The sequence below is a fragment of the Scyliorhinus canicula genome, chromosome 4, assembly GCF_902713615.1.
Source record: "Scyliorhinus canicula chromosome 4, sScyCan1.1, whole genome shotgun sequence".
Lineage (NCBI taxonomy): Eukaryota > Metazoa > Chordata > Chondrichthyes > Carcharhiniformes > Scyliorhinidae > Scyliorhinus > Scyliorhinus canicula.
The window spans coordinates 182,786,114-182,930,292 of record NC_052149.1 but is presented as its reverse complement, the minus strand read 5'-3'; the positions used below and the strand labels follow the sequence as shown (position 1 = coordinate 182,930,292).

The window sequence follows — 144,179 nt, the reverse complement described above, 5'->3', positions numbered from 1 at the left end:
CTTGTTGATCTTTGTTTGAAATGATGAGAGTTGGTAACGTAGTGCGTATGTTTAGTCCCATCATTATTTGTGCTGGAGAAAGCACCGATTTCCTACCCCTTTCTCAGCTTTCCCGTTCACCTGTGGGTATAGTGGGTGAGAAGACATGTGTGAAGTTATATTGATGAGTACATTGTAACCATTCTAGGCTGCTAAAACATGGTCCATTGTCTATGGCAACAGTATAATTGTTGCCATGATTGGCAAATACATCCTTTGTTGCCTTGACAACTGAATGTGTTGTTGAATCGGATAACTTGATAACTTCCAGAAAATTTGTGTAATAGTCAATGATTATCAAATAATCACAGCCTTGAAAGTAAAATATGTCCATTGCGACTTTGCTCCATGGTCGAGTAACTAGTTTGCTTTCCACTAAGGTCTGCTTACATTGTGCTAGTCGGTGTGTTTGACATATCCGACACTGTTGAATGTAGTTATCTATGTCCTTGTTGATGGCAGGCCAATACACTGATTGCCATGCTCGTCGTCTACATTTCTCAATGTCATAGATGTCCTTTGTGAATTTGTTTGAGAATGTGTTGTCTAAGACATGATGGAATTACTATACGGTCGCCTTTCAATAGAAAGTCGTCTCTGATTTTTAAGTCCTCTCTGATGTTGCGATATTTTGCACATTTCCCTTTAGGCCAGTCAGTACACAGATATTGTATCACTTGCTGAAGTCTGGTATCTCCTAGAGTTTCAGCCTTAATTATTTTTAGTTTAGCATCTGTGACGAGTAGCATTGCTGTGATGAAGTTGGCTTCTTCTTCATTACTGAGTACAACGTCAACAATTTTGTTATCCTTGTGCATTGTGGATCCTGATAACATATCCGCAAGTACTAAAATTTCACATGTGTTGCGATGCGCTGATTTATTTTCTTTCTTCTTCCTTACTGCTTGCTTTTTGGGAATACACGACATGGTACCATGTGGTGATCTTTGTGAAGGGATTCCAGGAGGGTAGACAAAGTGATCACAAAGATACACAAAGCTCTTTTTAAAGAATTAAACTATCTTTATTTTAACACTACTAGATGTAAATTTGACACTTAATCCAAATAACAAACATACATACCCCGTAGTCCCCCGTTATACCGTGCTCCGCGATATACGGCGGGGGTGCTTATGGACCCCAACTTTTTTCGTGGGCTCAACCCACACTTTAGTCTGTAAGGGAACTTGGGAGGTTTTGGTCCAAAAAGGCTGAATTCCAAGCCATCCCAGCCTGAGACTTGAAAGCGCAGAAAAAGCAATCAACATTGTCTAAGTCGGAAACCATGCAGTTGTGATGAAAAACGCCTAAGAACAAGAAAGACAGGATTGTTAAGCACCCTACCTTGCAATGGTAGTCCTCAACCTAGGATGCCCCGCTGGATGCGGAGCGTCACCTTCCTGTGCTGTAGTTCAGGACTCCCGCCAAAGGAGACACAGTCCTAGTGACCAGCACCAGCGACAACACTTTCCCGGCAAGAGTCGGCATCACTCCCCCATACCGGAGACTCCCAACCTGCGAGATGGACGCGTAGGTACCCGGATAAATCGGCAAACCGGGCACCAGTGGGTAAGCCTGCCCAATGATCATCTCAGGGGGAGGACACATTTTGTGGATGATTCTCAGTCTTTCAAAATTTTCGTAGGCTTCCACGGCTCGGATGCAACGCGGGTGGCTGTCTTGGACCCCAACACCCGCGGTATAACGGGGAACTACTGTATAAGAATCAAATTACACTCATAGCACTATCTGTATCTATTAACTATAACAATTATATTTTAACTAACTCTGCAATACACTATGGCCGGGATCCTCCCTTCTGGGGACTAAGTCCCCACGCCGACGGGAAAACCGGGGCCAACGACTCCAGCATCAATGGCCCCGCAAGGTGGGGAATTCTCACCTTTCTATGGGGCTAGGTTGACACCGGTTGGGTTGGCGCGTCTCCAGATGGCGGTGAAGGGACGACGTGAGTTCGCGGATGCACGGAACTGCCGGCATGATTCTGCGCATGTGCGGACTGGCCGGCATATTCTTGCGCACACGCAGGGGTGTTTTCTTCTCCGCGCCAGTTCACGGGCAAAATGGTGGAGCCCTACAGGGGCCCGGCGCGGAAGGAAGAAGTGCCTCCACGGAACAAGCTCGCCCGCAGATCGGTGGGCCCTGATCGCGGGCGAGGCCACCATGGGCCCCCCACCCCAGGTCAGATCCCCCCGCACCCCCTCAAGGACCGCCCATGAATACTAACCTGCCAGGTCCCGCCGGTACATGAGTTGAGTGATTCACGCCGGCAGGACTGGCCAAAAATGGACGGCTGCTTTGCCCATTGGGGCCCGGAGAACCGCCGGGGGGGGCCGCAGTCAACAGCCCCCGACAGGCATGGTGGCAATCCCGCCCCCCCTGAAAAACGGTGTCGGAGAATACAGCAACCGGCGTCGGGGCGGACATCGCGCCTCCCCCAGGGATTCTCCGACCTGGCGGGATGTCGGAGAATCCCACCCTATGAATCTAATCTCCTCAAGCTCCAACCTAATCTGACCCAGAAGTTCAAGAGCCTGTGCAATACGTAGCCCAGTCCCTTAGCTCCCGCTCATGGCTTAACAAAACATTAACTCTTTACATGTTGTACATTTGTATAATGTCACAGTGATGACCTAAATTTGTTGCCTATTCCTAATTGTCCTTGAAATCAGTAGCTTACATGGTGAGATTTGAAGACGTGTCCCTAGAACATTAGACTGGGTCTCTGAACGTTTGGTCCATGACATTACAACTATACCAGAGCTCAGCATCTACTGTTGATCCGGTTCTTAGTTAAGGAATGTACCTGATAAGCATTATACATCCTCTTATTTTTGCTTAATCATATCCACCGTCTCCCTTGTCATCCAAGTAGCATTGGCTTTGGCTCCGCAACCTTCTTCCCTTATTGGAATGTATCAGAAGCACCTCCTCTTTACAGATGGCCCATTGTTCTATTACATTTTTTCCTCTCAGTATTTGGTTCCAGTTTATCCTGTCTAACTTCCTTCTCATCCAATTGAAATTATCTCTCTTCCAATTTAGCTGTCCTACTGTAGGTTGTTGCATGGTCTTTTGTATTACCAGTCCAAACCTTATGCTATAATGATCACTCTCACCCAGTTTTCCCCCAAAGACACTTGGTTCACTTGGCTCACCACATTCCCCAGCTGCTGATCCAATAATGCCTCCTATCTAGTTGAATGTACTGACAAAGGAAGCTCTCCTGTACATATTTCAGGAATTCTTCTCCCTCTTTATCCATTACTTCAACATCCCAATTGATGTCTGTTAATTAAAATTCCCAATATCACCACTCTATAATTCTTGCACATTTACGTGACTTCCCTTCAGACTTTATATAAATCCCCCTGCAGCATGATCACACCATTTTGCTTATCACCTCTAACCAAACGGACCACGGGCGGGATTCTCCGACCCCCTGCCAGGTCGGAGAATTGCCCGGGGCCAGCGTCAATCCCGCCCCATCCATGTCCCGAATTCTCCGCCACCCGAGTTACGGTGGGGGGGGAATCACGGCGCGCCAGTCGGCGGGCCACCCGTGGCGATTCACCGGCCCGCAAAGTCCCGCCGCTGTCAAGCCTCTCCCGCCGGCGGGAATCAAAACACCTACCTGACCGGAGGGATTGGCAGCGCGGGCAGGCGCCGGGGTCCTGGGGGGGGGGGGGGGCGCAGGGCGATCTGACCTCGTGGGGTGCCCCCACGGTGGACTGGCCCGCGATCGGGACCCACCGATCGGCGGGCGGGCCTGTGCCGTGGGGGCACTCTTTTTCTTCTGCCTTCACCATGGTGAAGACCATGGTGAAGACCCCCTCGCCTGCGCATGCGGCGGGATGACGTCACCAGCCGCTGACGCTCTGGCGCATGTGCGGACTTACGCCGGCCGGCGAAATCCTTTCGGCCCCGGCTGGCGTGGCGCCAAAGGCAGTTCACACCAGCCGACGGAGAGGGAACCACTCCGCCGCGGGCCTAGCCCCTCAATGTGAGGGCTTGGCCCCTAAAGGTGCGGAGACATCCGCACCTTTGGGGTGGCCTGACGCCGGAGTGGCTCACGCCACTCCAACACGCCGGGGCCTCCCACCCGCAAGGTAGGGGAGAATCCCGGCCCATGTTCCTGCGTCCTCAAGAAAATCCCCACTTCCTGAATTACCATTGTCACCCTATATCCCTTTTCTCCTTCCCTATCGTTCATGAAATCTTTACACGCATGAATATTAGGCACCCAGTTATTACCATTCTTAAGCCACAGTTAGCATTGCTGCCTCACGGCACCGAGGAGCCAGGTTCGATTTCGGGCCCGGGTCATTGTCCGTGTGGATTCTGCCCATTCTCCGCATGTCTGCATGGGTTTCACCCCCACAACCCAAAAAGATGTGCAGTGTAGGTGAATTAGCCAAGCTAAATTGCCCCTTGATTGGAAAATAAGAATTGGGTACTCTAAATTTATTTACAAAAAAACACATTTCCATTGTTGCCACTCCATCATATTCCCACATGATTAATTCTGTAAGTAGTTCATCAACTGTATTCACTACAATTGGTGTATTTGTATACATGCATTGAAAACCTGTTGTTATATTCCTTGTCGTCCTGATTGTGCACTTATATTTAATATGGAACTATTCCCTTCTCTAGTATGATCCAACACTCTCACTTTGCGCACCGTATTCACCTTTACTACACCTCTAAGTGCTGTTGCTCGTCGTCTGCCAATTTAGTTAAACCTCCCTAATCACACCATTAAAACTCCCATGGTGATGATAGTCCTGTAGAGATGAAATCCGACCCTTTTAAATAGGTGCCTCCTGCCCAGAACTGGTTCGAAAGTCCTAAAGGAATCTAAAGCCCTTTCTCCTGCAACATGTAGGGGGGCAGCAGGGTAGCATGGTCGTTAGCATAAATGTTTCACAGCTCCAGGGTCCCAGGTTCGATTCCCGGCTGGGTCACTGTCTGTGTGGAGTCTGCACGTCCTCCCCCTGTGTGCGTGTGTTTCCTCCGGGTGCTCCGGTTTCCTCCCACAGTCCAAAGATGTGCGGGTTAGGTGGATTGGCCATGCTAAATTGCCCGTAGTGTCCTAATAAAAGTAAGGTTAAGGGGGGGGGGGGCTGTTGGGTTACGGGTATAGGGTGGATACGTGGGTTTGAGTAGGGTGATCATGGCTCGGCACAACATGAAGGGCCTGTTCTGTGCTGTACTGTTCTATGTTCTATGTTCTATGTCTCAAACCACACATTGATCATATTCTCCTATTTCTTCTCTCGCTGGTATGTTGCACTGGAAGTGAACCAGGGATTACTTCCTTTGAGCCCCCCACTCCCTGCTTTGGTCTTTCGACCCAGATTCAAACTGCCTTGAAGCAGTGGACTCAAGCTGACGTAGCCTACTAGTCAGGACAGTGTGTTCCAGGTTTTGTACTTTGGTGAGGCGAAAAGAGACTTGACAGTGCTGAGTGAATCTTAAGAGGAAGTTAATTTGATTGGCTCACTAGTAACCTGTGGGTTGGCCAGGGGCAGTGTTCTGCATGACAACAGTCAATGATTGGTTTCTGCATGATGCTTCTGAGTGAGTTGGGCTGCAGTGATTTAACCTTGAAAGGAGAATTCTTCTTGCTGCTGAAGTAAAGAATTGTTTTATTGTTCCAAAGACAGTGGGCGAAATTCTCCGCCCCCCACGACGGGTGGGAGAATAGCGGGAGGGCCTTCCCGACATTTTTGCCGCCCTCCCGCTATTCTCCCCCCCCCCTTCCCCCCCCCCCCCGCCGAAGTCCCGACCCGAATCGCTGCTGCCGTTTTTGTACGGCCGGCAGCGATTCTCAGCTGTTAGATGGGCCGAAGTCCCAGCCCTTTACGCCGTTTTTACGAACGGCAAACACACCTGGTCTTGCCGTTCGTAAAAACGGTGTGACTAACTCGCTATTAATAACCATGGCACCGATTGGCACGGCCGTACCACGGCCGTGCCAAGGGTGCCATGGGCCCGCGATCAGTGGGCACCGATCGCGGGCAGCGGGCCCGATGCCCGCGCACTACTTGTCCTTCCGCCGCCCCGCAGTATCCATTCGCGGGGCGGCTGAGGGGCAACCCGGCCCGCGCATGCGCGGGTTTCGCGCAAAAACGCGATGACGTCACCCGCGCATGCGCGGGTTGAAGTCTTCCAAACTGCGCATGCGCGGCTGACGTCATATGACGCGTCAGCCGGCGCAAACTCCGGCAAGCGGGCTTAACGATTTTCGTTAAGCCCGTCTTGCCGGAGCCTATGGCGTCGGGCTGCTAGCCCCGACCGGGGACCAGAATCGGGAAGGGGCGCGCTGGCGTAAAACCCGCCAGCTTTACGATTTCTCCCGTTTTGGGAGAATCGCGCCCAGTGAGTGCCTCGCACATCTTTACTATATATTTGAAATTATACTGAATCTACAAAGAAAGTGGAGAGCCTTGTCAGAGAAAACCCTCTTAAGTCTAGAAGGAAGTCTAGAACATAGAACAAAGAAAAATACAGCACAGAACAGGCCCTTCGGCCCACGATGTTGTGCAAATTAATCGACACCCCATCATTCTACCGCAATCCATGTACCTATCCAATAACCGCTTGAAGGTCCCTAATGTTTCCAACTCAACTACTTCCACAGACAGTGCATTCTATGCCCCCACTACTCTCTGGGTAAAGAACCTACCTCTGACATCCCCCCTACATCTTCCACCAGACACCTTAGATTTATGTCCCCTTGTAGTGGTTTGTTCCACCCGGGGAAAAAGTCTCTGACTGTCTACTCTATCAATTCCCCTGATCATTTTATAAACCTCTATCAAGTCGCCCTTCATCCTTCTCCATTCACATGAGAAAAGGCCTAGCACCCTCAACCTTTCCTCGTAAGACCTGCTCTCCATTCCAGGCAACATCCTGGTAAACCTCCTCTGCACCTTCTCCAAAGCTTCTACATCCTTCCTAAAATGAGGCGACCAGAACTGTACACAGCACTCCAAATGTGACCTTACCAAGCTTTTGTACAATTGCATCATCACCTCACAGCTCATAAATTCAATCCCTCTGCTAATAAACGCTAGCACACCATGGGTCTTCTTCACAGCTCTATCCACTTGAATGGCAACTTTCAAAGATCTATGGATATAGACCCCAAGATCTCTCTGCTCCTCCACATTGCCAAGAACCCTACTGTTAACCCTGTATTCCGCATTCATATTTGTCCTTCCAAAATGGACAACCTCATGTTTTTCAGGGTTAAACTACATCTGCCACTTCTCAGCCCAGCTCTGCATCCTATCTATGTCTCTTTGCAGCCGACAACAGCCCTCCTCACTGTCCACAACACCACCAATCTTCGTAACGTCTGCACATTTACTGACCCACCCTTCAACTCCCTCATCCAAGTCATTAATGAAAATCACAAACAGCAGAGGACCCAGAACTGATCCCTGCAGTATTCCACTGGTACCTGGGCTCCAGGCTGAATATTTGCCATTCACCACCACTCTCTGACTTCTATCGGTTAGCCAGTCCGTTATCCAACTGGCCAAATTTCCCACTATCCAATGCCTCCATACTTTCTGCATAAGCCTACTATGGGGAATCTTATCAAATGCCTTACTAAAATCCATGTACACTACATCCACTGCTTTCCCTTCATCCACGTGCTTGGTCACCTCCTCAAAGCATTCAATAAGACTTGTGAGGCAAGACCTACCTCTCACAAATCCATGCTGACTATCCCAAATCAAGCAGTGTCTTTCCAGATGCTCAGAAATCCTATCCCTCAGTACCCTTTCCGTTACTTTCCCACCACCAAAGTAAAACTAACTGGCCTGTAATTCCCAGCGTTATCCCTATTCCCTTTTTTGAACAGGGGCACGACATTCGCCACTCTCCAATTCCCTGGTACCACCCTTGTTGACAGTGAGGACGAAAAGATCATTGCCAACGGCTCGGCAATTTCATCTCTTGCTTCCCATAGAATCCTTGGATATATCTCGTCAGGCCCGGGGGACTTGTCTATCCTCAAGTTTTTCAAAATGCCCAACACATCTTCCTTCCAAACAAGTATCTCCTCATGCTTACCAGTCTGTTTCACACTGACCTCTCCAAAAATATGACCCCTCTCATTCATAAATACTGAAGAAAAGTAGGGGCAGCACGGTGGCACAGTGGTTAGCATTGCTGCCTATGGCGCTGAGGACCCGGGTTGGAATCCCGACCCTGGATCACTGTCCGTGTGGAGTTTGCACATTCTCCCCGTGTCTGCATGGGTTTTCACCCCCACAACCCAAAAGATGTGGAGCGTAGGTGGATTGACCATGCTAAATTGCCCCTTAATTGGAAAAAATAAGTGGGTACTCTAAATTTTAAAAAAATATATTTTTAAAAAGAAGAGAAAAGTACTCGTTTAAGACCTCTCCTATCTCTTCAGACTCAATACACAATCTACCGCTACTGTCCTTGATCGGACCAACCCTCGTTCTAGTCATTCTCATATTTCTCACGTGTGTAAAAGGCCTTTGTGTTTTCCTTGATTTTACCCGCCAAAGATTTTTCATGCCCTCTCTTAGCTCTCCTAATCCCTTTCTTCAGTTTCCTCCTGGCTATCTTGTATTCCTCCAGCGCCCTGTCTGAACCTTGTTTCCTCAGCCTTACATAAGTATCCTTCTTCCTCTCAACAAGACATTGAACCTCACTTGTCAACCATGGTTCATTCACTCGACCATCTCTTCCCTGCCTGACAGGGACACACATATCAAGGACACATAGTATCTGTTCCTTGAACAAGTTCCACATTTCAAATGTGTGCTTCCCTGACAGTCTATGTTCCCAACTTATGCACTTCAGTTCTTGTCTGACAGCATCGTTTTTACCCTTCCCCAATTGTAAACCTTGCCCTGTTGCACGCATCTATCCCCCTCTATTACTAAAGTGAAAGTCACAGAATTGTGGTCACTATCTCCAAAATGCTCCCCCACTAACAAATCTATCACTTGCCCTGGTTCATTACCAAGTACCAAATCCAATATGGCCTCCCCTCTGGTCGGACAATCTACATACTGTGTTAGAAAAGCTTCCTGGACACACTGTACAAACACCACCCCATCCAAACTATTTGATCTAAAGAGTTTCCACTCAATATTTGGGAAATTGAAGTCATCCATGACTACTGCCCTGTGACTTCTGCACCTTTCCAAAATCTGTTTCCCAATCTGTTCTTCCACATCTCTGCTGCTATTCGGGGGCCTATAGAAAACTCCCATCAAGGTGACTGCTCCTTTCCTATTTCTGACTTCAAACCATACTACCTCAGTCGGCAGATCCTCCTCAAACTGCCTTTCTGCAGCTGTTACACTACCTCTAATTAACAATGCCATCCCCCCACCTCTTTTACCACCCTCCCTAATCTTATTGAAACATATATAACCAGGAACCTCCAACAACCATTTCTGCCCCTCTTCTATCCAAGTTTCCGTGATGGCCACCACATCGTAGTCCCAAGTACCGATCCATGCCTTAAGTTCACCCACCTTATTCCTGATGCTTCATGCGTTGAAGTAATCCACGCTTCAACCCATCTCCATGCCTGCAAGTACTCTCCTTTGTCAGTGGTACCTTCCCCACTGCCTCAGTACATGCTTTGGCATCCTGAACATCGGCTACCTTAGTTTCTGGACTACAAATTCGGTTCCCACTCCCCTGCCAAATTAGTTTAAACCTTCCAGAAGAGTACTAGAAAACCTCCCTCCCAGGATATTGGTGCCCCTCTGGTTCAGATGCAACCCGTCCTGCTTGTACAGGTCCCACCTTCCCCAGAATGCGCTCCAATTATTCAAATACCTGAAGCATTCCCTCCTGCTCCATTCCTGCAGCCACATGTTCAACTGCACTCTCTCCCTATTCCTAGCCTCGCTATCAAATGGCACGGGCAACAAACCAGAGATGACAACTCTGTCTGTCCTGGCTTTTAACTTCCAGCTTAACTCCCGAAACTCGTTTATTACATCCACACCCCTTTTCCTACCTACGTCGTTGGTACCAATGTGCACCACTACTTCTGGCTGCTCACCCTCGCCCTTAAGGTTCCTGAAGACACCATTCGAGACGTCATGGACCCTGGCACCCGGGAGGCAACAAATTATCCGAGAGTCTCACCCGTGCCCACAGAGCCGTATGTCTGTACCTCTAACTATTGAGTCCCCGATACCTAGTGCTCTCCTAATCTCCCCCCTTCCCTTCTGAGCCCCAGAGCCAGACCTCGTGTCAGAGGCCCGGTCACATCAGCCTAGCCCTGCTCGGTAATCCCTCCCCCCAACAGTATCCAAAGCAGTATACTTATTGTTGAGAGGAACAACCACAGGGGATCCCTGCACTGACTGCTTCCTCCTCTTGCCACCTCTAACTGTTACCCATTTACCTTTGTTATCAGGTGTAACTATGTCCCTGTAGCTTCTGTCTATCACCCCCTCAGCTTCCCTAATGATCCTCAGTTCATCCATCTCCAGCTCCAGTTCCCTAACACGGTCCAAGAGGAGCTGGAGATGGCTGCACTTCCCGCAGGTCAAGTCAGCAAGGACACCGGTGGTCTCCCTTACTTCAAACATTCTGCAGGAGGAACATTCCACTGCCCTAGCTGCCATCACCTCTACTTAGTCTTCCAGTGAAAAAGAAAAAAAAAGAAATAGCTTACCTGCTCACAGCACTGAGTCTATTTATTTAGGTTAGAGGAGGAGGGAGGGTGAGCGACACTACACGTGTAGTGTCTTGGGTTTCCTCACCGTTCAAATTTATTGGGTAATACAACCTTCCCAGGTTTCCCCACAGCTGGCTTCCGGTTTCCTGCTCTGAAAAAGTAAGTTAAAAATCAAATAATCAGCTTACCTTCCAGCCCTCCCCTCCAAAAATCGCTCCTCTCTTTCCCCGCTCCATTGGAAGAATGAGGTAGAAACCTCGGAGGTAAGTGCCTTTTTAAAGAAAATACAAACCTTCCCAGGTCTCCCCACGAAACAAAATCATGAACTTCTGAAATACTTTAACTGGAAGCCATTTTTAGGCATCAACCATCTTTTATCCATTTATTTTATCATTATTTTCTTCCCTCTCCAGCACCCTTTCCCTCGATGTAGTCTGTGTATGTGTGTGTGTATTTATAGAGAGGCACAAGTTGGAAAGGTGTGTGTTGGGAAAGTGGTATTAGGTAGTCAGTTACATTTTTGTCAGCTCATTTATATTACTGTTAAATAATAAACTTTTATTTGTGTTAAATTTACAAACTTTGTGACTGTAATTTATTGGGCTCAGCCAAGGTTCTCAAGTATTTTAACAGAACATCTAATGTCACTTATGTTGCGACTGCAGATAGTTGAATCACACCCACCGCTGCTGGATATTTAAATTGGAAAGCCCACATTAAATGAATTCAGTCCATAGACAAGACTGCAGAAGATTCTGTCCCAGAAGACGTCCGCCACTTGACTTAAAGAGGTTGACGATCTCTGAAGACATTTGCAATTTTTGGAGATAAAATAGAAACTTCGAAAAATACAAGATCTTCTCCCACATTGGGAAAATTTGGCAGAGTTGTTAATCACAGCTATACCATTGTCCAAGAGACAGCAGTAAGAGGAGAGGGTGGGAGGAAAATCGACTGGACATAAGCTGCCCTCCACCTCCCACTCCCTACTGAGAATTAAATATGACTGACAGGGAGGGGATATCCAGTAGCAAATTCTGCAGGGGATAAAAATCCATATTGAGGTGAGGAGGTGGCCGTTGGCTCCATTGCCCTTTCCTACAGATATCTGTCTTTTTCAGACAGAAATAATGAGAAAAATCCAACCTCATAATCAGCACTTAATTTGATCAGCCCAGAATCATATTAAAAACACAGAAAATAAAAGAGATAAATAAGTATTAAACTATCAGATGTGACCCCGCACGGTATTTGGACAAAGAAACCACTTTTCAAAATAACACCTAATTAGTTGAAATGAAGTGTAATTATATAGTTATATAATCACTTTAATTATGCCACTTCACAAATAATCTCCATGTCATTCTTTACAAAAATTGTGCAGAGCTTAAAAATCCTAAAAATCTTTTACAGAAATTCTCACCATTAGTGGTCAGGCTGGCTTTTACCCACGATATTTGAAATAAAGTGTCCTTACTTTAAATACTGTTACAAAATCAAAAAGGTTTCAGTGTATCTCCTTGAACAGACACTTCAAAAAATGTTCCTTTACATTTCGTATATGGTTCACAATTTCGCTTGATAGGAATTTAATGACATAACAGCAGCAACATGAGGAAAAACTTTTCTTGCGCAGCAAGTGGTTAGGTCTGAGAGCGTGATGGAGACAGATTCAGTCATGCCTTTCAAAAGGGAATTGGATAAGCACCTGAAGAGAAAAAGACTGCAGGGCTGCAGGGAAAGGGTCAGCGAGTGGGAACAGCTGAGTTAATCTTGCAGAGAGTAGCAGAGACGTGACAAGATGGATGGCCTACTTATGTATTGTAACCATGCTATGATTCAAGAATATATTTGTATGTACTGGATAATATACTAATGCAAGAGCTGACATTCATTTATTTAATGAATGCCGAGCGGTTTCTTCTGGTCCTGCTGTGCTGAGTGTGGATAGGCCTCTACTGAGTCTGTGGATTGGATATTCTTTAATGATGTGGTGCTAAATTTGCTTTCTCCCATTGGCGCAAAGGGACTGGCACTAACGCCGCATCTGTGGACGTTGGCCAAGCAAGGGCCGTGGCCAGTCCTGAGCCTATTAAGGGTGGATCACTCTTTGCTTGGAAGGTTGAAACCAGGCAGCTCTTGAGTTGGGTTTGAGATCAGGTTCTTGTTTGTCATGTCCAATGATTCTCATTCATGTGTCAAAGTGGAATTTGTGTTGCCGTCCGTGTGGGAGGGTTTTTCCAGATCCACCTTCTTGATTGGAATCATACCTTGGGTGGGCTGAATAGATCAGTATGGAGTGGCAAGTGGAGCGCATTTGCAAACTTTTTCTACCATTTTGTGCGCTTCTGCAAGTCGGCAGATATGTGGAGCAGTGATGTTTGACAGGACAGAGAGCCAAGGGAATGGTGTTGAGTGCAGTGTTTCAGTAACAATACGCATGACAGCAGTCACCTGGGTGTCAAATTTGTGTGTGTGTATATGTGTGTGTGTGTGTGTGTGAAGATCCTGACCTAACAGTGGCACAGTATGAGTATGAGAGTGCGAGTGCTGAGGTTCGGAGGGTGGTGGTAACAGCACTCCATGTTGAGCTGGCTAGTTTGGCAATCAAATTATTTCTGGACTTGTCCTTGGCTGCAAATGTTCTCAGATGGTCTACCTAAGGTCACTTCAAGGTATGTTGGTGTTGGGTGGTGCTTTAACTTGAAGCCATTCATTTGGATGTTAAGCTCCTTATTGGCTTTTGCTTTGTAAAAATGGAATAAGCTAGACACTGTGTAGGCAGAGCTTGAATAAAGTCTCCATGTGTTGCAATAACAAAGAAAAGTATAGGAACAGGCTCTTTGTCCCTCTAAGCCTGCACTGACCTAGCTGCCCTTCTAACCTAAAATCTTTTACACTTCTGAGGCCTGTATCCCTCTATTCCCATGCTATTCATGTATTTGTCAAGCACCCCTGAAACCGCTGCTTCCACCAATTCCTCCGGCAGCCAGTTCCAGGCACCCACTACTATCTGTGTTAAAAAACCTCCATCGTATATCTCCCCCAAACTTTTCCCCTCGCACCTTAAACCTATGTCCCCTATTAATTGACTCTTCTACCCTGGGAAAAAAACTTCTGACTATCCACTCTGTCCATGCCCCACGTAATTTTGTGGACTTCTATCAGGTCGCCCTCAACCTTTGTTGTTCCAGTGAGAACAAACGAGTTTATCCAACCTCTCCACATAGCTAATGCTCTTCATACCAGGAAAAATCCTGGTAAACCCCTTCTGTACCATCTCCAAAGCCTCCACATCGTTCTGGTAGTGTGGCAACCAGAATTGAACACTATATTCCAAGTGTGGCCTAACTAAGGTTCTATACAGCTGCCATATGACTTACCAATTTTTACACTCAATGCCCCATCCGATGAAGGTAGCATGCCGTATGGCTTCTTGTCTACCTTCTCCACCTGCGTTGCCACTTTCAGTGACCTGTACACCCAGATCCCTCTGCCTTTTTTTCTCTCTATTTGTTTATAGGATGTGGGCGTCGCTGACTGGCCAGCATTTATTGCCCATCGCTAAGGGCATTTAAGAGTTAACCACATTGATGTGGGTCTGGAGTCACATGTAGGTCAGACCAGGTAAGGACGACAGATTTCCTTCCCTGAAGGACATTCGTGAACCAGATTGTTTTTTTACTACAATTGACTATGGTTTTATCGTCATCATTATACTTTTATTTCCAGATTTTTATTGAATTCAAATTCCACCAACTACCCTAGTGGGATTCGAACACAGGTCCCCAGAGCACTCCCTGGGTCTCAGGATTACCAGCCCAGTGATAATACCATTAAGCCACTCCCTCCCATTTACTGTATCTTTCCCACCTGTATTACATCTTCCAAAATGCATTACTTCACATTTGGTCCGAATTAAACTCCATCTGCCATCTCTCCACCAATTCTCTAACCACTCTATATACTGCTGTATCCTCTGACTGTCCTTATTGCTATCAGCAATTCCACCAAACTTTGTGTCATCCGCAAATTTGCGAATCAGACCAGTTACATTTTCCTTCAAATCATTTGTATATAACACTAACAGAAAAAGTCCCAGCACTGACCCCTGTGGAACACCACTAGTCACAGCCGTCCAATTCAGAAAAGCACCCTCTACTGCTACCTGCTGTCTTTTGTGACCGAGCCAGTTTTGTATCCACCTTGCCAGCTCACCACTGATCCCGTATGACTTCACCTTCTGCACCAGTCAATATTGTTAAGTTTTGACAGCTCCTCATTTAGGATCCAGTCCAAGATGTCAAAGTTGGAGGTTTAAGTAGCGAGACAGATGTCTTAAGAATAATCTTTATTAGTGTCACAACGAGGCTTACATTAACGCTGCAATGGAGCTACAGTGAAAATCCCCTAGTCACCACATTCCAGCGTCTATTCGGGTACACAGAGGGAGAATTCAGAATGTCCAATTCACCTAACAAGCACGTCTTTCAGGACTGTGGGAGGAAACCAGAGCACCCAGAGGAAACCCACTCAGACACGGGGAGAACATGCAGACTCCGTTCAGTCAGTGGCCCAAGCGGGAATCGAACCCAGGGCTAACTATTGTGCTACCGTGCCGCCCATCAGTATATATGAATTTTCGGGAGGGAGTTTTTGGTAGATCCTTTGTCTCCCAAGTTGAACATGGTTAGAGCCTGCATTGAGCCTTGAGGGAGTCCATTCGTTTGTCTATTCTATGTACTTTTTTCCGATCTAAGGTGAGCTCTGAATCTTCGATTGTACAATAGGGGGTGCGACTGATGTCTTCTCTGTGTTGCTAATGGTGTTGTCTTAGTTCACCCTGGATATTTCTTTTGGTGTTTTTGTCCTTATGGCAAACAAGTGGCTGGATACATGGTTTGGAGTAACTGAGGAATGGCTTAGTCACCTGGGCGGGGAGGGCCCGTGACAGCTTCAGAAAGAGGCCAGTGTACCAAACGGTGTTGTAGGCAGCTGTGAGGTCGAGAAACACAGTACCTGTCTTCAAGTTTTTCTAAAAGCCACTTTCTAACTACGTGATAAGGGCCAATACCTGTTAACCTGTGCTGCGATCCTAGAGGAAACCAGCTTGGTCGACGCAAAGGAATTCTTCTACAATTCAGACTATGTGCTGAAGGGTGAGGCATTTAAGGATTTTATATGGGACCAACAGGAGAGAAATTAGATGGTAGCTAGCTGCAAATATAGGTGGAGGATTCTCCGTCAGACGACGCCAAAATCAGGAAAGCGATTAAGCGGAGAATTGGTGTTGACGCTAAAACTGTGGCCGGCACCGGGTTCATGCCAAATCACAATTCTCCGATGCCTTGACAACAGCTTCAGTGCATTCCACTCCGCACGCACATTAAACGCCATTCGCATATCATTAACGGGTCTGACCCGGTATTCTCCGGGGCTTCCGCGATTCTCCGCCTCCATTGGGGGAAATTCCCGACGGCGAGGTTCACTTGTGCTTATAAGAATTTAGAAACAGGCACTGTGGCTGATGAGGGAGAGAGAGAAGGTAGAACACGGAGAGGCACGACCGTGAGTGGCCGGTCCTGACACTGGCTAGGATAGCTTGGGTGGGAGGGTGGGCAGGGGTGGGGAGTGTGGGGGAGGGGGGGGCAAGTCCTGAGAGAGGGGTCTGGGGTGATCACACTCCCCGGGACCGGGACGGTGACCGGAAATGGACCGCCATTGCCTTGGGCTGCAAGGCAGCCATTTTGCTGCGCACCCCACTGACCTCCCACCTTAACCAGTGGTTATGCAGTGACACCGGCTGTAATGAACTCCAATTGGCTTTATTGGTTGGCCAATTGGAGTATGAGCTCCCTCAATGATAGCTCATTGAGGCGGCCCATATAAGCACCTGTGTAGGCTTTGTGAGCCAGTCTTAAGTTGACTGGACTGCTAGCAGCCCTGTTTGTGGCTGATCCTATAATATCGTTATTGTAAATAAATGTTGGTGTGGTGACGGAACTCCTGCCTTCCGTGGATTACTACAGTGGCGACGAGGTAAACTAAGAATTTTGCGGAGACCAGCTGCCACACTCGGAGGGTAAGCCTTGCCATTTTAAAAATGCCGTTTTTTGGGAGGTTAGAGGCATTCGACCCAGTTATTGAGGACTGGTCCCAGTATGTGGAGAGAATGTGTTACTTCTTCCGGGCAAATGATATACTGACGGATGAAAGTAGACGGCTTATCCTGCTGTCGGCGTGCGGACCCTCAGCTTTCGCCATTATATGTAGTCTGACTTATCCCGATGCGCCGGACACGAAAAGTTTCCAAGAATTAACGGAATTGGTGATAGTGGACGCCCACGCCAAATGGTTGGACGTCCACCGGGTAAACACGGCAAGCACAGCAGCGACAATTGAAAAGCTCAGGGCCTCGTTTGCAACACATGGACTTCCGGAGGTATTTGTGTTGGACAACGGAACAGCATTCACAAGTCGGGAATTTGGAAACTTCCTGAAGGAAAACGGAGTCCGTCATATCAAAATGGCCCCTTACCATCCAGCGAACAACGGCCTGGCAGAGAGAGCGGTCCAGACACTTAAAGCGGGACTCAAGAAGCAGCCGGCAGCGTCAATGGACACAAAGCTCTCCCGCTGGCTGTTTGATTACAGGACCACACCGCATTCCACAACAGGCATACCGCCAGCTGAACTCATAATGGGAAGGCGGCTGCGAATGAGGCTGAGTCTCCTTTTCCCCAATTTATCAGGGAAAGTGGAGAAACAACAGGAGGCCCAATGCACGGTGCATGATAATAGTCGGCAGCAGAGACATTTCCAGGTGGGGGCACTGGTTTGGGTCAAGAATTATGGGAATGGACCAACGTGGGTCAAAGGCACGGTAGAGTCCCAAACAGGGCCCATATCCTATGAGGTTTCGATAGGAGGTAAGGTGCTGAAGAAACACCTAGACCAAATAAGGGCAGCGGAACCACACCTGGAGGCAGGCGAAGCAGGACCGCCTCAAGCTGGGATAGCCCAGACGGAAAGGATACCCACACCCCAGCCCCGAGCAATTTCTCCAGACCCCGTCATCCAGTCGTCAGAGTCGGAGATGGACACGTTCGACGAGGCCGCCGCGACACCTCTCCCCGAGGAGGAGGAAGAACAACTTCCAAGGAGGTCGTCAAGGAAAAGACGGGCACCTATAAGGTACACCCCGCCCACTTCGGAGAACGACCCGGCGGACGACACAGAGGTGACAGACCCAGACATGCGGAGCAGGAAGAAGCTCAGAGGAATGCCAGCGGGCAGGAATTCCTCGGACCTTGGGGCCGAGGGGTGTAATGAACTCCAATTGGCTTTATTGGTTGGCCAATTGGAGTATGAACTCCCTCAATGATAGCTCATTGAGGGGGCCCATATAAGCACCTGTGTAGGCTTTGTGAGCCAGTCTTAAGTTGACTGGTGCTAGCAGCACTGCTTGTAGCTGCTCCTGTAATATCGTTATTGTAAATAAATATTGGTGTGGTGTCGGAACTCCTGCCTCCCGTGGATTGCTACACCGGCCGTATGGGTGCCAGCCACCAAACAGGCCGAGTAGGAGGAGGAGGCGAACCCTGCAGCTTGGGCATCCAGATGGCTGCCTCCTGTTCCTATGTGCCATGCTCCGCTGTTGCAGCTTCCTCTTCCTTGAGTAGCTCCAGTTCGTACAGCAGCAGCATAGCCCCCAGGGCTGCGATGACTAGCAGAAAGGCCACCATTGCCGGTTGAATTCCAATATTCAAGTCTGCAGGCATGAATGACCAACATATCAGCAAGGTGCATACCCCCATGCCCAACCAGATCCAACGGGCTACATGGTGGCTCTGGTTAGTGCTGTGAGCTCTGACCCTACATGTCTATCCCACGTCACCCCCCCCCCCCCCCCCCCCCCACCCCCCCTCCATTTCCACAACCCTGACCCTGGTTGGGGGCCTCTGGCTCAGGGGCCTGTTCCTGATGCCAGGGATATTGTCGGCTGCCACTGCCCTGGCCAGTAGTATGCTCCATGGCTCCTGCCCAGCGCCCCCCCTCCCTGTAGGGGCTACAGTTGGCGTTGCCCTGGATGTGCTACCGGTTACTGGCGGCCGGGCGGGGAGGAGGTATGGCGGAGGGTTGGGGTGGGGGCACATGGCTGATGCCACTGTGTAGAAGCAGGGGCCAAGGTGGGTGATCAGTGGGGTGCAAGCAAGATGGCAGCCTTTCAGGCTACGGTAGTGGCAGTCCATGGCAGGACACGGCCCCAGTCCCATGGGGGGGGCACACGGCCTGTTCCTCCATCACCCCCACTTCCCTGACCATGGCAGCCAGCCCGGCCAGTGTCCGGAACGGCAGTGCACAGTCATACCTCTCTGTGTCCTGCCTCCTCTTTTTCACTCTCATCAGCCACAATGCTGGTTTCATGACTTAAAAACGCAAGTGAACCACACCATTAGGAACTCGGCGCATCAAAGGCGGAGAATCGTGGAAGCCCCGGAGAATACCGGGTCGGGCCCGCTAATGACATACAAACGGAGTTTACTGTACGTGTATCGAATTGAAGGCGTTGTCGATGTAACGGAGAATTGTGATTTGGCGTCGGAACTTATTCTCCCCCCAGTCGTGTTTCCCAATTCCGGCATCAGCCAATGGAGAATCCCGGCCCCAATGCTTCTTTTGGTGTTTTTGTCCAGGGGTGCCTTAGCTATGGCATTTGTACAGCTGACCCCCGTATGAGTTGTTGCCTTCAAGGAGAGAAACAGAAAATGTAGTTACTTGTGACGAAACGGAACAGGTTTGAATAACGTTTTCAAGAATGAATGAAACAATAATATATCACACACACCTTCTGCTAGTCTTTCCATTATTGCGATGTGTTTCTTCGAGAATTCTATTAAATATATTATCCCAGGGTCCAGTTTTGAAATCAAGACTCGTAAATAATGAAACAAAAGCATTGGAACCTGGGGAATAATTTTATCTGTGTCAGAAACTAAAGTGAAAATATTGGATAAGAAAATAAGGAAGTAACAATCTGTAATAGGTAAGAATTATATAGGTCAAAACTATGTTGATTGATTCATGGGACGGGATTCTCTCAAACCTGGGCCGGGCCGGAGAATCCCCGTGAATGGGCCTAGCTGTCCCGACGCCGGCACGCGATTCTCCGCAGAGCACAGAATCAGCGGCATTAACGCCGGCGTCGATCGTGGCCCGCTCTACGCTGCCGGCCCACCGATTCTCCGTCCGAATGGGATGAGCGGTCGTAAGAAATGAGCAGATTCCGCCAGCGCTGTTCTAACCTGCTCTGGGTCGGCGGGACCTCGGTGTGCAAGGGTCAGGTGGCGGCCTATAGGGGGCGAGGGGTGTCCAACCCCAGAGGGGCCTCCAATATGGCCTAGCCTGCGATCGGGGCCCACCGATTGACGGGCCGGCCTCTGTGGCTGGGGGCCTCCTTTCCTACGCGCCGGCCCCTGTAGTCCTGCGCCATGTTGCGTTGGGGCCAGCGCATTGAAGGAGGCCACTGCGCATGCGCGCATTGGCGCCGGCACCACTGCGCATGTCCTCATTGGGGCCGGCCCAACTGAGCATGCTCGGATCCCGCAGTGCACAGTTCACACTGGGATCTGCAGCTGGAGCGGCGTGAACTGCTCCAGGGCAGTGCTGGCCACCTGTAGCGGCCAGAATTAGTCTGGGAGTGGCCCATTCACGCCGTCGTAAAACGCGGGATTGCTGCGGGATTGGAAAATCCCGTCCATCATACTGGTAAATTAGTTAATCCATTGTTTTTCCATTGTGGGCAACAACTCACTGAACTGTTTTCTATCATTAAATTTGTGGGCTATACAGTCAGTACCTAATCAATGTTGGAAAGATAAGCTGAATCAAATACCAGCAGGATATCAATCTATAACTGTAAATAGATAAACCAAATGCTTGAAATGTGTCTTGAACATTTTCATTGGGTCTTTTCTTGGAACAGGAATCAAATGTTCGAAACAATGGCTCAATGTGGCCATTTGACACCTGGGGCGGGATTCTCCGCGATCTGGCAGGGCGGGCAACTCCAGCACGAAGGAGTGGCGTGAACCACTCCGGCGTCGGGCCGCCCCGAAGTTGCAGAATCCTCCACACCTTCAGGAGCTAGGCCGGCGCTGGAGTGTTTTGCGGGTGCCAGCCAGCACGGAAGGGGCTTGGCGCCATGTCACCTGGCACCAAAGGGCCTCCGCCGGCTGGCACGAGTTTGCGTGTTCTGGTGTCATCCCAGCGCATGTGCGGTGGGGGGGATTCATCTCTGCGTCGGCAATCGCCGATTGTTAGAGCTGCCGACGGGGATGAATAAAGTGCCCCCATGCACAGGCCCGCCCGCGAATCGGTGGGCCCCGATTGCGGGCCAGGCCACCATAGGGGCACCCCACGGGGTCAGAGTCCCCACGCCCCCCCCCCCCCACCCCCCCCCCCCCCCCCCCCCCCCCCCCCATCCCCCTGAGGACCCTGGAGGCCGCCCACGGAGCCAGGTCCTGCCGGTAAGTACCAGTCGTAAGATATGCCGGCGGGACTGGCCGAAAACGGGTGCCACTCGGTCCGTCGCGGGCTGGAGAATCACCAGAGGAGGGGGGCTGCTGCCAACGGCCCCCGACCGGCACGGCACGATTCCCGCCCCCACCAAATCCCTGGCGCCAAAGAACCCGTTGGTTGGCGGAGGTGGGATTCACGCCGCCCCCCCGGCGATTCTCCGACCCGGTGGGGGGGGGTCGGAGAATCCCGCCCCTGATTTGTATTGGCACTGATGAAGAACAAATTAAGCAGCAATTTGGAACTATGATGTGACAAAAATTTGAAATGATGGAGGTAGGTGCAATATTCAAGCGTTTAGAGTATTCAGGAAGAACAGAAGGAGGTCTATAAGGATAGATTAGGAAGGCCAGGAGATTTAAGAGTGCAGGGTAAGTTTCCCTGCAGACTCAACTGTCCTGATGTAGAGTGTAGAGGGAGAAAACATAACACTACAAATGAAAATTAGGCCTCCCCTGTATTATCGGGTCTGGCGTCATGATTTGCAATCTGCCTGTGCCCATTGAAATCGAGATGAGCAGGATACAATTTGCTTCTATCCAGTTCATTCGACTGATAGCAGCAGTGGACTGATTGGCTATGCCATTCTTCCCACATTGCTCATTAGTCCCATATTGCCTGTAGGCCACTGTGGAAACCACAATTTGATGATCACCTGCTTCATGCAGCCTTCTCCTCTGAAAGGTGCTCTGCCTATTAAAGGGAGGCTGAACAACTGAAATTGTCACTGCTGGAAAATAATTTTGAAATATTGGAAGGATTTTGCAGCAGACAAGCGAGTGATGCTACTGTAGCCACCTGAGTTGGCCACTTCGCCACACAAAATGGAGAAACACAAAGACAGCAGGGAAATTGGACAATCCTAGAGAAACAAGCAGTTTGCAGACTTTTCCTGTGTATTCTGCCTGCAAACAAAGCAGACAGCACTGAAACCAGCAGTTATGCATATTGATGAGCGATCCCAGGGAACAATAGCTACAACAATTAGCTACATTTAAGACTCTCAATAGAAAGTCAGACTCCTCGGCGCCAATGGGAGTCCGAAACAAAGGAGACAACCAAGCCAGAAAGAACCGCCCAGCAATCGAGAAACAGCCCCAGTATTGGGGAATTCAAACCAATCGATTGGTATGGGATCCAATCGATTGGAAGTAAGCTCGGGGTCCACCCAAAAGGGCGCAAAGCCCCTGGGACCTATAAAAGACAGGTCCCAAGTTCAGTTCACTCTCTTAGCCGGCCCTCCCAGCAGAACATCTTAGTAGATCTCAAAGAACTTGACCGTAAGAAGGAAAGGCCTGGCCAATTGCTGCAGCATCAAGTAAGTGTCCAGTCAACACACACTACGAGATAGATGCTCCTGACCCCTTAGTCCATACCAGCTGGAAGCCTGCAGACTCAGGATCGAGCAAAAGGCCATTGTTCCCTGACCCAGCGGGTTCCCTTATCCAGATAAGTATTGGCCTGTTAGTGGTAGGAATAGCCTAGTCTTTTAGTATTGTATGCATGAGTAGCGATTAACTGTGTATTAATAAACGTGTTTTGATTTGAACCTTACTAATTGGTGTATTGAGTCATTGATCTGAACTTGAACCTCATGGTGGTATCATAAGGATACCTGGCGACTCTAGAGCTAAGTAATAAAACAGAGCCAATTGAGTGGAAAGCACACTCACCGGAACGAGCAACACGACACTGTTGCTTCAAGAGGGAATGGGAGCACATTGTTCATGCCGTGAATGTCTAGAGTCTGACACCATGGATATGGCAGTAATGCATGAAAAAAAAACACTGACCTGACCCAGGTGACCACAATGAGTGAATGCTCATGATAACCAACTATTTCACACTGCTCAATGCACCAACTCAGCAACAGTGCCTGGCACTCGGGACTCAGGCTAAACATTCATACACTCCAGCTCAGCCAGGTAAGAGATGCTACTTTTCAGAATATTACAAAATTATTGTCGAATTAGCAGGCATATATTTGCGGGCTCCGAGGAGGAGGTTGTTATTCTTTTCCTCTCGCTATCATAGGACAAAACAGATTTTAACTGCCAGGCACAGAAGTAAAGAAAAATAAAAGCCAAGGAGAATGGTGCTCTGTGGGACCCCACAGTGAGGTCTTCGAGCATAAGATTCCATGTTGACCTTCCTAAGTGGTTCGGATGACATCTTATGCTTTCTTATTGAGGCAAGTGTCTGGTAAGAGTTATCAAATGGCACCCAGCATCAGATAAACAGAAACATGACTTTGAGATGCACAGTGGAGAGGTGATACCTATGGGTGTCTGTCATTTGGCCATTGGTCAGACAGGTCGGAACAAGTAATTGACGTAGAGTAAACAACAGACCCCAAGGAAAAAATATATTCAGGTGTAAATGTGAGTTGTGGGGTGGTCCACATCAGGCAGCAGCCATCTGCAGATGAAGAAAAATTAGGAAAGATAAAGAAATACCAGAGGAAGAGCTTCCTGACACATTGGCTAGAGAACAGTAATAATAATCTTTATTAGTGTCACAAGCAGGTTTACATTAACACTACAATGAAGTTACTGTGAAAATCCAGTAGGTTGCTGCCACAAGATACAGAGGTCAACACTCGCTCTGTGTCATCTGTCTGGATTCAATAAACAGTTTTCATTTGTCACAGTTCATATGCTTTCTGCCTACTTAGCGTCTATATCACATTAAAACAGTGTAGTGGTATTGTCACTGGACCAGTAAATCAAAAACTCAGGGTAATGCTCTGGGGACCCGGATTTGAATCCCACCACTGCAGGTGGTGAATCCAATAAAACAATAATGTGGAATTAAACAAAGTTTAATGATGACATTGAAACCTTTATTGATTGTCGTAAAACCCCATCTGTTTCACTAATCTCCTTTCGGGAACAAAATCTGTCGCCCTTACCCAGTCTGGTCTACATGTGACTCCAGACTCACAGCAATGTGGTTGACTTAACTTCCCCCTGAAGGCCAATTAGAGATGGGTAATAAATGCTGGCACAGCCTGCGACGTCCATGTCTCATGAACGAATAAAGAAAAGAAGGAAATACAAGACATAGGAGCAGGAGGAGACCATACTGCACATCTAGTCTGCTCCACCGTGCAATGCAATCATGGCTGATTGACCTTCAATTCCGTTTTCCCCATTTCCCTTGATTCCCTGAGAGATCAAAAATCTGTCCATCCCAGACTGAAATGCAATCAAAGGTGGAACATCCACAACCCTTTGAGGTAGAGAATTTCAAAGATTCACAACCCTTTGAATGAAGTAATTTCTCCTCATCTTAGTCCTATATGATCAGCCCCTTATCCCCTTATCCGGAAAAAACAATCTCTTGGTGTCTGTATTATCAAGCCCCCTCAAAATCATGTATTCTTCAATGAGATCGCATCTCATTATTCTAAACTCCAGAGAATAAATGTCCAATTTACTCAGCCTGTCATCATACAACAACTTTTCTATCCTAGGGATATCGTTTGTGGAATTTCAACATGCCTCTTCCGATGCAAGTATATCTTTCCTTAAATATGGATATAAAACTGCACACATTATTCTCGATATGGTCTCACCAAAGTCCTGTACAATTGTAGCAAGTCTCGTTTATTCCTACACTCCAATCCTCCTTCAATAAACAGCTTATATTACAGTTATATAACAGTTTGGGCTTATATTCGTTGGAGTTTAGAAGAATGAAAGGGGATCTGATCGAGGTATATAAAATAATAAAAGGGGTTGGTAAAGCAAACTTAGACCAAATGTTCCCCCTCGTGGGGCAATCTAGAATGAGATTCACAGACATAGGTTGAGAGGTGGTAGATTTAGAACTGAGGTGAGGAGGAACTACCTCTCACAGGTGGTGAATTTGTGGAACTCGCTGCGCCGTAGTCCAGTGGAGTCTGAATCATTAAATGGTTTCAGGAAGGAGATAGATATCTTTCTGATAAAAAATGAGTTAATGGGAAATGAGGAACAGGTAGGGAGGTGGAGTTGAGATCAGGAAGAGATCAGTCATGATCTGATTGAATGGTAGAGCAGGCTCGATGGGCTGAATTGCCTACTTCTGCATTAATTGCTATGTTCCTATAAAGGCCAACATGCCATTAGCCTTCAAAAAATTTTTGCTGCATTCAAATGCTAACTTTTTGCATTCTCTTTGAACATCAAGTTTCACACTTTTTATAAAATAGTCTGTTTCTCTATTCTTACCACCAAAGTGAAGAACTTCACACATTCTCACATTATACTCCATCTGCCATCCAGTCATGTAACCGTTTTGGGTTTGGATTTGAATTGTTTATTGTCACGTGTACCAAAGTGCTGTGAATACTTGCCTATCTTTATCTCTGCAGCCTCTCTGTACCCCTCTCCCTTCCATCTAGCTTTATATCATCAACAAACATACTTTCTGTCTTTTCATCTCAGTCATTAATATAGATTGAAATAGCTGTGGCCCCAGCACTGGCACTCCACATTCAGAACCTACCAATATCCCGTTTCTGCATACTCTCCACTTACCGTCCAATAATCAATCCTCCATCTACGTTATCTCCAACTCAGTATCTTTTATTGTTGAATGTTGGCCAAAAGAAATTTGTACGGAGTATCTGAAAGGATAGGGAAGGGGGATGGGGGGCACGGGTGGTTTACGTCAGAGTCTGGTGAAGTCCTTTCGGTCCCGGCGTGCGTGGCGCCAAAGGCCGTTCACGTCAGCCGGCGGAGTGGGAACCACTCCAGCACGGGCCTAGCCCCTCAATGTGAGGGCTTGGCCCCTAAAGGTGCGGAGAATTCTGCACCTTTGGGGTGGCCCGACGCCGGAGTGGTTCATGCCACTCCGACATGCCAGGACCCCCCACCTCGCCGGGTAGGGGAGAATCCCGGCCCCTCTTCTTGTTCAAAACCAACCAGCCTCTGGAACTTCTTAAAAGCTTATTGATGGGGTGGCATGGTGGCACAGTGATTAGCACTGCTGCCTCACATTGCCAGAACAGGGTTCAATTCCAGCCTTCGGTGACTGTCTGTGTGGAGTTTGTACATTCTCCCTGTGTCTGCGTATGATTCCTCCGTGTACTGTGGTTTCTTCCCACCATCCAAAAATTAGCAGGTTAGGTAGATTAGCCATGCTAAATTGCCCTTAGTGTGCAAAACGATAGGTGGGGTTACTGGGATACGGAGATAGGTTGGGGGAGTGGGCCTAGATAATGTGACCTTTCAGAGGTTGCTGCAGACTCAATGGACCGAATAGCCTACTTCTGCACTGTAGGGATTCTATTGTGGGTGGGGCAGGCAGTCACAGGATTAATGCATTATGGTTGTTGCCACAACAGTGAGGATTCACCAAGATGAACTTCTTGGTATATTGCTCTAAAGACATGCTTATGGACTTGTAGTTCCCCTATCTCTACCCATTGTCATGGGGGATGACCCACATGCATGCAATCGATGGCACCTTGCACCATTGGCAATCCAGCAATCCTGGACGTGTTGCATCCCTTTCATCCTGCTGTTGATGGCTGAAGGGGAATAGGATGAAGTCCTGCTCATTCCCAATCAACACTCAAGTGAGCATTAAAAGGCAGTGGGATTTCACGAGTCAGCGCTGTTGAGCCAACCTTAAAATCCCATCCATGATCTTACCTTAACTAGGGAATAAATGTAGTCTTAGCTTAATTCTTAAAATAGTAACACTTGCTGCTACTCGAAAGGTGCATTGAGTATTAGCAGATTATCAGTATTACATTTATTAGCAGTAGTAAGGTCATTAGGAGTAGTAAGGTTATTATAGAGGGGAGACGGTAGCACAGTGGTATTATCACTGGACTAGTAATCGAGAAACCTTGAGTAATGCTTTGGGGACCTGGGTACAAAATTTGAATTCAATAAAAATCTAAAATTAAATTCCTAATGATGACTCAGCTTTACAGGGTAAAACTGAAAGTGCAATTGCGAAAGGTGATTCAATAGTTAGGAGAATAGAGGCATTTATTCGCTGTAGGCGTGAATCCAGAATGGAGTGATGCCTCATTGGTGCCAGGGTCAATGATGTCACTGCACCACTGCAGGGCACCCTGAATGAGGAGCCAGCAGTCATGGCCCATGTTGATATGAACAACATAGGAAGAAAGAGGAATGTGGTCCAGTGGTCAGAATGTAGATAGCTAGGTAAGAAATTAGCACGAAGGACCCCAAAAGTAATCTCCAGATTACTTCTAGTAGTTTGCGTAAATGTGTATGAACATAGGAGGGTAAAGTAGATGAGTGCGTGACTGGAAAGATGGTGCCGAAAGGAGAGCTTTAGATTGTTGTTACACTGGATCTGACTCTGGGGAAATGGGACCTGAACAGGCTGAACATGTGGCAGCTAAATAGAGCCATGACTGAGTTCCTTCGAGGGCAATTTGCTAGGACTTTTGGGAAGGTGTTTAAATTTGGCAAGGGCATGGAAGAATCCACCTGCCTCTCAAGTGACTTCCATCTGCAAAATGATTGGCCCTGAGATTGCATCCAACTTTGTTGGGGAGTGGCATCCTGGCATGCTATACCTGTGACACCGAAAGTGATTCTCACCCTCAATTTCTATGCTGTATGCGTCATGTGTGGCATCTCTATGATGCGTCAATATCCACATAATACAACTGCAAACAACTTGCCGCAGGCACACTCTTCAAGGGGGCAAATATCTTCATACATTTCAGAACAAATAAGAAAAGCGAGACAGAGTGTCCAAGAGCATTTTCAGCTATTGCTGGCTTCCCAAAGATTCAGGGAGCCGTTGATTACACTCATGTGGTGTTCAAAGGACCTGCTGGAGAGCTGGGGGCTGTTGTCAATTGTAAAGGCTACCATTTATTGAACACCCAGCTAGTGCCTGATCATCATCACTGGATCATCCCGGTTTGTGCAAGGTAGCTGAGAGTTGCCAAGACTTCTATTCTCTGGTAATACCAGTTTTCAAGGCTTTTCCGCATCCCCACCCCAGAAGGATTGGATGACTGGTTGGTGGTGGATAAAGGATAGCCTCTGAAAAGAAGACTAATGATACCTGTAAGACATCCTCAAACTCCTGCTGAGAAGCAGCCATGCTTCATGCGGGCCATAATTGAGAAGACATCGGCTGGGCTGAGATGTTCAGCTGGCTGGACCGGTCTAGAGAATCTCTTCAATATATACCAAATCACATGTCCCTCATTGCTGTTGTGTGGTGTGACCTGCGCAACCTGGCTCTCTCTCCCTGGGGTAGATCAGATGGAGGAGGAAGATTGGAATGCTCAACCGCAAAGCTTTCAGGATCAATTGAACACAATTCCAAGGATGAATTTAGACAGCCAGAGGGCCATGTTGAGGACCCAGCAAGACAGCAGCTTTTGAAAAGCAGGGAGACCAGGGAAGCTTTAATTCCATATCCTCAGACCACATAAACCCCTCCTGAAATGTTCTTTGGCCGGCACCTCATCTAGGAAAGAACAATCATGCTCAATTGCATTTTGGGATTGTATTGCTGGCCTCCAACATTATTGGGACTCATAGCACAAGGAGGGAGAACATGTGCTATGAAGTAACAATTTCATAACGTCATGTGGATCAACAATACACAAGTCACACACTGCATATATCACCCATGATTGATTGCCCTCCTGTGTTTACTGTCATTTCTTACACCATTTATGAGTTATTCACCCTAATGCTTCCCCCATTTCTGTCAGCTGTATTGGAGGCAGGCTGCTGACACAGGTGCCTAGTTGACCTGGATGACCTTGGCAGTTGCCCCCCAGTTGCTCGAGGTTATGAGGACCCTGATTGGGCGGGAGAGCACTGAACAGTGGTATGATATACCTCAGTCATCGTGGATTCGTCAGACAACACTGTCACAGGCCAGAGAGGCAGAGGAGCCGCTTTCACCATTGGAAGTTCCCTGAGAGGAGCCTCAAGATTAAGAGAGCTCATTTGCTAACATGAGGTTTGTTTGGCTCTCCATCCTTATTATAGAGAGATGGGCAGCTAGCAGAGACACTAACTACCTCATCCATCTCAGACACTGACAATGTCCTGCTGAGGCCATTCCAGTGTGGGCTTGCAGGTCTGAACACAACCCCAGAAACCCTTGATTGAGCTGCTGGAGCTGGCATCCTGTGAGAGTTGCCAATCTCTCGATGGAAGATGCCTGCGCATTCAGAAGATGACCACAGTGCTCATGTCCCACACGGATTCTTCCACTGTACGGATCAGGAAACGCATACCTTTTAGAAGTTCCATCAGATCTCCATGCATCGGTTGTTGAATATTCAGCATTTGCTGTCAGTTGGACAACTCCATTTGAACAGTCTCTGGCAACAAGGGGATGCCCACCATGGTTATCCAGGCCAACCAGGCATCTCAGTTAGCAGCCTGCCTCCAATGCAGCTGCCAGCGATGGGGGAAGACTAAGGTGAAGCAGATATGATGGACAGAATGGCCTTAACAATTCTGTGAAGTGCCAAGCATGGTGACTTATAACACAACCAGATCATGAGAAGTATGCCTTATGTTAACAGCACAGAAATTGTGGTAGTAGACCATCTCCCCTTGAGCGGCATGAATATTTCTTCTCTCACTTTTCAGTTCATATTGCTCGGCACAACATCGAGGGCCGAAGGGCCTGTTCTGTGCTGTACTGTTCTATGTTCTATGATTTACAGGTTGAGATTTGTCCATGTTATGAATGCATCTTCTTTGACCATCATGTCCAGGAGTGGGACTCAACCTTGAGTTTCTGGCTCAGAGGCAGGGATGCTACCCACTGCACCGCAAGACCTCAAAGGAAATAGGGTGAATGGAATCAAATTCAATTCCATGTGAGAACTAAAGAGGAGGAAAGAAAGAAAGTAGAATAAATGAGAATGGGACAGAACGGATGAGCAACAGCATAACAGTAATATTGATGAAGCCTCTCTCAGTTATTTACTAGTTGGGCAAGTGATACTCAATAGTTTCAATGTTGCTTTCTCGGATGTCATCGTTCAGCGCCATGCCAACACCATTGACAGGATTATTGTGGCAGGAAATATTCACCCCCAATAACTACGGCAAGGTTAATTTGTTTCCATGCTACAAATGCAGCAATTTCTTCGCACTCAATGTATTTCAATCTGGAGGGATGGCTAGCTATACGCAAAAGTAGGGATGTCATGCTTCAGTTATACAGAGCATTGATGAGACCACATCTGGAGTACTGTGTACAGTATTGGTGTCATTATTTAGGGAAGGATACAAATGCATTATAAGCTGATCAGAGGTTTACTGGACTAATACCTGGAATGGATGGGTTGTCTTATGAAGAAAGGTTGGATAGGCTGGGCTTGTAACTGAGTTAAGAGAGTAAGAGGTAACTTGATTGAAATGTATAAGATCCTGAGGAGTCTTGACAATGTGGATGTGAAGAAGATGTTTCCTCTTGTGGGAAAACTCTATGTACTCTGTCGATTATTCTTTTTGTCGACGTTCCATTGGCTGCAGAAAAATACTTTCACTGTACTTCAGTACATGTGACAATAATCAATCAATCAATAAGAGGTCACCCACTTAAGATAGAAATAGGAGAGATTTATTTTCTCTCAGAGGGTTCTGAGTATTTGAAACTCTCTTCCTCAAAAGGCTGTGGAAGCAGAATCTTTGAATATATTATAAAGCAGAGTTAAATAGATTCTTGATGAGTAAGGGGCTGATCGGTTAGTGGGGGTAGGAGGGAATGTGGATTTGTGGCTACAATCAGATCAGTTGTGATGTTACTGAATGGTGGAGCAGTTCAAGGGGCTGAGTGGCCTACTCCTGCTCCTAATTCAGATGTCTGTATGTAAATCAAGCAGAAATTTGTGATCATTCACAACTTGTAACATGCCTATTCTTCACCACAAATTGTTAACGTTTTATGTAATAATAACGGTGGGAGCTGTGATCGTGCTATGACTTTTCCAAGAATTTCAGGCTGCACGCTGAGGCAATTTTATTTCGCAATTTTATTTGCTGATAGAAAGAGATAAATAAGTATTCTGCTGGTACAGCATTTCGGCTTATAGGAATAGGTATTGAGTAAAACGGAATACTCCACATTACATGATGGCTTTGTGCAGATGGTGTGATATTGTCGACCAGGATAGAATAGTGGAGATGTGATGATAGTTAGCTGCTCTGGAGTTTCACTTCATTAACTTGAGAAATCAAGGAGTACTTTTGCACAGCTGACCCTAAAGAGATTAAATAAATGATTGAAGTAGATAAGATAGATACCACAGAGGCAGTGCTCCAAAGATATGAACGGTAGATCAGGAGCTAAAAAATACTTTGTTTAACACTTCACTCACCCCTTTAGATCAAAAAAAAATTCTTTGTCATCAGATCGTTTCTCTTTGTTTCTTGACTTCCATTCTCTATTGCAAAACTTTATGTGTTTTTATGTTTCATCAATACTGCTACATTATTTCATTTGGCTTCACGTGTTTGCCTTCTATTATAAATATGCCATCCTACATGTTCATTCTCCCCCCTGTGTTCTCAGTGGTCTGGATTTTGCAGTTGGTGAAGAAGTGATGGGGCTATGGATTCCTGACAACATCCTGGCTGCAGTGCTAAAGGCCTGTGCTCCAGAACAGCCAAGCTGTTCCTGCACAGCTACAACACTGGCATCGGCGCACACAGGTACAAAATTCCAATGCCCTGTCCAGCGAATGCAGAACTAATCCATTCCAGGAAATTAGCACCCTATCAGTCTACTCTCAAGCATAGAAAAGTGATGGAAGGTATCATTTACAGTGCTTCAAGTGGCACTTATATGGCAATAACCTGTTTGCTGATGCTCACTTTGGGTTTAACCTTGCCCACTCTGCTCCAGCCTTGCTTCAAATATGTATAAGTAAGCTGGATTCCAGCAGTGAGGTAAGATTGTCTGTCTGCCTTTAACATCAAGGCAACATTTGACTGAGTGTAGCATCAAACAACCTTCGCAAAATTAAAGTCAATGGAAGTTAGGGGGAAAGCTCTGCATTTGTCATACCCATCACAAAGGAAGATGTTTTATACTTTTGAAGTTCAATCATCTCAGTCCCCGCACTTAATTGCAGCAATACTTCAGGGTAGTGTCTCAGTCCAACCTCAGCTGATCTTGCCTCCATTGTAAGATCAGAATTTGGGATCTTTTATGTTGTTTTCAGTGCCATTTGTGAGACCTCAGACACTGAAGCATGCATGATTGTAGCAAGATCTGGGAAGCACTCAGGCTTGGGCTGACATGTGGCAAGTAGCATATGAACCAGATAAATGCCTGGTAATGACTAGCATCTAAAAAATGGAATCTAACCAACTTCCCTTGCTGTTCAATGCTATTACCATCACTAAATCTTCTTATCAACATATTGGGAATGACCATTGACCAGAACTTCAGCTACATACTTCAGCTATAACAGTAGGTCAGTATCTGTGGCAAGTAACTCATGTCCTGACGAACATAGCTTGTTAACCATCCACAAGACACAAGTCAAGAGTGTGAAGAAATACTCCAATCACCTAGATGAGCACAGTTCGAACTACATTCAAGAAGTTTGCCACATTTACAAAACAGCCCCCTTGATCAGCATTCCACCCACCACCTTAAACATTCACTCTCTCCACTACCAGCACACAATGGCAGCAGTGTGCTCTATCTACAGGATCCACTGTAGCAAATCACAAGCCTCCTTCAACAGGACCTTCCAAACTTGCATTGACACCACCGAGAACAAGGGCAGCAGACGCTTGGGAACATCACCACTGTCATAATATGCACGCATGCATATCATGAGGTAAAAGCAGGCAGTGACAGACACCCAGGTGAGCCAATCAACATACAGAACAGAACATGACCAATCACTAGACAGAACACCAGAGGGGGGCTTCCAACTATAAAACACACGAGGCATCAGAACTCTGCCTCTTTCCACTGGTGACAACTATAGTGACAGTCAGGGTGTACAAATCATTCAACATCTTCTACACGTGGATTAGAGCTAGCCTGATCTAGATAGTTAGAGTTAGTTTGTTTAGAGTAGCAGAGAGTCAATCCACAGGCAGCTGTGTGCTTCGTTACTGAAGTTCAATAAATCTTATTGAACCAACGCCTACATTTGGTGTATGCTTTATCATTTAACTGCATCGTGTTGCAGTCTGTGTTATCCCAGGGTGAATAACACGACAACCACCTTCAAGTTCTCTCCCACGATTCACACCATCCTGAGCTGGAACTACATTGGTATTACTTCACTGTTTTGGGTCAAAATCCTGGAACTCCTCCCTAACAGCACTGTAAGCATACCAACACAAAATGAACTATTGTGTTTCATGATGGCATCTCACCACCATCTTTTCAAAGCAATTAGGGCTGTTAGGAGGGGAGTTGCAGGATTTTGACCTAGCTACAAAGAAGGACCAGTGATATAGCTCTGAGTCAGGATGACGTGTGGCTTAGAGGGGAACTTGCAGGTGATGGGTTTTCTCAAGCATTTGTTGCCCTTGTCCTTTTTGGTGGTAGAGATTGCAGGTTTGGAACGTTCTTTCTGAGGAGGTTTAGGTGCTTTCAAGCAACTTGTAGATTATACACATTGCTGCCACTGTGTGGTGGTGATGGAGGGTGTGAACATTTAAGGCACTGGTTGAAGTGCCACTGAAATGGATTGATTTTGTCTCGGATGGTGTTAAGCCTCTTGAGTGCTGTTGGATCTGCACTCATCCAGGCAAGAGGAGAGCATTTCATGACATCCTGACGTATATCTTGCAGATGGTGGACCGGCTTTATGGGGGCCAGAAGGCATGTTACTCTCAGCAGAATTCTCAGTCTCTGCCTTGTTTTTTTAGATGCAGTATCGAAAGGACTTTTGTTACAGTAATGAGAGTGTTTCTTCAGTTCAGGGTATGGTCAATGATAAGCCGATGGTAAGCCCCCAGAATGTTGATAATGAGAGATTCAGCAATGATAATGTCATTGCATGTCAAGAGGAACTGGTCATTGCCTGGCATTAGTGTGGTGCAAATATTGTTCAGTCAACTGTGAGTGATATGACACCCTCTTCTTTCATGGATACTGACCATTCTAAGTTCTGCAGAGCATCAGCCATGGAGAAAGTGAACCAAGCAGGGAATTGAACCTGGGACCCTGCAACTGTGAAGCATCAGTGCCAGTCACTGTGCTACCGTGCCACTACATTGATCAGAATGTTTCTGTTGATCAAAATGGTTGGGAGTTGAGCCTCCAATTATTGACCACCGAGGTTTACACCCACCTCTCCACGAGAGAGAGGTGTCATAAATGATGGCCTGAATGGCAAAGTGGGAGGGTAGAGGCGCTCATCATTCACACCATTCAGGACATGATGGGTGATAGTGTCTCATTTACCCATGAGGTTGAAATGCAGGCTGACTGGACCCAGTTAACTGCCCTCATCACGCGCCCTTTGGGGATGTTGGGTGGAGGTGGAGTGGGGAGGAGCATGTGGCTCACTATGGGTCAGGGCATTGTCAGGAAACCTCATTGATCACTTTGATGTTCTCTTCCTCTCAGTTATTAATTTGATAGAATCACGGAGCAAGTCAAGCTGGCAGTTTTATTGATATCTGTACAGCAGCAGCAGCGACATCTGACGTGTTGCTGCTTGCGGCCAAGAACATCCCTCTGCAGAGGTTGGGGAGGCAGGTCCCGCTGATCTTCCAGGAGCAGGGCCACAGATGACGAAGCCTTGGAGGAGACACTATTGGCCACATGTCTCCCGCCGGATAACTTCCTATCTCCAGATGTTAGAGGTCCACTGCCAGAGAAGGCTGCATGTGTTCTGGGGGATGGTGGACCCACTGTGCCAGGTGCTGCAAGAGTTGGCACCATTTGCACAGGGGGGAAACCCTTTGCCTGTGTCCCTGAAAGTTACGGCCAGTCTGAATTGTATTCTAGTGGCCTGTTTCAGGGCTACATTGGGGTCCTGTGCGGCATTTCCCAGACAGCAGCTCACAAGTGAAAAAGGGATGTCATAGATGCGAGGTCCCATCAACTTTGAATGAGAACAGGCGAGCCAGGATGCCAGGGGAATTGGTGACACCCACATAGCTGGCCTGCCCAGCTGCAGTTAATCCCCGACTGCCCATTTGGCTATTCATTCCCCACGCAGCATGGGGTGCCATTTATGAACTGCAAGGTATTCCACTCCCTCAGTGTTCAGATAGTGCGCATCCGCGCTACGTGCATCATGCAGGTGTGTGCCTGTTACCCAGACAGCAGCCATGACAGCTACATCTCGGGGCGTTTGAAGATTCCAGCCATTTTAGGGAGAACAACGGCTGGAGGGATGACTCCTCAGGAACAGAGGGTGCCCCTCAGAAGGTGGCTGCTGACGCCAGTGCAGAGGCCCCAAATACATGTTGAGACTCACTACAACGAAGCTCAAGCGCAAACATGTGTGTTTTCAGACCAGGCGATTGGCCTGGTCAAGATGTGGTTCCAGTGCATAGATCAGTCTGGAGCAATACAGCCCCCCAGAAGGTATCATGCATCATAGTGGTCTGCTGCACTCTGCACAACCTGGCACTGCTGTGAGGCGAGGAGCTGGACCAGAGGAGAACCATGTATTATTCCTTGTGTCTGAAAAAAGCTTGCAGTCTTACAGTTAAAGTAGATGCTTTATTGTGTGAGTTTGTTCTCTCTCCAGCTTTTATACTATGTTACATCTGAACTGCATGTCTGTGTCCTGCTCACCAACTGCCGTTGCTGTGAAGAGTGCCTCTCACTTCCTGTCTGTCTGTATTTATACATCTCACTTGCTCCCTCTAGTGATTGCTTAGTTGTAGTGCATTTACATTGACCCCTTGTATATATGCGCAGATATGCAGATCACGACATCCCTCCCTTTTTCTTTTACAGATTTTCTGAACAGTGTTAAAGAAAATTGTACAAAACAGTTAGATTAATTATGATGGGCAGGATTCTCCAACCCCCCGCCGGGTCGTTGAATCACCGGGGGCCGGCGTCAATCCCGCCCCCGCCATGGCCCGAAATCTCCGGCACCGGAGATTTGGCGGGGGCAGGAATCGCATAATGTGGCCCCCAAGCGATTCTCCGTCCCGCAATGGGCCGAAGTCCTGCTGCTGTCTTGCTGGTCCCGCCAGCGTGGATCAAACCACCTACCTTACCGGCGGGACCAGGTGGCGTGAGCGGGCTCTGTGGTCCTGGGGGGGAGCGCAGGGCGATCTGGCCCCGGGGGGTGCCTCCACGGTGGCCTGGCCCGCAATCAGGGCCCACCGATCGGCGGGTGGGCCTGTGCCCTGGGGGCACTCTTTTCCTTCCGGCTTCGCCATGGTCTTCACGATGGCGGAGGTGGAAGTGAGCCCCTCCCCTGCGCATGCGCGGGGATGACATCAGCAGCGGCTGACGCTCCGGCGCATGCGCGGACTTCCGCCGGCCGGCGAAGTCCCTTTGGCACCGGCTGGTGTGGTGCCAAAGGCCGTTCCCGCCAGCCAGCGGAGTGCCAACCACTCCGGTGTGGGCCTAGCCCCTCAATGGTAGGGCTTGGCCCTTAAAGGTGCAGAGACGTTCGCACCTTTGCGGCGGCCATCCGCCGCTCCATCACGCCGGGACTCCCTGCCTCGCCAGGTAGGGGGGAAACCCGGCCGATATGTATATCAGTACACGTGGTGATGATATTGGTTATTATACAAAGCCAATTTAATATTTATGAGTCCAATCTTAATAAAAAAAACCTTTATGAGTCCAAACTTTATGAATTTATTCGGTTGAGTTTTCTTTTCTTGTGCTGTTGAAGTGGTGATGTTGATATTGTAATTTCTTTGCGAATGCTGTCAATGTTCTTGTTTTTAAGTAACCAACAAGTCATCACAAGGTAGTCGAATAGTCGAACCACTGATGTTGACTGACGTGAACTTTTTTCTGTGCTTGTGGTATCGATTTAGTGTGTCATCTGTCTTGAAAGCTGGTGTGCTTGTTTGTTCCGGAGCAAATGTGAATTTGTGAGATTCGTTGCATGCCATGGTATGTTTGTACTCTTGTCATTGTTTTGGAGTGTGCTGATGCATTGTCCTTCATGTGCAGCGTTGCAGCATGTTGTACAGGTCGTTGTTTCATTGTTGTTGTTTCTGTCGTTTCTGTCTTTATTGTCGTTCTTGTTGTTGTTTTAGTCGTGCTTGCTGTTTTTGTTGTTTTCATTGTTGTTCTTGTTGTTTTTGTTGTGCTTGTTATTACTGTGGTTGGCTTTGTTATGCTTCTTGTTGTTTTTGTTGTTCTTGTAGTTTTGTTTGTTGTGCTTGTTGTTTTTGTTGTTGCTGTTGTTGTTCTTGTTTATGTTGTGCTTCTTGTGGTTTTTGTTGTTCTTGTTGCGCTCAATTACTTTTCTGTGTGGATAATTTGAGTCATTCTCAAAATTATTGCTGTCAGCATCCTTTGTGGTATCTGATGTTTCATTGAATGTTTATTCTTGAGGTTTGTGAGAATGATCTGATGTTGCATTGAATTTGGTGACATAAGTCATTTATGGTGGATTTGATTCCTCTTCTTTGCTTCCTTGGTGCTCCTCTTCTGGAGTAATTTCTGGTTGATCTGATTCATCTGTGATCTCTTTGTGCTCCTCCTCTGGAGTTATTTCTAGTTCATTTGAATCATCTTTAGTTTCTTGGTGCTCCTCTTCTGGGGTCAAAATCTTCAAGATTTCACTTTTGTGTGGGTAGTTTAGAGTGGATGAGGTTTCAATTGGCGTGGTCTTACTGGACTCATGAGTAGTTTTACTTTGATTGTTCAGTGCTTCTGTACAGATGAGCTGAGATCTGTCAGTCTCGCTGTGATCTTGCACATCTTGTATCTCGATTATGATCATATTGTCACTGTTCTCACATACAGTGGGTAGACTTACATTGTCTTTTTGTTGTTCACGTGAGCATGGTAGACTTTCATAGTCAGCTTCTGGTTGCTCAGATACGATGGGTAGACCTTCATGGTCTTGATCATGCATGGCGTTCGCTATGGAGTGTTTAATTGCTTCCATTTTGGAGTCTGTCAATGAGCTCTCTGTGGAGGCTTGCATCACTTTCTCTGTGGAGTCTTTCATCGCTCTCTGTGTGGAGTTGTGCAGTGTTCTCTCTGTGGAGTCGATCTGTGCTCTCTGACCAAAGTCAGTCAGCACTCTTTGTGTGGCGTCATGCTCTTCTTGGGTATTTGACAGGTTGCTGTCATCCAATGTATCAATGATCTGCCATTGCATCATGGTATTGGATTCATCTACCATGAGTAGAGTCATGTTGACCTTTTCAACCGTGTCGCTATGCTATGATTAGCATATCCAAATGACTCAGCCATGTCTGAGTAGTATTTTTCGATAAACAAATCATCTTTATTTGTTTCGGATTTGTCATTGTGCTCTTCACTTTGGGTGGTGCAAACTGCCTGTTCCAAGATGCTGCGGAAGTTATTTTCACCTGCTAGTAGAAGTTCAGCCAACGTTGTGCCTTTTGAGGTTGAATTTTTTTGTTTTGTGCCTTTAAGAGTCTTGTTTGTGATTTTTGGGCATTTCCCCTTTAAGTGGGCATGGTCTGAGTTGTCTGATGTCATGACCTTCATGACGTAAAGCGTAGCAACCATTTGCGCATGTGCAAATCGAGTTTCCTTTACTGTGCGCTTTTCTGTAAACTGCATGCGCGGCTTGCGCACGCGCAGATCCATCTTTAAACGGTGTTCGATCTTCTGACTGCGCATGCGCAGAACGATCACCATCTAAAACATATTTTTCCAATTGCGCATGCGTGGCCTGTGCATGCGCAGAATGATTTGCGTCAAAACCGCCTATTTTCAACTGCACGTGCGCGGCTGCGGTTTCCTGCGCATGCGCAGACCCAAATTTGCGTCTTTTGTTCCCGGGCAGTTAAAAATGTCCTGGGACGCAGTTTTAACGTAGATTTCACCGTTTTTCCTTGGTAAAAAGTTAATGCTATTTTTTTCCTTTCGATCTGCACTTTTCAATCATGATTTCCAGCATTAAACCTTTCTGTTTTGGTAATGGTTGTTTGCGTTTCGCATCACTCATTCCCTGTGCAAATTGGTCTCCAAGCATTGAATGTCTTAAAGCAGCATTGTTACTGGTGTTACAGTGATCTTCAAATTTTTTGAGTATTACGTCTAATTTGGTGTTGTCTTCACATTTCAAGTATTTTTAGCCGTTATAGATTTCTCCAGCTTCATGTCCTGCTAGGAGCAGTGCTAATTTTGTTTCTTCAGAGGCTGATCTCAAATCATTAGCTATGATATATATTTCGAACATTTGTTTAAAACTTTTCCATCCATGACTTAAATGACAGATTGTTTTCAGCTGCGGTGGAGTTCCAACGCGTTTCATTGAATCAGCGAAGTCTCCCCAAGTTGAATGTCCGGTACAAGTTTTCTTGTCATTTCGATCTTTCTTTGTCTGCATCTTGTGTAATCCTCTAGGAAGTGTTCTGAAGTCTCCTGGTACTATGTATATTCCTTGTGTCTGAATAAAGCTCGTAATCTCACAGTTAAAGTAGATGCTTTATTGTATGAGTTTGTTCTCTCTCCAGCATTTATATTATTTTACATCTGAGCTGCCTGTCTGTGTTCTGCTCACCAGCTGCCGTTCCTGTGAAGAGTGCCTCTAACTTCCTGTCTGTCTGTATTTATACATCTCCCGTGCTCCCTCTAGTGATTGTTTAGTTGTAGTGCATTTACATTGACCCCTTGTATATATACACAGATATGCAGATCACTACAAACTACATCTGCTCGATTGAGGGGGAGGGTGGCAAGGGGCAACCCATGGATGAGGTAAAGGAAGGACCTTGGGTGATAGCCAGGGCTCGCATGGGGCACAGGGCTAGGGACAACCTGGTAGTTCTCAGTATGGGGCCAACCAAGACTAGGGCAGCAAGACCTCCCCTACTATGGGGTATAACACCAATTCACTACTGTGGGGCCTACGGAGGTCCCATACTGAGAACTACCAGGTTGTCCCTAGCCCTGTGCCCCATGCGAGCCCTGGCTATCACCCAAAGTCCTTCCTTTGCCTCATCCATGGGTTGCCCCTCGCCACCCTCCCCCTCATTCGAGCAGATGTAGTTTGTAGTGATCTGCATATCTGTGGATATATACAAGGGGTCAATGTAAATGCACTACAACTAAGCAATCACTAGAGGGAGCACGGGAGATGTATGGTCACTCCATTCAAAGGCAGGGTGATTTATGGCTGGACACTACAGGAGAATGATGAGGGTGAGCGAATCAGAGGTAGACCGCCACGGGTGTGATGTGAAACTCGTGAAAAAAGCATTTCTCCTCAAAGAGGCTAAATACATGGTTAGTTTTCTCACCAATGGCGCCAGTGGGAATCTCTTCCGTTTTCACACTGGAACCGACACTGAAACAATATCGGAAAATCCCGTATTTAATATGTATTCATGAAGATTTGCTTTGGGAGTTATTTCTAATAAAAGAATAAATCAAGTGACTAAAGTGATTCTTGTGATGTGATATACTACATTAGCCATGGTTTTCACCTGGATTTAAGATTAAAAGTCCGGTAAAAGGTGCAGGATTTAAGGATCAAATCAGTTCAATTGTACATTTGTAGCGAAGCAGCTTGCTTTTATATCGGGCCTATGGATAGCCTTGTGCAGCACTTTCATTCTTCAGTACTGAAAACCCTGACCCAAATAGTCTTTGTAGAGTTGTGCCATCATAGGCAGAAGTTCCACCCACATCAAGAATATATTCACAATCCAAATTGATTTTTAAACCCCTGAATCATTTAAATACTTTGGCAAGGTCCCCGGCTTTCACCAGCATTCAGCCAGTATTGGGAGTGTAGAATAACTGCGGGAGGCTTCTGTTATTCTGCTTATAGTGCAATGTTACTGGTGGTGGCCTCCAACTATTTTGATTGAACCAAATAAGCTAAATTAAATAAACTGAGGAACAAAGTAAAAGGGCTGCCCCTTAAAGGGGTACTGCCTTAAGCAAAAACAAATCACAAATAAAACTTAAAATGTCAAACTAAATATGATTAAAGGGGTCAATAATGCACCCTCTGGGGCCCATCGGACATGGAAGACCTTGATGGTGCCCGTGGCCACAGAATGCGAGAGTAGCCACGGTAGAGGGCGATTGGACTCCAAGCAGCCAGTAAACTTAGTTATTTTAAAGTTGTCAAGTCTGGCATTGTGATTATTGCAAAGTTGGACATTAGGGACAGGCAGATGTTATTTGCTTGTGTTGCTTTGGGTCAAATAATGGAATATTCAGTGGATAGTATTACATTTCCTTTCTTTCAATAAAGCCTGCGCATATTCAGTTCCCAGGTATCAGCAAATGGAGGTCAGAAGAATCCAGTTAGTTCTTCTTCCCATAGTCAAGTTCCTCCCCGTGGGGCAGCACGGTAGCATAGTGGTTAGCACAGTTCCTTCACAGCTCCATGGTCCCAGGTTCGATTCCCGGCTTGGGTCATTGTCTGTGCAGAGTCTGCACGTTCTCACCGTGTCGCCATGGGTTTCCCCCGGGTGCTCCGGTTTCCTCCCACAGTCCAAAGATGTGCGGGTTAGGTGGGTTGGCCATGTTAAATTGCCCTTAGTGTCCAAAAAGGTTAAGTGGGGGTTACTGGGATAGGGTAGAGACGCGGGTTTGAGCAGGGTGCTCTTTGTAAGGGCTAGTGCAGACTCGATGGGTCGAATGGCCTCCTTCTGCACTGAAAATTCTATGAAGTTACAAAAGAAGGCAGGGCATATTTTAAGGATTAAAACTGTTCATTCACACACGTATTTGGTCTAATATGTGAACTTCCTTACCCAATACTTTGTTTGCAGAGTATGACAGAATTATCAGATTTATGTTCAGATTTTATTTGTATTTTGGTTGTTCTATCACAGCTTCAATTGCCCTGAGGTAATCCTGTCTTCCACTGTTTAATTGTGCTCAGCTGATGCCGATGGTCATCCATGTTGCAAACATTTCAGCCACAAGTCACAATCTTACAATCACTTCCTCCTCTTTGAGTGAAATATTAGTTACTCAAAAGAAAATTGTCTTTTTAAGTTTACTTCAAAATAATACATGGCATTCATTAATTATAGCATTGAGATCATTTACAGATGGTATTGCAATGGGATGTTTGATTTATATCTTCGGACATGTGCAGGTGACAGCTGGGGGGGGGGGTGGTGGTTGGCAGGGAGGCAGCGTAGAACTCCCAGCTCTAGTTGCCAATACAGCAGAGAGCATTGCCGGGTACGTGGCCGCACGTGAATGGCGGTGGCCTGCAGTGGCCGCGCCGTGCTTCAAGGCGAACTCAGCCCACGTACCTGGACCGCAAAAATAGTACCCCCCTTCAGCGGGCTTGCGCGCCACGGACAGCCCCTGCACCCCCCCCCCCCCCCCCCCCCGCAGTGCCCCCAGCCCCAATCGAAGCCCCCCTCTGCAAAGCATCACGATAGCGACGCGACGCCCAATTTGGGTGTCATCAGGGATTCCCCGCCCCCCACCGAACGCGATTTCGGTGTCGTATATCGGAGAATCCAGCCCCCTATTTTCCAAGTGACCATAATTAATTAAAATGCCACACCAGACCTAATTTCCATACAAATCCCCATCACACTGGTTGGTTTAGCTCACTGAGCTAAATCGCTGGCTTTTAAAGCAGACCAAGCAGGCCAGCAGCACGGTTCGATTCCCGTACCAGCCTCCCCGAACAGGTGCCGGAATGTGGCGACTAGGGGGTTTTCACAGTAACTTCATTGAAGCCTACTCGTGACAATAAGCGATTTTCATTTTCATTTTCACACACAACATTTAATCACTCTTCATAAAAAGTATATGTTGCACCCAGAAATGTGATGCAGTCAAACAAAGATTCTATTAAATTCCACATTTAATTACAGAGAAAATGTTTAAGAACGTTTAACAATCTTTTCAGATGATTGTATGTTGTATCTGTTTGCTGGGATATTAACATTGTGTCGGAGTTAAGTTCCTGAAATATTTGGAAAATATTTTGATTATTAAATCTCTGTCTTGCCAGGAACCAAAAACCATTGGAGCAAATCATAGAACATAGAACAGTACAGCACAGAACAGGCCCTTCGGCCCTCAATGTTGTGCCGAGCAATGATCACCCTACTTAAACCCACGTAACCCGTATACCCGTAACCCAACAATCCCCCCATTAACCTTACACTACGGGCAATTTATCATGGCCAATCCACCTAACCCGCACATCTTTAGACTGTGGGAGGAAACCGGAGCACCCGGAGGAAACCCACGCATCTCTCCCAGAACTGTCCAGGAGGAATTACTGTGGAATAAATCAAAACTGCACTCCGCTGGGGCCAAGTGCTGACTGACCAAACTTTTTCTGCTGCTTCCTTTTATTCTGTAGGCCTCAGCAGGTATATTCCGAGCATAGCATAGGCCACAGCCATCAATAGAGGACAAAGTCTGGGATCTCCTGGGCATTAACAGAAGGTTCAGAATTTCCTGGCGAATGGAACATCAAGTACTAATGTTGATGACTGCAGATCAGTGTTGGTGTGTGCTGAAATTAAGTACAACAAAGATAGTGATTTCTCATTAATGTGGTCTCCTCCCTCAGTGAAACAGAAAATATCCTTAATATAATTTTGGACTGCTGTACCATGCTTGCAATGGCAGAAACACCCATGCAGCAGTCCAGGCATTGAGCAGCCAGCTAGCGGGGTGGCCAACCTTTCACAATGGCCTGTGGCAGGGACTGGGATAGTGGCATTTCATTGGTTGATGTGGAAAGAAGGGCTGACTCCATGATGAAATGGCCACCATCACTTGTGCCCCATTTCAGTCATCCTTTGCTGCACCAGTCATCCCTCCATCTGCCTGTGAATAGTCATCCGATGCTGGGGAGGGAGAGCCCAGCAAGTCATTGACAAAGTGGCAATGCAGCTATTCCTTGGAAAGGAACAGCTGTAGCTCTATCAAAAGGCACTTTGGACATTTGCCAGGTGGTTCCAGAGTGGCTCATGCCACAAGTACACAATTGGTTGCAGACGCAGCAACAATGGTGCAAGCTGAACCTGCATTGCATCTGCTTTTTTGGAGCGACTAACATTGCTTTCACATTCCTGTACAAGGAAAGGGCCCAAAGCACGGAGAGGTCTTTGACCAATGACACAATCCCTGTCATTGGCATTATGATACACATGGAAAAGGAGAAACTACAGTTGGCAGGGCATCATGGCAGCCGCACCATCATGGATGAAATTTTGTCCCCTGGTGCTCGACTCCCCAACCAGGGGATACATCTTGTCCGCATCTGTCCTGTCTATCGCTTTCATTATTTTGTAGGTTTCAATGAAATGACCTCTTATTCTTCAAAAATCTAGTGAAGCCAGGCTGAGTTTTCCTAACCTCTCTTCAGAGGACAGTCCCACCACCCTGGAAACAGGTCTGGTGAAACTTTATTGTACTCCCTCCAAGGCAATAATATCCTTATGAAGGTAAGGGGAACAAAATTGCACACAGTAAATGCAGTCTAACCAAGGTTCTATTCAATTGAAGTCAGGCTTTGCTACTCCTGCACTCAAATCTCTTGTGATAAAGGCCACAATACCAGTAGACTTTTCAATTGCCTACTGCACCTGCGTGCCTTTAGTGACTTCTGGACAAAGACACCAAGGTCCTTTTGTACATTTACACTTTCTAATCCCTTATCATTTAGGAAATATTCTGTGCATCTGTTCCTCTTACCAATGTGGATGACCTCACATTTTTACACATTATATTCCATCTGCTATGTACCTTGTCCACTCACCATGTCTGTTTAAGTCCTCTTAAAGCCGCTTGCATCTTGCTCACAGCACACAATCTCACCTAGTTTGTGTTATCCGCAAACTTGGAAACATTACATTTAGTCCGATTGATATACATTGTGAACAGTTGGAGCCTGAGTACTGATTTTTTAACCTTGTGATACCCCACTAACCACAGCCTGCCAATGCAGGAATGATCCGTTTATTGCAACCCTCTGTTTTCTGTCTGTTAGCCAATCCATAATCCAAGCCAATATAATAACTTCTATCCCATGTGCTTTTATTGTGCTAATCAACCCCCTGTGGGGGATTATCAAAAGCCTTCTGAAAATCCAAGTATATTAATTCTGCTAGTAACATCTTCAAAAAACTCTTAATAGGTTTGTCAAACATTATTTCCCATTCGTAAATCTATGTTGACTATGCCCAGTCAGATCAATATTATCCAACTGCCTTATTATCATTTATAATAGATTCTAGCACTTTCCCCGTAACTGACCAAAGGCTAACAAGTTTGTAGTTTCCTGTTTTCCATCTCCGTCCCTTCTCAAATAGTGGAGTGACATTTGCTACCTTCCGAACTGCAGGTACCATTCCAGAATCAATCTACAGAATTTTGAAAGATGATCACCAATGCATCCACTAATTCCAGAGTGATCTCTTTCAACACTCTGGGATGTAAATTATCAGGTCCCGGGAATGTATCAACTTCAGTTTCAATAATTTCTCCAATACAACCTTCTTAATAATACAAATTTCCTTTATTCCTCATTCTCCTTAATCCCTTTGACCTCTAATTCTGGGAGATTTCTTGTATCTTTCTCAGTGAAGAAGGCATAGAGAGTTGGATTCTCCCTCCTGGGATGTCTGGATCACGTACCCCTATGGGAGGGAGAATCGGGCATCGGGCAACATCGGGATCGGTGCCAGGCGCTGACCTCAATGCAATCCCGCTCCGTCCCCCGTTGACGGCAGGAATGAGGTCTGTGTGTGGCAGGGGTCTGTGGAGGGAGTCCCTTTGGGTGGCTGTGGGGGAACCTCCTATTGCAGGGGTTCCTGGTGGGGTCCCCCATTACAGAAGTCAGTGTGGGAGGATCCTCTGTTACAGGAGTCCCTTTGGGGAGGCGGATCGGGTCACCCCCACTTGGGGGTAGCGGGGCACCCAGGCAATCCGGAGGTGTAGTGGATCTGCTGTGCTGTTGGGGAGGAGGGGTAAGGGCTGATTTATGGTGGGGGGGGGGGGGGGAGAGCTGGTCAGGGCTGATTTGCAGTGCGAAGGGGGTGGCCAGCCATTGGATCTTGCTACCGAAGCGGCCACTCAAGATGGCGGCCGGATAGCGGGATTCCCTGGGAATCCCAAGTCTTCCACGGCGTGCATAAATTTGCATGACCTGGAACATGGAACAATAAATTTATTCATCTGTATAACCCCAAGGGGATCATTAACATGGTGCAATTCAGGGTTGGTGTGAGAACATACGAGGGAATTCTCCATTTCTGAGACTGAGTGTTGATGCCAGTGCAAGATTTGTGGAGCTCCAGGACATGCGAAACTGCCGTCGCACCACGACGGATTCAGCTACTGTTCAGGGGCCAGCTGCGGCAGCACAAGAATACAATCGATTCTAATGTGAAATGGTGCCAGATTTGTCAGTTTTGCCACGCACACCACACCAACCAACAAGATGGCAGCAGGGAGAGCGTACCCCATTTCACAGATGTTGAGCTGGAACCCCTCCTGGACCCGGAGAAGGAGAGGCGTTAACCCCTTACCCCGGCCCGGGAAAGAGTTTTCCAACCGCCGCCATTCACCGTGCCTGGGCGCAGGAAGCAGAGGCCGTCAACGCAGTGGACAACACCGTCTGAACCAGCCAGTAGTGCCGGGAAAAGCTGCATGACCTCCTGAGAGTGGCCAGGGTAAGTAGGCAGCACTATGCTCCTTGCACCAACCCCTGTCCCACACGGCCGTAACGCTTCCCATCCCACCCACCCCCACAATATGTGGGGCGGCCGAACCCTCACCATGCACCACAGGCCGGCACCCATACCGGCCACCATAGCCAGTTGCCATGGCCACTGAGGCCACCAGCTACCCACCCCATTGTGCTGCATGCGTTGGACTGCTTAACAGTATAATTTCCTGTTTTCCCCCCCAGGAGAAGGCCACTCATAATCCCTGGGAGCGGGAGAAAACTGGAGGGGGACCCTTGGATTGGTGGCACCTGACTGTGGCAGAGCAGAGGGCCCTGGACATGGTCAGCGGCCTGGAGGAAAGGGAGGTCGTAGCAGTGGAGGTCGGCAACGGGCGAGAAAGTGAGAACTGGCTGAGTTGCGGTTCCTGTGGCACATGTGTCAACTCCCCCAATCAATACCTCCCCCAAACCACCCTCACACCCACTCCACCCTCACTCTTAGCCTCATTACTCCCTCATCCACACCCTATCACCCCCTCACTCCCACACCACCCTCACTACACCCCACACCACTCTCAACCCCACCACAGCCAACTCTGCCCCAGCGCATGGTCTAATCATGCGTCTTGCCTTGAATCTTGCAGAACCTGCTGGTGATGGGGCAGGTCCATCCGGTGTCATCCACCCCCAGCCAGTGCCACAGCCAGAGTCCCCGTGAGCTGAGTAGTGATGAGCAGAGCAGCTTGGACACCAGCAGTCGACCCAAGACTCAGGATACCCTGGAGCTGGAGTCTGAGGAGGACATCGATTCCCCATCACAGCTGTCTCCAACAACTTCCATCATCCCAGAGACACTCACGTCGATTGGGCACTTCAGTGAAGAGGCTCCTAGGGCACTATTTTGTGTGCACCATACAGCTGATCCGGTACAGCAGGTGGTGGTAGGAATTCCCGAGGGAGGGGATGATCGGAGGGCCGGCCGAACTCAGGAACTAGCTGCCGTCCAGATAGGTTTCCGGCTTCTGGAATGGACAGTCCCATCGATTGTGGAGATGGCCCATGTTAGCATGGTGCTTAAACTCTGAGCCCAACGGGTTCAATGGGCTACACGGTGGCCCCAGTTGGTACTGAGGGCTCTGCCCCCTCATGTTCAAACCCCCCCCCCCCAATCTCCATACCCCTGTCCCGGTTATTGCCTGGCTCCGCGGGGACTCTGGTTCTGGCGTCCATCCCTGATGGCACGAGTACCTTCAGCTGCCTCCCCCTGTTCAGCACCCCTGTAGGGGCTACAGTGGGCGTTGCCGTGGATGGGCTCACTGATGCCTCACCAGAGGGTGGTGGCCGGGTGGGGTGGTATGACGGAAGGTGGGGTGGGGGGGATGGGGAGTCACCACAAGGCTGGTGTCACTCTGCAGAACCAGGAGTCAAGGTGGGTGGTCCAGTGGGGTGCGCAACAAGATGGTTGCCTTGCACGTTGCAGCAATAGCGGTCCGTGCCTGGACAGCACCCCTGTGCTGTGGGGTGGCCACTCCGGCCACTCGGCCCATTCCCCCCTCCCTCCCCCTCCCCCTCCTCCCCTGGCCCTGGCAAGGCCTCACCCCAGCCACCCCAGACAGTGTCCATCCAGGCAGCACACAGTCGCACCTCTCCATCCTACCTCCGCTCTCTCCATCATCAGCCACCATGCTGGTTACACGATTTCAAAAGGCACAAGTGAATCCCGCCGTCAGGAACACGGCCCAACGGGGGCGGAGAATCACGGAGGTCCCGGAGAATATTGGCTCAGGCCCACCAATGATATTCAAATGGTCTTTACTCTACATGCGTTCCAGAATGCATTGACGTCACTGTCGAGGTGATGGAGAATTGTAATTTGGTGTCAAATCGGTGCCCGCCATGATATTGACATCGGAACATATTCTCTGCCCAATCGCGTTTCACAATTTTTGCCTCAACCAACAGAGACCCCCGTCCCATTGTCTCCCAAACAGAGAATCCAGCCCAAGGAAATAATATAGTTTCTCTGCCATACGTCTCATTATAAATTCACCTCACTCTGCCTGTAATGGACCAACATTTGTTCCTTTTTATAACTCCAGAAGCATTTACAGTCTGTTTTTATGTATTTTGCTAGTTCACATTCATCTTCTATTCTCCCTTTCTTTATCTTGGTCCTCCTTTGCTGTATTCTAAAATCTACCCTATCTTCAGTTTTATTACAATACCTGGCAACTTTATAGGCCTTTTCCTCTAATCTTATACAATTTAACTTCCTTTGCTCGCCACAGTTCATGTTTTATAACGTGATGTAGCAATCCCGAGTTGTCAAACAGGTGCTACCAAATTGAAACACAAATTGCCCATGATTTATTTTACACTTTCCCCAAGGCGGGTTCTGAGGCAGTGGGATGGGGGAGCATAAAATTGAATAGATGGGACTCCCCCCGGGAACCTGTTCACCCAAACTCAGAAACAATTTCATGCTTGGGCAGGGCTGGGCCTTGGGTAGGAATGCTGCCCATTCACCTATTAAGGCTCTTACATGGCCGCTTAATAGCCACTTAAGGGCCTTATCCCTCCATGACTGAATTTTTAGGCTGACGAGTGTAGGTAGTAGGAGAAACTGACAACAAAAACTTTTCCCCCTCTCAAACATGTAGAAGGGGCCTCACTTTGAAGGCCCCTGCAGAGTTCGGGTGTCTTCCCTTCTGGGACATTGGAGCTCCAGGACCTCATCCTCCCTTCTCTCTGGCCAAACACCCCCTGCTACCATGACCGCACCCCCTCCTGACCCCCCAGGGCAACCTTGACCCTCCCGTCCTTGGGACTTACCTTTTCAATAGTGTCAGGACCTAGTTGCAGTCAGAGTGCTGCAGTACTGCTTCAGGCCACCGCAGTGCTGTGCCTGGCCGAGTTGGAGAGCTGTTGGCCAATCTGATTTGTTGTATAAGACTGCGACAATCCAGCCAGAACATACAATGGTCTCCTCGATAACATTTGGCCGCTTGTGTCAAATTGGAAAAGCAATCCCAGGGAATATTCAAACCTACCTGGCATATTCCAAACACACTGAGGAGATATTTGTTATCCTAATGTAAATTCTGGGCAGAGGTACACAGACTTGCATCCAGACGCTGTGCTAAATGATCTAATTGCCCTTCCACTCTTCCAACATCACCGATCAGTATATCCTATCTTACTGACAGAATATAGGAGGACTTTGCAGGATGGATTTTGCAATCTGGACTTTAAAGCTAGCCGCTCACTTAAATCAGAGATCACAGTGTGCATGTGTGTGGTGGTGGTGGGGTGGCGGTGGGTGGGGGAGTTGAATAGGGGTGCATATAATGCCTTTAAAAATCCGTGGAACTTCACCTTAACGCACCTCAAACTGAGTCTTAACTCTACGTAGCCTCATCCCTTAAATCAAACCAGGGCAAAGAATTTGCCTGCTGACAAACACATATTCTTCCCTCAAATGGCAAATCAATATTCCTCCATGTGGCAGAGTACTTTGAGGAAGTACTAAGGAAAGCAAGATCACAAAATGTACTGAGTAAAGAATTCCACCATCAATAGTCGCTCAATGGCAACATCATTAATCAAGCTGAGTGACTGCAGAAGGGCATAGCTGCCAGGCTAGACTTGCATCAAATGGTGATGATACTTGATGCACTATCAATTACGATGAGACGAGAGTAGAGAGTAATCAACACTTTATTACGCAGAAACTACTTACATGCATAGGTTAAGATTTTTAGGGAAAGTTCACAAATTAAGACGATTGGGTGCCTTGATCCTCCGTTGTGAACGCCCCAGTTCTGGTGGTGATGCAGGCGTCGGTTCGGTCGCCAGTGACTCCGGGAGTGTGTCAACCTCATCTTCATCCCCGGGTGGGACCAAGGGGAGGGTGGATCATCCTGGAGCGGGGGCTGTGGCGGGGTGCGCCAGGGGAAGGGGTGGTGGTGCCGGTGCAGAGGCGGGGGGGGGGGGGGGGAGTGTGTGGGGGCCCAGCTGGTGCAAGGTCCCAAAGGGAGAGTGTGTCTTGGCGGCCATCGGGGTACGCTATGTAGGCGTACTGCGGGTTCACGTGGAGTAGCTGTACCCTCTCAACCAACGGGTCCACCTTGTGTAGCCGCACGTGCTTACGGAGGAGAATGGGTCCTGGAGCTCCCAGCCACGTTGGAAGCGAAACCGCAGATGTGGACTTCCTAGGGAAGGCAAAGAGACATTCATGGGGAGTTTCGTTAGTCGTGCTACACAGGAGCAACCAAATGGAGTGAAGGGCGTCAGGGAGGACCTCCTGCCAGCGGGAGGCCGAGAGATTTCTGGACCGTAGGGCCAGCTGGGCAGCCTTCCAGACCTTCCCATTCTCCGGCTCCACCTGCCCGTTTCTTTGGGGGTTGTAGCTGGTTGTCCTGCTCGAGGCAATGCCCCTGTTGAGCAGGTACTGGCGCAGCTAATCGCTCACAAAATGAGGATTCCTGGTCGCCGTAGGCGGGGAAACCGAACTGAGCGAAGATGGTGTTAAGGGCTTTGATGACGGCGGCAGACATCATGTCGGGGCATGGGATGGCAAAGGGGAATCTAGAGTACTCGTCGACCACATTGAGGAAGTACGTGTTGCGGTCGGTGGAGGGGAGGGGCCCTTTGAAGTCCACGCTGAGGCGTTCAAAGAAGCGGGAGACCTTCACCGAGCGCACACGGTCTGGCCGGTAGATGTGCAGTTTATTTTCCGCGCAGACCTGGCAGTCTGGTAATAGCCCTGACTTCCTCGATTGAGTAGGGCAGATTGCGGGCCTTTATGGAGTGATAAAAGCGGGTGACCCGTGGATGACAGAGATCTTCGTGCAGGGTGCGGAGTCGGTCCACTTGTGCGCTGGCATATGTACCTCGGGATAGGGTTCGCTGAGCTTACCGGGGCGATACAAAATCTTGTAATTGTAGGTGGAGAGCTCGATCCTCCACCTGAGGATTATATCATTTTTGATCTTAACCCCGCTGTGTGTTGTTATAAATGAAGGGAACCGACCGTTGGTCAGTGAGGCGAGTGAATCTCCTGCTGGCCAGGTAATGCTTCCAATACCCGCACAGCTTCCCCGACGGCTTGGGCCTCCTTTTTGACGGAGGAGTGTCGAATTTCGGATGCATGGAGGGTGCGGGAAAAGAATGTCACGGGCCTGCCTGCCTGGTTGAGGGTGGCGGCCAGAGCGACGTCTGATGCATCGCTCTCGACTTGGAATGGTAACGTCTCGTCGATCGCATGCATCACGGCCATGGCGTTGTTGGCCTTGATACGGTTGAAGGCCTGGTGAGCCTTGGCCGTCAGTGGGAAAGCGGTGGATTGAATGAGTGGGTGTGCTTGTCCGCATAGTTAGGGACCCACTTAGCGTAGTACGAAAAGACCCCAGGCATTGTTTGAGGGCCTTGGGGCAGTGGGGGAGGGGAAGCTCCATGAGGGGGCACATGCGATCGGGGTCGGGCTCTAGAACTCTGTTCTGGACCACATAGCCGAGGATGGCTAATCGGTCCATGCTGAACACAGACTTCTCCTTGTTGTAGGTTAGTTTATGTTAAGGAGTTTGGCGGTGTGGAGGAATTTGGAAAGGTTAGCGTCGTGGTCGCAGATGGCTACGTTGTCCAAGTACGGGAAAGTGGCCCGAAGTCCGTACTGGTCAACCATTCGGTCCATCTCCCATTGGAAGACTGAGACCCCGATAGTGATGCCGAAGGGAACCCTAAGGAAATGGTCAAGGCGGCCGTCCGCTTCAAATGCAGTGTACTGGCGGTCCGCCTTGTGAATGGAGAGCTGGTGGTCGGCAGATTTCAGGTCTACTAACGAGAAGACCGGGTACTGTGCAATCTGATTGACCATATCAGATATACGTGGGAGTGGGTACGCGTCGAACTGCATGTACCGATTGATGGTCTGACTGTATCAATGACCATCCTGTTTGTCTCCCCAGTTTTTACAACTACCACTTGGGCTCTCCAGGGGCTGCTGCTGGCCTCGATACTATCTTCCCATAGCAGCCGCTGGACCTCAGACCTGATGAAGGTCCTGTCCTGGGCACTGTACCATCTGCTCCTGGTGGCGACGTGTTTGCAATCTGGTGTGAGGTTCGCAAACAGGGAAGATAGGTCGACCTTAAGGGTTGTGAGGCCGCATACAGTAAGGGGTGGTAAGGTTAGGTTCTGAAGGTTGCACTGGAGTAGCAAGTACCAAGTAGCAAGGCAATGCAAAGGTTGGGGAGGACGCGCGGAAGCTGCTGAACTCTACTCCCTGGATGGTGAGGGTGGCAGTGAAATACCCCCGGATCGCCACGGAGTGGGATCCAGAGGCCAGGGAGATGCTCTGGTTGGTGGGGTGGACTGTGAGGGAGCAGCGCCTTACCCTATCGGGGTGGATGAAGCTGTCAGTGCTCCCGGAGTCCAGAAGGCAGGGAACCTTGTTCTCGTCGATCTTCACCGTTGTCGACGCGGTCGGGAGGTTGTGCGGTCTTGTCTGGTCGATTGTAACGAAGGCCAGGCGTGGCTGGTCGACGGCGGTTGCAGGCGATGAGCGGCCCGATGAGGTGTCCAACGAGCGGGTAGCCTAAGGTGGGGACGATGGCGGCGACCACGGGCCACACGTGTCCTGGAGCAGGCAAGGTGGCAGCGCCCACGGGCCGCACGTGTGAGGCGAGCAAGATGGCGAGTAAGATGGCGACGTCCACGATGTCCAGGAGGGGTGGGCCGCGCGGGCGGGGGCATACGCTTGAATATTGCGCAAGGTGACCGTGAGCGAGAGCGCTAGTTTCTTGGAGAGGAGGTGCCTGGCGTAGATCTTGTTAGTCTGCTGCGTGTAGTTCTCCGTCAGTTGCTCCATGGCCTCAGCATATGTAGGCGCGTCCCGGATGAGAGGGAAGATGTCCGAGCTCAGGCGCGTCAAAGGATCTGGAGCTTCTGTGCCTCTAAGGGTGGTTCAGTCGCAGATCCTCTGTATGCCTCGAAGCAGGCTAGCCAATGTGCAAAGGCCGACTTGGCATTGTCTGCTTGAGGGTGCAGCTGCAGGTGCTCAGGCTTGATGTGGAGATCCATCGTTTTAAAATCTCTGCGTAATAAATTGATTCACTATCAATTACGATGAGACGAAAGTAGAGAGTAATCGAGGCTTTATAATGCAGAGATGTGTAGCCTCCCGCAGCTGCTGCCAAAATGGCTGCAGCTTGGAGAGCGCACACATTTATACTTCGCCTACTGGGCGGAGCCAGCAGTCAGGGATCTACCCCCGTATCTGTAGTACAGGGGCCTGACCATAACACCCTCGTATGCAGTATATAATACAACAGTGGTGACTACCTCAATACTAACATGAAGGAATAATCTATTTGACCAAGTTATTAGCAACCTATCTGCCACTGACATGTATGTCCACGCTAGCACTAGCAAGAGTTACTACTGCACAGTCCCTGTGAAGGTAAAATTTAATCTTCACAGTGAGCCATCCTTTATTATGTAGTGTGCCTGCGATGTGGCAAGCAGGTTTTCATGTGACAGCCCACAACTGGGCATCCATGTGGTGTAACAGTCTGTTCACCAACAAAATTAACATAAGCTGCAAACATATGGCATGGGAGATTCCTCACTCCATCACTATCAAGCTATGTTCAATTGTGAATTTAGAAAGGTATGCCAGCAACAACACCAGGATATCATAGAATGAAGCACTACCTCATGAAACTACAACACAGATTAACCTGCATACTAAACAGAAAAATCAGCAGTCAACAAACAGTTAATGGCTGCACAAGCAAAGGAAATCACTAATGTTCTCTAGTATTATCACAATCACTTAAAAATGGTGGTAAGCGATCAAGCAACTAACATGAGAAGGAAGACTCATGAACATCCCTTTCCTGAGTTATAGTGCAGCCTAGCATGCAAGACTAGGGCAGCAGGGTAGCATGGTGGTTAGCATAAATGCTTCACATAAATGCTTCACAGCTCCAGGGTCCCAGGTTCAATTCCTGGCTGGGTCACTGTCTGTGTAGAGTCTGCATGTCCTCCCCCTGTGTGCGTGGGTTTCCTCCGGGTGCTCTGGTTTCCTCCCACAGTCCAAAGATGTGCGGGTTAGGTGGATTGGCTATGCTAAATTGCCCGTAGTGTCCTAATAAAAGTAAGGTTAAGGGGGGGTTGTTGGGTTATGGGTATAGGGTGGATACGTGGGTTTGAGTAGGGTGATCATGGCTCGGCACAACATCGAGGGCCGAAGGGCCTGTTCTGTGCTGTGCTGTGCTGTACTGTTCTATGTTCTATGTTCTACTAGTGTAACGGCTGAACTGTCAGTACATGTCTTTAGCCAAGAGTCCCTTCACATGAATAGCGGGTTGGATTCTCCGTTTGGGAGACTATGTGCTGATGTCAACGTGGGAACAGTGGCGTTTTACAGTCGAAAAAAACGGTGCAAAAGCTGCACCGATACTCCGTCTGGTTGGGGGGCTCGCAAGCATGCAGCATAGAGCTACCGGCTTCAGCTGCAGATATGGCCAGAGAATTGCAGGGTCCGTGGCAGCACATGCCATCGGCACTGGCCTGCAGCGGCCACGCCATGCAACATGGCAGGTTCAGCCTGCCAAATAATGCTCCATTTTGACCAGGCTTGCCACCACTGGACCATCCCCCACCAGTGCCCCCAGCTCCCTGCCAAAGTCCCTGCTGCCCGCGGAACGGCTCCCAAACTGACTGTAGCACACATGTCCCATGCCATCAGGAACTCAGCCCATCGGGGGCGGAGCATCGGAAGAGGGCCTCAGGTGATGCCGTGAGGCCGTCCCGACGATGTGCACTGTACTCTGTGAGTATGCCATTTTGGAGGGGACGGAGCGTCGCAAAAGTGGCGCTGCTCCCGATTTTGGCACCAAAGGGGATTCTCTGGCTGATCGACAAACGCAATTTCGACGTCGGAGACCGGTGAATCCTACCCAAGAACTTTTGCTGTAATAAAATATATTAAATCCTGGGTCTCCCTCCCAAACAGCATGATAGGTGGACCTAAACCCCATGGATTGCAGCGGTTCAAGAAAACTGCTCACCATTACCTTCTCAAGGGCAATTAGGTTTAGCCTTGCCATTCATATCCCACACACCAGTAAAAAAATAACAAAGTGCCCAGAGGACGATTACCCTCAGGAGGTCCCCACAACCTTGGATTTGGTTGACCCGAGATGATGCTGAGAAGCAGCTGAGTGCACTGGGCACAATAAAGGTTATTGCACCTGACAAGATCCTGGCTGTGGTGCTGAAGGTCTGTGCAACAGAACTAGTTTTACTCCTTAGCCAAGCTGGTGTTGTACATTTATGACATTTGCATCTACTCAACAATGAGGCAAATGCTCCACTTATTACCTATCCATGAAAAGCAGGGGACATCTAACTTGGCTAATTCCTGCCCGATAAACTGCCTTTTAAACCATGAAAACAGTTGTGAAAGGCATCTGAAACTGTGCAATCAAACAAAACCACAAACCCGCTGACTGACATTCAGTTCTGCTTCTATCAGAATGTTTCAAATGCAGACCTCATCACAGTCTTGATTCAGATATTGACAGCAGTGTCAAATGCCAGGATGAGGTGAGATTAGTTGCTTCCAGTATCTTTTGCAATGATTGCCTTTAAAATGTGTGACCATTTTAAATTCTTACATGCTTTTCATTTTGAAAAATACTACTATGCCAGTTAAAAGAGTGCGAGAGGAGCTCTGAGTTTGAAAGAGTGCGAGAGGAGTCGGGAGTGTGAACGAGTGCAAGAGGAACCGAGAGTTTGAAATAGTGCAAGAGGGGAAGGATCAATACAAATGCCAGTTCAGAAAGTGATGTGGGACCAACAAACATAGCTGATTGGTGAGTAAGTCCTGGAGAGTATTTTCAATTTTTTTAACAAATTAATTGCTTAATACTAAGGTAGGGACTAAAACAAATAGAAAGGAATATAGAATTATACAATTACAATAAAAGTGTTTGGTAAGAAACAAGGTTCCTAGCTAAAGTAAATACGGCCCCTTGCTGAAGTAATATTTTTGTCCAGAGAGTAACTAGCTTAATCGAAAGGGCGGACATGGCAGGAGACATCAGACCAATGATGAGCCCCTCCTGCGCAATGTGGAAAATGACTGATGCTGATGACCATGTGTGCAGAAAGTGTATCCAAATGTAGCTTCTAGCTAACTGGATTCTACAGCTAAGTGTTGACACCGTCGTAAACGCCAGAGCGTTTTCCGACACCGTATGCTTTCCCCTATGATCAGCGATCATGCGCCGCAAGGGGGCCAGCACGGCACTCGATAGCCCCAGATGCCAATACGGGTGCCAGCACGGCTGGCGTGAGTTCATGCATGCGGGTGGGTTTCCTTCTCCGCACCAGCTCCCGGGAAACATGCCGGAGCCGTACAGAGGCCCGGCACGGAGGAAAATAGGTTCCCCCCACCCCGGTTTAAGCTATGGGTGAACTCACTATGGAGTACCCGTAGTGTTGAGGAAGTTGTGGATAGCACATTTAGCGAAGTAGTCACACCACAGGCGAGGATTGCAGAGGCAGAAAAGGAATGAGTGACCATCAGGTACAGTAAAAGACTCAATAATGTAGTGCAGAAGTCCCCTGTAGTTATCACCCTCTCAGACAGCTATACTGCTTTGATACTGTTCGAGGGGATTGATGTGTTAGGCACGCTGGGTCGATGTGGACTGCACTTGATGCAGTGTAGCGAGAGACAAACCTCCAACACTTGATGAGATGCAACACAATTTTATTTAACGTCTTAACTATTATACATGTTTAACTGTGGGTTGACTGACTTGACTGGAAACCTAGTATAGCCTGACTACACTTACTAGCTACCGCATGGTGTTTGCACTGGCTAGCTCACGAACTCTGACTGTCTCAGTGGCTGTGTCCAGAGAAAGCGGGAAAACTGGTGCCCTCTGGCTTTTCTACTGGTAGTGTCCTGTCTGGCGATTGGCTGCTCTGTTCTGTGTACTTACTGGTCATCCTGTATGTCAATTACTGCCTGAATGCACTCCATTATATACATAGATGTATATTATGACATCTTCCCCCCTTTTTCTGTTTTAGATAATAAATATTAAGGTGTGTGTGCGTGTGCGTATGGATGTGTATATGTGCGTGACTATATACAGAATGTGCTAAAATGAACTTATATACAAAGGAAGGTGTCGCTAGTGCAGATATAGGGCAGATGAAACAGTAAAACGATATTTACAGAGGTCAAAACGATGAGGGAACAAAATGTACAAAAGTTCAGTCTATAAGTTTAGTCTTTGTGGCGGGCGACGAATTCTTGTTGATCGCCGCGGGGTGGATCGGGGCCGCCTGCACTTGGATAGGTGGGACCGCTGCCTATGCGGTGGTCGCAGGGGTTGGCAGGATTGCTGGTAGATCGGTGGCCTTGTGGTAGGGCACGTCCGGAGGAAGCATTGTGGGTGGCAGGGCATTTTGGACAGGTGGCGGGCGTGGAACTCTACGCAGTGCCCGTCTGTTGCATCGTAGCAAGGAGCCATCAGCCATGCGGACGAGGAACGATCTCGGGGCCACTTGCTTGACCACCACAGCTGTGGCTGACCAGCCGCCGTCAGGCAACTGTGCACGAACACGATCAGTGGGGACCAGCACGTGTAGATCCGTGGGATGAGCGTCATATGCTGATTTCTGTTGGGCCCGAGACTGCTGCATTTTTTGTACGACCATGGTCAAGGTCTGGAACATGGATGACTGGAGACAACCCAGTGGAGAGCGGGTTTGCCCTGTATGCCAGCAGCGCCAGGTTGAAGTCAGAGCCTGAGTCTGCAGCCTTGCAAAGCAACCTCTTAACAATGTGGACCCCTTTTTCGGCCTTCCCATTTGACTACGGGTAGTAGGGACTGGAGGTTACGTGACGGAAGTTGTATAACCGTGCAAAATCAGACCATTCCTGGCTGTAAAAATAGGGACTGTTGTCACTCATCACCGTGAGCGGTATCCCATGCCTGGCGAATGTTTCTTTGCAGGCTTTAATCACTGCCTTCGACGTGAGGTCGGACAGTTTCACCACTTCTGGGTAACTGGAGAAGTAGTCGACCAGGAGGACATAGTCACGCCCCTTGGCGTGGAAAAGGTCTCCACTGACTTTGGACCATGTGGAGGTCACTATCTCATGTTGCTGCAACGTTTCTTTGGGTTGAGCTGGCTGAAATTTCTGACATGTAGGGCAGTTGAGGACCATGTTGGCAACGTCCTGGCTGATGCCCAGCCAATAGACTGCCTGCTCGACCCCCAGGTGACCCTCATGGATTTGTCCAAGCACCATAGCTCGCATGCTCTGAGCAATCACGATCCTTTCGAGCTTCATGAGGATGCCGTCCATTACCGTCACGGTGTCCTTGATGTTGTAGAACTGGGGACATTGTCCCTTCTGCCAGTCATTTGTAAGCCATTTGTTGCATCACTCACTCTAGCAGAGGATCCTTGGCTGTTTCCTCACGAATTTGGATGACCCTCTCATCAGAGGCCGGAAGGTTGGTGGCACACAATTGCACCTGCGCGTCAATGTGGCAGATGAAGTCAGTTTGTTCACACGGTGTGGTAATGGACCTGGAAAGGGCATCTGCAACAATGAGCTCTTTGCCTGGCATGTAGACAAGTTCAAAGTCATAGCGGCATAGCTTGAGAAGGATTCGCTGTAACTGAGCTGTCATGTAATTTAAATCCTTATGGATTATGTGGACTAGTGGCCTGTCGTCCGTCTCTACCGTGAATTTTGGCAGGCCATAAACATAGTCGTGAAACTTGTCGATTCCCGTTAGGAGGCCCTGGCATTCCTTCTCAATCTGAGCGTACCGTTGCTCAGTGGGCGTCATGGCTCTGGAGACATATGCAACTGGAGCCCAGGACGAGAAGTGATCCCGTTGGAGGAACACCGCCCCAATGCCGTCCTGGCTTGAGTCAGTGGATATCTTGGTCTCCTTGGTTGGGTCGAAGAATGCCAGATCCGGGGCTGTGGTGAGCTTCGCCCTCAGCTCACGCCATTCCTTTTCATGCGCGGGCAGCCACTGGAATTCCGTTGACCTTTTGACGAGATGGCGGAGGGCTGTGGCGTGGGACGCCATATTGGGAATGAATTTCCCGAGGAAGTTGACCATCCCTAGAAAGCGGAGGACCGCCTTCTTGTCCTCTGGGGTTTTCATGGCGTTGATCGCCGAAACCTTGTCAGCATCTGGCCGCACACCTTGCTGCGAGATGTGGTCACCAAGGAAATTGATGTCTGATTGACCAAACGAGCACTTGGCCCTGTTCAGCTGGAGACCATGCTCATGGATTCTCTGGAATACCTGCTTGAGGCGAGCGATATGCTCTTGGGGAGTTGTAGACCAGATTATGACATCATCAACATACACTTGCACCCTCACCCCAGTACAGAACATAGTTTCCCCCCACCCCGGTATAAGCTATGGGTGGACTCACTATGGAGTACCCGTGGTGTTGAGGAAGTTGTGGAGAGCACATTTAGCGAAGTGGTCACACTACAGGTGAGGATTGCAGAGCAGAAAAAGAATGAGTGACCATAAGGTACAGTAAAAGACTCAAGAATGTAGTGCAGAAGTCCCCTGTGGTTATCTCCCTCTCAGACAGCTATACTGTTTTGACACTGTTCGAGGGGATTGATGTGTTAGGCAGGCTGGGTCGATGTGGACTGCACTTGATGCAGTGTAGCGAGAGACAAACCTCCAACACTTGATGAGATGCAACACGATTTTATTTAACGTCTTAACTATTATACATGTTTAATTGTGGGTTGACACTATACTGACTTGACTGGAGACCTAGTACTAGCCTGACCAGACGTACTAGCTACCGCATGGTGTTTACACTGGCTAGCTCACGAACTTCGACTGTCTCAGTGGCTGGGTCCAGAGAGAATGGGAAACTCTGGCTTTATTGTAGTAGTGTCCTGTCTGCTCTGACAATCTGTTTGATTGGCTGCTCTGTTCTGTGCTTACTGGTCATCCTGTGTGTCAATCACTGCCTGTCTGCACTCCATTATATACATAGATGTGTATTATGACAGGGATGGCCTCACAGTGGAAAGCAACAGCAGCCATGGTCACTGCACAATCGGTAGCTCTGCTGCTCTGACAGGTCTGAGAAAAAGTGGTGGCAAGGCTATAGTGAGGGGATTCAATAGTTAAGGGTGCAGACAGATGCTTCTGTGGTCCCAAACGTGAATCAAGGGTGATATGTTGCCTCCCTGGTGCCAGGGTGTGGGATGTCATGGAGCAACTGCAGGGAATTCTGGGGAGTGAAGGTAAACAGCCAGTGGTCATGGTACACATTGGTATCAATGGTAAAGGTAAACTAAGAGATGAGGATCTGCAAGCCAGGTACAGGAAGTTAGACGATAAAGTATAATGCAGAACTGTTAATGTAGAAATCTCAGGGTTACATCCAGCTCCATGGTCTAGATAAAGCAGGAATAAGAGCATAGATCAGATGAATGCATGGCTGAAGAGATTATGTAGCCAGGAGGGATTCAGATTCTTGAGGCACTGGGTCAGTGGTGGGGATGGGGGGACATGTACAAACAGGACTGGTTGCACCCAGGTAGAGCTGGGACCAATGTCCTTGCAGGGGCTTTGCTAGTTCTGTCGGGGAGTATTTAAACTAGTCTGGCAGGAGGGTGGGTCCTAGGATTAGAGTCATACAGGTCAAATTCAGATCAGGAAAATGAAGGTAGAACAATTGCTGCTGATGTAGAAGATGTAGTGATAGACAGGACAGATAGATCCTGGGGCTAAGTGTTGGCACCTTCGTAAACGCCAGAGTGTTTTACGACAGCGCATCTTGCCCCTATGATCAGCGAGCATGCACCGCAAAGGGAGCCAGCATGGCACTGGACAGCCTCACACAACTCCAGGTGCTAATACGGGCGCCAGCACTGACAACGTGAGTTTGTGCATTCACGAGGGTTCCTTTCTCTGTGACATGGCGGGACTCTACAGGGGCCCGGCACGGAGGAGCATAGGCATCCCCCCCCCCCACGGTATAAGCCCATCCGCCGATCGGTAGGCCCCGATCGTGGGCCAGGCCACCGTGGAGGCCCCCTCCACAGTCGGATCCAACCCCCCCCCCCCCCCCCCAACAGGACGGTCCCCGCAGCATGAACGCCGAGGTCCCGCCGGGTAGGACCACACGCGAATTGTGCAGGTGGAACTCAGCCGAACACGGCGGGCATATGGCCCGCGAGCAATCGCTGGGGGGGCGCGTTGAGCAGCGCCCAACCGGTGGCATGCGACCACACCGGCGCTAGCTCCCAGTTGCCGAAGATTCAGAAGAGCGGCGTCAGAGCGACGCTGCGTGATGCGCCCCCCCCCCCCCCCCCCCCCCCCCCCCCCCCCGAACCGGCGCGGGGTCAGAGAATACCGTCCTTGGAATTACAGGAGCAGCAAATTTTTAAAAGTGTCCAGGAAGGGAAAATGGCGGGGTTAAACTGTTATACTTCAATGCAAGGAGTATTACAAACATAGAAGAGTTAAGGGCATAGGTAGACACATGGCAGCAGGATGCCATTGCTATAATGGAAACCTGGATAAAGGAGGAGCAAAATTGGCAGCTTAATATCCCTGTTTAAAGAGCTTACAGACATGAAGGGGCGACATTTGGGATGGCATTGTTGCATAGTGGTTAGCATTGCTGCCTCACATGGTCAGGAGCCCGGGCTCGATTCTGATCTTGGATAATTGTCTGTGTGGAGTTGTACAATCTCCCCGTGTGGGTTTCCTCTAGGTCAGGGGTGGGCAAACTTTTCCGTGCAAGGGCCACATTCAGAAATTCACAATTTTAAATGGCCGCATAGTATATTAAGTAAAATAATTAATATTTTAAATAGCCAAAATAAAAGGTCATTAAAGAAAAAAAAGCACATTTATTTGAAAAACAAAGTAACTCAGTAAGTAACAGAACAATGTCAATGAGAATGATGCATCTGACTGCAGTCATTTACCAGTTTGTTGAAATCAGGTGTCAAGTTGCTTGTGCTGATCCTTAACACTGACAGAAGCACAGCCTGGCCGTGTCAACGATAAAAACGCGCGTAGTGGGGTGGATGAGTGGGGCTGCCTTATTGGTCGGTTTAGTTGGGTGTGCGACCAATAGGAGTCCAGGTTACAAACAATAATAAGGCTTATTGTTTGTAACCTGGACTCCTATAGGTCGCACACCCAACTAAACCAACCAATGAGACAGCCCCACTCATCCACCCCACTACGCGCGTTTTTATGCGGCCCGCCAATGAGGTGCCCGGAATCATAACCGGCATTTTTGAAAAGCCGCCGGGGAAAAGCCGCTGAAGTAAATGCGCTTATTCAATAAGCGCATTTACTTCAGCGGCTTTTCCCCGGCGGCTTTTCAAAAATGCCGGTTATGATTCCGGGCACCTCATTGGCGGGCCGCATAAAAACCTTTGTTCGGCCGCGGCCCGCGGGCCGTAGTTTGCCCACCCCTGCTCTAGGTGTTCTGATTCCTCCCACAGTCCAAAGATGTGCAGGTTAGGTGGATTATCCACGTTAAATTGCCCTTAGGGTACAGTTGCAGGAATAGGGTGAGGGATTGGTTGGGCTCAGGTAGGGTGTTCTTTAGAAGGGTCTGTGCAGACTCGATAGGCCGAATAGCCTCCTTCTGCACTGTAGGGATTCTCTGATCTATGATTCCATGTTTAATGATAGTGTGGGATATAAAAGAGGAGGGGGAGTAGCATTAATGGTTAAAGAATCAATTCCAGTTGTGAGAAGGGATGATACACTAAACAAACAAGGCTTTATGGGTTGAGCTTAGAAATAAAAAAGGGACAGTCATATTACTGGGAGTATTCTACAGACTCCACTATAGTGAAATGGAGATAGAAGATCAAATATGTAGGCAAATTTCAGCCTGTAAGAACGACAGAGCAATAGTAACTGGGATTCAAACAATATAAGGGTAATGGAGGGAGAAATATTCATGCAATGGGTCCAATATTTTTCATTCAGCCTATTAGTGACAAATCCAATGAGAGAAGATGCAATTCTAGGCCTAGTCTTGGCGAACAAATGAGGGCAAGTGTGTCAAGTGACAGTTGGCGACCATATTGGGGTTAGTGAATACAATTCTGTTAGATTCAGTATGACCATGAAAAGGGACAGAGATAAAGCAGGAGTAAAGTTTTGAAGTGGAGGAAGGCAAATTTGCATAAATGAGAAGGGACTTGGCCGAGGTGGACTGGCCAGCACAGCTAGAGGACATATCAGTGGAAAACTAAGGGAAGCACTAAAAAGCAAGATCCGAAATGTACAAAGTAGGCATGGCCCCTCCAAAAATAAGAGTAGTACTGCCACATTTAGACCCCTTGGTTGTCTGGAGAAATGCAGAGGAAGATCAAACAGTAAAAGAAAGCCATATAACAGGCACAAAGAACTAAGCACTGCAGATAGCCTAGACGAGTATAGGAAGTGCAGGGACAAAGTAAAAAAGTAAATAAGAAAATTGAAGAGAGGCCATGATAAAAGATTAGCAAGTAAAATTAAAGAAAACCCCAAGATGTTTTACCATTCATTAATGGTAAAAGGTTAGTTAAGAAAAAAAGTGTGACATATCAGAGATGAGGAAGTGAATTTGTGTGTAGATACAGGGGCTATGGGGATGATTTTAAATGAGTATTTTGTCTCTGAGTTTACAGAGAGGGATGATGCAGATATAGCAGTCCAAGAGGAAGACTCTGAGATATTGAATGGAATCATGAGAAAGAGAGAGGAAGTACTCAAAGGGTTGGAATCCTTGAAAGTTGTTAAGTCCCCTAGGCTAGATGGATTGTTTCTGAGGCTACTGAAGGAGATCAGGGACCAGATAGCAGATGCTCTGAGGATGGTTTACTAATCCTCACTAGAGAGAGGGAAGGTACGGGAAGACTGGAGAAATGCAAATGTGGTTCCATTGTTTAAAAAAGGAGAGAAGAAAATGGCAAACAATCATAGGCCAGTTAGTCTTACGTCGGTGGTGGGCAAATTTGTAGAATCAATCCTGAAAGATAGGATTAACGGTCACTTAGAAAGGCAGGAACTAGTCAGGAATGGTCAGCAAGGACTTGTCAAAGAAATGTCTTGCCTCACAAATGTGATAGAATTATTTAAGAATGTGACAAAGGGGTAGATGATGGTAGTGCAGTGGATGTTGTGTTCATGAATTTTAGCACGGCATTTGGCAAGGTCCCACATGGGAGATTGGTCAAAAAAGTGAAAGCCCATGAGATACAGGGAAATGTAGCAAACTGGATAAAAAGCTTTCTTGGTGAACATCCGGTGATGACATGCAACAGCATGTCACACATAAAGTGGCTCCCGTGTAGGCCCTGGTACTTTGTGCTTTCTTGCCTTTTTTTCGGGGTAGTGTTCGAGCTCTAATCCAACAGTTCGACAGAGAAAATGGACTTTGGTCACAGGAAGTTAAAGCCGAATTCGAAGAGAGGTGGAGAAGGGAAATTGCAAGCATCGAGCCCGACAGATTCGGCAACGGTGGTGAGGGAAGCAGCGGCGTACATCATTCGAGATATAATAACGGAATAATGGCGAAGGAATTGGAGAGGTTCGGTGGTGAGATGGATGAACAATTCAAGAGGCATGGCTAAGAAATGAGGGTATCATTTAAAGCCAAGATAGAGAAGGCTTTGGGCCTGATAAGGGAGCAGTTTGGTAAGATGGCTAAGGCTGTAGGCGAGCAGGCTGAGTAGTTGAAAAGCATGGAGGAGGCCTTGTCTCAGCGATAGAAATAAGGGCCTAAAGGAAAAACTAGATGACATGGTTCAGGCACATGAACAGCGTCTGCCGGAGGGATTCGTGGGCTCAAGACCAACCGAGTACTTCTCTGCAGTTTTTTCAGCTGATGGGCAGAGATGAGGTGCTCGCTGTGCCAGAGCTGGACAGGGCGCACCAGGCCTTGAGACAGAAGCCTAGGCCGAATGAGCCACCACGTGAGGTGGTCATTCGGTTCCACAGTTTTCAAAGGAAGGAGCGGGTCCTGGAGGGGGCCAATAAATGCCGGAGCAATTGATTAGGACGGCAACGTGGTAAGAATTAACCAGGACAATGTCACTGAGTTGGCGAGGTAATCGGCATCCTGTAATAACGTGAAGATGATCTTGTATAATCAAGGAGCGTGATTTGGGATGGTCTACCCAGCAAAGCTGAAAATCACATTTGACTCAAAGGATTTTACTTCAAAACTCCCTGGTTGAAATGGGTATACACTAAGAGGAGTAGGTGAAGTCAGAGATTTCAAGTACACAGGTCTCTAAAGGCAATTAGAAAAGGATGTAAAGAAAGCACATGGAATGTTTTCCTTCATTGGCAGAGGTATAGATTATAAAAGTAGGAATATAGGCTGGGATTCTCCGGTATCCGGTGGGGCGGAACGTACCGGTGCCAAAGAGTGGGGTGAACCACTCCGGCATTGGGCCGCCCGGAAGGTGCGGAATCCTCCACACCTTCGGGGGCTAGGCCAGCGCTGGAGTGGTTGGCGCCATGCCAACTGGCGCCGAAGGGCCTCCGCCGGCCGGCATGAGTTGGCACATGCGCAGGAGCACCAGCGTGTTCCCAGAACCACTGGCGTGATTCCTGCGCGTGCGCAGGGGGTTTATTTTCCGCGCCGGCCATGGTGGAGCTTTACACAGGCCGGCGTGGAGGGAATGAGTGCCCCCACGGCACAGGCCCGCCCGCAGATCGGTGTGCCCCTACCAATGGCCCCAAACCGGCATGACATGATCCCCACCCCCACCAAAAAAACCGGCGCCAGAGAATTCGGCATCGTGAATTAACCAATAATTTGCATATTTTCCTGAGATCTTTAACCATTGACTGTTCCAATGAGTTACAGGCACCAAATAATATAATAATAATCTTTATTGTTGTCACATGTAGGCCTACATTGACATCGCAATGAAGTTACTGTGAAAATCCCCGAGTCGCCACCCTACGGCGCCTGTTCGGGTGCACTGAAGAATGTCCAATGCACCTAACAAGCACGTCTATCAGAACTTGTGGGGGGAAACTGGAGCACCCGAAGGAAACCCACGCAGACAATGGGCAGACTCGGCACAGTGGCCCAAGTCGGGAATCCGTGCCCCTGGCACTGTGAAGCAACAGTGCTAACCACTCTGCTACCATGCTGCCCTTTATAAGCAAAACATTAACAAACTGTTTATAACAAGAGTAAAAGATGACCATACAATGGAATTAATGGGGCAATGGTCTATGAGTCTACCTATTCCCATCCCATCCTCCATCCAGACACACACAAGACACTGTGAAGGGGATAGGAAAATTTAAACAATAATGGGGATCAAGAGGTGAGAGGGATTTGAGGATTTTTGCTGCTGAGGTTGTGGTCCTTGTCGGGGGTGATCTCTTCACAATGCAAGGTGTTGCAAACCATTGCTGAGTTTGGAGCTCTTAAGGGCTACCATCCATTAGAACTCCCAGACTGTCGGTCTTCCTCTGGGGAATCGCCTTCACACAAGAGATTCAGGGCTGTACAATTCTATTATGCAACCACCAGATGGACTCTTAATCTCCCTGAGATATTACTGGAGTTTTCTGCCTGAGAGTTTACAGCCGATTTTACATCCACTCTGTCTTTCAACTGCTTGACTGATCTCTGTGCAGAGATTCTGGCTGTATCATGAAGAGGTTTCAGACTGGGCTTTTCCCACCAGCCATTCAGACAGAAGAACATACAGTGCAGAAGGAGGCCATTCGGCCCATCGAGTCTGCCCCGAGACAGACCTAGTGGAGACCTGTTTGCAGCCTTTCAAGCGAATAGTTCCCTTTGCAGGCCTGGCTACTGCCTGTGACCTTTTAATAATAATAATAACAATCTTTATTGCCACAAGAAGGCTTACATTAACACTGCAATGAAGTTACTGTGAAAATCACCTCGTCGCCACATTCCAGCGCCTGTTCAGGTACACTGAGGGAGAATTCCAAATGTCCAAATTACCAAATGAAGCACGTCGTTTGGGACTTGTGGGAGGAAACTAGACCAGCCGGAGGAAACCCACTTGGACACAGGGAGAACATGCAGACTCCGCACAGACAGTGACCCAAGCCGGGACCCAACCTGGGACCCACTGGGCTGCCGTGACTTCCACAGGTCTCGCTGGGAGCCTCTTAAATCACCTGGCAGAGAGAAAGCTGAGAGGGAATGCCTTAAAGATGCTTCAGGCTTAGATCTTTCAGAGAGCCGACAATATGTGGTTTGCTTCATCTGTTCCAGAAGTTTCTGAAAAGCTCCATCAATCCCAAACCAGAATTGGTCCAAGGATTGGATTTCAAATGAGCTGATTGGCTATTTTCCAAGTCCATCAGCATGGCATCATGGGCAATGCCACAGAGCATACTGAATCTGAGGGAATCTGCTGGATATGTCAAGAAGCTTGCAGTTGGGTGGGGTTTCAGTTCACAACCAGAAGTCGGCGATTTTAAAACTAGCCAGCAGGGCAGGTATTAAATCAGGAACACAAAACAGACAAGGATTTTAACATGTTCCTTACAGTGGTGAGAGTCTGGAATTCGCTGCCTGAGTTGGTGGTGGAGGCAGAGACTCCAAACTCTTTTAAACAGTACCTGGATCTACACTTGAAGTGCTGTAAGCTACGGGGCTATGGACAGGGTCTAGGAAGGTGGGCTGAGAAAGGGCACCTAGGTGTCCTCGAGCTGGCAAGGGCAAAATGGGCCAAATGGCCTCCTGTGCTGTGTCTTTTATATGATTCTAAGTGAATGGTTTCCTTGGTGGTACGTTACAGTTCACTCAGGCAGTCCAAATTGCTGTGGCAGCATGCACTTTGTCATCTGGAGTTATGGACAGTGATGGTCGAGGCTCCATTGTTCTTGCCATCACATGCCTGGCCAGGAATCTCTCCCGCTCGTACTGACTGCCATTGGAAAGATATACAGGTTGCTGTTTACAGGATATACAAGATGATGCTCAACTTGTTTGGCCAAGTTACGAATGCACCTTCTTTGACCATCAAGCCCTGTTCTGCTACTCAAACTCAGAGCTATTGGCAGGGATGCGCTGTGTTATAAGACCTCCCTAAATGTTGTTCAGTTATAATTGTCCTTAATGTTCTATTTGTGATATGATTAAAAATTGCCACAGGCCTTGAAGCATTCAATAAAAGTGATACCCCTGCTCCTTTGCCCACATGCTGACCAAAATATAACGAGTGCTCCATTTATATTAGAGTAGTGCTGACTCTGGCAGCTCCATCTGCAGCAGCAGCGCTGTAATGTGAATGACACAGCATAACTGTCAAGAGGGAAACAAAGAACCACCTCTGGTCATCTACTGGTAGCAATGCCACAAACAGCAAAAATAAATGTTTCATGTCAGTGACATTAAAGCGGCAATCGATAGTGTGAAGCAATTTGTGTAAGTTTCCTGTGAGCTGAAACTGTGTAATATGTGACTGCCTAACCTGTGACTGCCGAGGAACTCCTATTAAGATCAATTAGTTGTGAGGCCAGTCAAGGGAAATAAAATGCCAGAAATCATCAAGAGCTGACCAAAGGGAAAAGGAGTTTTAAGTCTTTATTTTGCAATTTTCCCCCTGTTTTCTTATGATCCAGAATCTGTGATTTATTTTCTTCACGGATTTTGTTCATAGAAAGATGGGCCTGAACAATTAACAATTACCCACTTGTTTTAATCTGTTTACTAGATTTCACGTGGTCTCAAATTCTGCTGCAAATGTATAATGTACTATGAAAAGTCAAGGGGCTGGAATCTCCCAAAATGAGACTATGTCACCACGCCAGCGTAAAAACGGTGGAGTTTTACTCCTGAAATTCCTGTAAATAAGTTCAACGACTTCATAGCCCTGCAGGGGGCTAGCAGGGGCCTGGAGTGAATCTCGCAGCTTTTGCTGCAGATCCGGGCCCTCGCACTTCCGGGTCATAGGCCGCACATGCGCACGGTGGCGGCCTCCAGCAGCTGCACCATGCTCCATGGCAGACTCGGACCGTGGAGCCAGACCCAAGAAAGAGACCCCCCGATCGGCCGCACCCCTGAGCCTCAAACCCCGGGCCCGATTACGGCGTCAAACTGGATTCTCCGCGATTTCGGCGTCAGGCTGCGGAGAATTCAGCCAAGATGTAGTGGTAGATGGAAAAATGGAGAAAGACTTTTGATGAGGAAGCAAAAACTGTCAGTTTAGAGAAAGCTTTTGAAGAAGGAGAACGAGGCACAAAGAAACGAAGCATGAATAGAGTGTTAGAAATCCTGAGGCTGAATGTCTTGCAGGCAAAAATGGAGCAAAAAAACAGACAGAATTGGAAAGAGAAGAGGATATCTGTAGCAAAATAATATTGAATGGTGCAGCTGAGGTAACAAGGACAAGGATAGTTGAGGCTTGAAATAAAAACAAAAATTTAGGAAATACTTAGCAAGTCGCAAGTCTGGCAGTATTTGTGGAGAGAAAAACAGACATTTGACATTTCAGGTTTGTGGCCTTTCACAGACTGGGAAAAGTGAGAGATGTAATGTTGTGTTTTTATACTGATATAAAGGCACCAATCACTCACAAGGGATTGCACAAACACATTATGGGTTCATTTATTTAGACTAGGCACATAAGGACATATGGACCTGGACAGAAAGATTGACGACATCAGCAGCAACAGAGCTGCGTGCTCACAGGCCAAAGTGAAACTAATACTAGATCACATGACATACTCCCCCCCCCCCCACCCCCACTCATGATAGCATGCTGCTATCCCTTAAAGGCATTTAACGACTTCCGGTTGCGGCTATGACCAGCTAAGTCGCACGTTTGGCGGCTCCTGCTACAAAGGTGTTTTCGGGCCGATTGGAGGGCCCCAACGGCGCTGTAAGGACAAATCCCGGTGGGGGAAGGCTCCCTGAGGAGAACCAGACCAACTTTATGGTCGGTACCCGGAGTGGGGTGGTAAAGAAAGCAACAGCAGCTCCCCAAAAAAAGCGGGGGAAGAAGACCAAAATGGCGGCCGGTGGCGCACCCGAGGAATGGAGGAAATGGGCGGAGGAGCAGCAGGCCGCTCTCCTGCGCTTCTTTACGGAGCTGAAAATGGAGCTCTTGGAGTCAATGAATGCGACGACCACCAGGCTGATGGGAGCCCAGGCGACCCAAGAGGCGTCGATTCGGGAGCTGCAGCAGGAGATGACTGTGAGGGAGGAGGAGGCCACGGTCCTCGTGGGAAAGGTAGAGGTGCACGAGGCACTCCACCTGAAATGGCAGAGCCGTTTTGAGGAGCTGGATACCCGAATGAGGCGGAAGAACCTGAGGATCTTGGGCCTGGCAGAGGGCCTGGAGGGGTCAGACCTCCCGGGATACGTAGCAGAAATGCTGAGCTCCCTGATGGGGGCAGGGGCCGTCCCTTCGCCCCTGGAGCTGGAAGAGGCCTACAGGGTCATGGCTAGGAAGCCAAGAGCAAATGAGCCCCCGAGGGCGGTGCTGGTGCGGTTCCAGCGACTCAGCGATCGTGAGAGAGTGCTGGAGTGGGCCAAGAGGGAAAGGAGCAGCAAGTGGGAGAATTCGACGGTGAGGGTCTACCAGGACTGGAGTGCGGAGGTGGCTAAGCGGCGGGCCCGGTACAACCGGACGAAGGCGGTGCTACATGCAAAACGGATCAGGTTCGGAATGCTGCAGCCAGCGCGCTTGTGGGTCACCTACAGGAACCAACACCACTATTTTGAGTCCCCAGAGGAGGCGTGGGCCTTTGTACAGAAAGAGAAACTGGACTCGAATTAGACCCAGGGGATACTTGGCGGCCGTAGCCGCTCGGGTACTTTCAGCTGAACAAGCGTTTTTTTTTTCGGCTGGGTCGGAACTGGGCAACTCTTATTGGAACGGTTTCCTTTTTTTTTCTTCTTTCCTTGTTTGGATCTTGAACTCTTGCTTTGGGTTTTTCTTCTGATGTTTTTTCCCCCCTTTGCCAACTTCCCTTAGTTATTGTTATTGTGGTTATTCATGGTTATTTATACTGTTTGGTAGAGGGCGACTGTTAAGTACATTGTTATTTGTTATCTATCTGTTATTTATAATGTTAAGTTGGGGAGGCGGGACGGGGGGGGAGAGCAGATCGGGGATATGGGCTCCTAGGGGGGGTTCTTTACAGGCATGGACGGGGACGGGGGTGGAACTGAAGATGGCGGGGTGGGGTGTGGCAGGGCGAAAGCGCGGGCTTTCCTCTGTTTTCCCGCGCGCGGGGCAGAGGAGGGGGGGAGGGGAGGAGTGCGGGGCGTGGCTAGCAATGGCGACCTTTCCCGCGTTGGAGCGGGGCCAGGGAGGAGTGGCAAGGGGGGGGAGGCCCCCCCCCCCCCCCCCCCGAGCCGGGGGGAGTCGGAGTGTGGCAGGAGCAGCCGGGTCAGCGTAAACCAGCTGACTTACGGGAGTACGATGGAGGGTACATCGCGGCTAGGAGGGGTCCTAGCCTGGGGGGGGGGGGGGGGGGGGGGGGGGGTTAGGGAGGGACACCGGGTTGCTGCTGGAAAGGCCAGAAACGGGAAGTGGAGGACTGGAGAGGTGGGGGGAGGGGGCCATCGCCATGGGGAGCGGGTCAGAAGGGGAGGGTCGACCCGGGGCGAGCAGGGAACAGGACATGGCTAATTGGCAGGGGAAGGGGGCGGGTCGTCCCGCGACCCGGCTGATCACTTGGAACGTGAGGGGGCTGAATGGGCCGGTCAAGAGATCAAGGGTATTCTCACACCTGAAGGGACTGAAGGCTGATGTAGCAATGTTACAGGAGACCCATTTGAAGGTAGTGGACCAGGTTCGCCTGAGAAGGGGGTGGGTGGGACAGGTGTTCCACTCTGGATTGGACGCAAAGAACCGGGGGGGTGGCGATTCTGGTGGGAAAGAGGGTGTCGTTCGTGGCGGAGGAGGTGGTGGCGGATAAGGAGGGTAGGTATGTGATGGTGAAGGGTAAGCTGCAGGGGGAGAAAGTGGTGATGGTCAACGTATATGCCCCGAACTGGGATGACGCGGGTTTTATGAGGCGCCTATTGGGCCTCATTCCGGGACTGGAGGCAGGGGGCTTGATCATGGGGGGGGACTTTAACACAGTGCTGGACCCCGGGCTAGACAGATCGAGCTCAAGGACCAATAGGAGGCCGGCAGCGGCAGAAGTGCTGAGGGGGTACATGGAGCAGATGGGAGGAGTAGACCCATGGAGGTTTGGTAGGCCGAGGGCGAGGGAGTATTCCTTTTTCTCCCACGTCCATAGAGTGTACTCCAGAATCGATTTCTTCGTGTTGAGCAGGGGGCTGATCCCGAGGGTACGGGAAGCTGAGTACTCGGCCATTGCGATCTCTGATCATGCACCACATTGGGTGGATGTGGAAATGGGGGAGGCGCGGGACCAGCGCCCGCTGTGGCGGCTGGATGTGGGGCTGTTAGCGGACGACGAGGTGTGTAAAAGGGTCCGGAAGAGCATTGAGAGCTATCTGGACTTGAATGACACGGGTGAGGTGCAGGTGGGGATGGTCTGGGAGGCCCTGAAGGCAGTGATCAGGGGAGAGCTGATCTCCATAAGGGCACACAGAGAAAGAAAGGAGAGGCAGGAGAGGGAGAGGCTGGTGGGGGAGCTTTTGGAAGTGGATAGGAGATATGCGGAGGCACCAGAGGAGGGGCTGCTGGGAGAACGGCGCAGCCTGCAGGTCAAGTTCGACCTGCTGACCACCAGGAAGGCAGAGACGCAGTGGAGAAGGGCACAGGGCGCGGTCTATGAGTATGGGGAAAAGGCGAGCAGGATGCTGGCACACCAGCTTCGCAAACGAGATGCGGCTAGGGAGATTGGGGGAGTGAAGGAGAGGGGCGGGAAGGTAGTGCAGAAGGGGCAAGAAGTGAATGGGGTCTTCAGGGATTTTTACAAGGAGTTGTATCGGTCTGAGCCGCCGACGAGGAGAGGGGGAATGGAGGACTTCCTAAACAAATTGAGGTTCCCAAGGGTCCAGGAGGGGCTGGTAGAAGGGCTGGGGGCGCCAATAGGGCTAGAGGAGCTAGTCAAGTGAATAGGTCAGATGCAAGCGGGGAAGGCGCCGGGGCCAGATGGATACCCGGTGGAATTCTACAAGAAAAATGTGGACTTGGTGGGACCGGTACTGGTGCGAGCGTTTAATGAGGCGCGAGAGGGGGGGGTTCTGCCCCCGACAATGTCGCAGGCTCTGATCTCCCTGATATTGAAGCGGGATAAAGACCCCGTGCAGTGCGGGTCCTACAGGCCTATCTCGCTTCTGAACGTGGATGCCAAGTTGCTGGCAAAGATCCTGGCAGCTAGAATAGAGGATTGTGTGCCAGGGGTAATCCATGAGGACCAGACGGGGTTCGTGAAGGGGCGGCAGCTCAACACGAACGTGCGGAGATTGCTGAATGTAATTATGATGCCGGCAGTGGAGGGGGAGGCTGAGATAGTGGTAGCGCTGGACGCGGAGAAGGCATTCGATAGGGTGGAGTGGGAGTACCTGTGGGAGACGTTGGAACGGTTTGGGTTTGGGGAAGGGTTTATTAAGTGGGTGAAGTTGCTCTACTCGGCCCCGACGGCGAGTGTAGTGACAAACGGGAGGAGGTCGGAGTATTTCGGGCTCCACCGAGGGACCAGGCAGGGATGTCCCCTATCTCCCCTACTTTTCGCACTGGCGATTGAACCGTTGGCGATGGCACTGAGGGGTTCAGGGGGGGTGGAGAGGACTGACTAGGGGAGGGGAGGAACATCGAGTATCGCTGTATGCGGATGATCTACTGCTGTACGTGGCAGACCCAGAAGGGGGAATGCCGGAGATAATGGAACTATTAGCAGAGTTTGGGGACTTTTCGGGGTACAAACTAAATTTGGGCAAAAGCGAGGTTTTTGTGATACACCCGGGGGACCAGGGAGAGGGTATTGGGAGACTCCCCTTCAAGCGAGCAGGAAAGAGCTTTAGGTACTTAGGGGTGCAGGTGGCAAGGAACTGGGGGACCCTCCACAAGTTGAACTTTTCCAGGCTGGTGGAACAGATGGAGGAGGAATTTAAGAGGTGGGACATGGTACCGCTGTCGCTGGCGGGGAGGGTGCAGTCAATCAAAATGACGGTCCTCCCAAGGTTCCTGTTTTTATTTCAGTGCTTGCCCATCTTCCTCCCTAGGGCCTTCTTCAAAAAGGTGACGAGTAGCATCATGAGCTACGTGTGGGCGCACGGCACCCCAAGGGTGAGGAGGGTCTTTTGGAGCGGAGTAGGGACAGTGGAGGGCTGGCACTACCCAATCTCTCGGGGTACTACTGGGCGGCAAATGTGTCAATGGTGCGCAAGTGGATGATGGAAGGGGAGGGGGCAGCTTGGAAACGAATGGAGAGGGCGTCCTGTGGCAACACAAGCCTGGGGGCCCTAGTAACGGCACCATGGCCGCTCGCCCCCACGAGGTACACCACGAGCCCGGTGGTGGCGGCCACCCTCAAGATATGGGGGCAGTGGAGGCGACACAGGGGGGCAGCAAGGGTCGTGGGGGGACATGCACGACTGTAACGCGGGCAAGTCTGCTCGCTGCTCATGTCTGAAACTGTAGGCTGCCTTGTTTGTTAAGTTGTTGCTTGGGGGGGGGGGGGGGGGGGGGGGACTGGTGCGCGCGAGAGGGCGGGCGAGGGAGGGATATTTGCCCAGAGGGATTGTGTTGTAAATAATTTAAAAATTAGTAGGGGTAAATGTTTGTATGGAAAAACTCTTTCAATAAAAATTATTTAAAAAAAAAAGGCATTTAACACATGTTTTGAGCAACTCAATGGAGAAAAGGTTGAGGCGAAGGGATAAAAAAGTGATTGTCTGTGAAAAGATGGAGGGCAGGAGAGATTAATTGACAAGAGGTTTCATGGTGAATGGTCAAAGGGAGTGGTGATGGGGCAAATATGAAAACAAAAGATGTGTCATGAGGTGATTTAACTAGAAGGGTGCTGAATAGCTGACATCCAAAAACAAAGGAAATTAGAGAAAAACAAAATAATTGTTCAACAATGTCAACAACAGCTTGCATTTGTATTGCCCCTTCCCAAAATGCATTATCAAACAAAATTTGACACCTTGAGTTATTAAAAAAGATGATCAAAAGCTTGGCCAAAGAGGAAGGATTTAAAGAGGGTCTGAAAGGGGAAGAGGCTTGGAGAGAACTCCAGAGTTACGATAATCTGAAAGTACAGCCGCCAACGATGAAGTGATTGAAATTAAGGATGTGCCAGAGGCCAGAATTGGAAGAGCGCAGGGATCTTGGAGAGTTGCAGAGCTGGTGGAGGTTACAGGGGTGGAGAAGGGTAAGACGATGGAGGGATTTTTAAACAAGGAAGACAATTTTAAAACTGAACCACTGGCAGGTGAGTAAACAGCAAGTCAGGACCCCACTGCAAAGTTTTGAATGAACTCATTTATGGAGAGTGGAAGACGGGAGGATGGATACTAATGCTTTGGAATGATCAAGGACAGATGTAAAAAAAGATAAAAGTTTTTGAGTTTAAGTAGGCAATCAGCTAAGCAGGGTTAGAGTCAAACAGAGTTACAGATAGAGGGGGCGGTCTTGGTGATGGTATGGATATATTGTTAGGCGCTCATCTTGGGTTCTTGAGTGATCTGATTTAGTCTCAGATAATTGAGAGCAATGGAGATAATGGGTGCGATTCAGCAGACCAGTGTTAAAGTCCGGATTGGGTACATTTGACGGGGAGTTGGCAACGGCCACGTTGGTGAGATCGTGGCCCGTATTCAACAACACTTAGTGCCAGAAATGAGACCCAATAAGGTTCTCGACATTACTTGCTCCCTCGCTGTCTGATGCACTCAAATCGCACATCAGCTGGTCACTGGTAGCAAGGGCAAGGGAGAGCTGCTTTAAAATGTTCCCTTAGCACTCACTCCCAGTCAACACACAAGCATGGAAGCTTGCAGACCTGCTCCTCGTTTGTCCCACTTTCAAGATAGAAGCCACAGCCAGGCTCTGTATTCAAAGAGTTATGCAGGACAGACAGGCTGCAGCTGTAGTTGTCCCTGTTATGGGTCTCCACAATATTTAAAAGTGTCTTGAAGGACCCACAAACGCAAAGCCCCTCAATACAGCAGCCCAGGGATGACTCCCAACCTGGAATGCTTCAGCTCCCCCGACCAAGCCCAACCCCCCAAAGAGTACCGCCCTCCCCCCCCCCCCCCCCCCCCCAAATCCCCCGGGCACTGGGGCAGCAGCTCTGAGGGAGAAATCTCAGAGACCAGCATTGAAGAGCTGTCACCTGCACCTTCCACCAGTGCAGATACTCACACAGCACGTGGAGGCAGGGACATTGTTAGGGATCCTCTTGGGAGGAGTGATCACAGCATGGTTAAATTTAGTATACAGATGGAGAGTGTGATGATAGAATCCAATACCAGGGTCCTATGCTTGAACAAAGGGGACTATGATAGAATGAGGAAGGACCTGGAAACAAATATTTTATGGTAGGACAGTTGAGGAGCAGTGGAGTACTTTCAAATAAATCTTTCATAGTGCTCAACAAAAGTATATTCCAGTGAGAAGGAAGAATTGTAAGAAAAGAGGTAATCTACCATGGGTGTCTAAGGAGATACATGAGACTGTCAAATTGAAAGAGAAGGCTTACAAAGTGGCCAAGATCAGCGGGAAACTAGACGATTGGTAAAACTTTAAAGGTCAGCAGAAAGCCACGAAAAGAGCCATAAAGAAAAGTAAGATAGAACACGATAAAAAACTGGCACAGAATATAAGGACAGATAGCAAAAGTTTTTATAATTATATAAAACTAAAAAGAGTGGCTAAAGTAAACATTGGTCTGTTAGAAGATGAGAATGGTCATTTAGTTATGAGATATGATGAAATGGCGGAGGCATTGAAAAAATATTTTGTATCGGTCTTCACAGTGGAGGACACTAATAACATGCCAGCAATTGACCGAGAGAAGAAGGTAGGTGAGGATCTGGAAACCATTACTATCACGAAAGAGAAAGTGTTGGTCAAGCTAATGGAGCTCAGGATAGATAAGTCTCCTGGCCCTGATGGAATGCATCCCAGGGTATTGAAAGAGATGGCTGGAGTAATAGCAGATGCACTGGCGGTAATTTTCCAACATTCGCTGAACACTGGGGCAGTCCCAGAGGATTGGAAAACAGCAAATGTGATGCCACTGTTTAAAAGGGAAGTAGATAAAAGATGGGGAATTATAGAACGGTTAGCTTAACCTCTGTCGTGGGGAAGATGCTTGAGTCTATTATCAAGAAAGAGATAGGAGGGCACCTCGATAGAAATTGTCCCATTGAACAAGAGGGCATAGCCTCAAGATTAGGGGGAGCAGATTTAGGACTGAATCATAGAGGAACTTCTTCACTCAGAGGGTGGTTAAAGTATGGAATTCCCTACCGAAAGGAGTAGTAGACGCTACTTCATTGAATATATTTAAAGATAGGGTAGATGTTTTTTTGAAAAATAAAGGAATTACGGGATATGGCGAGAATGCGGGTAAGTGGTTCTGAGACCACGAAAAGATCAGCCATGATCTTATAGAATGGCGGAGCAGGCTCGAAGGGCCGGACGGTCTACTTCTGCTCCTAGTTCTTATGTTCGTATGCCAAGGATCTGGCATTTGGAGGGATATCGGAACCCAGGACTTTCCTCAGCCCCAGGCCAATGAGGTGTCCCTGGGTCTGGTCTCTACAAGTTTAATTGTTTTCACTGACCCTATCTGGACTGCTCTCTAGCTTTCAGACTGGAGTCTCTTTTCTGGGGGAGTCTGCAGGGGGTCCCTTTAGTTAGAGAGTCCCTGTGGGGGGGAGGGGTCATTTTCGTTAGGGGGTCCCTGGAGGGTCTCCCTATTTAGGGGGTCAATGTGGGGGCATCCCTTTGGTTAGCTGGTAGCTGGAGGGGCCTTTCATTAGGGGATCTCTGGGGGGTCCTGTTAGTTGGTCGCTGGGGATACCTTTGCTTCGGGGTTCTCTGGGGTGTCCCTTTAATTAAGGGATCTCTCTATTTAGGGGTTCCCTGGGGGCCTATCCTTATTTAGGGGTCCGTGGGAATGGGGGGCGTGGCCATCTCCTTACTTGGGCAAAGGGGAGGGGGCATCCAGAAAATCCAGGGGTGAGGGCTGCTTTGCGATGCATGAGTGGGGTGGTGGTTGGCTGATATGTGGTGCAGGGGTGGGGGTGGCCAGCCACGGCACTTCGCTGTTGGGAGCACAATCATAGTGGCGGCCCGACAGCAGGATTCTTTTGGGAATCACTCCTATTGAATTGCTCTGTGATTTGCGCTGAGGAAAAAAATGGTCTGGAGAGGCGGGGTGTCTCCCAAATGAAGAATCCCACCCTAGATCTCCATGGGAGGTGAAAAGGAAAACAGTGAGGGATCCATTATATTGAGCATCATTAAAATATTTCCATTTGCACAGTATAATGAACATGCAGCTACTCAAATCCATTGAGGTTGGAGTAGCTTCCTAGAGTACACTTTTGCTGATGACTGAAGAGACCGCATGGGACAATCAGGAAAGAAAGGCATATGGAAGGAAAGCATGCAGGAGGCATGGACAGGGACTGCAATATCTACATCAGACAATGGCAAACAATAGGGATGATTTATGGAAAGAGTACAAAAATAGTTGGGAAGAAACAGATGTGGAGTAAATAATGAGGAAAGTCTATTGAAGTAAAGAGAGAATCCCAAAATGGAATCAAAGGTGGGGCAGCTGACAGATTAAGTGTTATCGGAGATGAGCTCGGAGACAAAAGAAATCACAAGGATGGGCAGCACAGTAGCATTGTAGTTAGTACAATTGCTTCACAGCTCCAGAGTCCCAGGTTCGATTCCCGGCTTGGGTCACTGTCTGTGTGGAGTCTGCACGTTCTCCCCGTGTGTGCGTGGGTTTCCTTCGGGTGCTCCGGTTTCCTCCCACAGTCCAAAGATGTGCGGTTTAGGTGGATTGGCCATGCTAAATTGCCCTTAGTGTCCAAAATTGCCCTTAGCGTTGAGTGGGGTTACTGGGTTATGGGGATAGGGTGGAGGTGTGGACCTTGGGTATGGTGCTCTTTCCAAGAGCCGGTGCAGACTCGATGGGCCGAATGGCCTCCTTCTGCACTGTAAATTCTATGAAATACAAAGAATATGCTAAAGATGATCAATTGTTATATTTAAATTTTTGCATAGAAACAGGGTAACTGATCTGATATTTCCCATCATGTCTAAAAGTACTATAAATCACTTAGGAGCTCCAAAGAAACACAATGCCATGTATTAAAAATTGATGCACCACATTGGTATCAAGAAAAATTACCCAATCTCTTGAATGAACTAGCTCACCTTATTCTGTTTAGCAACCTTATCTGTTAACCATATTCATGATTTGGTTATATCCAAAGAATAATCAATGTTTTTTATTTCCTCCTGCTGCAGCAACAATTGCTTCTGCAATGAAAGAAGCGAGACAATTTAAAACAGTGTCATACATCACCGTAATATCAAATGTGTTGTTTCTCCCATAAAATGTTTTAAAGCTTCAATTGCTTAAATATACTATTAAGTAATAATAGAATCATAACAGTTTCCAATTATTTTGGAATCACAAAAGTTTCTTATTGATTTTTCTTGAAATAGCTTTCAGATAAATTGAAGTTCTGACTCTGGTTATGTGCCATGATGTGTTTTATGGTGTTTAAATTCCAGGACTTATGGCTGTAAGATTGATATCATCATTGATGTCTGAAGTGAAAAGAATCAATACAGTACTGTTGCACTAACTCTGAATGTTGAAGAAAAAGTTTTCAGTGGTGATGAGCATCAACCCAGGTTTGGAATTTAACTTTCCCGACAGCTAATTCATTAGAACTGAACTTGAAGTGAACTTTGCTCCCTTTGACAAATAAACTTTTTTTTCCCCCAGTTACCAAGTGGAAATTGGGAGCTGAGCCGTCATATTTTAAAATTATTTACCATTGATTTAAAAAAAAAGAATTATGTTGGTAGGTGGAGCTTGTCTTTGAGCGGATACAGAGCTAGCCAATGTTATTTACCTTTGTTATTTGGGTCAAAAACCTATTGACTTATTTATGTAGAATCATATATGAAGAAGATTGTTAACAGTCCATATAAGCTCCAGAAGTAAGCTTCATAAATAAGACTTGAGTTCCAAAAATAATTGTTTTAACAGTATATTGGAATGCAACTTGAAACATTAATACATGATATTAAAACAAGGCAGAACATACATTAAGAAAAGCTCATTCACCACTCAGGTCCATATGTTCCACAGTCTACGTAGTTTCATACATGATGTACTTTCTGCTCCCCATTTTATTTCCTAACGATAGAAGCCATAAAACTTTTCTTGGATCATTTAGACAAATCCATGATGCTAGATCACGCCAGTGTTGACATTTTTAGCCTGAAGCCCGATTCTCCACTGGATTGGGAACCCCATTACTGGCCTCGGAGAATCCACCACTTTTTTAAAATTCTAGCTTCCTCGTAAATGCATTTGTGCCAGTTAGCTCAGCTATTCCCTGGGGTGGTGAGTTCCACTTTCAAGTTAAAGGATTTCTGCTGAAATTGTTGGGTTTATTAGTCACTACCCTATATTTATGGCCCTTAATTTTGACCTCCCCTGTAATGAAACATCTCTTCTATGCCTATTCTATGAAACCGTTCCATGATTTTATAGACCTCTGTGAAGTCATCCCTCGACTGTCTCTTTTCTAGAGAAAAAAGGCCTGGCGTATACTGTATAATCTTTCTGTGAATGGGCAGTTCTTGGATCATCCGAATAATTGTTTTTGCATTTTCCCTGGTGCCTCTTTTTGTTTTATGTAAAATATGGAGATTAGAGCTGTTTACAGTACCCCATGTGTGGTCAACCAATGTTCTGTACAAGTTTCACGTACCTCCTCCGCTTTTCAATTCCATCCCTCTTAAAATGAAGCCTGGTACTTTGCTTAAGTTTTTTTTCATGATCTTAGTAACCTGCATTGTTAAATTTCATCATTTATGTATCTATATGCTTAGATCCCCCTGCTCCTTCCCCACTTCCTTCCCCTTTGTTCTTCTGCGTGACTGCCTTTAACCAAAGCTCTCTGTTTTCTGTTTTGTAGCCAGCTTGCTATCAATTCCACTACTTGTACCCTGACTGGCTTTTATCTAACCTTAATTATATGTCAAATATACAGTACTTTATCAAAAGACTTGTGGAAATAAAAATGCGTTACACCGACTACGTTACTTTTCTCTACACTTTCTGTTACTTCCTAAAAGAGTCAATAGATGGAATAAATCGATGTAAGTTGTGAAGGCACTTGGTAATGTTACACAACAGATCAGTCACGGAAGTGGTGATTCAGCTAAATGAGGGTTTCATTACCTGTTTCATCTCGCAAGTTCTGAAAATGCTTTTTATTGGACATATTTACAATCAAACAAAAACAATTCATTTAATCTGCAGATCTTTGTTCAGAAAACCGCATATGACCATTTTAGTGTCCTGGACGACTGAGGTTCTGTTATTTTCTTATAATTTTTTTTATTTAGCCTCTGTTTTCCTGATTCCCTATTTTTTTCCCCAACAACAATGCCAATTATTAGTTCCACTGGGGCTGAGGTGAGCTTTTTGACTTCAGTGTGTATATGGGAATTGTCATGGGATGTGCATGATTGGGTAAGTGGGACATAATTTTCGTCATATTATTTTTGGCACCTAATACGAGGAAAACATTTGCATTGCCGAAAACATTTTCACTGCGATTAATTCTCATTTTCATGCCCATAATTCTGAGAGCAAAACTTTCCATGTTACTCAAATGAGCAATAAAACCACACCGGTTTTATGAACCATTATTTAAATAATTGTGACAACATTTCAAAATTGCTCCATTCCTGGGCCAATTTTTAATTCAGTGTTTCTGCTCCTGGCCCGGCTGCCATCCCAACCAAACTGTCGTGCTCACTCACATCTCCAAATCTTAGCACTAAGAATTCCTATTTCTTTCCAAGGACGTTTAATTCACATTTCCTGCTTTTAGTTCTCAATTCATGGGCAGGATTCTCCCCTACCCGGCGGGGCGGGGTGTCCCGGCGTAGGGGAGTGCGCCAACCACTCCACCATCAGGCCTCCCCAAATGTGCGGAATTCCCCGCACCATTGGGGGCTAGGCCCGCACCGGAGCGGTTGGCACCACGCCGACAGGTGCCAAAACCGGCACCAGCGGCCTTTGACGCCTGCCGCCCGGTGCCGGAGCTGGCCAAAAGGCCTTCACCGGTTCGCGCATGCGCCAGTGGTGACGTCAGTGGCAGCTGCCGCTGCCGTCACCACCGGCGCAAGCACGCTGGGGGATTCTCTTCCGCCTCCGCCATGGTGGAGGCAGTGGCAACGGCGGAAGAAAAAGAGTGCCCCCACGGCACTGGCCCGCCCGCCGATCGGTGGGCCCCGATGGCGGGCCTGGCCACCGTGGGGGCACCCCCCGGGGTCCGATCACCCCGCGTCCCCCTCGGGGGGCCCGCTCGCACCATCGATCCCGCCGCCACCAGAGGTGGTTCAAACCTCGGCGGTGGGAGAGGCCTCCCAGCGGCGGGACTTCGGCCCATCGCGGGCCGGAGAATCGCTGCGGGGGCTCGCTGATCGGCGTGGGGTGATTCCCGCCCCCGCCAATTCCCGGGTGGCGGAGAATTTCTGCCACGGCGGGGGTGAGATTTTCGGCGGCCCCGGGCGATTCTCCGACCTTGCGTGGGGTCGGAGAATTTAGCCCCATATCCGGCAGAGAATAACGCTGTATCCAATTGATTAATGAGTCACCCACAGTAATTTACGATATTAGGGATGATGGGAGAGACTGATTGGGCGAGAGTGAACAAGTGCAGGCCTCCTGCCTCCATCTACCAATTTTTTCATCAACTAGTAAAAAAAAATATCTCCAACAGCTTTGCGATTTATTTATTTAACCAAAGGTATCCATCCTTGTTTTTAATCTGCATGAATACACTGAGGACCAAACAAATATTACTAAAACATAAGAAGAAACATTGGAAATAGGATCAGGACAAGGCCATTTGGCTTCTTTGGTTTGCTCCGCCAGTCATGTCTGAACTGGGCAGCTCCCTGCCTGTCCACCATAATCCTTGACTCCCCTATAGGCCAAAAATATTTCCAATTCATCTTGGATACATTCAGTGCCCAGCCTCCACTGCTCTCTGGCGAAGAGAATTCCAAGGATAACTCCCGAAGAAAGGAAATCCTTTTCATCTTCACCTTAGGTCGGACACCCTTTATTTTGAAACTGTGTCCCTTAATTCGAGATTTCAACACATTCTCACAGCATCCAAGCTATCAAGCCCCCTCATAATCTTATATGTTTCAAAAAGATCACTTTTCGTTCCTTTAAACTCCAATGGGAAAAGGCCTAACTCAACCTTTCCACATATGATAACCTACGGCCCATATCTAACGGCACTCCGTGATCTCCCACAAGCTTCACGGCAGAACTGGCTGTCCCGCCAGCTGATTCACCAGAACCGCGGCCGGCAGGTCCCTGCTAACAAGGGGAAGCTGCTCATAAACGCTCCCACAAAATTAACTCCCAGGCAGCACACGACCATGGCACAAAGTAGACCTTCTCCACACTTTGGGGATGCTGACCTGGCTAGACTGCTGGAAGCCATGGAGGTAAGATGGGACATCCTGTTTCCCCAAACGGGTCAGAGGACTAGCAAAGAGGCTGTAAATGCTGCTTGGGAGGCAGTGCCAGCAGCCGTCAGTTCAGGCAGCATGACCAGGAGGACTGCCGTACAATGTCGGAAGAGGACCAATGACCTCCACCGGGCCGCAAGGGTAGGTTAATACCATCCCCCTGGCATCAGTCCCACATGCCACTCCCTTGAACTCCTCCACCACACACCCCGGAGCAATTTGGTGGCTGGCACCTCCCACCTCCCCCCCCCCTCCCCCCCCCCACAGCATATCACCGCACTGGTGCCCCAGCACAACCCCTCCATGCCCAGGATGGTGCCCACACATGCCACGTGCCATAGACTTCCATTGATGTATGAAGTGTACCACTCACAATGCCTCCTCTCTGTCCCCGCAGGAGAAGTTGGTCAATAACACGAGGGAAAGTGGCTACTTTCCCTTGCTATTTCTTACATCCACTTAAAATGATTCTTTAGCTTGATATTCAGAGCCAAGATAATTTCTTACAACTGTGCTGATTTCATCCTTTATTAACAAAGCTATACTATCTTCTTGATCTTTCTGAAATGTCAAATGCCCTTCAACATTCAGTTTCCAGACTTGGTCACCTTCCAACCACGCCTTTTTAATGTCTATCATATCATGGCTACCTATTTCAATTTGTGCCATCAAATGTTATGTTCATTCACATGAGGAGCCTTTCATTCTTTTTCTAACCAGTTTTCCTTACTCTGACCCCATTTACTGGTGAACTCCTATGTTTGTAGACTCTGACTACCTTTGTCCACCGTCATTGTTACTTGTTTTCCTAGCCTGCACTATTGCTTTGTCCTTTACTGTCATTTTTATAAATGCCCCGCTCATGTGAATCCTCCTTCCTCACAACTATTGAGTTTAAGGCTCTCTTTACAGTCCTAGGTAAATGAATTGTAGGAAACATGGCCCAGCATGGTTCAAGTAATCGTCATCCCAGTGATACAGCTCCCACTTTCCCCGGTAGGGGTGTCAGTGAGATTAACATTGCAAGTCCTCCCTATGATTAAGTGCACCCGGCTGTGATGAGCTGCATTAAATCCAGTCAATGATTTTCAAAATATGTTTTTTTATAATGTTTTTTTCTAAATTTAGAGTGCCCAGTTATTTTTTTCCAATTAAGGGGCAATTAAGAATGGCCAATCACCTACCCTGGATATCTTTGGATTGTGGAGGCGAAAACCACGCAAACACAGGGAGAATGTGCAAACTCCACACAGACAATGACCCAGAGCCTGGATCGAACCTGGGACCGTGGCGCCGTGAGGCAGCAGTGCTGCCCCCTTGATTTTCAAAATATATTGCTGTATAATCTTCCATTGTACAGCTCACAGATAAAATAAAATTCTGTTTCCTATCCTGTACTATCTGTGTTTGGGTTCTATAAATTGAAAGTCATTTTTCCCACACAAATCTTTGAATCACGCATTCAATTCTCTGGCCTTATTTACCTACACAAATTTGCTCATGGCTCAGATAGTAAACCAGAGATCATTATGTTTCTGGTTCTACTTTCCAACTTAGCTCCTAGTTGCTCAGACACCCTCCGCATCCAATTTGCATCAATACACATTCACTCTGATATGTTTTAATTATTGTGAATTGTTCATCTGAAATAATCCAAATTGGAAAAAATACAGCATTTATGAAGTAACCTGATTTTGTTTTCATTCCAGTTTTGACTTTGCTCAGAATAATTTATCTTGTGAGAAGAATGTAAAAATGAAAAATGTCATTTTATGTGACATTCTGTTAAATACAGAAGTCTGGTATCTAACCATAATGAATTACATATATGTAATAGTTCATAATCTAAGAATTGGCATTAAGGGTAGTGTTATTAATTACCTAATTGTGACATTTATACATGGAATTGTTATTAATGATATATTATAGATTTGAAACATGGATTACTTACTAGTTGCAATCTACTTATAAGGAACAATAAATTATCTGACACTATTCATATGAAATGATTTGTTACCTGAGAAATAATGGTTCTGGTGATATGCATCACTGTAAATACACAAGGGCTTAATGTAGGTACACTGCAACTAGGTAAACACTCGAGGGAGCACCAGAGACATCAGGACATGCAGACATACAACTAATCAACACATAGAATAGGACACGACAAATGGGCAGTCAAGGCACCCAGAGGTGACACTACCAGAAGGGGGCTACCCATATAAAAGGACAGGGCACACAAGCTCTTTCTCTTTCCACAGGCAACACCAAGAGAGACACAGGGGCAGATCGGAAGCATCACACCCACCGCATGGATTAGAGCAGACTGGTGAGTTCAACTGAGTTACTATAGCAAGATCAGCAGAAGAGTCAAACTCAAGTAGGAGAATTGTTAACTGTTCAATAAATGTATTAAACCTATCTCCAAGTCTGAATCTTCTTTTGCCAGAGTATACATCAAGGAACAGCTTATGCTACATGAAGAAGCATAACACAACAACAGTGAATTGAAAATATTTGATATAATAACAAAACAAGTTGAGCAAATGAGAAAAAGAGTCACAAACAAAAAGATAAATGGTTGTACGGAAAGTATAGGAGAGGCATACGGAACGAGAATGGGAAAACTCAAAGTAAAACGGAGAAATAGACATTGGGATCCAAGCAGAGATTGGATACAAGATTGTGTTTTATCTGTGAGCAGTACAATGGCAGATTACCTAACATTATATTTTGAATATCATGGGCTGGATGTTTTGCAGGCTGCCAGAGTTGAAACATTTTTTAAAAAATTCAGAGTACCCAATTATTTTTTTTCCAATTAAGGGGTAATTTAGCGTGGGCAATCCACCTAGCCTGCATATCTTTGGGTTGTGGGGGTGAAACCCACGCTGACATGGGGAGAATGTGCAAACCCCACATGGACAGTGACCCAGGGCTGGGATTCGAACCCGGGTACTCAGCGCCGCAGTCCCAGTGCTAACCACTGCACCACGTGCCGCCCCCGCCACAGTTGAAACATGACGGTCGAGCCCACTTAATCGCAGGAGAGGCTCCATGAGAGTCTCCCAGTGGCAATAAAACATTCAATGATTAAGTTAAAGGCAGCAACGGGCCCATGGAGGAAATTCACCCGTTCACAGCAGGTTATCAATTGAACTCATTATTAGGACAATTGACATAATCTCTGGACCAATTGGAAATTAAGGGTGGCTCAGGGATTGACGTGGGAGTGGTAGGATTTTTCTGTTGCTCCATAAGGACTATGGGGTCTCACTTTCAAAGTTACTTAATGCCTGGTCATGGGACCCAGCAGCAAACAAAAGTCTGTGAAATCCATCTCTTGGCCTTGCCTTTGACCCCCTGCCCCCCCTCGCTGTGATACCTCAGCAATCCTAGGTCTCTCCCTGGGTGCATTACCGACAGCAGGTATTGCTCCCGGTGGTGGTGCCTGTAATGGAGATCCACCAGCCTCTGATTGGTTGGTAGCTCTCCGTGCGTGGGAGGCCCTGTGGTCTAGAATCCCAGGCAAGGCTGAAAACTGGCCAGATAAGTGTCATGAGTTGAAGAGCCAGTTGGCTCAACTCATCTCAATGACACTAAATTGTGCCCCATATTGTTGCCAAAAGTTATGTGCTACATGGAATCAAGAGCATGTGAAATTTGCACTGCGATCCAGCAACATTTAAAACTAATGTGTAACTTGCAAGTCTCCAAAAATTGCAATAACCTTTTATAAGTCTTTTGAAACACTTTAAGATTTTTTGTTCTGGTAACATTTACTCGTAGACTATCATAAAGCTTTCATGATGCCCAAATTGAGATCTCCTAAGAAATATAAAGAATGAAATTGATTACTTTGGAAAACTCAACCCTGTTTCTCAGTCTTGCAAATTATGCTGTGCTAACAGAGGAGAATATTACCATTTGGGTTTTCTTCCAGATCCATATTTGCCTTGTGTTCACGGCAAAGGGCAGTGCCCATAAACAGAGGAACCTTTTTGGCTTAAACCTGAGCCCTTCTACGTGCCGTGTATGAATTAGAAAAAAATAATATTTGATATCAACATGTAAAGAGTAAAAGAAATAAAGGTCAAATTGCTTACAAGACCTGATTAGGAAGAAAATTTTCGGAACAAAACAGATTTAGTGTTTATTAGACCTTGCAGGTGTAACAATGTACGTGGTCAATGGTAGTCTCATTTGATCTAAGACGTTTTTGATCTACCCTGGGTTAGAGGAAAACTATTCCATACTCATCCAGTGCAACAGCCCCGATAGGAATATCGTAATTACTTGATAAAAAGTGACCACGGTCCATCCAATAGGAAAGAAAGACTGAAGACTTATATTATGCCTTTCACACCTTTAGGATGTTGCAAAATGCTTTACAGCCAATGAAATGTTTTTGAAAGATAGTCACTGGGTGAAATTCTCTACTCGGGAGACTAGATTCTCCTGCTGAGGTTGAATTGCTGCTCATTTGAGCTCCCCTTCAGCCATGCAAATTTATGCATGATCAGGATTGCAAGCGATTCATAGAATCATCATAGAATTCTTACAGTGCTCGCCGGCTTGGTACTCTACAAGTCCGGTGGTGGTGGCAGCCCTAAGGGTGTGGGGGCAATGGAGGCAGCACATGAGACTGGAGGGGGTGTCAGTGTGGTCACCGATTTGTGACAATCACCGGTTTGTCCCGGGGGGCTGGATTGGGGCTTTAAGGTATGGCAGCGGGCAGGGATTGAGAGGTTTGAGGATCTATTCAACCAGGAGGGCTTTCTGACCTTGGAGATATTTGAGGAGGAGTTTGATTTGCCGGGTGGGAACGGGTTTCGGTACCTTCAAGTGCGGGACTTTGTACGGAGGCAGGTCCAAAGCTTTCCTCTCATCTCCCTGAGGGGCTACAGGATAAAGTGCTGTCAAAAACAGGGGTTGGAGGTGAGAAGATTTCGGAGATATACAGGGAATTGTTAGAGTGGGAAGGGGCCCCTATCAGAGAGGTGAAGAGGAAGTGGGAAAATGAGCTAAGAAGGGAAATGGAAACTGAACTGTGGGAAAAAGCCTTGAAAAGGGGAAGTACATCCTCGTCCTGTGCTAGACTTAGCTTGATCCAGTTCAAGGTAGTCCACAGGGCCCACATAACGGTAGGTCAGATGAGTAGGTTCCTCGAGGAGGTGGAGGACAGATGTGGACGGTGTGGGGGTTGCCCGGCCAACCATGTTCATATGGTTTTGGGCATGTCCGAAACTGAGGGAATTCTGGCAGGGTTTTGCGAATGTTATGTCAGAAGTCTTGGAAGGTAGGCTAACTCCGAGTCCAGAATTGGCAATATTTGGGATGTCGGAGGGGCAAAGGGGGAGGGGAGGGAGGTCAATATCCTGGCCTTCTCCTCCCTGGTGGCCCGGAGACGGATCTTGCTGAGATGGAGGGACTCGGAGCCCCTGAAGTCAGGAGTGTGGGTCAGCAATATTGTAGGTTTTCTCAGTCTTGAGAAAATCAAGTTCGCTCTGAGAGGATCAATACAGGGATTCGCCCGGAGGTGGCAGTCGTTCATCGATTTCTTCAACAAAAATTGAATGTCAGCAGTAAGGGGGGGGGGAAGGGAAAAGGGGGTGAGGGGGAGGAAAACAGGAGGCATGGTAATGTTAAATAAGGACAGGGGACTCAGTATACGGGTAATTGGGGACAGGGCGGGAGAAGTGGGGGAAGTGGTTTATTGTTTGTTGTTCTTTTAGGGGGTATTTTGTGCGTCGACCCGTGCGGTTTTAGAAATGTCAACATGTTAAATTGTGAAAATTACAAATGCTTCAATAAAATATTTTCTTAAAAAAAAATAATTCCTACAGTGTAGAAGGAAGCCTTTGGCCCATAGAGTCTGTAATGAGCGTCTGAAAAAGTACTCTACTGAGGCCCAATTCCCCCACCCTATTCCCGTAATCCCACCTAGGGGCGATTTAAGATGGCCAATCCACCTAACCTGCACATCTTTGGACTGCGGGAGAAAACTGGAGCACCCGGAAGAAACCCATGTAGACACAAGGAGAATGTGCAAACTCCCCACAGGTAGTCACCCAAGATCGGAATCAAACGCGGGTATTTGGTGCTGTGAGGCAGCAGTGCTAACCACTGTGCCACCATGCCGCCCCAAGGGGTCCGAGGGAATCCCTTTATCAGGTAGCCATTTTGGGTATGCGGCCCGATAGTGAGATCCAGTGGCTGACCAACCCCTCTCCCCACCACCATATCGTAATTCAGGCCCCCCCCCACACCCACACATCTTACATCAGACCCCGCCCCCCAGATTTTCTGGGTTCCCCCTTCCCCCAAATATGGGGTGGCCTGACCCAGCCCCCAACAGAAACCCCCTAGATGGGTGGACCCCCCACAGAGACCCCCCTAAAGAGGGCTACCCCCCATGGAGGTACCTTAAATAGGGTACCCCCTACAGAGACCCCATAGACAGTGGAAACCCCCACAGAAACCCAATAAATAAGGGGGTCCCCCACAGAGACGCCCTAAATATGGAGACCCCCACAGAGACCCCTTAAATTGGGGGACAGAAAAGAGACTCCTGCCAGGAAGTCCCCCAGGAAATAAGACCCCTGTCTGGTAGCTAGAGAGCAGCCCGGACAGAGGCAGTAAAAATAATTACTGTTGTCACACTCACCTGGGCAATACACTTGCTGGCTGAGACACACGATGCATCACGGGTCAATTCCTCAAAATAAAAAGCAGTGACCTGTGTTTAAACCCCTCAGATTGTTGAGCTGCAAGCCATTCATTAGTTTCCCTTAGTGGGCTGTGATTGGTAACTTCCACACACACACACAGCTGTCAGCCTTGCTTCATTCATCTTTTTCATGGTTCTTTGGCCCTGTAATGCTGTGACCACAATGCTTGCAAACATCATCCAATTCAAAGAGAGTTAATTGAATACCAGTCAGCCCCACCCTCCTTCACACTTGAGTGCTTTTGAAGTTGGCAGCACTTAATTTGCTTTGAAGTGGTTGTCTCTATGGGGTTCTCCCTTTATTGGAGGTCCCTGTGGGAGGGTCCCTCTCATTAGGGGTCACTATGGGAGGTCTCCCCAACTGGGGGTCTCTACGGGGGTCTCCCTATTTAGGGGTTCTCTGTGGGGGGGGGGGGGGTTCACCTATTTAGAGCGTCTCTGATGGGTCTTTATTTAAGAGGTCTCTGGTGGCATGGGGTGGGCATGTCTGGCATTGTGTGGTGGGGGGAGGGGAGAGGGTGGCCTTCGTATGAACTTCAGGGGAAGCTCCCATAGAGGTTTACCCCCTTGGCCCAGTGTGAGGTCCACCATGTCAGGGCCACACTGGGCAGTACAAACAGTAATTTGCACCATTGTTATTCCCGGATCAGAGGACCGTACAATCACGAGGGCCCTGAGAATATGGTGCCTGGCCTTTTAAGTGGTTGCAAATAGGTGATTAAGGACCATTTACATCCATTTGTATCCTTCCACTGGCATGGGGGCCTGAACCCCGATCCCGCTGCCAATGGGGGCCTGGAGCAAACCCTGCTACCGACGACGGGCAGCGAAGTATTTTGCCCACTATTATAATGTAGGAGCATCCTAATTGTAAGCTAATGGCCTATAGTGATAATGGCATAGCAATAAATCTCTATCAACTCATCTATAACAGACCCAGAGATGGGTCTATAACCAGAGATGTCAATCATCCATGATAAAACCTGTAAATTCTTTCAAAAATGTGAATGAGCAAATTATTTTATGCCATCTAGTTTCAGCATGACACTTAATCTTTTGAACATATACTATTAAACTTTCACCTAGAATAAATTTCCTGACTTCAAACTTCAGGAAGTGGTCACCCTACTTAAACCTAACTGTTGAGAACCCACACAAATATCTTGAATATTTCATGCCCTGGGTTGCTCCAAAATAGAACCTTTCAGCCCATGTCAGGAAGAGATGATGGCAGTAACTATGAGATATTGCTGATGCACCGTGTTTCCGCCTGCAACCTTCCACTGTTGTCTGAATTTAGGTCCACAGTGACCTTGATGACCATTGAAAAGATGTTGTTCTCTTGGTCTGCAGCTGTCGGCCAAGGTTGTAGGATATGATGACATTTTTGTTGAAATTCAAGCATCTCACCTATTGCTTCTGACTATGATGGAGATAACAGAAGTCATTCTTAAAGATCATTGATTAGACTTTCTATTAATGGGCCTGCACTACCTTTTCCCACTGTGCACGACTTCTCCTCTCTGCTGCCTGGACCGTATCTCCATGTTATGTGACAGCCCAAGAAGGAAAATAATCCCCATGCCTGAAGCAGGAATTCTCTTGACATGTCAAACACATTTGACCTCTTTGTCAGAATCCAGCACTATTCCCGAGAAAATCCAAAAGGTAAAAAAACTCCTCCAATAACACAGCACAGTATTTCCATTAACTGCGCACCTGCAACAGAGAGGAAGGTGGATGGTTAGTCCTTTAAATTGCACTAGTGGGTTGGGGGGGGGGGGGGGGTCTCTCATGCAGCGGAGCTGGGAGTGATTGGAATAGGAAAATTAGTCATTAACCTAACTTACGTTGTCCAAATGGCAGATCATGGGCGTTATTCTCCGTCCCACCAGCCCCGTTTACCGGTGTGGGGTGTCCCTGCCGCCAGTGGGATTCGGCATTCCCTCAGCTGGCCAATGGGGTTTCCCATTGTAGGCTATCCCACGCCATCGGGAAACGTGCGGGTGTGGGTGTGCTGCCAACAGTGCGGAGGATCCCATCAACGGAGAATCCAGCAGCATGTGTCAAATTAGCATTACAGGTCATTTAAGATCATGAAGCCCATTCTTCATGCTTCTGGTGCATGTGCTGCTCACTTCTGCTGGAACCATGCCAGTCACGGTGTGCCACGTGGACCATGACAGAATCAGCCTTAGGTATTCCAGTCAAATGTTTTGCAGCTCAGTGTTTCCATAACACTAGCGCTAATGGTATTACGGAGCCCAGATTTGCAGCCAAGTTTTCACAAACTGCTGGTAATGGCAATTTTGAATCTGAAAGGCCCACAGAAATGTTTTCACATAGGACTTTCCTCACACTAGAGAAGTTAGCTGACCACGAGAAGGAGGGTAAAAAAACAGGAGGAGGTCCTGACCCTATTCGGATCGTGATACCAATGGACAAGCATCACCATCATTGGCAGAGGGAGCATACATAGCTCTGGTTATGCTCCATTCCTCTTTCTATTTAACTCTTCACTTCCATGTTCAGCGCAACAAGGAACTTGCACTGCTATTTATCTGCTACTCTTTAGCTAATGCTAACATTTGCCCACACCTTTCTCTGAATGTTTTTGGTATCTGCACAAGCCTTTATGTCCTATATTATTGTTGACTAAATAGTCTTGATTATTTTTCTTTTGAATCTGGCTGGTTGCAACAAAATCAACACCAAGGGGAAACACATTGGACGGGTTTCTCCAATCCCTCGGCCAAGTTCTGACGCCGGTGTGATAAGCGGTGCCAAGCACTCTGGCATCAATAATCAGGAATGCACCCCTTCCTAGGGGGCTAGATCGGCGCCGGAGTGCTCCCCACAGCCCCAGCTGGCGCGGCACGGCTGGCGAGAGTTTGCGCATGCGTGGCACGGCCGCGTGATTCCGTGCACGTGCGGCGCGGAGGAACATAAGGCCCCATGAACCAGCTGGCCGGCCGATCGGTACTCCCCGATCGCGGGCCAGGTCACCCTGACCCACATACATGACCCACGCCAGTGGGACTCGGCCGAACTTGGCGGTCACTGGGCCCGTCGGGACCCGGAGAATTGCCGGAGGGGGGTGCTTTCAATGGCCCCCGACCGATGTGGCGGTGATGCCATGGGCGCCAGAGAATCGGCGACGGAGAATCGATGAGCTGGCGTCAGGGTGGCGTGGCACGATTCCCGTGCTCCCCGGGGATTCTCTGACCCGGCGCAGGGTCGGAGAATCCCAACCATTGTTATATTAGTGACTGTAGAATGTCGGAACAATGAAGTGGGAATTGAGAATTAAATGTTCTGCATGAATCATTTTGGTGGGGAAGAGAGGCAGCTTGTTTTATGTCGTAACTGAGTGAGAATACAATCGAATGTCGTACCCTTTTCCAGACAGAGATATTTTGAAGGAAGAGGAAATGCTGAAATGGAACTCTAATCTCATGTGGAGATAATGGAAGCTGATGACCACCTCAGCAGAAATTACTACCATCCTGTGTTTTATATCCCAGGCATCTTTGTGGTTATCCCCTTCCAAGAATACACAGAGAACTGGGATAAAAAGCCAGCTGCAGACCTGATCAGGGTGTACTGGTACTGGGATGTTAGAATGTGTGACACAAAGATGTTGTAGTCAGTCACCCCTCCAATGGCTGCTTGCAGGAAAAGAGATATCTCTCTCTCTCTGTTGATGGAAGAAAGCTCAACAAAAGTTACAAGCTGAAGGAAATTGGACAACTTTCCAGCTGCTCCGCAGAATCAAGTGTCTCCAAACCAACTACAACTCTGGGGCGGCATTCTCCCCTACCCGGCGTGATGGAGGGTCCCGGAGTAGGGGAGTGGCGCCAAGCACTCAGGGGTCGCGCCTCCCCAAAGGTGGGGAATTCTCCCCACCTTTGGGGGCCAGCCCCACGCCGGAGCGGTTGCGACCAGAAGACCGGCGCAAAAAACCGGCGCCCCCGGCAGCGGGGCTGGCCGAAAGGCTTTCGCCTGTCCGCCCATGCGCCGGCAGTGACGTCAGTGGCAGCTGGCTGCTGACGTCACTGCCGGCGCATGCGCGATATGGGGTTCTCTTCCGCCTCCGCCATGGTGGAGGCCGTGGCGGACACGGAAGAACATAGTGCAGCCAGGTCACTGGCCCGCAGTCTGAGCGGGGGGTCCCGATCGCGGGCCAGACCACCGTGGGGGCACCCCCAGGGGTTCGATCGCCCCCCCGCCCCCCCAGGACCCCGGGGGCCTGCTCGCGCCGCTGAGCCCGGCGTTCCAGAGGTGGTTTAAACCTCGGCGGCGGGAGAGGCCTCCCTGCGGCGGGACTTCGGCCCATCCGGGCCAGAGAATCACCGCAGGGGCCTCTCCGATCGGAGTGGCGAGATTCCTGCCCCCGCCACTTCCCGGGTGGCGGAGAATCTCTGCCACGGCGGGGGCGGGATTTTAGGCGCCCCCAGGCGATTCTCCGACCCTGTTGGGGGTCGGAGAATTTCGCCCCTGGTCTCCATGTGTTAGTGTGGTGTTCTCTTTGATGTGCTAGTCTGGTGTTTTAGTTCTGCTGTGTTCATCTGTGCTGTGAGTCACACCTGAAGAATGAATGCCGATTAGGTACCCCTGCTGCTGCAGCAAAGCACAGTTGAAAAGGATGTAAGTCAGCTAACTTACAAAATCAAGAGTATTCAAACCAACCAAATGTTCAACTGCCCGAAAACAGCGCCATACCAAATCACATAACTTAACGGCTGAAATTACTATTACCATTACTCATCATGGACAAGTCAAGAACTGACTGATATCTTTCCCTTAACATTTTCTCGGACTCACTTCTCATTTCTACTTTGTGTGGTTTATTTATTTTTTTGCATTTTAGTCACTAATCAACTCAGTCTTTCTTTAACTCAGGAAAACCTGGTTAAATTGGTTCTTTTTAAAACAAGTACATTCGGAACTGGGATAAGGGGCGGTATTCTCCTGCAATCGGCGGGATGGCCCGACGCCGGCGCCAAGAACGGTGCGAACCACTCAGGCGTCGGGCCACCCGTAACTTCCGGAAACCTCCGACCTTGAAGGGGCTAGCAGCGGCGTGACGCCAATCGCGACGGCATCACCCGTCACAGATTTGCATGCCGTCATTGACGCCGCGCATCATCGCAGCACAAAAGACGCCACCGCCGGAGACTTGGCAAAATGGCCGCCCGCCGCGCAGCACCGAGCTTCCAGGAGCGGGACATCGAGGCGCTCCTGGACGCAGTGGAGCAGAGGAGGGAGGCCCTGTACCCTGGACACTGCCGCAGGGTCGCCCCATGCCTCAGCCGACGCCTGTGGAGGGAGGTGGCAGAGGCCGTCAGCTCCATGGCCATAACAACCAGGACAGGCGTCCAGTGCCATAAGAAGGTCAATGACCTAGTCTGGGCAGCCAGGGTGAGTGCCCCCCCCCCTCCCCCACCCCACTTCCCTCCCCCCACTTCCCCAGGATGGGCGGCACAGCCCTAGCTGGAACCGACAAGGCTGTACCCACCCATGCAGGCTGCATTGGCAGTATGGGCTGTGAACCTATGCCAACATCCACACATCCACTGGTCTGCAAGTATATATCCGCCTAACACTGTTGCCCTTTATCTCTGTCAGCGCCACCCCCCCCCCCCCCCCTTCCCAGGAGAAGCACGCTCATAACAACCAGGAGCATGAGAGGACCGGAGGGGGTCAACCTGAATTGCGCCCCCTCACCGTTCATGTGGAGAGGGCCCTGGACCTTGCAGGCGGACCCAAGGACCGGGAGGTTGCGGTCAGGGGCGCAGCACCAAGTGAGACCCCTCACTGCCTTCCTCACATTCACCCCCTCCCCCCCCCTTACCCCCATCACCTCCCCCCTTCCCCATCTCATCTCTCCCCCCACCCCCTTCCCCACCGATCTGCATGTCTAACCATGCATGCTATATTGTGTATTACAGGACCAAACGTCGAGGCACCCGTCCCTGCGGATGCCGACTGCCCCCAGGACGTGCCAGGGCGCACCCAGGACAGGGAACGACCAGGGCTGACAGGAATACGACACCCCCACCCAGTGCCGAGGCACCCACAGGCCAGAGATAGATCCGGAACGTCAGGCGTCCGCCGCCCCCATCTGGTACCAGTGTGAAAACACCGTAGGGCCATATTCAGCAGCGGGGAGGGCAGCCACACCACCAGGCTCCCGTCCCAGTCGACCCAGGACACCCACACCCAGGACACCCACATCAATAACAGTGACTCACAGACTCAACCACCCAGGACACAGCCACCGAGGACACCCAACGACAGGGGATGGACGGACAGGAAACACCACCACAGGGGATCCCGGACTTCGGGTCCGATGAGGACATCGACATTACGCAACTGCTGTCTCCTAAATGATGAGACTTCTGGTACACTAATTGGTACAGCCATCCCGGTACAGCAGATGGAGGTAGGGGCAGCCGAGTGGTCAGACGGTCGGAGGGCAGCCAGGCCCCAGCAACATCTGCCGCCCAGAAGCGACCCGGGTTCCTGGAGTTACCACACCCACCCATAGACCCGATGTAGTCATGGACCCAGGGACGATCGAAGGGGGTGACGGCCGGCTTGCAGCCCCTGCAGACGCAGGTGGAGGAGTCCACCCACATGCAGGAGAAGGGAGTGGTGCCAGTCATGCGTGCCACCCAAGCCGAAACCGCATGGGTGGCGTCCGTGGTGGAGGCAATGGGTGCGATGGTATCAGACATGGGTCACACTATGCAAGGCCTGGGGCTTTCCGTGCAGGCAGCGTCAGGGGCCCGGGACATGGCTGCCCTCTCACAGGAAGCCATGAAGCAGAGCCAGCTACAGATCGCAGCGACACTCAACGCCATGGCTCAGTCTCAACAGGCCATTGCGCAGGCCATCACTTTGGGCATCGGCACCATTGCCCAGCTGCTGGCCAGCGTCGTCCAGAGAGAGGCAGTGATGGCCAACTCCCTGAGTTCCATGGCTGTAAACTTACACCCTTGTTGATACCAGGGTGGGCCTCCAGGACTGGCAGCGCCAGGTGCTGGGGGTGTGTCGTGTGCTGGATTTGTTCACATCCCTGACCCATGGAGAGGCATGGGGCCCATTGGGCACCCCATGGGAGGAGGGTTGCTGGGGCCCATTCTGGGTCCCACTGTAGGGGAGGTCCCGGAACACCGCGACACCTCGGACTTCCCCCCTGCCGTTCCAAGTGCATCAGGTGGGCAACGGGCAGAACAGGGTGACAGCTCGCCAGCCTGTGTCGCCAAAGCTGCAGCCTGGCCCATCCAGGCCGGGCCGCCCCAGGAAACGTTCGCCAAAGGGGTCCCTAGTCACAGGGCAGGAATCACAGGAGTCCGACTCCTGTTCTGCTGTAGCATCTGGGGAACCACCTAGACATAGTCATAGGGTCAGTAAGGCCAAAAAATTAGACACTCAGTAAGTTGGCATGGGTGCTGAGCACAGATTAGTCATAGGGGCTAGGGCACATGCATGAATCATTTTCACACCGACAGAAGCTGCAGCTCTGCTCTGTCTGATGCGTACGGGCGTGGGGTGTGAGGTGAGCGCCAGTGTGTAGGAGGGGTGTTGGACGTCAAGCTCAGGTGTGTGTGCCCCCCCCCCCCCCAACCCATCCCTCACCGGCCCTCCCTCGCCATCCTGCCCCCCGGGCAGACGACGGCTCCGTGCGCTGCAGTGTCCAGACCGCATGCATGGATGGTCCAGGTTGGGGGTGGTACTGTGGCCATGTGTTAGACATTGCCTAACGATGTAGAGCCCGGCGCTCATCACAGAGCTGGTTGTCATCATTCTCAATGACATGCAATAGACATGCCTCCACTGGCGACCGTGTGAGCCCTGCCTGTTGTGCCGCATGGTGGATGTGAAATGGAGTGGTGGTGTGCAAGCGGGTGATGCAGTGGTGGGCAGGGTGACATACTGTGCTGTCCGTGCCCATACACGGCGATTCCCACACCCCCCTATTCTGTGAACCGTAAGGCTATCAGCCAGTCCCGTGCCCGCTGGCCCAGCCTGTGACGGTTGGCAGCCTTCCGTCCGTGTCCAGCCCGTCTGTCCAGTACATTGCCCCCATCCTCCTCATCTTGGGATCCCTGCCCTTCGTCGTGTTGCTCCCCCTCCCCCTCTTCCTCCAGCACATCGCCCCTCTGCTGGGCTATGTTGTGCAGGACGCAGCAGACCACAACGATGCGGCTGACCCTCTCCGACAGGTACTGGAGGGCCACTCCAGAGCGGTCCAGGCATCTGAAGCCCATCTTCAGCAGCCCAAAGCACCTCTCGACCGCACCCCTGGTCGCTGCATGGGCCTCATTGTATCGGGTCTCCGCGTCAGTCTGTGGCCTCCGTATAGGCATCATCAGCCACAACCGCAACAGGGTAACCCTTGTCGTCCAGCAACCAGCCCCTCAGCCACGGGAGTCTCCCTCGAACATGGCGAGGATAAAAGATTGTGCCAGGATAAATGCATCATTTACACTGCCCTGGTAATGGACGCAGACGTGCAGGATGTTCATCTGGTGGTCACAGACCACCTGAATGTTAATGGAGTGGTACCCCTTCCTGGTAATGAACATGCCCGCTGGAAGCCGCATGGCGAAGCGCATCCCATCGATCGCCCCTTGTACCATGGGTATCCTGGCCACAGCAGCGAACCCCACTGAAAATGAAATTCGCTTATTGTCACGAGTAGGCTTCAACTGAAGTTACTGTGAAAAGCCCCTAGTCGCCACATTCCGGCGCCTGTTCGGGGAGGCTGTTACGGGAATCCTGCCCCGGCATCCTGGTTGGCCTGGCCCACAGGGAACTGGATGTACCGGTTTGAGATGTCGTACAGGGCATCAGTCTCTGCATGGATGCACCAGTGCCCCAACGTCTGGGAGATTCCGGCAGGTCCCCACTCGACGACTGGAACGACCCCGTGACATAGATGTTCAGGCCCACCGACATCTTGATGGCCACTGGGAGAGGGTATCCACCCCCAGTCCCACGGTGCCATCAGGTGGCAAGGGATTCCTGACTCATCCAGAGTCTCCTCGTCTGTGCCCGGTCCATGAGATCCTGGTACAATGAGCGGCGCCGGTACACACGGGGCCTCATCGGGCGCCTCCGCCACCTCCCTGGCACGTCCCTGCTTCAGCCACCATAGGGCAACATGTAGAAGGGTGGCTCCCACTACGTTAGCGAACATCGCTGGGTGATGCCCAAACATAACGGTCTGCAGGGTGTGGGTGTAGATGACATGTCATCATTGCCCCATACCCACCCCCCTCCGTAGCCAGGTGCCATGGGCTGCATGGTCATGTCTGTTGCCAGCTGGCAACTAGCCAGGATAACCTCTGCCCCCCACCCCCGGCACTCCCCTCCCCACCCCCGGTACTCCCCCCGCCACCCCCAGCACTCCCCTCCCCACCCCCGGCACTTCCCCCCCCGGCACTCCCTCCATCACCCCCCCCCCCCCCCCTGGCATTCCTGTCCCTCCCCCACCGGCACTCCTCTCCCTCAACCCCCGGCACTCCCCTCCTTTCTCTCCCAGCACTCCCCTCCCTCCCCCTCCCGACACTTCCCTCCCCCCCCCCCGGGCATTCCCCTCCATCCCCCCCCCGGCACTCCCCTCCACCCCCCCGGCACTCCCCTTCACCACCCCCCGGCACCCGCATCCCTCCCCCCGGCACTCCCCTCCCCACCCACGGCACTCCCCCCTCCGACACTCCCCTCCATCCCGCCCTCCGGCACTCCCCTCTGCGACCCCTATCCCTGGCACCGACCATGATCACTGCCGCGCAACCCCGGATCTGGGTAGCATCCTCCACCGGCACCAGCAAACCACCCCCCCCCCCCCCCCCCCCCCACCACCCCATCCCAGCCATGGTCGCCTCCTCTCCAGCCGCCGCCCCAGGCAGACCCCTTCCTCCATGCTCACCAGCGTCAGCCAGCACGACTGATTGACGCCATTAAAAACCATGTTTGATTTACGCCGGCGTGACCGCATTTGGGGAAGCCCCGGGGCCCATTGTGCCCCGCCATTTCTTGCGGTTCTGCGAGGCACGCAGCGCAATTCCCGTCGGTGGCATTTTTTTCCGGTTGGAGAATACGCCAGCTGGCGCCGGAGAGGCAGGGCATGATTCACGCTGCCCCCTGGGGATTCTCTGACCGGGCAGTGGGTCAGAGAATCCCGCCCAAAGTATCTGTTTGCTGCAGGGTGTGTTTTAGTTTCGTTTTCAGAGCTGGATAGCTGCAGTCACAGCCAGAAGGGGTATTAGTCTCTCTCTCTGTAATCTAAAGACTGTAAATCGATCCTTTGGTGATTTAAAATTAATTACTGCTCTCAGTATTGACTTTAACCTGATATGCTTCTATTAAAATTGTTTATTTTAAGTCTTATGAATGTTAAAAGCTTAGATAAGGGTTACTTAGTGTTGTATTCTTTTGGGGTTATATTTGAATTGATGGTTGCTAAGATGTTTACTGTATGTTTTAAAAAGGTTAACTTGAGTTCTGCTGTACCACACCTATAGAGTGGGCCGTGTGCTCCCCATATCACAATCTATTAAAAGTTGTGGGTCAGGTGAACTCCATGATACACTTTGGGGTTCTCTAAACCCTGGCCCATAACAACACTGTGTTAAATTTTATCTGCAATGTTTCTGTGCATTTCAGCAGCCTGTCTATGTTCGCCTGAAGATGTTACTCTTTTCATTGATTACTATGTTCCCAGGTTTGGTACTTTTGTGAGGGCCACAAAGAATCCAGCACAACTTGAAGGATAGAAAGAAGTAACATTTATTTACAATAACATATGTATACAACAGCAGCAGCAACTCCCTTGCTGCTCACTGCTCTCTAGCCGGTTCCAATTTTGGTCACACCCGGGTGCTCATTGTGCAAGTCCCTTAGTGTCAGCCCCTGTCCTTTTTCCAGGACAATCACGTGCGTCCATACAGAGGCATGGTGCAACAGAAAAAAAACTTCCAACCTGTATCCAACAAAAATCCAGGGAGGTGGCTTCAGCAGCGTAGACAGCTATCCACTTTAACCCTCGTCGCCAGTTTTGTGAGGGCCACAAAGAATCCAGCACGAGTCGAAGGTTAAAAAGAAATAACATTTATTTACAATAACCTATATACAGCAGCAACTCCCTTGCTGCTCACTCCTCTCTTGTCGGTTCCAAAATGGCCAGCTCTATTTATGCAGGGAATCTGCTAATTATTTCTCCCCCACCCCCCCTCATTGGGGAAGCTCATACTCCCGAAGGATTGTGGGATTGCCATTAGTCCCCAGCCAGTGATAAGCAGGCAGGTTATAACGGGTACTATCTGCAAACTTTGAACTTGTCTCCCCAAGTCTAGGTCATTAATATCTGTCACAAAGAGCAATGGTCCTAATACTAGTCTGAGGGAGCACGACAATAATCTTCCCACCAGTCTGAAAAACAGTTCACCTCTACTCTTTGCTTTCTGTCCTGTAACTAATCTTGCTGTCACTATCTCTTTAATTAAATGGGCTTTAATCTGACAAAGAACTCTATTATTTGCTCATTGTCAAACATATTTTGAAAGTCCATATACACATAAAGGACAACCCTCAATAAACTCTCAGTTGAGGGCAGCACAGTGGCGCAGTGGGTTAGCCCTGTTGCCTCACGGCGCCGAGGTCCCAGGCTCGATCCCAGCTCTGGGTCCGTGTGGAATTTGCACATTCTCCCCGTGTTTGCCTGGATTTTGCCCCCACAATCCAAATTGTGTGCATGCTAGGTGGATTGGCCACGCTAAATTGCCACTTAATTGGAAAAAAATTAATTGGGTACTCTAAATTTATATTAAAAAAAATATAAAAAATAAACTCTCAGTTAGTTCATCAAACAACTTAATCAAATTAGTCACACATAATATGCTCACTTTCATTAATTGGCCCATATTTTTCAAAATGGCATTTAATTTCCCCAGATTATTGTCTCTGCAAGCTTCCCCATCTCTCCCCTTCTTTAAACAGGGGTGTAATGTTTTCAATCGCACAGTCCTCTGGCATTGATTCATATCCAAGGAGGTTAGAAGATGGAAAATTGTGGCGGGAACATTCAACCTTTTCACGCTTCCTTCAGGAACCTGGAATGTATCACATCCCGACCGTTCTTTCTGTCAGGACTGCCAAAGAGTTTCCTCTTTTTCTGGCTGCACGTGTCCTTGGTGCTTTGAGTAATTATGCAAATCACCTTTCAGCGGAGGACTATATATAACATTTGCACTTGACCTCTTGATGTGGATTTGTACCAGTCATTCATTACCTGCTCAGAAATGATTTCAGCCTGCACATCAAAATCAGTCCACAAGGTCAATGTTATCACAGCACATTCAGCTAATTTAATTCAGATAAACTTTGGTTTGGAAAACACTTCTTTCGTTGTGGGCACAGGTGGGGTTGGGGTGGTAGCCCATCAATCTTTCTGTTCCATCCAAATGACTCTGCACATCCCTTGTTGAAGTTCGAGTTGAATATCGCGCCCGCTCCCCCACCTCTGTTTTTTATTACCATTCTCCTCCTCTGATTTGTTTCTAAATTGTTTCTAAACTAAATTGTTCTTGTAATTATGAAGGGAAAATCATGCTTGACAAATCTGTTGGAATTCTTTGAAGAGGTAACCAGTACAGTCGACAATGGGGTGCCAGTTGATGTGGTACATTTGAACTTTCAGAAGGTGTTTGACAAAGTCCTGTATACAAGATTATTGTGTAAAATTAAAGCGCATGAGATTGGGGGAAATGTATTGAAGTGGATAGAAAACTGATTGCAGAAAGAAAACAAAGAGTCGGGATTAATGGGTCCTCTTCAAATTGGCAGGCAGTAACTAGTGGGGTACCAGTGGGATCGGTGCTTGGACCCCAGCTATTCACAATTGGTATTAATGATTTGGATGAGGGAACAAAATGTAACATCTCAAAGTTTGCAGATGATACCAAATTAGGTGGGAGGGTGAATTGTGACGAGGATGCAGGGATTCTACAGCAAGATCTGGACAGGGTTGGGCGAGTGGGCAACCAATAGCAGATGCAGTATTATTTGGATAAGTGTGTGGTTATTCATTTTGGAAGCAAAAACAGGAAGGCAGATTATTACCTGAATGGCTGTAAATTGGGAGAGGGGAGCGGAACCTGGGTGCCGTTGTGCATAATTTGCTGAACGTAAGAATGCAGTTGTAGCAGGTGGTAAAGAAGGCTAATGGTATGTTTGCCTTCATTGCAAGAGATTTCGAGTATAGAAGCAAGGATGTGTTGCTTCAATTGTACAGGGCCTTGGTGAGGCCACACTTGGAGTATTGTGTGCAATTTTGGTCTCCATCTCTGAGGAAGGATGTTCTTGGTCTCGAGGGAGTACAGCAAAGGTTTACCAGACTGATTCCAGGGATGGCGGGACTGTCATATGAGGAGAGATTGACTAGGTTGGGATTGTTCTTGCTGTAGTTCAGAAGAATGAGGGGGGATCTCATACAGACGTATACAATTCTGACAGGACTAGACAGGGTAGATGCAGGGAAGATGTTACCAATGATGGGTGTGTCTAGAACCAGGGTTCACAGCCTGAGGATTCAGGATAAACCATTTCAGACAGAGATAAGGAGACATTTCTTCACACAAAGAGTTGTGAGCCTTTGGAATTCATGACCACAGGAAGTAGTTGATGCTAAAACTTTGAATGTATTCAAGAGGTGGCTGGATATAGCACTTGGGGAGAATGGGATCATAGGCTATGGGGAGAAAGCAGGATTAGGCTATTGAATTGGATGATCAGCCATGATCGTGAGGAAAATGAATGAAATGAAAATCGCTTATTGTCACGAGTAGGCTTCAATGAAGTTACTGTTGAAAAGCCCCTAGTCGCCACATTCCGGCGCCTGTCCGGGGAGGCTGGTACGGGAATCGAACCGTGCTGCTGGCCTGCTTGGTCTGCTTTAAAAGCCAGCGATTTAGCCTGGTGAGCTAAACCAGCCCCTAGCCAGGAATGGGGGAGCAGGCTCGAAGTCCAAAAGGCCTCCTCCTTCTCCTATCTTCTATGTATCTATGTATCTATATATCACACGCTGTTTCATTTATTCCAGGCAGAATGTGTTTTTCAACTTAACTATTTAAGATGGTTACAATGTAATAACATGGAGCTAAATAGGGATAGTTTTCACAGAGGGATGGTCGATGATAGTGGGCAATATTTAATAGGGCCTGTGAGAGCAACAAATGTGGGGGACTTAATTAGGGAGTATCCAAAATCTCTTTTTCTTGACAAGGACTGAAATCAAGAAGTTAAGTCCTGCTGCATTAGAGATCAAGTCAGACCTCACGTCATGAACAACAAAACAGAACAACCAGAGGCCTTGTTCATCATGGCTGGGGACCTCAACAAGGCCAACCTCAAGTGTGTACTGCCAAAATTCCACCATCACATCTCCTGTCCCACCTGGCGACAAAACTCTCGACCACTGCTACACAAAAATCAAGGGCGCCAACCATTCCATCTCACCACCGCACTTTGGAGAATCAGACCTTAAGACAGTGCTCCTTCTCCCGGCATACAAACAGAAACTTAAGCGGGAGAATCCAGTTAAGGAGATCATGCAGTACTGGTCTGAGGAAACAGAAGAACTCCTACATGTCTGCTTGGAGTCAGTGGACTGGTCCATTTTTAAGAATTCAGCGACCAACCTAAACGAGTGTAGGACCTCAGCAAAGTCATCTGGGATGCCAAGAGACAATATCAGACCAAGCTAGGGTCACAGACTAGCATTACAGATTCTAGTCGGCTGTGGCAAGGCTAAACAACATAATGGACTACAAAGCGAATTCAAGCAGTATCTCTGGCAGCAGCGCACCCCTCCCCGATGAACTCAATGAATTCTATGCTCGGTTCGAGCAGGAAGCCATCAAACTGCTGTCAACTACCACAGCAGCCCCGGACACACCCATACCCACCGTCACAGCTCCCGGAGTCAGATCGGCCTTCCTGAAAGTGAACCCTCAGAAGGCGATGGGTCTGGGCGGGGTCCCTGGTCATGCACTCAGATCCTGTATGGACAAGCTGGCAAATATGTTTGTGGACATCTTCAACCTTTCCCTGCTCCATTCTGAGGTCCCCACCTGCTTCAAGAAGACCACCGTAATACCAGTGCCAAAGAAGAACCAGGCAACGTGCCTCAATGACTACCGTCCGGTGGCCCTGACATCGACGTAATGAAGTACTTCGAGCAGTTGGTCATGAGGCACATCAACTCCATACTCCCTGAATGCCGAGATCCTCTACAATTCACATACCGCCGCAACCGGTCCACAGCAGACGCCCATCTCCATGGCCCTACACTCATCCGTGGAGCATCTCAACAACAAGGACTCCTACATCAGACTATTATTTATTGACTTCAGCTCTGTCTTCAACACCATAATCTCAGCCACGCTCATATCAAATCTCCAAAACTAGGACTTGGCTCCTCACTCTGAAAATAGATCCTCAACTTTCTGACCCATAGATCACAATCTGTAAGAATAAACAACCTCCTCCACGATAGTACTCAATACCAGAGCCTTGCAAGACTGCGTACTTAGCCCCCTACTATACTACCTGTATGCGCATGATTGCGTGGCAGAATCTGGCTCGAACTCCATCTGCAAGTTTGCTGACAACACGACAGTAGTGGGTCGGATCTCAAACAACGACGGGTCAGATTACAGGAGGGAGATACAGGACCTAGTGGGGTGGTGTAATGACAACAACCTCTCCCTCAATACCATCAAAACAAAAGAGCTGGTCATTGACTTCAGGAAGCAAAGTACTGTAAACACCCCTGTCAGCATCAATGGGACCGAGGTGGAGATGGTTGACAGGTTCAAATTCCTAGGCATGCACATCACCAAAAATCTCTCCTGGTTCAACAACATCAACGTTACGACCAAGAAAGCACAACAAAGCCTGTACTTTTCCTCAGGAAAGTGAGGAAATTCGGCATGTCCATATTGACTTTTACCAACTTTTACAGGTGCACCATAGAAAGTATCCTATCTGGCTGCATCACAGCCTGGTATGGCAACTTCTCAGCCCAAGACCACAAGAAACTTCAGAGAGTCGAGAACACTGCCCACTTCATCACACAAACTCGCCTCCCATCCATTGACTACACCTCCCGCTGCCTGGGGAAATCGGTCAGCAAAATCAAAGAACCCTCCCACACGGCTCACTCACTCTTCCAACTTTTCCCATCGGGCAGGAGATACAAATGTCTGAGAACTCACACGAATAGATTCAAAAATAGATTCTTCCCTGCTGTTACCAGACTCCTAAACAACCCTCTTATGGACCGATCTGACTAGTACTACACTCCTGTATGCTTCACCCGATGTCTGTGTCTATGTATTTACATTGTGTACCTTGTGTTGCCCTATTACATTGTTTTTTATCATGTATTTAATGATCTGTTTGAGCTGCACGCAGAAAAATACTTTTCACTGTACCTCGGTACATGTGGCAGTAAACAAATCCAATCCAATCCAATCCAAACAGTGTAACCTCAAGCTTTTAACCCTTAAATTGCCCAATACATTTATAATCTATTTCTGCTAAAATCTTCCAGTTAGATCATAGAATTTACAGTGCAGAAGGAGGCCATTTGGCCCATCGAGTCTGCACCAGCTCCTGGAAAGAGCACCCTACCAAGGTTAACACTTCCACCCTATCCCCATAACCCAGTAACCCCACCCAACACTAAGGGCAATTTTGGACACTAAGGGCAATTTACCATGGCCAAACAACCTAACCTGTACATCTTTGGAATTGTCACACTTATATTGCTGTGGCCGCCGGGGGGGGGGGGGGGGGGGGGGGGGGTCCCTTGCACTGCTGAAAGGGCATCCTCCACATTCTCCTACTGAACACAATGGGGTCAATGGAAAAGGGGATAAAGGAAGAATGATCACAGTTAATGTTTATGTTAATTATATTGTAAAGGTTAGGGATAAACAGGTGGAGAATATTGATTGATCAAGTATCTGAATCACATGTAAAAAGGAAGTCGACTGGAGTCAGGGACATGCAGTGTAAAGAGGAGCAAATTGGATGATGCCACAAAGAATTTGCGTGTCATGCATTGGTTGATGCCCAGCCCGTGGACAAAGCCATCCATAGCCTTAAAACCGTGGTGCTCGGGCCCGACTACACTCGAGATGTCAAGATGGCCCAAGGATGTGGTGGACTCTCTTCTGAACTAATCCCCACTTGGACAGAATTTATTTGATATTTTACCGCCCAGGTGCAAAGGGGGGATGGGAAGTAAGGGCTTCCTTGAAAGTCTGCTCCTGGGCTTAGCCAAGGTGGCCATTAACAGGTATAGGCAGCAGATGATTGAGGGGGTTGGACCGCCCAACCATCTGTCCCACTTCCACAGCTATGTTCATGCCCGAGTATCCCTGGAGAGGGCACAGGCTGATGTCACTGGTACACCTGAGGCTTTCTGTAATCAGGGGCTGAAGTCAGCCCTGGAAATATTATTTTAATTTAATACATTTCTTTCAAAGTTTTATTTTTTATTACATTACCTCTTTAAGGATTAGTTGATTAGTTAATTTTTTAATTATTTAATTGATTTGCTCAAAACAGTACAAAAACACACCTCTGGGACACTGTGGGAGTTAGGAGGCAACAACATGTAATTCTGCATTCTGTGAATAAGAGTACTATTGAAAAAAGGATCTGTGTCTAGTTTCAAACTTCATCAGCATTCGATCCAATCAACACTCACCTGGCCGTACCATGAGAGGAAGCCTTGTGGGAACAGGCACACACTCCTTCACCAGCTCTATGCATGATAGCACCTTCCTGTCTCCCTGAGGAGAAAGGACACCTGAAGGGTGGTTCAGGTGCCTTGTCTTCCTCTCACCCAGCCATTGCTGTATGGAACACATGGCTAGAGTGACAAATGCAGGTCAGACGATGCGTGTTGGACCTGACGTTTTATGACAGTCACCATTCTCTCCATGGAGGAAGCAATGTGCTCACATGCCTGAGACATGGAAGAACCTATGGCATGTATGGTATACTTCCATCGCCAGCGCAAAACTCTACATGACTTCAGGTACCTCTGCCATGGTTTTCCCTACCTCTTGCTACATCCCCAGCAAGTTTCTTGTGGCTGCTACCAGAGGCCCCTCTCAGTAGAGGGACTCATGAGGGCTTGGTCTCCAGAAGTATTCTGTTGTTCATCTCCCTCAGTTGCTGGGATACGTGGGCAATGTGTTGATCAGACTGTGCTCCTGAATCTAAATGTGAACCCTCTGTGGGTGGCCTGTTTGGGTGTAACTCCATTCTTGGAAGTTGTGGAAGAAACGGATGAAGTGCATCCTCTGGTGTCATCAAGCCGAGAGGTAGAGTCTTCAGGCGTTTGCCCTAGCTGTGGCCTGGGTTTGGGATTGTGAGGGCATATAGTGGAGAGCAAAAATAACCACATTAAGGATCAGTCTATGAGCGAATCACATTTCTTTGTGTTCCTCCTCTGTGCCCACATGCCAGCACCAGATTGGTTGCATTTTCACTCTCATGCCTGACCATTCCAGCCTCACCATCTGCAATCACTTGGCCACCCTCCTCTCCTGGGATCTGTAGTACCTCTTCCTTGGTGAATTTGAGAATTTTCGGGTCAGGTACACTGCCCCTGATCCTTGACCTCTCCCTTGTGTTGTGGGTCTGCTTCTCCTGCATGACAACATGCAGATTAGTGACATATCAAGTGATATCTGCCCCCTTGACGGCACACATCACCATCACACATACTGGCCCTTCAGTGACACATTGGATCCAAGTTCTCACAAAATTCAAACTGTCACACGTTTTGGCCTCAATTGCCATGTGATAGTGAGGCTGATCCCACATTCATCTATCTGGCACAGCCGCACTGTTCATTGTGGCCGGAGAATCGCCGCAGGGGGCTCGCCGATCGGCGCAGAGGGCACGTCGATCGGCGCGGCGTGATTCCTACTCCCGCCGATTCCCGGGTAGCGGAGAATTCCAGCCACGGCGGGGGCGGGATTTTCGCCGGCCCCGGATGATTCTCCGGCCCTGCGGGGGGGTCGGAGAATTTCGCTCCTGAGCAGAGAATACACTCTGCATACAGGTTTCTTTGACCAAAGCAGTCACAATGCATGCTCCTGTTTATCACTTCCTTTGGAGGGGGTATTCATCCTTAAACGCTGTTAAAATCCATGTTCCCCATGCTTTATTTCTCCTACTCCTTCATGGCAAGGCAAGTAAGTTAATGCCTATGTGAAATGCATGTCTACTCTTGTGCTAGTCTTGAAGAGAACAAAGAGGTCTATAAAGATCATGGTCTATTATGAATATGCAGTTGTTTGAGGGGAAAGTATCTGAGTGCATTGCACACATTCCATCGCAGGACATTGTTGAGAGGCAAGAACAGTTGTCACTCGCACTGACAAACTCCTTCAAGTGTGAAAGGCCTCTTTTGTGCAGAAACTGTATTTGCTCTGTAAAGTGCTGTCAGGCATTCTTTATGTTTGTGGAAGAGGGTTTTCAACACCAAGAATTGAAAGAATAAATGAGTGAGATGAGGAATGTGGCCAAACTGATACTGCCATTTTAAATTTCTGCTGAAGTTAAATTTTAATTCCAAGATTTCAAATGTTAAAATATACTGAATTATCAACATCAATATTACTTCTTCTAACGTAAAACCATTACTTCAGCGTTTATTATTATTAAACAAAATATGCTTATTGAACTTAATTTGATAAACAGGGTTCGGACATTTAACGGCTTTACGTATGAAATATTTAACGACTGTATTACTGTTCTGTTATTGTTGTTTCTCAGAAATCACTAATTGCACCACTGTTGCCACCATCTGTTAGCATCTTCTCTGAAAAATGCTTTTTCACTTCTGAATGGCTGAATTCTATAACGCAATTGATCTTCCAATTTTCTTGATGCAATGCTCCAAAAGTGGTCATTGGAAAGAAGTATTTTAATTTGTTGGCCAGGTGAGTTGTGAGAATTATCATTTTAAAACCTCATTTCATAAAGCTAGTTACTTTACAGCAAAGCGATGCTTCCAGGCCAGACCAATTACCTCCAGATGTTCAGTTTAAAGAGAAAGAGGAGATTCTCAATTTTTAAACGTGCTTGGCGAGAGGAGGCATTCTTTACTTTGTGCCTTTCAACATTGAGTTGCAATTTCCAGAATACACATTTGAACAATCCAGTCTTCTTTGATCTTATGAACTAGCAAACAAAAAGGAGAGTGTGGGTTGTTGTAAAATTTATTTTTGTTTGATTATTCAATCAAAAGCCTATTTGTTCAGCAGGAAAATGCACACCTTTTAGAAACAAGAGATAATGACTATTATTTGAGGTTCTGTTTCACTTAATTACTTTTTGCTTCTTCTTTCTGGGCTTTTAGTTATACAATCAAAGCTAAATTCATGAGAAGAATGAAATATTTCTTTCATGTGAATAATGCTGCCACTTTTCCACTTGTTCTGCTTATGTTCTGTTGGAGATTATTACAACAGGTATAGTATAATTCTAAACTGGCTATTTAAGAAAGATTTGAATTGTTATAATAATAATCTTTATTAGTGACACAAGTAGGCTTACATTAACACTGCAATTTGCTGATTATTAGAAAGGGTCGTCAAGGGAAATAGTTAGAAGTTAAATTCCAGAACAAAATTGAAAAATGTTGGTTACAACCATAGAAAGATAGGAACATAGGAATTAGGAGCAGAAGTAGACAATTCAGCCCTTCTCGCCTGCTCTGCCCTTCAATCAGATCATGGCTGATCTCTTCCTGGTCTCAAATCCACCTCCTTACCTGTTCCCCATATCCCTCAAACCCGTTTTTTAAAATCAGAAATATATCTATCTGCTTCTCTGGTGAACCATATTTTGAAACCCGAGATTTAGATTTTACTGTTTCCACAGTAACCACTGCAGCATAGGAAATTAAAGTGTTTGGAATCTATAAAACAGAAAGGCAATCTTCAAGGACTAAACCAGCCAAAGTTATATTGTAATAATCTTTATCAGTGTCACAAGTAGGCTTACATTAACAATGCAATGATGTTACTGTGAAAATCCCCTAGTCGTCACACTACGGCGTCTCTTCGGATACACTGAGGGAGAATTAAGAATGTCAAATTCACCGAACAAGCACATCTTTCAGGAGTTGTGGAAGAAAACGGATTGCCCGGAGGAAACCCACGCAGACACGAGGAGAACGTGCAGACTCCGCACAGACAGTGACTCAAGCTGGGAATCGAACCCGGGTCCCTGGGGCTGTGATACCCCCAGTTTAGTAATGACAATCTATATAATTCTTAAAAACTACCATTTTTAGTTACCTCAAATTCTGTCCTTTCCCTCTGGATTTCCTCATTAGAAATTTGACATCTTTCAGTGTTTCTACTAATACAGCTGTAGCATTTATTGGTAAGAGCAGCTTAGGAAGCTTCACCAATGTGAAGCATTCAAAAAAGTAATCAGAAATTAGGTTGTCAGTTATTGAGATAACGTGGTGTGGTGTCACCAGGTGCTGTGTGCTGGAAGGAGGGGACTTCTCTCGTAAGATTCTCCAGTTTCCAGACAGAGATTCTCCCTTCCAAGATGGACACAGGACGTCAACCAAGGAAATAAAGGATATTTATTTCCTTTCTTTTCTGTTTTGCTGAGTATCTGAAGACCTTTTAAATAAATGTTCAGTTTTTGGTACTTGGACAACTATGTGAGCTATTGAACTGAGTGAACCCCACCCTATCTATCACGATCCCCAGAACCTTGTGAGAGCTCAGTAGGTAGAGAGGCTACGAGAGGGCTGCTACCTATACTGCTGGTGAAGGAAACATTGCTGCGTTTCAGAAGGGTGAGAGAGAAGGAAAGTGAGGAAGATGAGAAGGTAATGTGGCATTCAGCTGACGATGGATGGAAATGACCCGGAAGTGAGAAGGTGGCTTTAGGCAGAGGACATGGAATTTTAAGAAAACAGAAAAGACAAACGGAAGGCAGTAGAAGTAAATGATAAGCAGAAAGGAAAGGATAGCGAAAGGTTTATGGAAACTATGTTAGAAGAGCAGGAAAATGGCAGAGCAGTAAACAAAGATCAATATCAAAATTAAAGCTACTAGCATAGTGGAGGTTAATGCAGTAGAAAGAGTTAACAGCTTGGATATGCTAATATATGATATAGATGATGTACTACTGGTATTTTTCAGCCATCTGTTAGACTCTCTAGAGAGGGAAAGATTGGAATTATGCCCAGGAACGGCATACCTAATCTGTAACTAACCTATTCAAATGTCGGACTAATAAACATGAATTAAGCAGAGTCCATACAATGGACTGAATTCTCTGCTTTTGAGTCTATGTACCCACACCGGCGTGGGAACAGTGGCATTTAACAACAGAAAAAATGACGCAAACGGCCACCGATCCTCCTTTAGGCTGGGGGCTAGCATCAAGGCAGAGTAGAGCACCCAGCTTGAGCGGCCGATATGGCCTGGAGAATTACCGGGTCTTTGGCCATGCAGGCGCACGGCGGCGGCCTGCAGAGGCCATGCAACATGGCGCCGGCTGCTCGCACACCCAGCCTGCAAAATAGTGCCCCCCCTTTGGCCAGCTTCGGTGCCGTGACCACCACCCCACAGTGCCCCCAGCCCCTGGCAAAGTCTCCCCCCCCCCCCGTCTCTCCCCCAACTGTTGCGGCACTGGGCTGATTCTGCAGCCACCATGCCGAGTTCCCGAGGGATGAGACCATGAGAGACCCACGTCGTTAGGAATTCAGCCGGTCAACCGGTTGGGGCCACTTTGGAGGGGGCTGAGCGTCGCAGACCCTGATTGGGTTGTAAACTTTGACTCTCTCATCGCCAAACGCGATTTCGATGTCGATGACCGGAGAATCCCGCCCAATGTCTACATTCTAAGAACTGAGTTCAAGGTAGAAGGACATAATGGCGGCTGTGAATACATTGATGCAAAACAAAAACACTTATGTGTTATATCGACAGAACCACAGAGTGAATAAACCTTTGAAAGCGGCTTGGAAAGATTTGACGGAAGAAGGAGGCAAACTGAAATGATGACTGTACCTGGTAAGTACTCCCTGCCCTTGATCTGCCTATTTGACTGTCTCAAGGGAGTAGGAGTTACAGAAATACCATTATCTCCAGTATTATGCAGCATCAAGCCTTCATGAAGAGGAGCAAAAACTTTGCATTTGTTCCCTTCTTTCTGGACTAGATCCATGAATTCATGTCAAGGTGTGCAAGAGCCCATTGCTGCCTTTGATTCCATTCTTAAAGCCTTTGACATTTAACATATGAGGAGTTTGCCTTGACTATCTTCAGAGAATGGCTCTTCATCAGACGTCCGGTGACAAGTCGAGGTGACATAGCCCTGCCAATCAAAGGCAGGATAATTGTTCTTCACTAAAGGCAACAGATCAATATTCTATGCATGTTCTGTACATTCAGTCTCCATCCCCATTGAGAGGTGATGTTGCCATATTTATAGGGGGAAAAAAAGCTGGTACTCCAAATTTGAGCAACGTCTTGTCTTTCATGCATGAGGGGGGATGCAGTTCTTGTTGGAGTTGTATAGAACTTTGGAGTGGCCACAGCGGAGTACTGTGTGCAATTCTAGTCGCCACATTATAGGAAGGGTGTGATTGCTCTGGAGGGGATGCAATGGGATGTTACTTGGGATGGAACATTTATGTTTTGAAGAGAGTTTGGATAGGCTTGGGTTATTTTCACTGGAGCAGAGAAGACTTAGGGGCGACCTAATTGAGTTGTACAAGATTATGAGGGGTATGAACAGAGTGAATAGGGAGCAGCTGTTCCCTTTAATTGAATGGTCAGTTACGAGGGGACAGGGGACGCTTGAGGGGATTTGAGGAATAGATTTTTTTTATACAGAGGATGGTAAGGTCTGGAATGTACTGCCTAGAAGGTAGAAGTGAGTTGCCTCATATCTTTTAAAAAGTACCTGGATGAGTACTTGACACGTCATAACGTTCAAGGTCATGGGCCAAGTGCTCACAAATGGGATTAGGTAGACAGGGCAGCTGTCTTTCATGCATCAGTGCAGAAGAGGGCCTTTGCCCCATCGAGTCTGCAAGGCCAAAGGCCCTCTTCTACACTGTATTATTCTGTGATTGAATCTCTCCATTCAAGTGCCTGATACAGGAGGCACAGTAGCAGACAGTGGCCACCCCCATGAAGACATCTTGGACCTGAACTGGCTCTTCCTAGAGAGTGGTGAAGAAGAATCCCTTGCAGTACTAACTAATCTCTTGAAGGTTGAGGTCCTAGAGAATAATTTATCTTTTCATTTGATGGACACACCTTACTTACTATATGCTGTGCCTTTAGATTAGTCAGCTATGTTTTTAGTGGTTGAGCAGCATTCCGATCTTGGTTCCATTGAACCTAAAAATATATTGCCTACATTATCTCTTGTTGTCCATGAAGAATCTTCCAGCGAGAATTTTTGTTAGTCCTTAGTGGATCACTTTGTTAAAGAACTGGTACCTTCCAAGGATGGAAGTCAATTGATACCCATAGTCTCTTCAGAGCTGGTGGTCAGAACAGAAGCTGTGGCAGAATCTTTAGCACTTCTGACACTGCAGCAATCTTGCACGGGATTCTCCGACCGCCCTGCCGGGTCGGAGAATCGCCGGGGGCCGGCGTCAATCCCACCCCCGCCGTGTCCCGAAGTCTCCGGCACCAGAGATTCGGTGGGGGCGGGAAGCCCCCCCCCCCCCCCCCCCCGGCGATTCTCCAGCCTGCGATGGGCCGAAGTCCCGCCACTGTCATGCTTGTCCTGCCGGCGTGAATCAAACCACCTACCTTACCGGTGGGACCAGGCGGCACGAGCAGGCTCCGGGGTCCTGGGGGGGGACGCGGGGCGATCTGGCCCCGGGGGGTGCCCCCATAGTGGCCTGGCCCACGATCAGGGCCCACCGATCGGCGGGCGGGCCTGTGCCGTGGGGGCACTCTTTTCCTTCCACCTTTGCCATAGTCTTCACGATGGCGGAGGTGGAAGTGACTCCCCTCCCCTGTGCATGCACGGGGATGACGTCAGCAGCCGCTGACGCTCCGGCGCATGTGTAGACTTCCGCCGGCCGGCGAAGTCCCTTCGGTCCCTGCTGGCGTGGCGCCAAAGTCCGTTCCCACTGGCCGGCGGAGCGCCAACCACTCCAGCACGGGCCTAGCCCCTCAATGTTAGTGCTTGGCCCTTAAAGTGCGGAGACTTCCGCACCTTTGGGGCGGCCCGATGCCGGAGTGGTTCACGCCACTCCATCCCGCCGGGTCCCCCCGCTCCGCTGGGTAGGGGAGAATCCCGGCCCTTGTTCTTGAGTTGATTGTCTGCAGGAAATGATCTCATTGCAGAAGATGAGGTTGTCTTGTCTCCATATTCTCAGCAAGTTTTCCCATAGCAGAGAAAATGTGTACAGAGAGACGTGTGGCTCTCTTGCCACAAAATAGAGAGTGATGCATGATTGGGAAAGATCAATAGCTATCCATCTCTTCTTCTTTTCCTTTCCTGACAGTCTTACAGGAATTTGTTCATTTTTTTTGTTTGTTGTCTAAGTTAATTGAAATCTCAGCTCTTTCCCTGTATTCTTCCCCCATGTCCTGAGTTATTTTCTAGTCTCAGAGTCCAGGGTCTTCTCTCTTGCATCAGTCTTTCACTGAAAAGCTTTTGTTTTTCTTTCAGTTCAATCATCCTGAACCCTACATTCTACTTCCCAGCAGTGCTGCTGAAGTGGTGTCCTATTCTGCAGATGGCCTATCAGATGCACATGAAAGTCATACTGTCTACCTAAGGGCTAAGAATATTCCAGGAGATTGAATCTCCGAGGACTGTGCCTTGGAGTGGAAAAGTAGGAGTTGAGTTTGGTAGAATCTGTCGTTGGAAAATGGGAGTTACAGTAATGTAAATCGTCAAGAATGTTGGGTGCGATTTTGCCACTGTGTGGCACCTGGTCCTGATCCCATTGTACTGGGTGCATCGCGGGAGAGGCACAAAACTGGTTTTGAGCCGAGCCTCGCGCAAGTCACCCAACCTGTGGTGCTTGGTGCAATGTGAATTACGCCCAGATCATCATATTTAGGTGAGCCATTAGGTCACCCAAATATGTGCTGCCTGTTTCAAGGCCACATTCTCACAGGGGGCATTGGCGAGGCTCACCCAACCGCCAATTGCTACAGGTCTCCTTAAGTAGAGTCAGCCGAATGGTCTATTCACACTCCAGATCTTTCTATGTATTGAGCTTCCTTGGTGTTGTCGGAGTTGCACGCATCCAGACAAGTTAAAAACATTCCAGTACACTCCTGACTGAACCTCAACCCACAGCAGATTATGTACAGCAATCAACAGGTTCAATAAAACAGTGTTGGACCATCTCCTGTGTCGGAAGCCTGTTTTTCGTTTTACTGCATCCAGTTACAGTCGATGTTAGACCAGCACAGATAATACATCAGGTACCAGTGAATCTCTCAGTTTATTGATCTTCGTTGAAGGAAAAATAGGGAATAACCCAAATTGCTATACCAAAGCGATATAGAACGACATAAACTGATGTAGGAGAGTAACTGGAGAAAGATTAAGAAAAATTATAAAGGTTTAGCGATAAATAAAGGTGTCATGATATCCAAACATGCAGCTAATGAACACATAGAATAGGACACGACCAATGAGCAGTCAGGACACTCAGGGGTGGTATCTCACTATAAAAGGGATGTGGCACTTGCACCCCACCTCTTTCCACAGACCAACATCTACAGAGTGAGACAGGGTGTATCCTTAGCATCACACCCCAGCACGTGGCTTAGAGCAAGGCTGGTTCAGTTAGACTGAGTTACTACATGTAGATTAGCAGAGAGTAGAACTCATTGAGAACTGTGCTCATAGTTCAATAAAACACATTGAACTCACTTCAAAGTCTGGAGCATCTTTTACTCAAAACTGCATCAAGTGGCAGCTTGTGTTATTCCAAATTACATAATGCAATAAAAGGTAGAAATATTTTAGAAAATATTTCCTATTCAATCATGCTTGCTGTACCAGTTGGTGAAATTATAACAAGCACAAAGCCTCCCACTGAACCATCTGGCAGAGGGTTTTTGTCAATTTGTAAAAGAATATATTTGAGAAGAGGCAATTAAACACTACGAATAACAATGAAATCCACGGGTAAGAATATATAGCACCGTTGGCTACCTGTGCTTGTATATATTAAACCTTTTAATTTGGATTGCAAGTGATGTCGAACATGTGTTGGCTGTTTTGCTGCTAATTTGCTGCCTGCTGTGCTATCCCTTTGGACTGGTCTAGTCACGGTGAAGTTCACGAATCAGTTATTGTGCTGGCAGGAGGAACAGAAGTTGCTTCAGAGAATTCTCCACATCCGAAAACAGTTGGTAAAGGTTACTCTGTGGGTGTTTATGGATTGACAAGGTCTATTGGAACAAGAGTGCGACTATGGAGCAATTTGCAGCCCAAAACTAATTTTAATCAGCAGAAAATTTGGAAGTGTTACAAATCTGCTATTGTCTATGCTGATTCACCTACAGGTCCTACTGTGATGTGAGGTTTATCTTTATATGATTAATTTGTTGTTTTCCAATTGGTCAAAATGTTTTGACATTATTTACATACTTGTTTGGGAGGCTGGTGTAATGTAAAATAGCAGCCTACTTAATAGTGGCTGCACTTCCAGAGTATTTTATTAGCTTGAAGCACTGTGAGATATCCCAATGATGTGAAAAGTGAAGGCTCTTAATGTTAGTATATCCCTTGCGTCTTCTAACTGTCTGCAACTTAGTGCTACAAGTTCTCTCTTCATATTACTATTATTCCCTGTTTCTCTCCATCTTTGTTATTTAATTCATCTTGTGCAGGGGATGATGTGAGGAAGGGTACTGCAGAGGGCTGCAGATTCTGTCCATTGCCTTTTGCAATCCAGCTGTAAGCTGTTCCGAGATGTATCCTTCCACTTGGATTCTAGGTGTGGTGCTTGTCTCTTAACAGGCTGTAGACATACTCTGATATCTGCTTAATGCTGGTTTATTAGCATTACAGCTAAACAGTTTACAGAATAGACATGTTGCTCCCAGGCATGGTTCCATCCTCTCTGTCGAACACATGACTGACAGATGGCAGTAGTACATCAGCCATGTCAGATATTATCAGCCGATCCCACATGTTAACAATTTATACTCATCATTCCCCCCCGCTCCCCCCAACCAAGTATACAACCATACTTTCAACAACAACAGGCATCACCCAAAAAATGACTTATGTGTCATTTTGGGCGGGTTTGGCAGGGAAATTCCAGCCGGCTTTTTGGGGGAGATCCAGACCTGCACTCATCCACCCACAGGGCACGATTTAACTAATAAAAAAAACAGGTTCAGTTCTGGTCAGAAACGAATGAGCGAAGCTCCTCAGTCCAGGAAGGGCCTAATTTCCCAACCCACTGCTATCCCCCTCCCAACATCCCTTGAGCCGCCCCACACCACACCACATTACGCACTGGCAGGGTTCCCCCAGGCTTGATGCCCCACACGGGAAAAACACCAGTCTGGCAGTGCCATCTGGGCACCCTGTCAGTGCCAGGCTGGCATGTAGGTGGCACTGCCATGGCGTCAAGCTGGAAGTGCCAAGGTGTCTGGGTGGTACCAGCAGTTCCAAGGCAGCACCAGAAGTGCTAGGGTGCCAACAAGGCGAGGCCAACCACTTGGGGGCCTCCGATCGGCAGTTCCGGTATGCCTGGTCCCCATTTGTGGGGACGAGTACTAATCGGCGCCTGGTTTGGTGTCTCCTTGGCGAGGCCGGTAGGTGCCGGGTGGCTGTTTGATCTGGCGAAGACAGAGTTAAGTGGATTTTTAAACTCACTTAAATCTGCGAGACTGGATCCTGCCCACAATTGTGGGATCCAGATTGTACTAAGGCATAACGACCGTCGGAAATGCCTGAGGAAGCCTTTCCCATGATCTACCCGCCCTGATTCCAACGGGTTTCCAGTTCAACACTTGTGCTTTGGCAAAGCTTATTTTGTATCATTTTTTAATATGAATCCCATAACCATTAATCCCACATGTTCTTCTATCTTCAGGTCACTTGCGTCTCCTTCTTTCTTACCCAGAACGAAGTCTCTTACTTCAGCTTTTCGGTGCTGGACATACGGTGCACTGAGTAAGAAAACCATTGAGCACTCGAAGAATTGCACCTTATTTCGACCTTGTTCCATCTTAATTCAAGACAGTAAAACTCCTGGTTATTAAAACTCTGTTCCTGGGTGGATTAGCCATGCTATATTGCCCTTAGTGTCCAAATGTTTAGGTTGGGCTACGGGGATAGGGTGGAGACGTGGGTTTAAGTAGGGTGTTCTTTCCAAGGTACAGTGCAGACTCGATGTGCCGAATGCCTTCCTTCTCCACTGTAGGGATTCCATGATTCCTGCTACAAGCCTTCCTTAAATTGTCTCCAACCGCAATTAATTTCTCGTTAATAATCAATGAGAACATTGTCAATGGTTGCTCTTTAGGTTAATATTTAATTATTTTCCAAACTATATCTGGATATTTTAAATGGTTCTAAACTGTGAAACTGCCTCTGCAAATATTGATCACTCTTATTCTGAATGAAAAACAGCAATTAAATTAACCAGACTGGCATTGGATAGTTATATTGAAATAAAATTAACCATCTGCATGCATGACAGTGTGAAGTAAATGTGACCTGTAAATGACTGCTAACAATTGATGAAATGTCACAGAAGAAAACTGAAGGAAGCAAGGTTAATTTTACACAGGAAGAGTTGTTTTCATTGTACAAATGATACAAGGTTGTTCAGTAATGATCATAAAATAGTGCCACAACCGAAAGGCAATTAAAACGACTGACGCAGAATAATTATCTCATTACGACATTACATTTGTACCATTATTTTTCACATGCAGCGCCAGCAAGTCTCATAAGCAGCCAGTACACTGTGAACAGCGCATCACTTTGAAAAAGTCCATTTCATTTATTGCATTTCTGAGTTATAAGAGCATCAGTCTGAGAATTATAACATCCATTGCTTGCAGTCCTATTGTTGGCACATATCAACAAATGTGATCTTTTTGAGGTACTGGGGCGAATTACAAAAGTTGCTCAAACTGACAGAGGCAATGTGAACTTAAATATGAGCATAGTAAGAAGTCTTACAACACCAGGTTAAAGTCCAACAGGTTTGTTTCAAACACTAGAGCCGGGATGCTCCCTGACCCAGCGGGGCGGGGGGTCCCGGCATGTTGGAGTAGCGTGAACCACTCCGGCGTCAGGCCGCCCCAAACGTGCGGACGTCTCCGCACCTTTAGGGGCCAAGCCCTCACATTGAGGGGCTAGGCCCGCGCTGGAGTGGTTCCCACTCCGCCGGCTGGCGTGAATGGTCTTTGGCGCCACGCCAGCCGGGGCCGAAAGGACTTCGCCAGCCGGCGTAAGTCCGCGCATGCACCGGAGTGTCAGCGGCAGCTTATGTATACTGGCGCATGCGCAGGGGAGGGGGGTCTCTTCCGCCTCTGCCATGGGTGAAAATCATGGCGAAGGTGGACGAAAAAGAGTGTCCCCACGGCACAGGCCCGCCCGCCGATTGGTGGGCCCCGATCGCGGGCCAGGACACCGTGGGGGCACCCCCCGGGGTCAGATTGCCTCGTGCCCCCCCCGCCCCCAGGACCCCGGCAGCCACCCGTGCCGCCAATCCCGCCGGTCAGGCAGGTGGTTTAATCCACGCCGGCGGGAGAGGCCTGTCAGCGGTGGGACTTCGGCCCATTGTGGGCCGGAGAATCGCCGCGGGGGGCCCGCTGACCGGCGCGGGGGGTGCCCGCCAACCAGCACGGCGCAGTTCCCGCCCCCCCCCCCCCCCAGCGGGGAGTCGGAGAATCCCGCCCTAGCTTTCAGAGCACTGCTTCTTCCTCAGGCAAATGAAGAAGTATGTTCCAGAAACATATATATAGACAAATTCAAAAATGCATGACAATGCTTAGAATGTGAGCATTTGCAGGTAATTAAGTCTTTACAGATCCAGAGATAGGGGTAACCCCATGTTAAAGAGGTGTGAATTGTCTGAAGCCAGGACAGTTAGTAGGATTTTGCAAGCCCAGGCCAGATGGTGGGGGATGAATGTAATGCAACATGAATCCCAGGCCCGCATTCTAAGCATTGTCTGGCATCTTTGAATTTGTCTATATATATGTTTCTGGAACATACCTCTTCATTCACCTGAGGAAGGAGCAGTGCTCCGAAAGCTATTGTTTGATACAAACCTGTTGGACTTTAACCTGGTGTTGTAAGACTTCTTACTGTGCTCACCCCAGTTCAACGCCGACATCTCCACATCTTGAATATGAGCATTCAATAAAATGTAAACCTCCAGACAAGTTTGATTTGCAGAACCAGGTTGTCTTAATAGCAAAGGCTATTGAAGAAAGAGGACCAAAGTAATAAGGCTACCCTAAATCCTACAGCAACCTTGTTCCTACACTGACATAGGGTAGATGAAATTTTATCTTGCCAAGGCTGAACACTAAGGGCTGGATTTTTCCCTTGGAGACGGGAGTAGGAGCCAGTGTGTTTTTTTGTCAGAAACCTGGCTCCAGTGGGAAACTGACTGAGTTTCAGATTTTCCCAGAGCTGAGCCCTTAATTGATATGGAGATGGTTTTCCTGTTGACTTAAAGCTGGTGGAGGTAGGAATGAGGGCAGGGTTTTGGGCACCCAAGGAAGCCATCGCTGAGACTTTTAGTTGTCCTGAGGGCGGGTGTGTGTGCCAAAGCCTGCCGCTGCACCACAGAGACACGAGAAAGTTCAGGGAAGTCAGAGGACTGACACCCAAAGTGAGAGGAGGGAGGTCCTCTTCCCTGAGAGTGGCAGGAAAAGGCCACCTCATCATGCAGAAGGGACATCTGTTCAGCATCACGTCCCTCCACCTTTAACTTCTCCTCCTCTCCTCCCTCCTGTTCCTGTTCTTCCTTTGGTGAACTGTTCCCTTGCAAGGTCTCACTGCCCTGAAAGTTTGCAGCTCTCTGAGGTGTCATATTATGGAGAATACATCAGACCAGCGCAACGATTATTAACTTTGCAAGAGGGTATTGCAGGCACACGATCTTAGGAGGTGTTATATTACTGGGTCTAGTTATATTTATTGTTACTAATTGCTGTTGATGCAGATGGTCTGATGGTGTGATCCTGAACAAACCACGAGTCTTCAACTTAAGTATTAAAGTAACGGTTGATTATGTCTGAGATCGACACTCTACAGAACTATCTCTAGAAATCAAGTAATTAAATATGATTAAATTACCTGATTCATAACGATAAATGCTAACTCTACTGAAAGCTATCTATTATTCACAACTGCTTACTTAAACACTCCTGAGTTGAAAGAGACCAAGATCCTCTGGGAGCTGATAATTCTAGGTGGATCTAGTGATGCCCTCTAGTTGTAGTGCTACAGCTAGATGTTATAATTAACCCTTTAGTTTATATACACATATACATATCATTATAGGAGGAACCAAATCCAGTTCCCCCTGGACGTTCAGTACCCTATCAACTGTTAATCTGATGAACTGTTCAGCCTCGATAAAGACAACATCTGCCATCTGGGTGATGCAACCAAATGCAATGGCCTGTAAAATACTCCAGTGCAGCTGGTGAGGGCAGGAATGTTTATGACCAGTTGCCCAGAGAGTGGTAGTCTCCTTCAGCATTGGTTCTCAGTCATCTCCAGTCGCTGCATTCAACTGGTGGAGGAGAGGGGTGTTGTCATGGTGGAAGAGGTGGGCGCAACCGCCCGTTTCAAGAGTCAGCTGGCAGTCAACACATCACAAAGAAGCCTGCCCGGTAGATAGCCACGTCGCTCTGCTGATGGGCTAAATAGGCCGAGAGTGAGATTTCTGTCTCTCGGTGCAAGATGTTCCAGCCCTTGATGGCTGTTGGCCAAACTGAGGGATGGGGTTGCTGGTACTGCAAGGATCCCAATGAGGAAGGCAGCCTGAGCGTCTGGACTCAGTTAAGTTGGGGGTCTTGGATGGGAAAAAATTGGCAGCTGAGGAAGGGGAAAAGGCTGGGTGGGAGGGTCCAGTTTGGAGGTCAGGTGAAGAGATGCAAAATGAGATTGGGGGGGGGGGTCACACCTTGTGCGAGCGGGGAAGTGCTCCATTGTGCAAAGGGCATCCCTTGAATGCGGTGTCCCCCTTTAGAATTTGAAAAATATGGTCTGTCCACTCTTGCCTGCTGGTCTGCGCCAACGTTTTATTTAGCATATGCAGCTTATTATCTGGATCAATTGGCTTGTTAACAATCTCAATTGGCCATTCATTATTTACTTAAAAATGTCAGGTGAGCTGATGATTTCTGCTCATTGTGTTAGGGGGCAGCCTGGGGGCAGACAGGAAGATAGTGGGCTTGCCACCCCGTGTAATTCACACACACGCCCCCCCCCCCCCCCCCCCGCCCCCGGCCAAAAACACATCCAGCCTCCCATCCATTGACTCTATCTATACTTCCCGCTGCCTCAGAAAGGCAGCCAGCATAATTAAGGACCCCACGTACCCCGGACATACTCTCTTCCACCTCCTTCCGTCAGGTAAAAGATACCAAAGTTTGAGGTCACGTGCCAACCGACTCAAGAACAGCTTCTTCCCTACTGCCATCAGACTTTTGAATGGACCTACCTCGTATTAAGTTGATCTTTTCTCTACATCTTGCTATAACTGTAACATTATGTTCTGCAGTCTCTCCTTCCTTCCCTATGTACGGTATACATTGTCTATACAGCATGCAAGAAACAATACTTTTCACTGTACACTAATACATGTGACAATAATAAATCAAATCAAATCAAATCAGCGCTGGAGCTGTAAAACCCAGCCTCAGGGACTTTTGTCACTTTCTGTGGAAGCTGTGCTCATTGTCATGTCTTCCCCTTCTTTGCACCCTCGATCCTCTCCATTAGTCATCTAATGCTCTGTTCTCTGCCCTTCTTGTGCAGGATTCTGCACTTCATTTCCAAAGACTGTGATTTCAGAGGCTACAGACTAAGTTCCTGCTGTTATGTTCCTTGTATTGTTCTCCAAGATAGCCAGAGTTGTAGTATTTACAAAGAACATTGAACTATATGTTTAAACCAAAGCTAGTTTATATTACACTACTTGAAATGGTTCACACACTCTACTGAGTAACAGCTAACAAAATAATAATATTGAATCTATGACACAGTAATTAATTATCTCTCGCTAATACATCCAACACTCTAATTCAGCCTCACACTATCCTTCTTTATCAGCTTCTCCATTAACTTCTGCCAGAATGCTTAGAAACACAGCCTTTTATAAGACTATTCAGTGATGCCATCTGGTATTGATATACATGAACATCACCTTGATAACACTTTACTCTCCTTAGATTACACATATCATTACACCTGTTCCAACCTTCCCAGTTCTGAGATGGAGCCCAAACATCTGCGTCCGTTGCACTTATGCCCACGTGTTTGAGTGTCCTTGAACTGGTAAAGTTCTTGGCCGGGATTCTCCGAAATCCCGGCCAAGTGTTGACGCCGGCATCAAAACAGGCGTGAGCGCCGCCGGCGTCAACCAGCCTCCAGGCCCAAGCATTCACCCGTTCCTCGGGGGCTAGAATAGCACCGGAGTGCTGTGCGCTGCTCCGGCGCCGAAAGCCGGCCCGCCACAGCAGGAGCGGGCCGATTGGTTGCCCCCGATTGTGGAATTAGCCACCGTGGAGGCCCCCCCCCCCCCCCCAAGAGTCGGCTCCACCCGCACCCCCACCAGGATGGACCCCGCAGCCAAACGCCGAAGTCCCGCTGGGTAGGACCATACGCAAACGACGCCGGCGTAACTGGGAGGCATTTGGCCCGTTGAACGTGGAGAATCGCCGGGGGGAGAAGGCACTTTCAATGGCTCACGACTGCGCTGGCGCAGTTTATGCCGATTCTCCAGTCGCCGGAGAAGGCACTTTCAATGGCTCACGACTGCGCTGGCGCAGTTTATGCCGATTCTCCAGTCGCCGGAGAATCGGCGGCCCGGCATCTGAGCGTCGTGGCGAGATTTGTGCGCACCCCCGCCGATTTTCCGACCTGAGGCGGGATCAGAGAATCCCGACCCTTAATTCTGGCTCCTACCGGAATCTGGAATGGGTTCCTATAACTTTAACTTCAAAGGAGTAAGCCTTTTAAACTTGGAAAACCATTTTTATTTATTTTCTTTTTTAAAGCCTTTCCATTTCCATGACTTGCCCCAGATGCCGCTCCATGAATGTGGTCTGACACAAATGTCAGCTACAGATGTCAGCTCTCCGCTCCTGGAAATGTCCGAAAAGTTTCAGGAAATGGACTTTTGATTCACCCACAATGATGTTAATTGCCCTCATAATCGGTGTGAATAGGTTCAGAGGCTGTGTTCTGCCCGCCCGCTCTTGGGAAAATCAGGAAGGCTGGAAACCAAGGTGTGACTTCACTCCACGCAAAGTTGCGGCCATTTATTTTACCTGCCTGTCTCCATTCAAGCTGGGCCAAAGTGGGCCTGAACTCCCGACAACTTCTTGTATTGTGCCTCCCCCCCCCCCCCCCACCCCCTCCCCCCACCCCCCCCCCCACCCCCTCCCCCCACCCCCCGCCACTAAATAATGATCGATTACTGAAAGGTAAGAGTTGGAATAATTCTGTCCTTTAGTAAGTTATGAGACATTCCACTACAAAAGGATTCTCTGTAAGCTGTATTCAATATATGGGAAATGAAGGAAGCATTTATCTTATCTATATCTCCGTTAATAAGCTGAATTCCTAGCTAATGAGGAAACATACATCTATCTACAGTTCAGTAATACGAACAGTACAATTCCTTATTCCTGTTATCGCAATGTACTTCCTTCCTACAATTAATGACTGCAACCAAGTAATCCACTGACCACAAGCCATCTTAATTCTATATCTTAATACATTACATCAGGTCAAAACTAGTCAATTATTTTATACAAGAATGACTCAATTAACAACTCTGGTACCCACACAGCCTCAATTGGGTGATTCGTTCACACAGGTGCAATTGAGATGGTGCTATAAAGACTGGAGTCAGATAAGACATACAGTGATTTCCATATGTTAATTCATAATCAACTCCATCTTGGCATGTATCACAGTACACCTTAATGTTTTCCCAGTTCGGAAATTCTTTTTTTTAAATTAAATTTAGAGTGCCCAATTCATTTTTTTCCAATTAAGGAGCAAATTAGCATGGCCAATCCACCTTCCCTGCACATCTTTGGGTTGTGGGTGCGAAACCCACGCAAACACGGGGAGACTACCACTCTCTGGGCAAACTCCAGACGGACAGTCACCCAGTGCCGGGATTGAACCTGGGATCTTGGCGATGTGAGGCAGCAGGGCTAACCCACGGTGCCACCGTGCTGCCCTCACAGTTATGAAATTCTTACATGCTTGTAACCATGGCTTCACTACTGAACACCTAACCATCATCTCCCAGAGCGTTACCAATCACATCTTCTCTGCAGATCTTTACACCCACAGCTTCAAACTGAATGAAGCTCAAACATTTGTTTAAAATATATTTTTCTTGGCATTTTCAATAGTTGCCGTTCGTTTTTGTTTATTGTACAGTACAAAGGTTTTTCCTTAAGTCTCTCTTTATCGGCGTCTGACTCGGTGTGCAATCCTCCTTACACCACCCCCCCCCCCCCCCCAGCCACCTCTTCCTAAGCCCCCCCCTCCCTCCTTCCCTCCCCACCCCTCCCCCGATGCCCTCCCTGCTTGTTCTGAGGGTGTGTTCCCCTCCTCTTCGGTTCCCCCTTTTATCCCCCCTTTTTTCCCTGCCATTTTCGGCTGTATTCACCTTGTGGGTGGGGTGGTGGGGTTTGCCCCCTCCTTCCGCGTCAAGCCCACACCTGGTGGCCCACTTCTCTCTCTTCAAGTTCCACCGCTGGAACCGTGCCAGTAGATCAATCAATTCATCCCACTCCTGACACCCGTAATGTATTACCACTTATCTTAACTTCCTACCTTTCTAACCCATGTCTATTAAGTCCTAATCCAGCCACATCCAGATTTATCTGATGTCTTCTGTAACCGCAACAAATTCCAGGAGTTTGGCATTAATTATCCTTTTTAATGATTGACTTTGTGGGGTGAATTTTACAGCCACCGACCAGTGTATTTGAACAGCTTATCAGTTCCCAACCTCAACGTCCATTGGCATCCCACTGACCAGAAACGTTTTGAAGGGAAGATGGATACCATACTTGGGTAAGTCCAGGAAATTTGGGAGGACACTTCTGACAGACCACAATGAGGTGTGGAAGAGGCTGGGAGATCAGGTTAGAAAGGTCACAAGGTGGGGGACACATTGGACATACCACCTTAGGAGAATTGGGGGGGGGGGGGGGGGGGGGTGCCCCAATGGGCATAGGGAACCTCTCAAAAGAGGTAACCCCCTTTCTGACTGCAAGAAGCTTGTGCAGCTGCCAGGCTGCTTGACTTCCTTTTGTCTTCCCCACAGATTGAACATTTGAGGTGGAGGGGAAATTAGGTCATTAAGTGGCAGTTAATTTTCCATTTAATGGTCTCAAGAGGCCTAAGGGGGACAGCTCAGGGATGGGAGGGAGGCCGGCAGACTGGTCACCAGCTCTGACACTTCCGTTTCCTGACCCGACTTTTCTTTCTGCCTCTTTGAGAATGAGATTTTCACTGACATCTCTCACAAGCCCACTGGCTGCCACCACTACCTGAACTAACCCTCTTTTCACTCCATTTAACAGAAGGACCCTATTCCTTTCTTCCATTTTTCCACCATTGTAGCTACTATGATGTTGCCCCTTCCCGAGCAACTAAAGCTTCCACAATGTCTTCTTTTTATTCAGCGTGTGTTATACTTGATAGGACCCTTGCCAGGGTTCAATTCATTTCCTCAGTTTTTTTCCTATTCCCTCAGAACAGTGATAGAGCTCTGGGGCGGGATTCTCTGACCCCCCCCCCCCCCTCCGGGCCAGAGAATCGGCGGAGTTGGGGGGGGGGGGGGGGGGGAAGAGGGTGGCGTGAATCGCCCCCCGGCGCCGACTGATGGGTTCTCCGGTGCCAGTTTTTCGGCGGGGGCGGGAATTGCGTGGCAGCGGCCCCCCGCCCGGCAATTCTCCGCTCTGCGATGGGCCGAGTGGCCGCCCGTTTTCGGCCAGTCCCGTCGGCGTAAATCAAACCAGGTCCATACCGGCAGGACCTGGCTCTGCGAGTGGCATGCGGAGACCTGGGGGGCGGGGGCACGGGGGGGATCTGGCCCCAGGGGGGGCACCCACGGTGGCCTGGCCCACATTCAGGGCCCACCGATCCACAGGCGGGCCTGTGCTGTGGGGGCACTCTCCCTCTGCACCGCCAGCTGTAACGGTCCACCATGGCCAGCGTGGAGAAGAACCCCCCTGCTCATGCGCTGGGATGATGCCAGTACGCAATGGCGCTCCTGCACATGCGCCAACTCACGCCAACCAGCGAGGCTATTCGGCGCCAGTTGGCCAGGCATAAAGCCCCTCAGCGCCAGCTGGCACGGCGCCAACCCCGCCAGCACCAGCCTAGCCCCTGAAGGTATGGAGGATTCCGCACCTTCCGAGCGGCCCGTCGCCGGAGTGGTTCATGCCACTCCTCGGCGCCGGTGCGGCCCGCCCTGCCGGGTAGCAGAGAATCCCGCCCCTGCTTTGTCTTCACCTTCTACCCCACTAGCCTACTTAATGGCTGATCAGTTTCCACCATTTCTACCATCACCAATAAGGTCTCGCCATCAAACAGGTTTTATTTACCCTCCCTGCTTTTACACAAGACTGCTCTCTGTGACATAATCATTTTCCATCAGTGCTACGTGGAGTGGACGTGGATAGGGTGTTTCCACTTGTGGGTAAAACTAGAAGCAGAGGACATAATCTCAGAGATGAGGAGAAATTTCTTCATCCAGAGGATAGTGAATCTGTGGAACTCTTTGCCGCAGAAGGCTGTGGAGGCCAAATCACTGAGTGTCTTTAAGACAGAGATAGATAGGTTTTTGATCAATAAGGGAATCAGGGGTTATGGGGAGAAGGCAGGAGAATGGGGATGAGAAAAGCATGAGCCATGATTGAATGGCGGAGAAGACTCGATGGGCCGAGTGGCCTAATTCTGCTCCTATGTCTTTTGATCTTAGGACCTTATAAATAATTTATATGTATCACAAACAGCTAAGGTCCCAGCACTGATCCCTGAGGAACACCACTAGTCTCAGCCCTCCATTCAGAAACACACCCTTCCACTGCTGCACTCTGTCTTATATGACTGAGCCAGTTCTGTATCCATCTTGCCAGCTCACATCTGATCCGGTGCAACTTCACCTTCTCTACCAGTCTGCCATGAGGGACCTTGTCAAAGTCCTTACTGAAGTCCATGTTGACAACATCCACTGCCCTACCCTCATCAATCATCTTCGTTACTTCCTCAAAAAATTTGATCCAGTTAGTGAGACACGATCTCTCCTTCACAAAACCAGGTTATCTCTCGGCAACACGTCCATTTATTTCCAAGTGAGAATAAATTCTGTCTCGAAGAATCCTCTCCAATAATTTCCCTACCACTGACATAAGTATACTTTAATACTTTGCCAAAATCTGCCTACACACCTGTTCCTCTATCTCCTGCTGGCTGTTGGGAGGCCTATAGTAAACCACCAACATTGTGACTACACCCTTCTTATTCCTGAGCTCTACCCATATGACCTCGACTTATGAGCACTCCAAGGTGTCCTCCCACAGTACAGCTGTGATATTCTCCTTAACTAGTATTGCAACTCCCCCACCCTTTCTACATCCCCATCTATCCCGCCTGAAACACCTGTATCCTGGAATGTTAAGTTGCCAATCCTGTCCTTCCCTTAACCAAGTCTCTGCAATGGCAACAACATCTTAGTTCCAAGTACTAATCCAAGCTCTAGGTTCATCTGCCTTACCTGTTACACTTCTCAAATTAAAACAAATGCACTTCAGTCAACAAGACCCCCTTTGATCAGCAACCATACCATATCCTGCCTGCTCTTCCTCTGAGTCTTACTGGCCCTACTGTCTAGTTCCCATTCAGTTAATTCACCTTTGCTTTGGTTCCCACCCCACTGCCAAACTAATTTAAATCCTCCCGTTTGACAATAGCAAATCTCCCAGCCAGAACATTTACGCCCCTTCAGTTTAGCTGCAACCCATTCTTGTACAGGTCCCATCTGCCCCAAAAGAGATCCCAATGGTCCAGATATCTGAAACTCACCCTCCTAAAGTCAGTGTTGAGCTGTACTATCTTCCTATTTCTAGCCTGACTGGCACATGTCACAGGGAGTAATCCTGAGATTACAACCCTAGCAATCCTGGTTTTTAACTTTCTACCTAACTCTCTACACTGCTGCTGCAGGGCCGAATCACTCTTCATAGCTATGCTGTTAGTACCAATATGTACCACGACCTCTGGCATTTCACTCTCTCCCTTCAGAAAGCTTTCTGCCCATTCAGAAACCAGGGAGACTGGCACCAAGGAGGCAACATACCATCCTGGTACCTGTACCTGTACTCCTAACTAAAGAGTCCCCGATAACTATTATTCTATTGCTCTTTGCTCCTTCCTGCAGCAGCCATGGCGCCACTGCTCTGGTTACTGCTGCTGCTATCCCCTGATAAGCCACCCTCACTCCCCTAACAGTATCCAAAACAACATACATGTTAGAGAGGGGGACAACCACAGGGGATTCCTGCACTGACTTTCTGCCCCTTCAAGTGGTCACCCATTTATCTGCCTGCACCTTGGATGTCATCACATCACTAAAACCCTTGTCTATGATGCTTTCCAACTCCTTTATGCTCCTAAGTGCATCCGAATGCTGCTCCAACCTATCCATGCGGTCTGCAAGGAGCTGCAATTGGGTGCACTTCCTGCAGATGTAGGCGCCAAGACACTGAAAGCGTCACGGAACTCCCACATCTCACAAGTGCAGCACTTAACCCCACTGACTGACATTTCCAACACCAATTAAATGATTTAAGATGAATTATTAAACTCTTTTCTTCACTTATCGCTGCAGATACCCAAGGTAGGTCTTTATATCACTGACCTTCTCTGGATATATCCCTGAAGATTAACTGTTGCACCTTAATGTCAATAAAAACAATTATGACTCAGTTGATTCTTAATTTTCAAGCCTACTATCAAAGCCATAAATAAAATCTATCCTCTTCATTGCTGTATTAGCAAATATTCCACTGTTTCCTCCACCACTGGCATTAAGTTAAGTCGTCTATAGTTCCCTGAGTTTGTTCCCTTTGAGAAGATAATAAATACATTTTCTGTTTGTCAGTTCTCTGGTAGTATTCCTTTTTGACTATATTTTTATACAGGTCTGTGAATATTAATACCTCTTCTAACTCCTCCCTTCTCCCTTGTTTCTTTAAGTATTGTTGGATGCTGTCCATTGACTTTGTCCTCTATAGGTTTGGATGGTTTGTTTAAATTCCTGATTTTTCATCTTAACTGTGGGAAAAATCCCTTTTTGCATCTTCAGATGTAACAATTTCTACCACGATAGCCTCGTCAGTGATCACTGAGTAAAAGTATCCGTTCAGATACCCCTGCCATTTCGATATAATTTTTTGTGACCATAAATTCTCACCCCTTAGTGGGCCTGAGTAACATTTTTTATCATTTTCAAATGTTATATTAACATCTTTATTTTATAATTATTTAACCTCTTACTAAAATGTTTTTTTACTCCATTTGTTCCATTTATCATGTTCCTTCTCACCATCTTCTCCTTTATTGTCCAAGTACTTTAGATGTGCCTTTTCTTTCAGATCAATTTTATTTTCACCTAGTTATTTATCCATGGCATCTCATTCTTGGCGAGTATTACTTAGATTTCTCCTGAACTCTATTGATTACATGTCTGAGCTTGGAGCACCATAGAATTTTTTAGTACCCTTTTAAATTGTTTTGACCAAAATTAACTCAAAGAAAATAAATTCTTAATAAGTAAATAAAGTACTGACTTCAATTATATATTTTTGCACTAGCTGAATGCTCAGAAACGCTTCCTTCTTGGAATTCTAATTAAATTTATAAACCTAATGTTCGTATGCTGTGCACCTACACACATGGGTGTTCAAACTTGTGTGTCGGCAAGTCAATGTCCTTCTTGTATGCGTGATTGCCAAAGAAGCAACAATTTTCAGAGAGCAAAATATTAACCACAGCAAAGGGAAAGTATAACTTTCGTCTGTTCAATTGTTTGGATTGCAGAGGATATATGGCACAGAAACTGACCATTTGACCCGGCCAGTCTATACTAGCACTTATGCTCCACTCCAGCCTCCTTCCATCTTCCCTCGCCTAAATGTACCATCGCAACCATCTATTTCTCTCTCCCTCATAGGCTTGTCTGGCCTCCCCTGAAATGCTATTTGCTTGAACTGCTCCCTGAGGTCGTGAGTTCCACACTCACACCATTTTATGGGTAAGCAGGTTTCTTCCAAATTCCCCATGAGACTTCTGGGTGACCATGTATATGCTCTTCCCCACAAGAGGAATCATTCTCTCTTTATCCATTCTATTGGAACCTTTCATAATTTTAAAGACCTCTGTTTAAATCAGCCGGCCATCTTTTTTTCTCAAAAAAAAAGAGAGCTCGCCCTTCAATCCTTTCCTGATATGTGTACCCATGCATTTCTAGTATCCACCACCATCTGTAATGCAAAGAGCAGGTCAGTGACTAGGAATTCTGCAAAGTGTAACTCAACTCCCAAGCCTGTCCATCGCCTACAAGGCACAAGTCAGAAGTGTTGATAGAATACTTTCTACTTGCCTGGATAAGTGCATTTCCAGCAATACTCAAGGAGCTCAACAACATCTAGGACAAAGCAGTCTGCTTGATTGGTACCCCATCTGCCACCTGCAATTTTCACTCCCTTCACTATTGATGCCCAATAGCAGCAATGTGCACCATCTACAAGATGCACCCACAACAACTCACTAAGACGCCTTAGACAGCACCTTCCAAATCCACGATCTCGACCACGTCAAAGGTGGCAGCACTGTATCACTGTTCCTTCACCGTTGCTAAGACAGAATTGTGGAATGCCCTGACAGCATTGTGGATGTACCTACACCACATGCACCGCTACAGTTCAAAATAGCGGCTCACTACCACTTTCTTTTTTTAATATAAATTTAGAGTCCAAATTCAATTTTTTTTCCAATTAAGGGGCAAGTTAACATGGCCAGTCCACCTACCCTGCGCATCTTTGGGTTGTGGGGGCAAAACACATGCAAACACGGGGAGAATGTGCAAACTCCACACGGACAGTGACCCAGAGCCAGGATTGAACCTGGGATTCTGTGCCGTGAGGCAGCAGGCTAACCACACCACCACTTTCTGAAGGTCAATTAGGGATTGGCAATAAATGCTGGCCTAGCCAGTGACACCTGCATCCCATGAAAAGATTTTTAAAAATTGTTACTCAGAAGTCTATCCAGTTATGTTATTACCAAGTGTCCAACACATTTTATAGGAGAGTTGCGGAGTTCTTTCAGTTTGATACAGCAACCAGGCAGCAATCATGGAAAAGGCCACCTGGTTTTATCACATTGCTGGTTTTCTCATATTGCTGAGTGCAATTGTTGGTGCTCAAGAAGACTTGTATGCTCTTACAGTTAGCCAACAACAATAAATGACATTTATACAGTGCCTTTAACACAACAAAATGTTCCACAGTCAGGTGCATTATAAAACAAAACTTCCAATGCAGTCACCGAAGCCTGACACTACAGTTCCGCGGACCCTTACCCCCCCCCCTCATGGCATGCAGCCTCGCGATGACCAAGGTTCCCCCCCCTTCCCTCTTTGCAAACCTCACTCCCGACTGTAAGCCCTTCGCCACCAGGAGCAGGCGGTACAATTCCCCGCGATTCTCCGCAAATGCGGTGAGTCATAAATGCTGCCGTGAAACTGGCCGTGTTTCATGGCAGCCTCCGCGCCCCCTCCCGGGACCCGATTCTCCCCCCCCGGGCGGGGCTAGCAGCGGGGCCCCGTGAAGCACGGCATCGCCGCCTTAGCGACCGTCGCTAAGTCCACGCGCCAAACATCACGCCGGCTGATGCGCATGATGACGTCAGCCGCGCATGCACGGGTTGGACGGCTCCAACCCACACATGCGCGGATGACGTCATCACGCAGTCGCGTCATACCCGCGCATGCGCGGGCCGTCATGCCCCTCAGCAGCCCCGCGTACTGATCCCGTGGTGCGGCCGTGCCAATCGGTGCCATGGTTGTCCGGGACGGCACTTTGCGGCCGTTTTCACGAACGGTGAGAGCAGGTGTGATTGCGTTCGTGAAAACGGCCGTAAAGGCCTGGGAACTCGGCCCATCGGCCTGGGGAGAATCGCTGTTCGCCGTAAAAAACGGCGAGCAGCGATTTGTGTCGTGGGGCGGCCGTAGAAGGGGGGAGAATAGCGGGAGGGTGTGAAAATTGTCGGAAGTCCCTCCCGCTATTCTCCGACCCGTCGTGGGCAGCGGAGAATCGCGGCCATGATTTTTATCAAGTCGGAGGTCCAGCGACTGTTGAGGCCCACAACAGCCCCAGGAGAGCACAAGTGGTGGTCGTCCGGACCGGGGAAAAGAATCGGATGGTTGTGGACTACAGCCAGACCATTAACCGGTTCACGTAACTGGATGCGTACCCCTACCCCGTATAGCGGAGATGGTCAACCAGATTGCACAGTACCGAGTGTTCTCAACAGTCGATCTGAAGTCGGCCGACCACTAGCTCCCGATCCACCCGTGGAAGCGCCACTACACTGCCTTCGAAGCAGCCGGCCGACTCTTCCGCTTCCTCAGGGTCCCTTTCGGCGTCCCAGACAGGGAGAAATCGTAAGGCCGGCGTCCCCCTCCCCGACCGGGAACCGATTCTGGTCCCCGGTCGGGGCTAGTATGCCGCGGCCGTGAACTCCGGCATCACGGGCTTAACGAATTTCGTTAAGTCCGCTTGCCAGAGTTTGTGCCGGCTGACGCGTCACATGACGTCAGCCGCGCATGCGCGGATTGGAAGACTCCAACCTGCGCATGCGCGGATGACGTCATCGCGCATTTGCGCGAAACCCGCGCATGCGCGGGCCGGGATGCCCCTCAGCCACCCCGCGAAGTGATACAGCGGGGCGGCGGAAGGACAAAGAGTGTGCGGGAATCGGACCCGCTGCCCGCGATCGGTGCCCACCGATCGCGGGCCCATGGCACCCTTGGCACGGCCGTGGTACTGCCGTGCCAATCGGTGCCATGGTTTTCAAAATCGGAACTTTACAGCCGTTTTTACGAACGACCAGACCAGGTGTGTTTGCCGTTTGTAAAAACAGCCGTAAAGGGCTTGGACTTCGGCCCATCGGCCAGCTGAGAATCGCTGCTGGCCGTAAAAAAACGGCGGCAGCGATTCGTGTCGGGAGTCGGGCGTGGGGGGGGGGAGAATAGTGGGAGTGTGTCAGACTAGCATGGCCGTAAAATTTTACGAACCCCGCTATTCTCCGCACCGTCGTGAGTGCGGAGAATTGCACCCTCGGTCTTTCAGAGAATGATGGACCGAATGGTGGACCAGTACGGTTTGCTGGCTACATACCCGTACTTGGACAATGTCACCATCTGCGGCCATGATCAGCAGGGCCATGACGCCAACCTTCAAAGGTTCCTCCAGGCCGCCCAATCCCTCAACTTCACATACAACAAAGAGAAGTGCATTTTCCGCACTACCCAACTAGCCATCCTTGGTTATGTCATGGAGAACGGAGTCCTAGGGCCCGACCCCAACCGCATGCACCCTCTCACGGAACTTCCCCCTCCCCACAGCCTCAATGCCCTCAAACGATGCCTGGGGCTATTCTCCTACTATGCCCAGTGGGTCCCCAACCATGCGGACAAAGCCCGCACAATTATTAAAACCACCACGTTTCCCCTGACGGCTGAGGCCCGCTCGGCCTTCAGCCGCATCAAGGCCGACATCACTAAGGCTGCAATGCGCGCGGTGGATGAGTCGGTCCCCTTCCAGGTAGAGAGCGATGCGTCAGACGATGCCCTGGTCGCCACACTCAACCAGGCAGGCAGGCCAGTAGCCTTCTTCTCTAGAACCCTCCAAGCTTCCGAAATCCGACACTCCTCGGTCGAGAAGGAAGCACAAACCATAGCGGAAGCCGTGCGGCACTGGATGCACTACCTAGCCGGTAGGAGGTTCACCCTCGTCACCGACCAGTGGTCGGTTGTCTTCATGTTTGACAACGCACGACGGGGCAAAATTAAGAATGACAAAATCTTGAGGTGGAGGATCGAACTCTCCACCTACAATTACTATATCAAGTATCGTCCTGGGAAGCTCAATGAGCCCCCAGATGCCCTGTCCCACAGCACATGCGCAGCGCACAAGATAGCCGACTTTGGGATATCCACGATGACCTCTGTCACCCACTTTATTAAGGCCACAATCTGCTCTACTCCACTGAGGAGGTCAGGGCCATGACCAAGGATTGCCAAGTCTGCACAGAGTGCAAACCGCACTTCTATCGGTCAGACAAGGCTCACCTGGTAAAGGCCTCCCGGCCCTTTGAGCGCCTCAGTATTGACTTAAAAGCGCCCCTCCACTCCATCAACCGTAATGTATACTTCCTAACCGTCGTTGATGAGTACTCCCACTTCCCCTTCGCTGTCCCCTGCCCCGACATGCCCTCGGCCACGGTTATAAAGGCACTGCACAGCACCTTCACACTATTCGGTTTCCCTGCTTACGTCCACAGCGACCGGGGCACATTGTTCATGACTGATGAGCTGCATCAGTACCTGCTCAGTAAGGGCATTGCCTCGAGCAGAACTACGAGCTATAATCCGCAGGGAAATGGGCAGGTGGAGAGGGAGAACGCAACGGTATGGAAGGCCGTCCTTCTGGCCCTCTGGTCTAGAAGTTTCCCGATCCCCCGCTGGCAGCAGGTCCTCCCCGACACCCTCCACTCCATTAGATCACTCCTCTGCACAGCCACGAATGAGACCCCTCACGACCGTTTGTTTGTCTCCCCTTGGAAGTCCATCTCCGGGGTCTCGCTTCCATCTTGGCTGACAACTTCAGGACCTGTCTTTCTCCGGAAGCATGCAAGAAGCCATAAAACCGAACCTCTGGTCGAGAGGGTCCAGCTGCTGCATGCCAACTCCCAGGTACGCCTACGTCGCGCACCAGGAGTGACGGCAAGATACGGTCTCCCTACGTGACCTGGAGCCAACTGGTTCCCCTGCCAATGCGCCCCTTTCCCCGCTGCCTACCACCATCCCCAGCATCTCTTATGCCCCACTGGGTCACCTGTATTGTCCCGCACCTGCACTGCCACCACCCCCCTGTCTACCCCCACCCCTCAATCATCTCCGACACGCCGGACTGAAGCTCAAGCTCCAGACAACACGCCCCTGGAGTCACCACCTGCAACAACCGTGCCCGCCGGATCGCCAAAGCTGAGGAGGTCTAACAGAACGATCCAGCCTCCAGACAAACTGAACGTTTGATGACCCCCCACATCACCTCCGCTGGACTTGATTTTCTTAACAGGGGGTGAATGTGGTGAATGTATTCACCTAAGTATGAACTGTCTGTATAGTGCTGTGACCTATGACCTGGAAATGATAATACGGTCTACTTCCAGGTACTGTACAGGAACTCCGGTGGGCTCCGCCTCTGGCTCCGCCCTCACCAGTGCGATATATAGACCGGCCACCTGTGCGTGGCACTCATTTGTACAGCAGACGCTGGCAGGCGAGTTCCTGGATAATAAAGCCTAATGTTTACTCGTTCTCACGGTCTCACAGTGAATTGACAGTATAACATTCATGTCTAAGACGTAGTCTCTTTTGAGGAGTTTGTAATAATGTTCTCTCCAGCAAACACTGTGTATCTCTATGTCCCTGAAGAGTTCCTCTTCATGCTTGCCTCTACTGCGTGTGCCCTTGAGTGATTAGATCAGTGGTTTTTCAAACTTTTTTCCCGGCGACCCACTTTTACCAGATGGCTGGCCCTCGCGAGAAACATCACATTCACTTCCTACTTAGTGAGCCTGTCCTCACATTTATGCATTTGAAATTAATATAATTGATCTTCCTCACTAAATTCTAGTTAGTTCTGCATACCTAAAATCAAGATGTTGCATGGCAACAAAATAATTCCACCTTGTATATTGTAAATTCCACTCACCAACAAACAGCTTCACATTCCTGACACTGAAATTGCTGGTTTTGTCCAATCAGACATTTCCAACTCGAACCCAAGATTTAACTCTGGGCTCCAAACTACCAAAAGGGTACTTAATCGATCTGAGGAACTGACACACCGTGTACCATCCCACCTACCTGAACACATTTGCTGATCTGGGAGCACTGTATCAACATAGATGCGTGAATTCCTTTTTGAAGAAATACGATGACTTATTTCTCTCACGACATATACATTCAAAATGAATGTCCAAAATCAGACAATACACTCATTTACTGTGCATCAGCTACCCATGTTTTTCTGGCGTCATCTCATTTTAAACTGATTCCTCAGCAAAATACTTCAATTCACATGGGGAAATCTGATGAGTTGGATTGCGAGATAATGATGATACACTTCAAACTCTGAGGCCACAGACTGCTTTACGGAGGGAAATCTGAGACTCGGGTAGAGTCCACTGATCAGGGAAGCTGCAGTATTGCTGCTTCCGTCGCATTCTTAACAGGATTCACTGAACATTTAAAAGTACACCTTCCTCCCAGTTCTGACCTTTTCTTTTCATACAGTGCACGTAACTTGAATTGCATGAGGCAGTATTAAGCTCTTACTCCACATCAAAAATCCTCACGCTGGCTATGTCATTGTCTGAGAGAACTTCATTTTCATAGCGCCTTCTACAAAATACACGTGCACTATAAACAGAACAGAATCAGGCCTGTACGTAACGTTACACCAATGTTGATCCTATAGCCAGTCCAAATATTAGATATCACAATGAAACATTGTATTTGTCTATTGGCTAGGTTTTAAATTTAACCTTATGAATGTACATGCTTTTCTTTGAACAGGATCAGTTTAGGGCAGCAAAGATTTACCCAGAGAGAAAATGGGAAAAAAGATCAGGCGATTGTTGACTTCCTACTTAGGTGAGCCTGTCCTCACATTTATGCATTTGAAATTAATATAATTGATCTTCCTCACTATGAAAAATAGCTGAATTTTGTGAATATGGAACTTCTCTTTCCATTTCGGCAACCCATTTTTCAATACCCGCGGTTCACTCGCGGGTCGCGACTCTCACTTTGAAAAACACTGACGTAGATAATCTTGACAACTCTGAAGATGCCATGCATGTTGTTGGGGGGGGGGGGCCTATTATATGGGGCCCTGTTAGGCATCTCCATATTACGGGATCCCTCTGAGGGGTCCATCTATCACAGAGGTCCTGCGGTGGGGGTCTCTGGTAGAAGATTCATGGGCATGCTGGGGTGGGGATGCCCCCGGATTGTCTCGACCAACGTGGCGCTGGCATGGTGGACATCGCATGGGCCAAGGGGACAACAGTGAAGAGGTGAAGTCGAGGCATCGGAGGGAGTGCACAAACCTCCAAATAACCAACATACCCAAGCCTTCAGACACCACCTTCCCCACATGTGGCAGTCTACAAATTGTACATTGATCTTATCAGCCATCTTAAAACCCATCAAACCAGAGAGAAGACAAGTTCATCCTCAATGCTGAAGAACTGCCTGAGAAAGAAGAGATCGACAGAGCCTGGTTAGGTAGCACAGAACACATGGGAACAAGGTGGCATTGTAAGGTTGCTTGCTGACTTCTAGAAAAGCAATGGTAGCAACAAAGAGGTGAAAGAATGTGGTAGAAGATGCTGCAGGCTAGTTCAGTTAAATCAGCCATTCTTTGCCCTTAAACTTTAACATGATGGGGTTGAATTAGCTCAGATGGGAGTAGTTCTTCTTTACCACAATGATCTACTCTGCCAACTCTAACATTATTGGTATTTGATTAGATTGATAAAAAGACACACTGGAGTTGTGTTATAACATGCATGAAACCTATGGAGTTCGCAAAATCAGAGTCCCCATGAGTCTTGCCAAATACGAGCTCCCCCGCAAAGGGAGCGGGGAACCCCAGATCATTCATCGTTAAGATCTGTATAAAATCGGCCAGGTTTTGAACTGACACAGCAGATCTGGCTGGGATCTGATGTATATTGTAAATAGACCAAGTTTCTTTTTACTAACTAGGTACGCTCTCATTTGTGGCCTACAAAACTGGTGATGAGGATACAACTGGATTACTGTCAATGCTGAAGCACCATCGGGTGAACCACCTCCTTTTACTCGATTGGACCAAGGTTGGAATTTTACTTTTTATGAATATGCTTTTGTTTGGAAGATTGGATGCAAATTTAGAGAATTGGACACAGTATGCAGGACGCATGCATTACTTTTTCCGGACAAGCACAATCACAGATGATGATCGATAGACAGTGATATTACTGACCGCAGGTGGAGCACATAGGTATGGAGTGATTAAAAAGCCTTGCATATCCTGCAGCTCTGGAAACTAAAACTTTTGAACAATTGGTAACACTTCAACCCTAAACTGTCTGTAATAGTGCAAAGATACCATTTCAAGTACCGGCTGGTGTGTCTTTAACCGAGCTTTTGACAAGGCTATGAAAAATAGCCGAATTTTGTGAATATGGAACTTCCCTTTCCGAAATGATGCTCAACCATTTGGTCTGCGGTGTAATTGACCTGACTACTCAGGGGAAGTTGCTACCAAACTGTTTGTTCTATGGGAATAGAGTTGATGGGCTTTAGAGGGGTTTCACAGGTCGGCACAACATCGAGGGCCGAAGGGCATGTACTGCGCTGTAATGTTCTATGTTATATGTTCAAACTATCTCTAGACCTTCAGTGGGCCGTTCAAATTGCACTTCCTGCAAAAGCGCTGAGAAAGGAGTGCAGGAGATCCAGGCGTGGAGGTGAATACCCTAAGACATGTTGTAGAATCATCATAGAATTTACAGTGCAGAAGGAGGCCATTTGGCCCATTGAGTCTGCATCGGCCCTTGGAAAGAGCACCCCTCCTAAGCCCACATCTCCACCATATCCCCACTCCTCCACCCTAGCCACGTAACCCTACCGAACCTTTATTAGACACTCAGGGTAATTTAGCATAGCCAACCCACCTAACCTGCTTTGGACTGTGGGAGGAAACTGAAGACCCTGGAAGAAACCCACGCAGACACGGGGAGAAAGTGCAGACTCCGCACAGACAGTGACCCAAGCCAGGTATCGAACCTGGGACCCTTGAGCTGTGAAGCAACTGTGCCAACCACTGTGCTACCGCACTGCCTGTGGGGCATGTGGATACAGGGATCAAAAGGAATGCAAGGTACAAGTCAGCCAGGGATTCAGGCACGCCGGTCAAGGCAGGCGCCAACCAAGGGCTCACTCTTTACAGGTGGACCAACCAAAGCAGGAATGTATGCAGCTGAATTCTGTTACGGCACCTCGAGTGGCCCCCATCAAGATAACTGTGCAGGTTAATGGACATCTATTGGACATGGAATTAGCCATAACAGCTGCAGTTTCTGTTGTTGGAAAGCAGACCTTCGACAGGATAAAATCGGGCGTGCAGTATTTGGATCTGCAACACACTGAGGTAAGATTAGCGATGTATACCGGTGAGCCATTGCAGGATCCACAATGACCCCGGTGGTTTACAGACAACAGTCGTGCATCTGCCATTGATCATAGTCAAGGGACATGGCCCCAGCCTGCTAGGCTGCGATTAACTGAAGCGCCTACATCTAGACTGGCAGCAAATTTTCCAATTAGGATCTGGGGGTATGGTCAAAGTATTAGGAAAATAACCTGAGGTTTTCCAACCAGGACAGGGAAAATAAAAGGAACCATGGCAAATTTCAGATGCATATCCAACGTATTTAAAAGCTCGCCCAGAACCCTTAAGCTTTGTTGGTGAAAGTTGAGGCAGAACATAGTTGGCTTGAAGGGCTTGGGATCATCAGGCTGGTAAGCTTTGCCAATTGGGCGGTGCCAGTGGTCCCGGTGTTCAAACCTGATAAAATGGTCAGATTGTGTGGGGACTATAAATTAATGACCAACAGACCTCCCACGTGGATTATTACTCGGTGCCCTGCATCAAAAACCTATACCCAAAATTGGCCGGTGGACAGTCATTTACCAAGCTTGGACATGAGCCATGCATATGTGCAATTAGAATTGGACCCTGTCTCCCATAAATATGTCACTATAAACACCCATAAAGGCCTATATGAGTACAGCATTCTTTGGAGTGTCGTTGGTCTGTGCCGTATTCCAGAGGGTGTTGGAAAGCAGCGGGTCGCTCCAATATGCTGCTGA

At 48.3% G+C, this 144,179-nt stretch overlaps 1 long non-coding RNA gene across 1 annotated transcript; it reads left to right on the top strand.

The window, feature by feature from the left end:
• The first annotated feature begins 56,636 nt into the window (after nt 1–56,636).
• LOC119965207 lies at nt 56,637–117,738 on the top strand. Its single transcript, XR_005460453.1, has 7 exons — nt 56,637–56,702; nt 56,808–56,971; nt 80,851–80,973; nt 87,117–87,184; nt 111,458–111,624; nt 114,646–114,729; nt 117,359–117,738. It is a non-coding gene; the product is annotated as an uncharacterized LOC119965207 (long non-coding RNA).
• Nucleotides 117,739–144,179: the final 26,441 nt, after the last annotated feature.